At 50.7% G+C, this 137,963-nt stretch overlaps 6 protein-coding genes and 1 non-coding gene across 10 annotated transcripts; 4 read left to right on the top strand and 3 right to left on the bottom strand.

The window, feature by feature from the left end:
- Window positions 1-14,633: 14,633 nt before the first annotated feature.
- PHOSPHO1 (phosphoethanolamine/phosphocholine phosphatase 1) lies at window positions 14,634-23,959 on the top strand. Its single transcript, XM_054396492.1, has 4 exons — window positions 14,634-14,756; window positions 17,569-17,671; window positions 20,789-20,890; window positions 21,691-23,959. Exons 3-4 carry the CDS (start codon window positions 20,846-20,848, stop codon window positions 22,450-22,452), a joined length of 807 nt encoding a protein of 268 aa, XP_054252467.1. The 5' UTR covers window positions 14,634-14,756; window positions 17,569-17,671; window positions 20,789-20,845; the 3' UTR covers window positions 22,453-23,959.
- A 936-nt stretch (window positions 23,960-24,895) lies between these two features.
- ABI3 (ABI family member 3) lies at window positions 24,896-29,715 on the bottom strand. Its single transcript, XM_054396514.1, has 8 exons — window positions 29,599-29,715; window positions 28,520-28,687; window positions 27,341-27,517; window positions 26,618-26,700; window positions 26,353-26,448; window positions 25,787-25,968; window positions 25,532-25,654; window positions 24,896-25,056 (listed from the first exon to the last, which is right to left on the bottom strand). Exons 1-8 carry the CDS (start codon window positions 29,713-29,715, stop codon window positions 24,896-24,898), a joined length of 1,107 nt encoding a protein of 368 aa, XP_054252489.1.
- Window positions 29,716-32,656: 2,941 nt separating this feature from the next.
- Window positions 32,657-33,264, top strand: GNGT2 (G protein subunit gamma transducin 2). The gene is made up of 2 exons (XM_054396532.1): window positions 32,657-32,740; window positions 33,139-33,264. The coding sequence occupies exons 1-2, from the start codon at window positions 32,657-32,659 to the stop codon at window positions 33,262-33,264; spliced, it is 210 nt and encodes a 69-aa protein (XP_054252507.1).
- Window positions 33,265-35,772: 2,508 nt separating this feature from the next.
- On the bottom strand, window positions 35,773-35,844 carry TRNAQ-UUG (transfer RNA glutamine (anticodon UUG)). The gene has a single exon. It is a non-coding gene; the product is annotated as a tRNA-Gln (tRNA).
- A 16,270-nt stretch (window positions 35,845-52,114) lies between these two features.
- On the bottom strand, window positions 52,115-89,362 carry IGF2BP1 (insulin like growth factor 2 mRNA binding protein 1). 3 transcript variants are annotated; one of them, XM_054396396.1, is made up of 15 exons: window positions 89,188-89,362; window positions 87,343-87,403; window positions 63,922-63,970; window positions 63,386-63,437; window positions 61,962-62,025; window positions 59,181-59,462; window positions 58,454-58,588; window positions 57,497-57,619; window positions 56,919-57,054; window positions 56,694-56,816; window positions 55,748-55,864; window positions 55,078-55,152; window positions 54,675-54,806; window positions 54,197-54,310; window positions 52,115-52,207 (listed from the first exon to the last, which is right to left on the bottom strand). In XM_054396396.1, exons 1-15 carry the CDS (start codon window positions 89,360-89,362, stop codon window positions 52,115-52,117), a joined length of 1,731 nt encoding a protein of 576 aa, XP_054252371.1. The 3 variants fall into 3 exon arrangements, with proteins under 3 accessions (XP_054252371.1, XP_054252370.1, XP_054252372.1); XM_054396395.1 differs by having other exon boundaries at window positions 55,748-55,879; XM_054396397.1 differs by lacking the exons at window positions 58,454-58,588; window positions 59,181-59,462 and having other exon boundaries at window positions 55,748-55,879.
- A 16,417-nt stretch (window positions 89,363-105,779) lies between these two features.
- Window positions 105,780-111,050, top strand: GIP (gastric inhibitory polypeptide). Its single transcript, XM_054396415.1, has 4 exons — window positions 105,780-105,853; window positions 106,868-107,014; window positions 107,333-107,464; window positions 110,963-111,050. The coding sequence occupies exons 1-4, from the start codon at window positions 105,780-105,782 to the stop codon at window positions 111,048-111,050; spliced, it is 441 nt and encodes a 146-aa protein (XP_054252390.1).
- Window positions 111,051-113,604: 2,554 nt separating this feature from the next.
- Window positions 113,605-120,523, top strand: SNF8 (SNF8 subunit of ESCRT-II). 2 transcript variants are annotated; one of them, XM_054396511.1, is made up of 8 exons: window positions 113,605-113,658; window positions 114,276-114,326; window positions 115,239-115,377; window positions 116,109-116,213; window positions 116,907-116,979; window positions 118,843-118,984; window positions 119,576-119,650; window positions 120,315-120,523. In XM_054396511.1, the coding sequence occupies exons 1-8, from the start codon at window positions 113,605-113,607 to the stop codon at window positions 120,450-120,452; spliced, it is 777 nt and encodes a 258-aa protein (XP_054252486.1). In that variant the 3' UTR covers window positions 120,453-120,523. The 2 variants fall into 2 exon arrangements, with proteins under 2 accessions (XP_054252486.1, XP_054252487.1); XM_054396512.1 differs by lacking the exon at window positions 114,276-114,326.
- Window positions 120,524-137,963: the final 17,440 nt, after the last annotated feature.

Here is a 137,963-nt window from a genome sequence, read left to right on the forward strand (position 1 = left end):
GAAAACATCCCCTTCCTGGAATTAGAGGGATTAGCTGATGAGGATCTTTGTCTTTCTCTTCCCCACCCCACCCTCCCCTCCTCCAACAACTCTCCACCAGCAGATAATCCTAATTTTTATTTCTCCTCCCCTCTCAATCAATGAAACAAGGAAAAATCCTCTTTGGATGAAAAACTGGGAACCAACAAGGACTTTTCCAACAATGAAACAAACAACAAACTTCCACTTTTTCTTTGTTGGGTTTTTTTTTTTTTTTTTTGCTTGCCTTTTCCCTGACTTTTCTAAATTTTCAGCTAACTTTGAGACTTGGTGGAATTTTCTAATTTCATATCAGCAGCTGAGGTCTTTTGCTTTGCTTTTGTATCCTGACCTTCTCCTCAAAGAGGAGCCAGGCTTGGAGGTAGGGAATGGAGGGAGGGAGGGAATGGGGAGAGGGAAGGGCAGGGGGTTGGGGGGGGTGTGGAGGGGGTGGGGGAGGTTTATTCTTTTTTTTGTTTTGTTTTCTTTTTATTATTATTTTTTTTTCTTTGTACTAATCAGGCTGTGAGATTTAATTAATACAGAGCATTAATTGTAATACTGTGTTATCAGAATGGATTCTTTTCCAGATTATTTTTTTGGGGGGGGAAGGGAGGGAGGGAGGGAGGAAGAGGAGGGTGGTGGCCTCTAAACAGATTGGAGCCACCAAAAGCCTTCCCCAATTTTCCTCAAAGGCAACAAACAACAAGAAAAAAATATTTTTTTTTTCCTTGTGTAGCTCCTCTTTAAACCCTTCATTTATTTTACTCCAGAAATTATCTTAGAGGGATTTTATTTGTGGTTTTTGTTTGTTTTTGTTTTTGTTTTTTTTGTTGGTTTGGGTTTTGGTTTGTGTTTTTTTGTTTTTGTTTTTTTTTTGTTTTGTTTTTTTTTTTGTTTGTTTGTTTGTTTGTTTGTTTGGGGCTTTTTTTTTTGTTTATTTTTTCTCTCCATTTTTTTCTTTTTTTTTTAGTAGCTCTTTCTAAACTTGAAAAATGTATTTCCAATAAGCAGTGTAATTTTTATTTTATTTTATTTTTCAGTGTAGCTGGACCTATGTTGTACAATAGAGAAGGTTTTTTTTCTTTATATATATATATATATAAAAATATATAATCAGCCAAAAAAAAAAGGCAAAAAATAATAATTAATAATAATAATAATGTGATTCTTAAAAGTTCCCAAATTAGTTCTTCTTCCAACCCTTCACAAAGAAGAAAAAAGGAAAAGCTCAGAAAGGTTGCTTGCAAAAAAAAAAAAAAAAGAACTTGACCTTGGGGCAGAGATTTGAGGAGGGAGGTTTTGTGTGTAGGGTTGGGGGTTTGGGGGGGGTTTTGGGGGGTGGGTTTGGTTCTTTTTGGGGGGGTTTGGTGTTTTTAGTTCATTTTTGACTTTTTGGGGTTGCTCTTGGTTCATTTAGGAGTTTTTGGGGGGTGGATTTGGGTTTTTTGGGGGGTTTGGTGGTTTTAGTTCATTTTTGAGTTTTTGGGGTTGCTCTTGGTTCATTTTGGGGTTTTTGGGGGTGGGTTTGGATCATTTGGGGGGGGTTGGTTCATTCAGGGGGTTTTGGGGGTGGGCTTGGTTCTTTTTTGGGGGGGTTGGGTGGTTTTAGTTCATTTTGGAGTTTTTGGGGTTGCTTTTGGTTCATTTTGGGGTTCTTGGGGAGTGGGTTTGGATCATTTGGGGTAATTTGGGGGGTTGGTTCATTTAGGGGTTTTTGGGGGTGGGTTTGGGTCTTTTGGGGGGGGTTGGGTGATTTTAGTTCATTTTGAGTTTTTTGGGGTTGCTTTTGGTTCATTTTGGGGTTTTTGGGGGGTGGGTTTGGTTCTTTTGGGGAGGTTGGGGGTTTTTAGTTCATTTTTGGGGTTGCTTTTGATTCATTTGGGGGTTTTTGGGGGGTGGCTTTGGGTCATTTGGGGGGTTGGTTCAGGGGGTTTTGGGGGGGGGTTTGGTTCATTTTGGGGGGTTTGGTGTTTTTAGTTAATTTTGGAGTTTTTGGGGTTGCTCTTAGTTGATTTAGGGTTTTTTTGGGAGTGGGTTGGGGTCATTTGGGGGGGTTGATTCATTTAAGGGGTATTGGGGGGTGGGTTTGGTTGCTTTGGGGGGGTTGGGTGTTTTTAGTTCATTTGGGGTTTTTTGGGGGGTGGATTGGGTTCATTTGGGGTTTTGGTGGATTTGGTTCATTTGGGGTTTTTTGGGGGTGTTTTTGGTTCATTTTGGGGGGGTGGGTTTGATTCATTTGGAGGTTTGGGGGTGGATTTGGTTCATTTTGGGGGTGGGTTTGATTCATTTTGGGATTTTTGGGGTGTTTTTAGTTCATTTGGAGGTTTTTTGGGGTGGGTTTGGTTCATTTTGGTTCGTTTTGGGGTTGGGTTTGGTTCATTTTGGGTTTATTTGGGGGTGGGTTTGATTCATTTTGGGGGTGGGCTTGGTTCCTTTTGGGTTTATTTGGGGTAGGTTTGGTTTCTTTTGAGGTTGGTTTTGGTTCATTTTGGAGGTTTTGGGGGGGTTGGTTTGGGTTTGTTTTTTTTTTTGTGGGGGGGTGGGTTTGGTTCCTTTTGGGGTTGGGTTTGGTTCATTTTGGGGTTGTTTGGGGTTGGGTTTGGTTCATTTTGGGGTTGTTTGGGGATAGGTTTGGTTCATTTTGGGGGTTTTGAGGATTGTTTTGGGTGGCTTTGGTTGGTTTGGGGGTTCAGGGTTTTCTTTTGGGCTTTTTTTTTTTTTGGTTTGAGATCTCTTTGGGTTTGGGGTTTTGCTTTGGTTTTAGTTGGCTTGGAGGTTTTTTAGGTTGGTTTGGGGGGCTTGGTTTGGGGTTTTTTTGGTTGGTTTGGGGTTTTCTGGGTTGCTTTGGGGTTGTTTCAGTTCGATTTGGGGGCCTTTGTTTTGATGAGGTTTTGAGGTTTTTCTGGGGCTTCTTTTAGGGCTTTTTGGTAGTGTTTTGGGTTCTTTCATTTGTCTGAGGCTTATTTTGTCTTTTGGTGTGAGGTTTTTGTGGTTGATTGGGATTTTTTTTTTGGTTGGTTTGGGGTGGGGTTGGTTTGTTTTCATGTTTGGGTGTTTTTTTTTTTTTTTTTTGTTCTATTTTGATTTCCCTGTGTTTGGGGTTTGGGGAGGCTTGGGTGTTTTGGAGTACCTTTGGGAGTTGGTTTGGGGGTGGGTTTAGGTTTATTTCAGTTTGGTTTGGGGTTTGTTGACTTTTCATTTCGCTTTGGGATGTTTGGGGTTTGTTTAACATTTCCCTGTTCAGTTTCTCTTAAGCTTTTGGACAAAGCCATTGTTGGGCTACTGTGTGCCTGCTCCTCAGGTTTTCTTTAGTTGAGGTGGAATGAGGTAGGAATTGGGGCTAGGAAAAGGAGCTCCTTACAAGCAGGGATCCACTAGGTTGGGACCAGAGTCACAAAGAGAGTGAGAACCTGACAGAGGCCTGGGCTGGAACCATGGCAGGGAGGTTGGAACTGGATGATCTTGAAGGTCCCTTCCAACCCAACCCATTCCATGAGGAGGAATGGAATATCTCAAGTGAAGCAAACCTCTTTTCCTCCTCAGCTTTGGTGGCTCCTCATGGTATGGTTTGAAGCTGGGGATCCTGTCAGATGCTGCTCTTCAGGTTTGCTTTGTTGGAATTCCTGGAGCTGGTAGGAGAGGGGAACGAAGGAGCTCAGCAGTGTGGTGGCTCTGAGTGGTGGATTGTAAGAGGAGAGAAGAGAAGGTGGAGTCACACTGAGAAGAAAATGCTGCTAGAAGTGTTAGGGGAAGCTCCATCCCACAAAGGTATTATGCATAACATTATGGGATGGTTTCTAGAGGGGGGTCATAGTCATGCTTTGGGCATATCTTGAGTTTTTCCAGGTGTGGGATAGGAGACTTTGAATTGTGGGCAGGTCACTGCTGCATCATCCTGGCAGGCAGGGAGGGGGAAGTGAGAAGTCAGAGCAGGGATGCTGGGCTGGAATGCCAAATGGGTGAGGGTTGAGCAGGTTGCAGCTGTTTGCTCTGTCAGGTTTGTAGTTCCCTTCACCTAAAGCTAAATCCAGCAGCATTATGCAATCTAGGAACAAATCCAGGCTGGGCAGGGAGTGGCTCAAGAGCAGGCTTGAGGAGAAAGACTTGGGGGTGTCAGTTGGTGGAAAACTCAACATGAGAGGGGGGCCATGGGCACAGGCAGCCATGAGCTGGGCTGCATCCAGAGCAGGGAGAGCAGCAGCACAGGGAGGGGATTCTGCCCCTCTGCTCTGCTGAGACCAGCACTGCCTCCAGTTCTGGGGCTCCCAGCCCAAAAAGGACCTGGAGCTGCTGGACAGGGTCCAGAGGAGGCCACCAAGATGATCAGAGGGCTGCAGAACCTCCCCTGTGGGGACAGAATGAGGGAGTTGGAGCTGTTCATCCTGGAGAAGGCTCCAGGGAGACCTCAGAGCAGCCTTCCAGTACCTGAAGGGGCTGCAGGAGAGCTGGGAAAGGAATTTTCACAAGAGCTGGGATGAACAGGATGAGGGAAGATGGATTGGAGCTGCCAGAGGGAAGATTGAAACTGGAGATTAAGAACAAATTCATTGCAGTGAGGGTGGGGAGACACTGGCACAGGCTGCCCAGGGAGGCTGTGGATGCCCCCTCCCTGGAGGTGTTCAGTGCCAGGCTGGATGAGGCCTTGAGCAACCTGGGCTGGTGGGAGGTGTCCCTGCCCATGGCAGGAGGTTGGAACTGGATGAGCTTTGAGGTCCCTTCCAACCCAACCCATCCTGTGACACTCCCTGAGCACCTTGGCATCCTCAGGGAAGACAGAGGCTGCAAGTCCTCTTTTCCTCCAAATTCCTCCTCTTCTGTGCTGCCTTTTCAACCAAATCCCAGCAAACTCTCCAGCCAGGGATCCTGACAGGCAGCTGCTGAACTTCACACTCTGCTTGGTAATGAAGTGAGGAGGTTGTGGCTTACTGAGCTTCATTCTTTTGGTGTTCCAGGGTAGCAGAAGTGGAGGAAATTCTGCCTAGAATTACTTCCTCCTGGTCAGTGCTGCTAAGGTCACCTCCTCACCCTCAGAACCTCACCTCCCTCTCTTGAGGATTTGCTCTTTAGTTGATGTTTTTCACCTTTTTTTCTGCCACCTAACCATGAACCTTGGTTGGTTTGGTTTTTTTTGTTTGGTTGGTTGGGTTTTTTGGGGGGTTATTTGGGTTTTTTTGGGGTTTGTTTGGGGTTTTTATTGTTCCATTACAAACATAGGAAACTCCAAGAGTCAGAAAAGGCAATTTTTGATTCCTAACCAACCTCTTAATTCTTTTTTGACTGAGCTCAACCCCCTGAATAATAAATCACTGGGCGGGAGGGAGTGTTGTAAGCTGCTTTTCTCTATGATACTTATACACAAACCCTCCTCTTACCCTCTAGAAGGAAAAGCCAACTGTGAAAGTGGAACTTTACACTCCTCATCCTCCTCCTGCTGCTGTTGTATTGACTGAGCTTCTCCTAGAGGCTCTCTGCATTCCACATCACTTTTGCAACCTCCCTTTCTGTTGTTGCCATCATTTTTTTTTTAATTAGGAGATGCTAAAAGAGCTCAGAAAAAAAAAAAGAAAGAATTCATAACAATTCTTGGTAAATCAATTCCACTTTTGCCAAGTGAATTTTCCTTCTCAACACATTTCCAGTCTTAGGCTGCTGCTCAGGATCCTACAAGCTTGGGACAGTTTGGGGGTTGTGGTTTTGTTTTGTTTTTTTTTTTTTTTCTCTGTGATTTAGTTTTTAGCAATGCTCACACCTTGGTGGTTGGGTTTGTTTGGGGTTTTTTTCCACCTTCTGAGGCTTTTAGGAGCTTCCTTTCCCTGGGAGAAGATTAAAGTAACCTGCTGAAGGCTTTGTCAGCAGCATGGGCAGTGGCGTAGAATGGAGTTGGGTTGGAAGGGACCTTCAGGATCATCCAGTTCCAACCCCCTGCCATATCCAGGGACACCTCCCACCAGCCCAGGTTGCTCAAGCCCTCACCCAGCCCGGCCTTAAACACCTCTCACCACCCAATTCAGCATGGAAAAGGAGATGTGTGGTAGCTGCTTTGCATTCCTAACCCTCCTTGCCATCCTCTGGAGCTCTTCACTGCAGCTTAAGACCCTTTTAACACCACTCAAACCCATTTGCAAGTTAGAAATTACATAAAACTTCCCACCAGGAAAAAAAAAATAATAATAATAATGCAGCTTTTGTTTGAATTCCTTCTTCTGGAACAAGTTGGGAGCCTCCTGAGCAGAGTGCAGAAGCAGGCTGGAAGTCCCCTGTTGAAGTGATCTATTAATTATTATCCCTCACTAGGAGAACTCTGAACAGGGTCATTGCTGTTTATTTTAATCAACCTGAGCAGCAGCAGCAGCCCAGTTCCTGCAGCTACTCCTCACCTTGTTTCTGCAGAGGAGATGTTGGCAATAACCCTGCCCCAGGCCAGCTCAGGAGGTCTTGCCCAGAAACTCCACATCTGAACTGCTCCTGAACTGGATCCCTGCATTCCCAAAGTGTGTCCCAGATCCCAGGGTGCTGCTGAGTTCACTGCAAGGATGATGGCCAGGGGAGTAATTCATCCCACAGAATCCCAGCATGGGGAGGGTGGGAAGGGAGCTCTGGAGCTCAGCCAGTCCAAGCCTGCTGCTCCAGCAGGGCACCCACAGCAGCCTGCCCAGGAGCACAATGCCCAGGGGGGGTTGGAAGCTCTCCACACAAGGAGGCTCCACAACCTCTCTGGGCAGCCTGCTCCAGGCCTCCAGCACCCTCACAACAAAGTTTCTCCTGTCCAGGTGGAACCTCCTGGGTGCTACTTTGTGCCCCTTGCCTCTTGTCCTGTCCCTGGGGACCACTGAGCAGAGTCTGGCCCCAGCCTCTTGCCCCCCAGCCTTTAGCTCTTGCTGAGCATTGCTCAGCTCCCCTCTGGGGCTGCTCTTCTGCAGGCTCTCAGCCCCAGGGCTCTCAGCCTTTGCTCCTCACAGAGCTGCTCCAGGCCCCTCAGCAGCTTTGTAGCCTCCTCTGGACCCTCTCCAGCAGTTCCCTGTCTGTATTGAACTGGGGAGCCCAGAACTGGACCTAGGACTCCAGCTGTGTCCTCACTAGGGCAGAGTAGAGGGGGAGGAGAACCTCCCTTGACCTGCTGGCCACACTTCCTCATGCAGCCCAGGAGACTCAGAGGGATTTGGTGATCTTGCACCTTTCCTTCTTCACCCTGCAAATCCCAAATTAGGCATGGAAGTCCCTTCCAAGCCCCTTCCAACCTCCACCATTCTGTGCTTCCCAGCCCCATCCAGGCTGTAACCTGCCACCTCTCTCTGTCCTTTTGCAAGCTCTCAGCTGTGCCAGTGCATGGCTGCAGAGTTGTTTTGCAGCTCAGAATTCACAGCCCTGAACACAGCACCCCACAGGTTTTAACTAGGGCATCCCCCTCGACCCTGCAGCTCATGGCAGCAGCAGTGAAGGGCTTGAGGAGGTTCCACTCTCAGTTGCCCCTTGATGATCATTCCCAGATTCCAGGCAAAGGCAGAGCTGAGGCAACCCACAGCTGAAATTGCAAAATGAAGACTAAACAGAGCCAGAGCTCCCTCAGCTTTTGTTCAGCTCAAGTTAGCAAGAAGTCCCAGCAGGATCCTTGCTGCTTTTCCCAGTTCAGTCATCCTGGTGGCCAGGGGCTGGATGCCTGAGGTCTGGGCTGCAGCTTTCTCCTCCTTTCCTTTTGTTAAATCTCTTACTTCTTGCTAGCTTCAGCCCTCAATAGAAATCTAAGCAATGAACTGCAGTGGGGGGTCAGGAGGAAGCAGTTGGGAAGTTCCAACTGCTCCAAGCTCTTCCTTCCTCTTCCTTTCAAGGTTATGCAATGGTCATGGCCCCTCTGGCCCTGCTCCCACAGGTCCCTGGCTGTGCTGTGCTGAGGGCTCCAGAGCTGCCCCAGCACTGCAGGGGAGGCCTCAGCATCATGCAGCAGAGGGGCAGAATCCTCTCCCTGCCCCTGCTGCCCACACTGCTGGGGATCAGCCCAGGACAAGGCTGGCTCTGGGCCCCACCTGCCCATTGCTGGCTCACATGGAGCCTCTCCTCCACCAGCACCCCCAAATCCTTCTCCTCAGCACTGCTCTTTATCCATTCTCCATCCTGCCTGGATCTGTGCTTGGCAGTGCCCTGGCTGATCTGCAGGACTTTGCACTTGGCTGTGTTCAGCTTCCTGAGGTTGGCACTGCCCCATCCCTGCAACCTGTCCAGCTCCCTCTGGGTGGATCCCTTCCCTCCAGCGTGGCAGCCACACCACACAGCTTGGTGCCACTGGCAGGCTGGGGGAGGACACCTCCATGTCCCTGACAGAGATGTCAAACAGCCTCCAAAAATCTCCTCCTCCTGCAGATGGAGGCCTCAGAGACCTGTCAGGAGGGAGAGATGCTGCTGCCCTCACCACCAGCATCACCAGTTCCCTTTTCAGTTCTTTTTTTTTTTTTTTTTTTTTAGGTTTTTCTGCTACAATTCCTCCTTTAAGGTTTTTCAGGCCGTGGCTAAGTGAATGTTCTGATCATGGGGGTGGGAATCAGTCACCTCCTTGCTGTGTGGTTATGGCAAAGCTCCTACCCAGAGGGGGGGAAAAAAGCCATGAACACCAGAAACAAAGAGCAGTTGGGAACTCCCAAGTACCTGAAGGGGGCTCCAGGAGAGCTGGGAAGGGACTTTGGACAAGGGTTTGGAGTGACAGGAGCAGGGACAATGGCTTGGAGGTGGGAGAGGGGAGAGTGAGACTGGAGAGGAGGAAGAAATTCTTGCCAGTGAGGGTGGGGAGAGACTGGAACAGGTTGGTGGAGGCTGGATGAGACCTTGAGCAACCTGGGCTGGTGGGAGGTGTCCCTGCCCATGGCAGGAGGTTGGAACTGGATGATCCTGAAGGTCCCTTCCAACCCAACCCATTCTATGAACTCTTCCTCATCTCAAGAGGTGTTTCTGGCCACTTGAGCTAAGCAGGGACCAGAAGGCAGCCAAGAGGAGATGGCTCAGGGTAATGATACATAAAATTAGCTCAGCCTGGAAAATGACTCCCTCCAAGACAGCCCAGGCACGAAGGTCTCAGCTTTCTTCTGAGCCTCAGAGCTCAGGAATAGTCCAAAGGTCTCCTGACACTTGAAGGCTGTGTCCTGCTCAAGCTCTGCTTTGGTAACCATGCTCTGGCCCTTATGTAAGCCCCAGGATTTCACAGCAGGTTCCCTGCCCTGCCTCACAGGCTGCTGAAAGCAAAGGCATCAGCAGAGGGCTTGGATTTGCTGGTGGCTGCCTGATGACCTCCTTCCCAAGGAGCAGAGCTTTGAGGAATGAGCAGCAAGGAGGCACATTACCTAACTGTCCACTTCAGAGGCAGGCTTGGAGTGGAAAATGATTCAGCAGCCATCACCAAGGCAACTGGGGAGGGTGGCAGAAGATCCTGGGCTCCCTGGAGTGAAGAGTTGGTGCCCCTTGCCTCTGGAAATCCTGGATCTGAGCCATTTAGTTGTCAGTTCCTAGGAGAATCCCTCCTTGCTCTGGAATGTTGCCTCCTTCCCTCTGCAGCTTGCAGCTTTTTGTCCCCACCAGCAAGAGACTGGAGTGCAGGGCAGTGTCTCACTGGTTGGACTTCCCTCATCTGAGGCAGATTTTCAGTGCTCAGAGGCATCCTTCCTGCTCTGCCTGCTGCTTCAAGATGACAGAAATAACATTGAGATTGCCACAGAGCAGAAATTCAGAGCTTCCAATTAATTGCAGCTCATTAGCTGGCAGTGCCTTCTGCTGCTGGCACAGCTCTTGGCTTTTCCCATCCCACAGGGAAATCATTTCCCAGGAGGCTGGGATGCAACAGGAGAAACCAGCTTCAAGTTGCACCAGGGGAGGTTCAGGTTGGACATGAGGAACAGTTTCTGTCCTGCAAGAGTGGTCAGGGGTTGGCACAGGCTGCCCAGGGAGGTGGTGGAGTCCCCATCCCTGGAGGGGATCAAGGAACCTGTGGCCGTGGCACCTGGGGCCGTGGTTGAGTGGCCATGGTGGGGTTGGGTTGCTGGTTGGATTTGATTTTAGAGGTCTTCTCCAACCTTAATGGTTCTGATTTGATCTCTGGTCTGGTCAGGAGGAGACAGACCTGCAGGAGGAACACAGAATCCTAGAATGGCTCAGGTTGGAAGGGACCTCAGAGATCATCTACTCCAACCCCCCTGCCATGGGCAGGGACACCTCTCAGCTAGACTCAGCTGCTCAAGGCCTCATCCAGCCTGGCCCTGAACACCTCCACAGCCTCCCTGGGCAACCTGTTCCAGTGTCTCCTCACCCTCACTCTAAAGAATTTCTTCCTCATCTCCATTCTCCATTTTCCCTCTCCCAGCTCAAAGCCATTGTCCCTCATCCTGTCACTCCTAACCCTTCTCAAAAGTCCCTCCCCAGCTCTCCTGTAGCCTCCTTCAGGTCCTGGAAGGCTGCTCTAAGGTCTCCCTGGAGCCTTCTTCTCCAGGTTAAACAACCCCAACCCCCTCAGCCTGTCCCCACAGGAGAGCTGCTGCAGCCCTTTGTGGTCCTTCTGTTGGATGACTGACAAGGAGTAGGAGGATTTTTAGGCTTGGTTTGTGACAAAGCAGATGGAGGTTGAGCTTCCTCCCATGGGAAAGATTCCCCAGCTGCCTGAGTGAGATGTGTCTGGCAAAATGGGCTGTGGGTCCTGAGTACATCATCATCATCATCATCTCACTCTGCTCACCAGCCTGAGGCTGCTGTCACTGACCTGGGGCATGTGGAGGTAGTCAGCTCCAGCTGTGTCTCTTGTGCCACCTCAGCAGAAGCTTATCCCACCTGATAAAGAGCCCTGCCCTGTCCCTGTGCCCCTGATCTCCACACCTTCTGCAGAACACAGCATAGGAAATGCTTTGCCTCCTGCTGGGTGGTGACCTCTCCACTCCTCCAGCCAGGCCTTCTTTCTTCTGTAGTCACTTTTAGCATTCACAGAATTGTCAGGAAGGGACCTCAAGGCTCAGCCAGCTCCAAGCCTCCTGCCATGGGCAGGGACACCTCACACCACAGCAGGTTGCTCACAGCCACCTCCAGCCTGGCTGCAAAAACCTCCAGGGATGAGGCTTCCACCACCTCCCTGGGCAACCTGTGCCAGGCTCTCACCACCCTCATGGGGAAGAATTTCTTCCTGACATCCAATCTGAATCTCCCCATTTCTAGTTTTGCTCCATTCCCCCCAGTCCTATCACTCCCTGAAACCCTCAAAAGTCCCTCCCCAGCTTTCTTGTAGCCCCCTTCAGATCCTGGAAGGCCGCAATGTGGTCTCCTTGGAGCCTTCTCCAGACTGAAGCCCCTGGCAGCAGGGGAAGCTTAGGGAGGCTTCAGCTCAGCCTGGTGTGCCCCAGCTGAGCACAGCTGCCCATGTTCCATGCCAAGTGTCCCCACAGCTGCACTGGGATGGCCTCAGAGAAGCAGGAGAAGGTCTTTCCACGTGGTGAAGGGGAATGAATAGACTTTGCTGTCTTCTTGCTTGTTACTTCTGGAGGTTCTTCCTGCTATTGACCACACAAACATCACTTGGCCACCAATGCTTTATTGCTGTGAAGGGAACCCTGTGTGTCACAGGACACTGTGGTGAGGAGCTGCAGTTTTCTTCTTTGTGTGCCTTGAAGATTGACTTTAGGACTCAGCTCCCTCAAATAAAGCTTTGGTTTCACTCAGAGCTTCTTCCCCTCCAACAAAAAAGAATAAAAAAACTCCATCTTGCAGCCCATGAGTGGCCAGGCCATGGAGACCCAGACTGATTCCAGGGCAGCTACTGAACTTGCCTGAACCAAACTCCTTGTGTGTGCTGCAGGATGGAAATAAACCAAGGAGTGGCCTGGGACAAGCAACCAGGCAGCTACGTGGACACTGTGTGGCCTCAGGGTTGGTTATGTGCTGATGCAATCCCAACTTGGGGTGGTGGAAAACCCAGGAGGACAAACAGCCTGCAGCAGAGTCAGTCCTGTGGCACAGGGATGTTCCACCCATTGTGAGGAATCTGTGTGTTCAGGAGAGGGTGGCCCCAGCTTATTCAGGGGTTGCCAGGAGCCAGGTCAGCCCAGTGCAGAAAGTGGTGTCCTGACTTGCTCCCCAGGGCTTCTTAACAGTGGAAAATCACTGGGATACAGGAGCACCCTTGCCAAACCCTTCTGTCTGTGATGCTTCTGGAATGATCTTTGCCCTCCCCCTGCTTTGCAGTGGGAAGGAGACAGGAGGCAGTGGAGAATTTGCCCTTTTGAGTTGCCCACTTGTCTTCCACCCACTGAGAAATGGCCTGGACATGGTGCCCTGTGATAGAAGAGCTGGTGGAACTCCAAAGTCTGTGTGTGGTAGGGAAGGGGAATACCAGAGGAGAACCAGGCAAACCCACCCTGTGCAGGGGGTGCCAAAAATGGCTCAGACTTAAAGAATGGTCAAATATTGCCCTGGGCCCCAGGGTTGGCTGTGGGCAGCTGTTGGGCTGTAAAGGTCAAGGGAGCAAGGGCTGGAAGGAAAGATCAGGGAAAGGGGAGGGTGGGAAGGGACCTCTGGAGAGCATCCACTCCAAGCCCCCTGTTCCAGCAGGGCACCCACAGCAGCTTGCCCAGGATCATAATGTCCAGCTGGGTTTGGAAACTCTCCAGAGAAGGAGACTCCACAACCTCTCTGGGCAGCCTGCTCCAGGCCTCCAGCACCCTCGCACCAAGAAGTTTCTCCTCCTGTTCAGATGGAACCTCCTAGGTGCCAGTTTGTGCCTCTTGCCCCTTGTCCTGTCCCTGGGAACCACTGACAGGAGCCCTTGGTCTTGGAAGAGCAACAGTCTGGCTGCAGAAGCCACCCTGAGCTCTGCTTTGCCTGGGGTTGGAATTGAATTTTGCCCAAATGGGGACCAAATTTTGCCCAAACTGAGGACCAAATTTTGCTGAAATAAGGACCACATCTTGCCAAAATTAGCACCAAATCCTGCCAAAATTAGGACTAAGTTTTGCCAGCACTGGGACCACATTTTTCCAAAACAGGGACCAATTTTATTTTTTTTTTCTGAAATAAGGACCAAAATTTTGCCACGTTAAGGACCAAATGGAAGAACTTTAGAGTTTTGGGTGCCACAGCTTCTGCACCAGGACAACGTGGCATGTCCCAGCCCTGCTAGCACAGGGACACACCTCCCCTCCTCCCCCTCCCCTCTCATCCATCCAACCCTCAAAGGGAGCAAAAAAATGTGGGGTGCTTGTGGGTTTGGGTTTCTTGTTTTCCAGACTTCTTGATTTTTCTTTGCATCTTTCCATTCTTAGCCCTCTTTAATTAAAACCCTCAACCTCTGGTGGTCTCTTTAACCACAGGAGGGTTTTTTTTTGAGGTGGTGCTGCTGGGTCCCCTCCCTGCCCCACACCCTTGGAACAAGCTGCTCTTCTGGGCTTTTATTTTATCACAGGCGACTTCGGGACAACTGAGCCACCCTGCAAAACCCAAGATACCACTCAGCCACCACCCTGCCGCCGAGGAGGGTGTTTTTTTTCGGGGTGTGGATGCCCTGCCTGGACGGGCACCCTGCAATTCCATGCCTGGGGGGACCTAAAATTAGCTTCTGCTTCCTTCACCACCACCACCACCGGAGCTGCAAGGAGCAGCTCAGCCCCGGGGGTTGGTTCCTCTGTGCCCGGTTAAAGCTTCTTTCCCCGGACCTGGCACCGATTTCCCCTCCCAGGATACATTTCGGGGTCCCATTCATGGGGTCTACAGGCTGCACACCCCTCGTTTTGGGGCAAAACCTCCTGAAAAAGGCTAAAGTGACAGTTTCAAAGGGGGGAGGTTGGTTTTTGATATTGATTTGCAAGTTTTCAACGGAGCTGGCGCCGGTACCCCTCCCAAGGATGTATATCGCGGACACCCCTCCTATGATGATGCTGCAGACCCCTCGTTTTGGGGTAAAACCTCCCCAAAAGGCTAAACTGGCTGTCTGGGGGGGAGGGGGAAAGTTGTTTAAAGTCGATTTGGGAGCTTTGCCCCAAGCTGGCACCGACTGCCCCCGCAAGAATGCGTTTTGGGGCACTCTTTGTGGGGACTGCAGGCTGCAGCCCCCTCATTTTGGGGCAAAACCTCCTCAAAAAGGCTAAACTGACTGTTTCGAGGCGGGGAGGAGGTTGTTTTTCAAGTCGATCTGGGAGCTTTCCCCGGAGCTGGCACCGATTCCCCACCCCAGGATCTATTTTGGGGACAGCCCCGTGCGCTCTGCACGACGCACCCCCTCTCGTTTTGGGATCAAAACGTCCCCAAAAGGCTAAATTAGATGTTTCTGTCCGGGGGGGGGGGTGGGGGTGGTGTTGTTTAATGCCGACTTGGGAGCTTCGCAGAGCAGAGCAGAGCAGAGCAGCGCTGCCGCCGCGGTACAGCCGGGGAGCGCCGCGGGGGGGCTGATATCGCGCCCCAGCCGCTCCCCCGCCCTGCGGGGCTGGGGGCGTGGCTCCGGCAGGCCCCGCCCGCTCCGTGCGCGTCGGCGAGGCTGTGATTGGCTGCGCGGCCGGTGACGTAGAGGCACTGCGGTTGTTCCGCCGACTCGCGCCGCGGCTCCGGCTGCGTCGCCTTAAAGGGGCCGCGTCCGCGGCAGCCCTGCCAGCGGCTCTTGCCGCTCCGCTCCGCACCGGTTGTACCGCTCTTCCCCCGTCTCGAATCACCGGGACCCGACCGGTCCCGTCCGGCGTCCCTGTGCACCCCTCCACCGGCACCATTGTGAACCGGGAGATTACGACTCGGTAAGGATCAGGCGTTGAGTCTGCACCGGAGCGGCGGTACCGGGAGGTGCCGACCTGACAGGAGGCTCCGTGTGTCGGCATCGGGAGATGCGGATCCGCTGCGGTTGGTGCCGGTACTGGGTTGTGCCCCCTCAGTGGGGGTCTCCGCTGGCTGGGGCTGCTGCTGCCGGTACTGGGAGGTGCCGATACGGTACGACCTTGTAAGGAAGCGGGGTGGTGGGTGCCGGTACCGGGAGGTACCGATCCGATACGACCTTGCAAGGAACCGGGGCGGCGGGTGCCGGCCTCGGGAGGTGCCGATCCGATACGACCTTTCGCAGACCGGAGCGGCTGGTGCCGGCGCCAGGAGGTACCGATCCGGTACGACCTTGCAGGGACCGGTGCGGCTGGTGCCCGTACCGAGAGGGCCGAGCGGGCAGGATCGTGCATGAGTCAGCCCCGTTGCGGCTATCACCGATGCCAGGAGGACCCGAAGAGCGGCCGTGCTTGAGTCGGCAGCGGTCCCGCTCCCCGGGCAGCAGCGCTGGAGCGTGCCCGGTACCGGAGCCGCAGCAGCAGCCGCTGTCAGTCCCGGCCGGTGACCGGGAGGGCGAGAGGCCGCTGGCTACGTGTGCCCAGCAGCGGCTCTGGCACCGCAACTTGGTGGAGGGGGCGGAGGGTGGTGGTCTGGGTTTGGACCCTTCCTATCAATCCCACCCCCGCCGCCTGCCAGCCGCAGCGGGCTGGGAGCTAAACCTGCCCGGTGCAGGCAATTTTTTTCTTGCAAAACCGAGAGCTTTGGCACCGGTAACATCGCAGCAGCTTTCTGGCAGGAGGCAGGGAAAATAAACACCATAAAAAAACGGGAACATCCCCACAGCCCGAGGGGACCGGTCCCGGCCCTGCAGCCCTGCGAGGGGACACCCCTAATCCCAAGGAGGGTTTTCCCGGTCCCCTTCAACACTGCTCCGGGGAGGGTTGAGGTGAAGCAGGAGCCACGGAGCACAAGAAGGGGTGAGGAGGTGCCTGGTGGGGGTTGGCAGAGACACCCCTCTGAGCTCTGCGCTGGTGATTTGTTACTGATTTGCTCATTTCCTTTATCGCCGGGAGCTGTTCTGGATGATCAGGGCTAGGAGCAGGTCAGGCTTTATTCCAGAAGTGGGGAAATTGACTCATGATCCTTATGATAAACTGCATGGTGCTGGAGAAGGATATTTCCCCCCCTCCTCCCCCCCAACTTTGCTTTCTGGGGCAGCAGAACTCTGTCACAGAAACACAGAACCACAGAACTGTTGAGGTGGGAAGAGACCTTTGAGATCATCAAAGGTGAGACACTGGAACAGGTTGCCCAGGGAGGTTGTGGATGTCCCCTCCCTGCAGGTGTTCAAGGCCAGGCTAGATGAGGTCTTGAGCAACCTGGGCTGGTGGGAGGTGTCCCTGCCCATGGCAGGGGGTTGGAACCAGATGATCTCTAAGGTCCCTTCCGACCCACACCATGCCATGAATCTCTGAACCAAGTCCAGCCACTCACCTGGAGCTCACAGTCCCACCACTACCCCTAAACCATGGCCCTCTGCCCTCTTGCTTTGCCTTTAATACTGCCTTGGGGCTGGGGACAGTGACAAATGACTTTGCCAAAGGTCAGTGGTTGAGGTTTAAGTTCAAATGGAGAAAAGGAGCTCCAAACATGTCTTATACACCAGAGATATCAAATGGGGTTTTAAGGTTAAGGTTCCCAGTATCTGAAGGGGCTACAGGAGAGCTGAAGAAGGACTTTTTGCAAGGGCTTGGAGTGGGCAAGGAACAATGGTTTGCAACTAGAGAAGAAGGCATTTAGATTGGACATTAGGAAGAGGTTCTTTGCTATGAGGGTGGTAGAGAGAGACTGGAACAGGTTGCCTGGAGAGGTTGTGGATGCCCCCTCCCTGGAAGTGTTGAAGGCAAGGCTGGATGAGGCTTTGAACCACCTGGGCTAGTGGGAGGTGTCCCTGCCCTGCTCAGCACAGTGCTGATCTGCTCCCTGTAGCTTGTCCTGCTCTGAACCCTTCCCAGGACTGAGCTTGAAGTCACCCAGCTGGGACTCAGCAAGAGCTGATGGGGGAGATAAGGAGGGTGATGAATGTTACTGGGATTCAGTCTGTCCTCCCTGAGCCTCTTTGGGGCAGAAGGGTCCTGGAGGGATCCCAGAGGGGAAGAAAACAGCAAGAGAATGGTCAGGGAACTACTGGAGAGAGTCCAGTGGAGGCTATGGAGATGCTGAGAGATCTGCAGCAGCTCTGCGAGGAGCAAAGGCAGAGAGCCCTGGGGCTGAGAGCCTGGAGAAGAGCAGCCCCAGAGGGGATCTGAGCAATGCTCAGCAAGAACTAAAGGCTGGGGGCTAAGAGGCTGGGGCCAGACTCTGCTCAGTGGTGCCCAGGGACAGGACAAGAGGCAAGGGGCACAAACTGGAACCCAGGAAGTTCCACCTGACCAGGAGGAGAAACTTCTTTGGTGTAAGGGTGCTGGAGGCCTGGAGCAGGCTGCCCAGAGAGGTTGTGGAGTCTCCTTGTCTGGAGAGCTTCCAACCTCCCCTGGGCATTGTGCTCCTGTGCTGTGGGTGCCCTGCTTTAGCAGGGGGACTTGGTCTGGCTGATCTCCAGAGGACCCTTCCCACCCTCACCATGCTGGGATTCTGTGGGATTGATTTTGGAGATCAACTACCCTGGAAATCACCCTGCCAGTGAACCCAGCAGCTCAGTGCTTGATTTGGGTCTAATCTGACTCTCATCCTGGATTCATTTTGTTTAATTGATGCAAGTAAGGAGCAAATACCTGTTGGATTTTCTGTTCCCAGGCTTCACACCATGTTAGGAAGTGTGGCCACTCTGCTTTGCTTCTGGAGGGAGTCCCTTTGCTGCTGAAGGTGGACGGACCCCGGGCCGGAAGGCAGGCGCCGGGTGAGTCATCTGCACCCAGAAATAGCTCTGCTGGGAGCACTGACACAGGCCTGCAGGGATTTAGGTCCTGCAGGGATTTAGGTCCTGCAGGGATTCAGGTCCTGCAGGGATTCAGGTCCTGCAGGGATTTAGGTTCTGCAGAGATTCTGCTTCTCCCTGCTCCAAACTGAGCCAGCTGGGAGGTGCCCACGGACACTGCTGGTCGGACTCTGGTCTTGTGAGACTCCAGCTCCCATACTGTGCGTGGGCAGCAGGGCAAGAGAGGGGACCCTGCCCCCTGACTCTGCTCTGCTGAGACCCCGCCTCAAATACTGTGTCCAGATCTGGTGTCCTCAGCATAAGAAGGACACAGAGTTGGTGGAGTGAGTCCAGAGGAGGCCACAAAGATGAGCCAAGGGCTGGAGCAGCTCTGCAGTGAGGACAGGCTGAGGGAGCTGGGGGTGTTCAGCCTGGAGAAAAGAAGACTCCAGGGGCTGCCTGGAGCTGCCTTCCAATAGCTGAAGGGATCCTGCAGGAAGGCTGTAGAGGGAATTCTGAGGGTGACTAGAGACAGGACAAGGGGGAATGGTTTGAAGCTGAGGGAGAGCAGGGTTAGACTGGAGCTGAGGAAGAAGTTCTTCAGTCTGAGGGTGGTGAGACTCTGGAATAGGCTGCCCAGGGAGGTTGTGGATGCCTCCTCCCTGGAGGTGATCAAGGCCAGGCTGGATGTTGTAGTTGAGAGGTGTCCCTGCCCATAGCAGTGAGGTTGGAGTAGATGATCTCTGAGGTCCCTTCCAACCTGAGCCATCCTATGCCTCAACTGCACAAAATCTCCTTAAGGCTTAGACCCAAATTCTTTCCCCCTGCCACTGGCAGCTCCATAAAACATCACAACCAAAATCTCAGTTTTGTGATGTTTAATCCTTTCTTTTTTTTTTTTCCTGTTTCCCTTGGTCTGGACCTGAAAATAGTAGTGACCAATCCCACTCCCAGGCTGGCTGTAGCTTTATTTGCCTTCAAATGATGTCTGCAAATAAAGATCAGCACTCGGAGGATGCTTCTGCAAAGCCAGAACCTGGTGTTTGGGCTGAAGCCTTCACAAACAATCCCTTTGAGGAGCTGCCAACCATAGGGTTGAATTTCCAGCACCCACTTCCACTCAGCTTTAGTATTTTAGTAGAGTCAGGAGTTGTGGCTGTGCCCAAAATAGTTGGATGCTGGGCTTCCAACCAGCCAAATCCTCCCCAGCTTCAGCTGAAAAAAATCTTTCCCTGTTGGCCTGCTGATGGCAGGAAATAAAAAGGCTTTGAAAGGCTCCCAGCCTCACTCAAGCCAAGCCACTGGTGCCCAGTTAAGGCTTTCCTGTGTGCCACGCTGTGGTTCCTCCTGCCGACCATCCTGCTGAGTTTGGAGCAGGGTTTGGCTGCCAAACTAGTTGGGAGGTTGGTTGGTTGAATGGTTGGATGGATGGTTGTTTAGTTGGTTGGATGGTTGGTTGGATGGGTGGTTGGATGGTTGCTTGGATGGTTGGTTAGTTGGTTGGATGGATGGATGGATGGATGGATGGATGGATGGATGGATGGATGGATGGATGGTTGGATGGGTGGTTGGTTAGTTGGTAGGATGGTTGGTTACTTGGTTGGATGGGTGGTTGGTTAGTTGGTTGGATGGATGGTTGGTTACTTGTTTGGATGGATGGTTGGGTAGTTGGATGGTTGGCTGGTTGGGTAGTTGAATGGTTGGTTGGCTGGCTGGTTAGTTGGCTGGGTGGTTGGCTGGCTGATTGGTTGGCTGGCTGATTGGTTGGCTGGCTGATTGGTTGGTTGGCTGGCTGGTTGGTTGGCTGGCTGGGTGGTTGGCTGGCTGATTGGGTGGTTAGTTGGCTGATTGGGTGGTTAGTTGGCTGATTGGTTGGCTGGCTGGTTGGTTAGTTGGCTGGCTGGTTGGTTAGTTGGCTGATTGGTTGGTTGAGCTTTCCCATCACTCTGCTGTCATCACTGAGAACCACAAGAGGTCAGCAAAATCCTAGTGACATACTCTGGGCTCAGGCTTGGCTTGGGGGCAGCAGCCTGGCACATCCTCCCTGGAGCTGCCTGGGGACCTGCTTGCATTCAGCTTAATTGCTCCATTAAATTCTGCTGCAAAAAAATGGGGGAAGTGTTTGGCACAGGCCAGGGGCTGCTGGGCTTCCATTGCCAAGCTGTTCTGCTGCCTGCTTTCAGTGCAGCAAAGCCTGGCTGCTCCAGGGCATTAGGAGGGATCAGAAACATTAAATGGGCTCTGCCCACTCACCCCATTCCCTGGAGGCTCCTTTAATTCCTCTGTTGCTGGTACAGAAAGTCCCCAGCTTGGCTGTGCTGTGACATTTGAGGGAGCAGGCTTGAGAAGGACTTGGGGGTGTCAGCTGATGGAAAACTCACCATGAGGGGGCCATGGGCACTGCCAGCCCAGAAGGCAGCCATGAGCTGGGCAGCATCCAAAGCAGGGAGAGCAGCAGCACAGGGAGAGGATTCTGCCCCCCTGCTCTGCTCTGCTGAGACCACACCTGCAGCACTGCCTCCAGGTCTGGTGCCCCCAGCATAAGGACCTGGAGCTGCCAGAGAGGGTATAGAGGAGGTCACAAAGATGATCAGAGGGATGGAGAACCTGCCCTGTGGGGACAGGCTGAGGGAGTTGGGGCTCTTCAGCCTGGAGAAGGCTCCAGGGAGACTTTAGAGCAGCCTTCCAGTACCTGAAGGGGCTCCAGGAGAGCTGGGGACAGACTGTTGACAAAGGCTTGGAGTGACAGGATGAGGTGAAATGGCTTTGAGCTGGAAAAGAGGAAATTGAGACTGGAGATTAGGAAGAAATTCTTTGGAGTGAGGGTGGGGAAACACTGGCACAAGTTGCCCAGGGGAATTCTGGATGCCTCCTCCCTGGAGGTGTTCAAGGCCAGGCTGGATGAGGCCTTGAGCAACCTGGGCTGGTGGGAGATGTCCCTGCCCATGGCAGGGGGGTGGGGTTGGAACTGGCTGATCTTCAAGGTCCCTTCCAAGCCAACCCATTCCTTGACTCTATGATTTGGTGCTGTGCCTGAAGGTGGCAGCTGGGGAGATGCCAAACCACTGACCAATGTCTCCCTCTTTGTGTGGTTTGCAGGCAGGGGAGGAGCTCAGCGAGCCCCAAGCACAGCCTGCAGACTGAGATGGTCTTAAAATGAAAAGGTGCTGTGAGGGTGTGGGGCTGCCATGCCTGTTTAAGGTCAGTGCCATTCCCCCCAGCCTGGGCCTTTCTGGATGGGGTTGTCCCCTGTCCTCTCAAGGTTGGGTCCCCATCCTGCAAACCTCTGGCTGGAGCAGTCAGGATGGGCGGTGGGTGGGCACTGGGAGGCTGGGCTGGGGCTCACTGGGTTTGCACCATGGCAGTGGGGTTCCTTTGGGTTTGGAGCAGGGCAGGAGGCAGCTCCAAGTTATCCCAGGCCTCTCAGGAGCTTCTGGTGCCCAACCCAACCCAACCCAACCCAGGGGGAAAACTGCACCTGGGTGATGCAGCAAAAACTCAACCTGCAAAGTGTTTTCCTCTGCTGGGATGGACCAGCCCTGTCCTGGCAGCAAGAAGGGTCTGCAGGGACACAAGCCCCATTTCAGAGGTGGGACAGGAGCTGGCTGGGGAGTAAACCCCCTCCCCAAGGACCCTCCCAGCACAGAACACCCCGAGGCCTGTGCTGTCCCCACATCCCCTGGGAGGACACTCGGCACAGTGACCTCCTTGAGCGCAGGAACAGCTTAGCAGTGACAGAATGATCTCTTTATAGGCAGGATCAAGGCTTTAGGGCCAGGGCTGAGGTCTGGCAGCAGGGGATTACCTCCCCCCTCTCTCCCACTCCAAGCCCAGCTGGGTTAATAAGCTACTGAGGTGTGGGGGCAAGGCAGGCAAGGAGCAGCACCGCAGGGCTGGCAGCCTCCTCCGCTGCCATCGCCGCCATCGCCCCGTGCCACGGCCGGAGCCAAGCCCCCTGGAGCTAACAGCCTGGCCTGTGTGTGTCCTCCCCAACCTGGCAGGGTGTTGGCATGGCCAGTCCTCGGCCTCCCAGGTACCTGCTGGTGTTTGATTTCGACGAGACCATCATCGACGAGAACAGCGACGAGTCGGTGGTGCGGGCGGCGCCGGGGCAGGCGCTGCCGGAGCAGCTCCGGCAGACCTTCCGCGAGGGCTTCTACAACGAATACATGCAGCGGGTGCTGGCCTACATGGGCGAGCAGGGCGTCAGGATGGGGGACTTCAAGGCTGTCTATGAGAACATCCCCCTCTCCCCTGGCATGCCAGAGCTCTTCCAGTTCCTCTCCAAGCACCACGAGCTCTTCGAGATCATCCTCATCTCCGACGCCAACATGTTCGGCATCGAGTGCAAGCTGCGGGCCGCCGGTTTCTACTCCCTCTTCCGCAAGGTCTTCAGCAACCCCTCCAGCTTTGACAAGAGAGGGTACTTCACCCTGGGGCCCTACCACAGCCACAAGTGCCTTGACTGCCCGGCCAACATGTGCAAGCGCAAGATCCTGACGGAGTACCTGGCAGAGAGAGCCCAGGAGGAGGTGGAGTTTGAGAGGGTCTTCTACGTGGGCGACGGCGCCAACGACTTCTGCCCCTCCGTGACTCTGACTGCAGCCTATGTGGCTTTCCCCCGCAAGGGCTACCCCATGCACCACATGGCCCAAGAGATGGAGAAGAAGCAACCTGGAGCTTTTCAGGCCACCCTTGTCCCCTGGGAGTCAGCTGCAGAAGTTGCCCACTATCTCCAGGAGCTCCTCAAGAAGAAGTGTTGAGGCTGGCCTGGAAGAGACTTTGCTCGCTAGGAGCAGCTGGGAAAGGAGAAGCTTGGGGCAAGGCGGGGGGGGGTCACATCCTGTACCCTGAGATCGTTGGCACTGCTTGCTCAGCCCCCACCCTGACTCCTGGGTCACTTTCCTGCCTTTCCTCTCCAAGCTCCTCTCTTCCCAACGATGAAAGCACTTTCTCTAGGTCCCACCCATCTCCTTCCCCTGCCACGTTGAGACGAAGCCTTCTCTATGCAGCTTGGAGATCTGCTCCGGCGTGGGTGTTTGCCAACACTAAGTGGTGATGAGCTTTTGTTGTAAGGGGGTTTTTCTTCTCTCCTTTTTGACTTGACAAGAGCAATTCCTAAAAGACCAGAAGCAGCCAGCTCCCCCTGAGCTGGGCCCTGCGTATGCTTCCTCCTGCCTTCATCATCCCCTCCGCTGGCCACGCCAGGAGCCACCGTGTTGTTGCCTTGAACCTGATGCTTGAGGGCTCCTTGCCTCTTCTGGGAGGCTACTGGAAGTTGAATCTGGGACATTCCTGCTGCCCAGCCTCTCCAGTTTGCCCACCACACCCAGCCTGGGCAGGGCAGCCCCTGGCTCAGCTGCTGAGCCTCGTGATGGACTCAAAATTTGTCTCCTGAGACTTTATTCTCTGGGAAAAAAAAAAAAAATAATAATCATGACATGAGGGACAGGAAACCTCTTGGGAAGGTGGTACCTTGCAAAAACCCTCCTCTGGCCCATCCCCACCCAGGGCATGGGCACAGTGACCACATCCCTCTGTGGGAGAAGGACCTGCCCTTGCCTCCCATCTCCATCCTCTGCTTCTGTTTCCAGGGCAAAGCATCTGCCATGCCCCCGGAGCAGGCAGGTCCCTCCTTGCCTGAGCCATTACCAATCATCTCCTCCTGTTTGCTGGATCCTGTCCACTCCCCTAGCAGCTTGGAGGGAGGGGAAGAATTTCTCCTCCTGACCTGGTTGAGAGGTGCCAAACCTCCCCCCCAACCCAGGGAGGTGTGGTGCTGTAGCTCTTCTCCTGGCATTGGGTCCCCAGAGGCCAGAATCCCACCCCACCTGCAGTGACCCCTCCTCCCTTTGCCCCACTGCAGTATTAATTACCCCTTCTAATTGCACTCTGCAGGGGGGCCCTACAGTATTGGCTGCTCTCTGGTGTTGGCTTCTCCTGGATTTATCCACAGCCTTACCAGCCCCTGAGGGTGGCTTCTACCAACTCCAAAGCATCAAAACCCTGGCAGCAAACCCCAGCAGTAAGGAAATAACCAAAGCAGCTCTGAAGTTGTTCCTCCTCTCTCTTTCATTTCTCACCTCCCCACCACCACCATGCACACATCTCTTTGTTCTTCCTCCTCCAGAGCCTGTTCAACTGTGTGGAACTTAAAGCCATGGAATTAAAAACAAAACAAAACAAAACACCATATATATGTATATAGACAGATCTCTCTATATTGCAGATACACAAAGTTGTTTGTATCCAGGCCATAAACCTGGCTGTGAAATGGCTCTCAAGTTTGTGGTTTCTCTTCCTTAAACTGGTGAGAATGGGGACAGCACTGGAGGGAGAGCAGAAGAGTGGGGCCAGGCTACAAGTGATGCTCTGCAGAGGACACTGTGGGGAGTGGGAGCCCTGGTTTGTCCCTCTTGTTTTAAGCTGGTGGGGAGAGTAGGAAGGTCCCTGGGTGCTGCTTTGTCCTTGTGGGTGTTTGGCCACATTGTTGGAGAGGGGCCAGAGAAGGCCAAGGAAATGATCAAAAGGCTGGAGCACCTCTGCTGTGAGGCCATGCTGAGAGAGCTGGGGCTGTTCAGCCTGGAGAAGAGAAGGCTTCAAGACCTTAGAGCAGCCTTTCAGTGCATGAAGGGAGCGCTGGGGAGGGACTTTTGACAAAGGCATGGAGTGACAGGACAAGGAGTGATGGCTTCAGACTGGAAGAGGCTGGAGTGAGATCAGGAAGAAGTTCTTTAGAGTGAGGGTGGGGAGACACTGGAATAGGTTGTCCAGGGAAGCTGTGGATGCCAGGCTGGATGAGGCCTTCAGCAGCCTGGTCTAGTGGAAGGCATCCTGCCCATGACAGGGAGTTGGAACTGGATGATCTTTAAGGTCCCTTCCAACCCAACTCACTCTATGATCTCCTGTATCTATGTGCTGGTCCTGCATGGCTCTTACTACCAGAAACATCACCAGGATCAGCCCACGGGACCAGCATCTTGACCACCACCATGGCACCTGGGGACATGGTTTAGTGGGCATGAAGGTGCTGGGTTGATGATTGCACTCCATGATCTTCAGAGGTCTTTCCCAACCCAAACAGTTCTCTGAGGCCTCAGCCACGCAAAGCCAAACTGGAGAGGCAAAGAGCAGCCCTGCCCCAGCAGGAGCAGGATGCGGCCAATCCGGGGTGGGAGGGTGCTGGAGGCTGCCTGTCCTGGGTGGTCAGAAGGGCTCCACATAGTTGCCAGGGAAGAAGCCTGCTTCCTGCCCCAGCACCCCCTCACACCAGCCGTCCGAGTAGCGCCGCGTGACGAAGAGGAGGGCGCCGGGCTGGAAGGAGAGCTCCAGCTCCTTCTGCCGTGTGTAGGGGTAGAGAGCCACCACTGGGAGAGGAGGGAGAAAGACCATGAGCCCAGCAGGGCCACCACAGGGGACAGGCCACTGCCAAGAAGGGCAGGAGAGGAGGGGCTTGAGCCTCACTGTCCTGCCCTGCAGACCACGGTGCCACTCAAGGTCCCAGCCCAGTGCTGCAGGTGGGGGCCGGGGCCCAACCCACAGTCACACAACCACAGAAAGGTTGAGGCCGGAGAAGCTCTCTCAGATCAAACCCAACCAGCACCCCAACCCCAACCAGGGCCACCCAACCATTTCTTGAACTCCACCACCTCCCTGGGCAGCCTGTTCCAATGCCTGACCACTCTTGCAGGGAAGAGATTGTTCCTCATGGCCAACCTGAACCTCCCCTGGGGCAACTCGAGGCCGTTTTCTCTCTCCTCCCATCACCAACTCCCACCTCACTACGACCTCCTTTCAAACACCATGGTGAAAAGATCAGGGAGAGCTAAGGATCCTCTGTACCTTTCTCCAGGTAGTTCTCTGGGGCCCAGGGAGGATCCTCTGTGGCAGGTGGTGGTGGTGGGGCCAAATCCTCAAAGTCAGGCAAAGCTGGTGGTGGTGGTGGTGGTTCAAGGTCATCAGGGGCTGCAGAACCCACAGGATCAGTGGGGGATGAAGAGCTCCAAGGAAGGCAGAGGCCATCTGCAGCCCCCATGTCTCCACTAAACGCCCCCCCCCCCCGCCATGCTGAGCATCCCTGGACCACCAACCACTCACCTGGAGGTATGAGGTCCAGTGGAGGCACAGGAAGGTCCCCTAGAGGTGGTGGGGGCAGGTCCCCAGGGAGAGGTGGAGGTGGTGGGATGATGGCTGCAGGTGGTGGAGATGGCCCTGGCAGGGAGGGCAGTGGTGGTGGTACTGGGATGCCTTCACTGGGGGCTGCTGGGGTTCCACTCGAGCTGGGGTTGGAAGAGCAGTGGTGTCAGGGTGGGGGGTCAGGCTGGGGGGCTGGCTCTGCCCCCCACTCTTTGAACACAGCCACTTGCCCCATGCCACTCACTGTGACCACCACGTGGGCAGGAGAACCTGGCACCTGTGTGCAAATCCTGTCCCAACCCCTTCCCCACCCTGAGCCTCAGTTCCCCTCTCCCTGAGAGAAGATTTTTGCTCTACAGACAAGCACTGCTTGGGGCAGCAAATCTCCCACTCCCCAAATCCTCACTTTTTCATCCAAGCCCCTTTGCAGCAGAACCTCCCCAGAGCAGTGAGGTGATGGTGGCTGCCCTGGGTTCTTCTGACCCCCCCTCTCAGACCCTCCCAACCCCCCTGGGCAGTGCTGGTACCTGGTGGATGTCAGTGAGGAGGTGGAGGAGGCTGTGGAGAGCTTTCCCTCAGGAACCACGGGTGGCTGGATAGGCTCAGGGACTCGAGTGCCTCTCCTGTGGGCAGAGGCCACTGAGCTGCCAGCTGGCATGGGGATGGGGACAAGATCCCCATGGCAGCAGCACTGGGCAAGCCTGTGGTGCTGCTGGTGGCTCTGTCTCCACTCCTGTCACCTACTTGGTGACACAGCAAGACAAAGTCCCCCAGGCTCACCCCCACACTCACCCCAAGGTGCCCGAGGCCTGCACCGTTGCCTTGATGCCCTTGCGAGCCAGGGTGCCCGTGCGGGACAGCTGTGTGCTGTGGTCCTGTGGGCACAGGGAGATGTGATGGCTGAGGGGGGCTTCAGTCACCCCCACAAACTTCACTGCACCCCAGAGGGCTGTGAGGCACTCCCCCACCCCCAACGGGAAGCAGCACCCTGAGGTCTCTGCCGGGCCCCCCTCCCACAGCAGCAGCCAAGCGGAAGGAGCCAGCAGCGCTGCGCTGGGGAGGCGGCTGAGAGGTGCCTGCCACCGTGGGAACCACAGTCCCAGTGTCACCACTTCCCCTCCAATCCCACGCTGGCTTTGCTGGGGGCTCGCTCCCGTGAGGCTGCTCGACCTCCCAGCCCCGTGGGTGTCTTCCTGCAGGGGTGGTTTGGGTGCTGGGAAAGGCAGCACGGAGCTGAGAGCGCCCTGGCTCAGCACCGGTGGCTTTTGCTAAGCACTTCTGTGCCACAGCTTCCCTTTGCTGTGTTGCACCATGGTCCCCCTCCTCAAGACGGGACCAGCAAGACCTCAAGTCCTGGAGTGGGCTGTGGGGTATGGACAGAGCCCAGTTCTCCACTGAGGAGGGGTTAGAGCTCACCTCTGCACCCAGCACTGCAACGCTGGGGACATCAAGGACCCAGAAAGCCAATCCAAGCTCCCTCACCCCTGGGGGACACCCTCCTGGACCTGGGCTGACCTTTATGCCATGGCCAATGTCATCCAGGACGCTGAAGTTGAGGGGTTTCCTGTAGTAGGGCTCCAGGCAGGGTGGGCTGGGGGGGGCCATGACCTTCTGGTAGGATGGGAACCTCTTGCTGACAGTCAGGGAGCCGATCTCCCGGCGGGCCACCTTCTCCTTGTGCATGTCAACCCTCTGCAGAGATGACAATGCCCTCACAAGCCTGCCCTTTGTTCTCCCCCCTCTCCAAGTCCCACCACATCTCCCAGCCCTGTCTCCCTGACTGTAAGGGACAGGGTTGCAAGGAAAGGTCAGGATTGAGCCTGAACCCCTCCCCTGGCCTGGACAAAATCACAGGGGCGGGTCCTGTTCTCTGTCACAGCGATGCCACTGATGCCACCACAGCAGATCTGGCCCTCCCTAAAACAGGGCACAAGGGGACAGGGCAGTGGGGGATGGGGAGGGAATGTGTGAGCCTTGGCTGCTCATAAGCTGTTTTCCTGCTGCTTCCAGTATGACCACAGGGTCTCGTCTCCTCCCATGGCTGGAAAGGCTCCAGACAGCCTCCCAGTGTCAGGAAGAGGGCGGGAGGCCACAGGGCTCTGCACTGATGTCCCTAAGGTCTGGGAGGATGAGGCCAGGCCCCAGCAAGTGGAAAGCGGTAGCCAGGCCAACACTCCGAGCCCTGTAACTCTGCTTTGGCTCCTCTGAGACTTCCCAGGCAGTTCTCACGGTGCTGTCCGCTGGGATTTGCAAGGGCCTAGACTGGGAGAAGACCCCAGAGACCACTTTCCCAGCCCTAGATGAGTTTATCTGCCTATGATGTGTTGGGTGACTCACCCGACCACCCAAGGAGATGGTCCTCATAGGGACCCTGAAAGGTCATCTTGTCCAACTTCCCCACAGCAAGCAGGCCAATCTCCAACCAGATCAGGCTGTTCAGGGCCACATCAAGTTTGACCTTGAATGTCTCCAGGGATGGGGCCTCCACCACCTCCCTGGGCAACCTGTCCCAGTATTTCCCAACCTTTGTACTTCCACTGTGAGGTGGTGCTATTGGGGAGGGGGGGGGGTGTGTGTGGTGTGACAGCCTCTTCACCCCCTTCCAGCTGCCCAAGTGCCCTCTCCCAGGAGCTCACCCCCTTCTCAGGGCCCAAACCCCACCACACACCAGTACCAGTTGGAGGATGGTCCCACCTGTGCCACGCAGCTGACATCAGCCTCCACCTTCTGCAGCTCGGCCGCCTGCAGGTCCAGCAGCCGGAGGAAGGCGGTGGCCAGGCTGCTGACCTGGTAGGTGACACTGGCCAGGGACTGGGTGCTCAGAGCCATCGTCTCCTCCAGCGCCTTCCGCTTGTCGCTGGCCTGCAGAGGGGAAAGCCCAAGCTGGAGGGCTGAGGCCACCCCCACGCGGCCAGCGCCGCTCTCCCTCTTCACGCCGCAGTCACAGGGTAGCAGAGATGCTTCCTTCTGCTTTCCAAATGCATCAAACTTCCCCCAGCCCCAGCAGCAGGACACATGGACACCCACCAAGCACCGGTGTTCAGCTTTTCCAGCACCAGGCTTGCTCCCTGGGATGCTCCCCAAGATGCTCAGCCTCCTGTCAGCCTTGGGGACAAGAGGCCATGCCACCAACCGTGCTCAGGATGCTTTCTCAGTTCTCAGGATATTTCAGCTCAGCTCTGGTGGGTTCAACCCCTTGGGAGCAGCCTCAGGGGCTGGCCCCAGCCAGCAAAGCCACAGCTCTATGAAGCACACAGGGACCTGTCCCCAGCAAATGGGGCCAGAATGAGCCTTTTCCCTCCTGTTTCACCCCAAAAGCTCCTGTCTCCCCTTCCCTCAGTAAGGGCCAGGCAGAAGGAAGGAGTTTGACAGTGGCAGAGCTTCACACTTGCTGAGGGTATGCAGGCAGCCAGCTCACCTCTGCCCTGCCAGGAGGCACCTCCAAAACCCTAGAGACAGCCCAGGCAGAGTTAGTGTCCCTAGTCCCCTCTCAAGGCTTCTCCAGAGGCACCAAACCCCTGGAGAACTCTGCCTTTGTCCCAAACCCACCTTGAAAAGCTGCTGTGGAGCAAGAGGGCAAACTGAGACATGAGAGGAAAACCCCAAACAGCAGCATGCAGCTAATAGGGGTGCTCAGGCTCCCATCTCTGAGGTCAGAGCCTTCTACATCACCCACCAGCCTCAGAGGGCTCTCAGCTGTCCCCAGCATCTCACCCAGCCCCAAAGCCACAGCTCATTCCACGATGTCCCCCTGCTGTCCTTGTCCCCCTCACCTCCAGGTAGTTGCTCTCACAGTAGTCAGCGACCCTGAGGAGGTTGCAGTGGTGGTCACGCAGGACCTCCCGGCCTGCTGGGATGTCATGGTGCTGCAGCTGCTCCAGCTCGGACATGGTGCTGGGCTCCAGCTCCTGCCTCTCCTTCGTGCTGGGCTCAGCTCCTGCTTCTCTTTAGCGCTGGGCTCAGCTCCTGCCTCTCCTTCGTGCTGGGCTCAGCTCCTACTTCCTCCCCGGCGCCGTTTCGAAGCTCGCGGCGGTGCTGACGCAGGGCCCGCGGGCGCCGCCGTGTCCCCGTCCCCGGCCAGGGCCATCCCGCAGGCGTGGAGCTCAGCTTGGCTGCCTTCACATCGCAGTCCTGGAAAGGGTCAGTGGGGGAGAAGACAATGTGGTGCCAGCCCCATGAAGGAGGTGTTTGGGGGCAGCTCCCAGCCATGGCTGGTGGTCATCCCAGGGGATGAGCATGGCTTGACAGCAAAGTCGTGCAGGAACCGTGGGTGCAGAGTGGGGGTGAGTGACCAAAAAACATCCTGACCCCCACCTCTGCCACCTGTGCCCACTCTCCACGGGCCACTGCTGCCCTCCTGGGAGGTGTGGGGCTGAGCAGGACTCAGGAGCATCCAGGGAGAGTGATTCCCTTCATCTTTTCCCTCCTCCCCCAGAACCCCCCTGCACCCCATGCAGCATCACAGAGGTCACCCAGCCCTCGCTCAGCTCAGAGCACAGAGGGATGTCACAAGTGACCCCACACAGGCACCAGTCTGTGCCTCCCCAGGGACACCCTATCCTTCCCTGTCCTTCCCCAGGGACACCCTGTCCTTCCCTGTCCCTCCCCAGGGACACCCTGTCCTTCCCCAGGGGCACCCTGTCCTTCCCTGTCCCTCCCCAAGGACACCCTGTCCTTCCCTGTCCCTCCCCAGGGGCACCCTGTCCTTCCCTGTGCCTCCCGAGGGACACCCTGTCCTTTTCTGTCCTTCCCTGTGCCTCCCCAGGGACACCCTGTCCTTCCCCAGGGACACCCTGTCCTTTTCTGTCCTTCCCTGTCCTTCCCCAGGGACACCCTGTCCTTCCCTGTGCCTCCCCAGGGACACCCTGTCCTTCCCCAGGGACACCCTGTCCTTTTCTGTCCTTCCCTGTGCCTCCCCAGGGACACCCTGTCCTTCCCCAGGGACACCCTGTCCTTTTCTGTCCTTCCCTGTCCCTCCCCAGGGACACCCTGTCCTTCCCCAGGGACACCCTGTCCTTTTCTGTCCTTCCCTGTCCCTCCCCAGGGACACCCTGTCCTTCTCCGTGCTTTGCTAGCCATGTTTCACATCCCTATGAGTGAGGCTGTGCTGAGAGGAGGAAATTCCCACTTCCCCAGTGCTTGGAAATCCCTCTCCACCCTCTCCTCCTCCTCCTCCTTCCGCAGGTGCTTTCTTGGAGCCTCCCAAGCTCTGCCCCAGTCCCAGTGACTTTTACACCACCCAGACAGGAGCAAATCCACGTTAGGGCTTGGCCCTTCCTGAGCCCGTGGCCCCACCACCAGCACAAGGATGAGGGAAATGATGAATTTCCTCCAGCACCGGCCCAGCTCCTCATCCCCTGAAGGACCAAGAGCTGCCCCAGCTGCTCCTGGCCCCCCAACCAGGCTGTGCCAGCCCCTTAAGGTCCCCTGCCCCCAGGTTCCTCCTCTCCATCTCCTAAACTCAGTGAAAGCCACTCCAGCCTCTACAGGGCTCCATCCCTCCACCCCAGCCAGCACCAAGACAGCCACAGCAAGGGTTCAAGGGCTTCCCAGATGCCTCAGTCACCCCCTGACCCCACAAAGCACTTCTCCACCCCATCCTTCCTCACCCTCCCCACAGCCCCACCACCGATTACCCTGGGCTTTGAGGCTAATGCCCAACACCTGACCAGCTTACTCTCCTGAGTCTATTATCAGCTTAAGGACCAAAGACATCTGCTCCCCTCCCAGAGAGCTGAAGGAGTCTTCAAGCTCAGAGCAAGAGCTCAGTTGACAGCATCTCCTCTCAGATGGATCTCTGAACATCTCCACTGTTGAGAGGGGCAGCCCCTCATCCCCACAGGTAAGTGACTTTGCTCCCTGCAGGTACAAATAGCACTTTGGGGTCCACCTGGGTTGGTTGCATGGTGGCACCACGCCACAAGCATCTCCTGGGGCTGGCTGTGCCCTGGGAGGAGCACTGGTCACACACCATGGGAGCAGCCACAGAAGACCAGTGGGGTCTGGGACACACAACCTTGATGCCTTCCAAAGCAGGACCAAGGCAGGTTTCAGCATAATCACATTTACTTTATTTCTCTGAAAGGTTGTGGGCAGGCTTTTAAAGCCAGGTTTTAACATGGGAACAGATCTCAGCTGTGTGAGGATCTCACATAACCCTTGGCTGGGTCTTTGTGAAAGAAAAGCTGTACTTTTGCAACCCACACAGCCCCCCCCCAAAAAACCTTTCAGCTGCAGCAAGCAAAGCCTCTGCATGCAAATAACCAAGGTCAGAGCAGTGAAGGGGCCAGAAGCCAACGTTGTGACTTACCTGGGAGAGGGAAGGCACAAGGAGAGAGATGTTTAGTTCCTTAGACAATCTGCTAAGATGCTCCTGCCCAAGCACAGGACACTCATCAGGAAGTTCTAGCTTGCAGACCTGGGCATCCAGGTTCTCCTATGTGGCTGCTGCTCTGACAGCCTCCAGGCAGATGATTTTCTCCAGGGCAGCTGACCCCACTTTGTGTCTTGGAGAAAAACAGCCTCGGGATAGCAAAGATCTCTTTACAAACCAGGCTGCCCTCAGACTGCATCTGTCACTTGATGTGCCTGCTGAGAACAAGCAAACAAAACTCTGGTTGCAGCAGATGTTACAAGAAGGGTTCTGAAAGGTGCCTGAGAGGTGCCACCTGCCTTGTTTGTTCTTGAGCATCAGCCCATCTCTTGTCGTGGGGGTAGCTGAGACGTGAGCAGTGTCTGCAGCACTATCAGGGCCAAAGCAGTGGTCCTAAATGTGCCTCAGGAGAAGCCTGTTGCACCCTAACAAGCTGTTTCCCTGTGGTTACAGGCAACATGGCTCAGGACATGACAGAGAAGGAGCTGCTGAAAATGGAGCTGGATCAGCTAAAGAAGGAGGTGAAGAACGAGAGGCAAATGGTGAGTCTCTCACCCAAAAGGCAAAGCTTTCCTGGCCAGGGTACCTACCAGGGAAACCATCTCAGATCAGTATCTGCCCTGATCATGCTCCAAAGGAAAAGAACCAAACCCCCTGAAATTAAACCTCCAACACAGGCAGAACTGTGCACATGAGGCAAAGAGCCCCCTTGGGCTTAGCCCCAGAGCCCAGGGACTGCAGCTCTGCACCTGGCAAGGTGCCCACAGCACCCTGAGGATGCCCTTGCTGGGTGGGGTGTTTCTAGCTACAGTTCCCCTCCCCCACCTGCAGGAACTGGGTTTGTGAGCAGCAGTTTGTAGGCAGCTGACGAGGGGCAGCGCAGCTCTGCTGTAAGGATTTGATCCCATAACCCACAGGGAATGTTCTCCTTCCTTGACAGATCTCCAAGACTGGCAAAGAGCTCAAGGACTACATCGAGTCCATGGCAGGTGAGGACCCACTGCTGAAAGGAGTCCCTGAGGACAAGAACCCCTTTAAGGAGAAGGGTGGCTGTACAATAAGCTGACCCCCTGCTGCTGGCACCGCCGGGCACAGGGACATTCCCGTGTGCAAGCCAAGACTGTCAGAAACCTGCTTTCCCTGTAGTCTGACCTCAGCACTGGGGAGCCCAGAACCAAAGCATAGGATGTGAAAGATGGCAAAAGAAGAAAACAAAACAAAAACCCCAAAAAAAAAAAAACCCACAAAAAAAAACCACCAACAAAAAAACCCACCAAAATCCCCCCCTGACTGCCACCGGAGATGAGGTTCAGAGCAGCCAGCGCAGTGAGGGCTTTTGTGCTCTCACAGCTGATCTGTGTTTGGTTTCCTGCAAGCAAAACTTCTCCATTTTTAGCAGCTTGAATGAACCCACAGAGCTGTGTCTGGGCTCTTGACTCCTCCAAGCAACTCAAGACCAGAGCCCAGCCCATGCTTGCTGCAGAAGAACCTCCCGGCGGGACCTTGCTCAAGCCAGTTCCTCTTGGTGCCTCGATTTCCCCATCTGGCACAGGAGGGCAACGCTCACCCCACTGCTCTGGGGGCTCCCAGAGGGGTCTGAAGCTTGATTCTCTTTATTCTGCACATGTCCCCCCAAGCTGGTAGCCACCTCTGCCTACCACCCCTATAGCCACCCACCATGCCTCCAGAGCAGGGCTGGGTGGGCTTCACCCAGTGCAGGGGAAGACACGGGAAGGAACGAGGCCCCAGGGAGCTTGTTCAAGCCCTCACCCCATTTCTCAGTCTCACTTCCTCCCCTGCAAACCCCCTGACAGCCATGGGAAAGCAAAGCCACTGCTGTCAGGTCCTGCCTGTGACCATGTGTGATGGTTTGAAACTGTCTTTTTAATTTTAATTTGGCTCCGAGCACAGCCTCAGGCAGAAAGGCAGCAAAGTCTCATCCCACCATGTCCCATCTGTGACAGGGATGACTTGGAGCAGGAAATTTTGGGGCTAGCAGCTCCCTGGAGCAAGACAGGACTCACCAAGCCCTAAGCTAGCAATGCCAAGCCATCATCCTCCCTTTTCCTAAGGGCAGCTTTTTTTCTAGGACAAATGTGGGGCACTGCCAGCTTCCAACTTGAGTGAGACTGAAGATTTGTGGGGTTTGTTGTTGGGGAAAGTTTGGGATTTGGAATCCATGAGAGCTACACATTGGAAAAACTCTCTGAACCTTCCCCAGATGATCAACCCCACACAGAAGCAGCAGCTCTTTTTATTTGTGAGTCCCTCAGGTCCTAGGTGTGCTGCAGGCTGTCCCTGTCTTGCTTCCACTTCATGCTAGCTCACCTCTGACATTGCTGAAGCCTTCAGGACCCATGGTGAAATGCTCCCCTGAGGCTCAGCCAGCCTCTGCTTGGAGGTTTCACACATCCCATGGCAGATTCAGACACAGCAAAGACAACAACTGCAAACTTAGGGCAGGAACAAACCTCTTCCATACAGCATTTGGGGAAAGTCAATGGAGCAGCAGGTCCCTGCAGCCTCTGGGGATGGGTGAGGGTCTGTGGTGATGCAGCTGGGGCTCTGAGAGTGCACGGAGACAGGCCTGGGACGAGTTTATAAAACACTCTGCTTGCAGGAAAATTGCCTCTGACGCCATTTGGAGCAGTGGTCTCCTGCTTGTTGGGCCACGGCTTGCTCTCCTGGGCACCATGCCCATGGGGCTGAGGGGCTCCTTCAGCACTTCAGCTCTGAGACACCCCAAGATGAAGCTTCCCTAGCAGAGGACAGACACAAGGCAGAGGCTTTTCCTCAGGCAGGGGGTTCCCAGCACCCCTCCTGCAGCCAGCACCTCCACTCTGCATCCCTTCCGTAGCCAAAAAGACCATCACAAAGGTGTTTTGTTTCTTTGCAGACGCTAAATAAACCCGCCAGCTCCACCACGGCCTCTGTCTGATTTGTGGCAACAAGGGGCAGGGTGGCGGGAGGGGCAGGGTGGCCCTGAGGGACTATACCTGGGCCTGGCCCTTGGGCCAAATCAAAGCGCCCGCGGCTGTCCCTAATCCGGCGCAACACTCGGGATGCGGTCGGGTTTCTTGCACTCGGAGGGGATTGACCCGTTAATCGACGTTAAACGGCTGGAAACCTGCGTCAGAGCCAGCTAAGACCCTGCTGAAGGGATTCAGGACGGTAGCTTAAGGCAGGGTGGAACCTTTAAGGCCCTTTCCCGCCCACTGGCCTCGGCGACACCGCCTCATGGCGTCGCCCCGCGAGAGTGCGTAGGAGGCGGTGCGAAGCGCGCTTTCAGCCAATAGCAGCGAGGAGACAAGCGAGACTGTCATCCCTTGCGCCCAATCGTCGCTTAGAAAGCAACCCCCTGGCCTCTGCTCCCCGTCGTCCCCACTTGCGCATGCGTACTGAAGAACCCGGCGCCCCCGCACAAAATGGAACCCGGCGGGAACCGGCAGGGATCAAGACGCTGGGGGCGGACGAACACCCGGTACCGCCTCCCGCTGCGGCGTATCGGTTCCGGTTTCTTAACCGCCTCCCGCTGCCTTACCGGAGAGTCAGCGAAGGGCAAAAAGAGAATACGAGGTCCCACCGAGATTTGAACTCGGATCGCTGGATTCAAAGTCCAGAGTGCTAACCATTACACCATGGGACCGCTGCGTCCACAAGTAGCTGTCGCGGTCTCAGTCTACACCACTCGCTCCTGTCCGGTCTCGCTTTCCCTTCACCGTCTCCGGTATTACCGGGTGCGTTGTGTTTGTGCATCCCGAGATTAGCACCGTTCCGTTATCTTCACCCCTCTGCGGGCAGCCTGCGGACCCTCCTAGGTGGCTCAAGGGCACCGAGAGCGCCCGGTCGCGCTCCGTGCCCTTGAGCTGCCTAGAAGGGTCCGCAGGCTGCCGCTACGGTTGACAACCGAGATCCCGAAGCATCCATCCCCCGCCTTGCTTGGAAAGTAACATTAATTATTGCTACAACCCCCATTTGATCACCGTACCGGCACCGTTTCAGTGTTACCGGGACCGAGGACAGGCCGTAGCATCCTGCGGGATGATCCCGAGCTTCATCCCTGCCGCCCTCCCCCTCCTCATCCTTGACCCTCAACATCCATTTCCCCGCTATCATTCTCTCATTTTCCACTTACTTCCCGCCTTTATTTTTGTGGTTTTCCTTAAACTACTTCTTTATGTCTTCCTTTTTTCTCTACTTCCCCTTTTTTTCTCTCTTTTTTTCCTCTTTTCTCTCTCTAGAGACCCTGCCTTTGTTTTTTTTTTCTATTCACTCTTTTCTGTTTTTCTCCATTTCCCCTTTATTTCTCCTTTTCCCTCTCTATTTTCTCCTTTATTTCTCTATTTTCCCTTCTTTCCCTCATTTTACCTCTTTTTCTCTCTTCGTCTATTCCCCTGTTCATGCCTTTTTTTATTCCCTCCGTCTCTATTTTTTCCTCTATTCCCCTTTATTTTCTCTATTCCTCGCCTTTATTTCTATATTTTCCTCTAATGACCTCCTTTGTCTCTCCTTTTCTCTTATTCTCCCATTTATTTCTCTATTTTGTCCTCTATTTACCTTTCTTCCTGTTTTTCCTTATTCCGTCCCTTTATGTTTCTATTTCTCATTTCATCCTTTTATTTCTCCACTTTTTCTCTATTTCCCCTCCTCTACTTCTCCATTTTTCCTTATTTCCGTTTCCCATTTTTTATCCCTTTCCCAATTTTCCTCTATTTCCCTTTTATTCCTCTATTACTTCCTTATTCCCTCCCTTTCTCTATTTTCCCATTCCCTTCATGTCTCTATTTTCTCTATTGCTTTTTCCCCCATCTCTCCATCTCTCCATTTCCCCCATTTCTCCATTTCCCCCTCTCTTTACCCCTTTTTTCCTCTATTATTTCCTTATTTCATTTCTCCCTTTTATCCTTTCCCCCCTTATTCACTTTTCCTTATTCCCTCCCTTTATTTCTCCCTTTCCCCTCTATATTCCTTTTCCCTTATTCCTTTTTTCCTCTTTCCCCCTTTATTCCTTTTTATTCCCTATTTCTCCCCCTTATTCCTCTGTTTTCCATATCCCCTTCTTCCTTTATTTTGCCCTTATTCCTCTTGTTCCTTATCCCCTCCATTTCTTTTTTTCACCTCTATTCCCTCCCTTATTCCTATTTTCCTTATTCCCATTTTCCTTATTCCCTCCCTTTTTTCCGTTTCCCCCTTATTCCTTATTCCCTTCTTTTCCCCTCCTGTTTTCCCTTTATTTCTCCCTTATTTCCCCTTTTTCTCTACTCCCCTCCTTTATTTCTCTATTTTTCCCTATTCCTTATTCCCACCCCCAACTCCAAAAAACCACACAAACAATTTATTTTTTTAGCTCATTTTTTTTCTTTTCTCTTTATTTTAAAAAATGAAACAGTGGAGTAAAGCAGTTTGTGGCAAAAAAAAAACCAAAAAAACCCAAAAAAAACCCCAAACACCACCACCCCCCCCCAAAAAAAAAATTCAAACTGTCTGGAAGAGCAACAGAGCCCACATCCATCCCAACTCCCAACTCCACATCCAAGCCAACAAACTGCCTCACACCAGGGGAGAACACAGATGAAAAGATGCAAAGAGGAGAAGGAGGGGAGAAAAAGGCAGAAAGAAATCAGCTGAAAAGAGGGGGGGGACACCCAAATATCATCACAGGAAAGTACATTTTTTTTTTATTTTGCTCTGAATAGCCTGAAATTGTATCAAGACAGCGGCAGGGAGAAGCAGCACCCTTGGGTGCACCCAGCTGATGGATGAGGAGGTGCTGGCTGCTCCCCAAAATTCAGCTCAATCCCTCTTCTATTTGTGCTGCCACCATCCTGCCCCCTAAATAAAGCTGGGTGGGGGAAAAAAGTAATAATCAGAAACCTTATTGATTACAATTCCACCAGCAAAAAAAAAAAAAAAAGAAAAAAAAAGAGGTTGAGCCCCACTTTGGGCTGGGGAAATGAGGAAGATGAAGGTAAGGGAAGAAGGAAATATCCAAGTTTAATTAAAAAAAAAAAAAGATAGAAAAGAATGGAAGATTTGAACATTAAAAATAACCACACACACACACAAAAAAAAAAAGTCACAAGCATAGATTATGGACTGCTGAGGTCTGAAGCTTGTACAACTAAAGTGAAAAAAACAAAACGAAGAGGTCATAAAGTCTATTTTTTTTTTTAAAGAACATTTTTTTTTCTTTGGGAAAAAAAAAGTAATTTTTATAATTTTTTTAAAAATTATTTCTTCTTTTTTTTCATTTTCTTTTATTTCCTCCCCCTAAACTACAGCACGTGGAGCTGCCACTACCTACTCTTCTGTAAAACCTATTGTCACTAAGAGGTAGATAAACAAAACTGAATTGGTTATATATAAGGTTGTGCCCCTCCCCCCCCAACCCCTCACCCCATCACCACCTCCTTGCCCCCTCCCCCCCCCCCCCAATATCTTCTTCCTCCCCAGGTCTGAGGGTTGATGATGCTTGGAGGACCCCATGAGCACCAACCATGTTCAGCCTTCCTGGGGTCGGGGGGGAGTGATTTCACCTTCTGCAGACACCCCAAAATGTGCCTGGTTTCAACTCTGAGCTGAAAGAGGTGGCAGTGGGGTGCAGGGCGGGGGAGGGGGTCATGGTTTGGGGCCACATTTCCTCCTGAAGGGCAGGAATTTGATCCCGAGATGAATCTGGATGAGCTTGGAACCAAGCGGCGCAGTTAACTGCTGGGTAAGGAACAGCCACACCACTTCTGCCCACCTGCCCTGATGCTAGGCAATCCCATCCATTTCCCAGGATGATCCACCAGCAGCAATGGGAGAGCTCAGGGAGCCCAGTACCGTTCCCTGCTTCCCATCCCTGCTCCAGGCAGCTCCAGATTCAAGCCTTCCTCACCCTGAAACATCATCAAACTTCTGTTCAGTGTTGCTGTGCAGGGACCATTTCCCACAGCCTGCTCCAGGAGAATGGTTTCAGTTCTGTTGGGCATCCCAACATCCTGGGGGCTTCAGAAGTCACTGAAACTTCTTGTTTTAAGTACAAAATCCCTCATGGTGTTGGCTCCTGCTGAGCTGCAGCACCCAAAAAAGCACTGTCCAAAGTTCAGAAGCCAGCACCCAGCCACACCAGCAGGGACGGGAGGCTGCTGTGGGCATCCCATCCATCACCAATCTGGTAGAGCATCCCACCCCCATGGCAGGGCAGAGCATCCCACCCCCATGGCAGGGCAGAGCATCCCACCCCCATGGTAGGGCAGAGCACCTGCTGGAGCATCCCAGTGCAGCTTGGCAGAGCATCTCACCCCCATGGTACAGAAGAGCATCTCACCACCATGGTCCAGCATAGCACCCAACCACCATGGTTTGGCAGAGAATCCCAACCACCACAGTCCACCAGAACATCCTGCCATGGTCCAGCAGAGCATCCCACCACCACCACAGCCTGATGGATCTTCCCACTGCCATGCTCTGCTTGATCTTCCCACTGCCATGGTCTGACAAATCACCCCACGCCCATGCCCCAGCAGATGATCCCACTGCCATGCCCCAGCAGAGCATCCAACTGCCATGGTCTGATAAATCTTTCCCCCTACTCATGATCCAGTAGATGACTCCACTGCCAGGCCCTGGTAGATGATCCAACCACTGTGCCCTGACAAGATCATCCCTCCACCACTGTGCCCCACTGCTGCTCAGAGGTAGTTGTCTTCAACAAACAGAACTAAAGAATTCCATAACATACAGCAAAGCAGCAGGGATCAAATGCACCCCCCAGGCAGGTGGGGGTCCAACCCAGCCACCATCCCATCCCATCCCACCCCACCACCTTCCCAGCATCATCCAGAGCCTTCCTTCCTCCTCAGCTCTCTTCTTCCTCCTTCACTACACAGCCCTCCCTAACTGCAGGACATAAAGCCAGGATGCCAAAACTGCCTCCACACCAGCCAGGAGAGGCTCTGCTGAGCTCAGGGGTGCTGGAGGTCAGATTGTGCCATGGAATAGGATGAGGAACCCACCCTGTCCATCCATCTGTCCATCCCCTGGGGCTCCCTGGCAGCTCTGAGGTAGTTTCTAATTGCATGTTTCCAGCTGGCAGCACCTGCAAGGTCTCCAAACTAATTCATGATTTGAGAGCCTCTGGCTGGTTTTGCTCTGCTCTGGATCTCACCTCCAATCACAAAGGAGTTCCAAAAGAAAGAAAATCATAAAATAAACCAACCAAACAAAACAACAAACCAGAAGAAAGGCTGAATTGACCCAACAGGGCCACACGTCTCCTCCCCATGATATGGAGCCACCAATGGGCATCCCAAATTCATCCTAATTTATCACCAAGAATCCACTCCTGAGGCCACATCCCAAGGTTTGGATACCCAGCATGTGGCTGCCAACCTCCAACCAGCAGATCAAAGCCTCCTGAGCTCAAGCACTGCTTGATCCTGCTCCCAACACAAGCCTCTAACCAGCAGATCAAAGCCTCCTGAGCTCAAGCACCACTTGATCCTGCTCCCAACACGATTCCACAGCCAAATCCTGCACTCTCCATCTGGGAATGCTGGGTCAGCATGGCACAACCCAGAGCAAGCACCTTAGGAGGATGCTGAGAGATTTTTGTGCCCTCTCAGGAGAATGCAAGTTTCAGAGGATTACACCAGTTGCATCCAAACAAAACAAAACTATCATGGGGAAAAAAAAAAAAAAAAAAAAAAAGGTCAAAAAAACCCCCAAAAAAATCAGGAAATAAAATCTAAAAAAAAAAAAAAAAAAAAAAAACCACAAACAAAAACCAGAACCCCAAAACAAGCAAACAAAACCAAACCCAAAACACAACAATGAAGAAAATTACACCAAAAAAGGGCACAAAAAGGGGAAACAAACAAAAAAACCCAAAAAAACCCAACCCCCCAAAAAAACCAAATTCCCCAAACCAAAAAGAACAAAAAAAACCCCAAACCCCCAAATAATTTCAAAACCCAAGACCAAACCAAAACAACCAAAACCCCCAAAATAAACAAAACCACTGAAAACTCAAAAAATCCAACCCCCTTCCAAAATAAACCCTAAAATTAACCAAAGAGGCACCAAAAATAAAAAAGCACCAAACCAAAAAAGTACCAAAAATTAACTTAAAAGCACCAAAATAAACTTAAAAAACACAAAAAACAATGCAAAAAGCACCAAAAACAATGCAAAAAGCACAAAAAATTAGCTAAAATAGCACCAAAAATAAACTAAAAAAGCACCAAAAGTAAACTAAAAAAAAGGCATCACAAATAAATCAAGAGCACCAAACCCAAAAAGCACCAAAAATAAACTTAAAAGCACCAAAAAACTCCAAAAAGCACCAAAAAAAACTCCAAAAAGCACCAAAAAAAATCCAAAAAGCACCAAAAAAAAATCCAAAAAGCACCAAAAAAATCCAAAAAGGACCAAAAAAATCCAAAAAGCACCAAAAAAAATCCAAAAAGCACAAAAAATAAACTAAAAAGCACCGAAAATAAACCAAAGGAGCACCAAAAATAATCCAAAAAGCACCAAAAATAAACGAAAAAAACAACCAAAAATTAACCAAAAGAGCTCCAAACCCCAAAAGCACCAAAAATAACCCCAAAAGCACCAAAAATTAACCAAACCCCAAGAAAACTAAACCAAAACCTCAAACCCCACACATGAAATCCTTCCCCAAACTTCCAAACCACAGAACCCAACCAAGCAGAAAAGCCAACAAAAAAAAAAAACAACCCAAACCCAATCCCCTCCCCCTAAAAGAAACCCCAAACCTCAACTCTTGGTTACTAAATTCACCAAAAAGAAGAAAATTCCAAACTTTATCAAGCCTAGGTGGTAGGAAACAGCAGGGACAGGGAGGGGAACCACCTAGATGAAGTAAAAAAGAAAAGGAATTGCAGGTTAAAAAAAAAAAAAAACAAACCAAAAAGAGAATTAAATCACCTTCAGCTGTTTGCCTGCAACTTTGGGTTCCTGATCCTTCCCTAGAAACCACTCCAAACAGAACTAGAAATTCCAGAGCCTTATTTTTGGTTCTGGCCCCTAACCTTCCTCCCTATCCTCCCACCCCCACTTGCTCTGCTTTGCTTTTAAACCAATCAAAATCAATTCCAACCCAACCCCTAATGCCCAGCAACCAAAATCTGGGTCAGAGGCAGTTGCTTTGCAATATTTACAATGGATTTGCAGAGATTCCCAGAATGGAGTTGGGTTGGAAGGGACCTGAAGGATCATCCAATTCCAGCCCCCTGCCATGGGCAGGGACACTTCCCACCAGCCCAGGTTGCTCAAGGTCTCATCCAGCCTGGCCATGAACACCTCCAGGGAGGGGACAGCCACAACCTCCCTGGGCAACCTGTTCCAGTGTCTCCCCAACCTCACTGGAAAGAATTTCTTCCCTTTTTTCTCTGTCTCCACACAAAGCCCTTGGATGCTCCTTAGACCGCAGGGCCAGGAGCATGATCCTGGTTATCCCAAGCCCAGAGATGCTTCAAGCAGCTGAGGAAGCTGCTCAGAATTTGGGAATGCTACATTGATAGGTGGGATTTGGGGCTTCTTGTTTCTCCTATTTCCTCCAGCTGAATGGCAAAAGAAAGCTCTGACAGTGTTAAAACCAGTCCTGGAGCAAGCAAGTCTGGTTGAGAGCTGTCCCTGCCCATGGAGTAGATGATCTCTCAGGTCCCTTCCATCCTAAGCCCTTCTATGATGATGATGAGATAAATCCCCAAATCCAAGTCTCTCCATGCCTCATTTTGGTGATGCTTTGCCCAGGATATGTCACTGAGGGGCAGCAAATGCTTCTGAGCCATGAATTGGATTCATCCTCACACCAGCCCTATGAGGTAGGAAGAGCAGCATCACCCCCAGGAGGGGTGGAAACTGAGGCACAGAGGTTTGTTTGGTTTTTTTCCCTGGCTTGCTTTCCTCTTTGCCCCATGGTGGAATACAAGCCCTACCTGGAACATCTCCCCAGCATGACCCAGTGAGTAGAATTCCTTTTCTTTCTTTTTTTTTTTTTTTTTTTAACCCTGTTCCCTAATCCTGCCCCTAAGCTCCCTACATCCTCCCTCACCCCATGGCCAAGGATGATTTCCAGACAGCAGCCAACCTCCTGGATAGGGCAAGGCTTGGAGCTGCTCCTTCCACATGGGGGGAGGGGGGGAACCCTCAAACAAACAAACCAACCAATCAGAACCAAAACCATATTAAAATGGACAAAATAAACCCAAATTCTTGCTGCTGGGATAAAACCAGGAGCTGGTGGCACCTCTCACCCCTCCATGAGGAGCTTCCCCCTAAATTAGCTTTTATTCTACTGCAAAGAGAGAGGCTAAAGGAAGTCCCAAGGCAGCTGAGGATCCTTCCTGCTCCCTTTTGGGGTTCATTGGAGCTTTTTCCTAATCCCTTGCTTACTCCTTTCAAGATTTATTTGTGCCTCCTGCCACCCATCTCATCCAGGATCCCATTTTATCCCAGTTCCACTCTTCCCAGCTCAGCTCCAGAGAAAGATGGGAGACACTCAGGGGCATTTTCCTTATTGCAAATCACTTCAAAGAAATAATTTCCCTTAGGAAAAACCAAAGAGATTCCTCAAAATAATAACCACCACTTTATTAACTAAAAAAAAAAAAAAAAGAAAAAAGCACCAATTGCTCCTACATTATGGTAAAGGAGTGGGAAAAAAGCATCAAAGATTTCCCTGAATCATCAGATTTTAGGTCAAGATCTCCTCCTTGGGGAGGGAGGGATTCAGGGTTTTTGTTTGATGTTGGGGTTTTTCTTGTCATTTTCTCCTTTTTTTTTTTTCTCCTCCTTTTTTGTTTTAATCCCTCAATGATACCTGTTTGAAAAGGTCCTCCAAAAAAATAGTAATTAAAAATAATAACAACAAAAAAAGCAAGCTTGCTGTTGGAAAATTTAAAAAATGAAGGGGAAAAACAAAAAGGTCAAATCATTGATGTCTGAACACAGTGCAAGGCTAGAAGAAGAAAATAAAAGAGCAGAGAGCCAGAGATTTCAAGTAATAAGAAACCAGGTTGTTGGTTTTTTTCCCCAGGACAACCCTAACCCAGTCCCCCTTAAAATTAAAAAGAAATCAGAAAAAAAAAAAAAAAAGAAAAAAAAGGTGTGTGGGGGGGGAGGAAATCAAAGAAAAAAAAATTGAGGAAAGCCCCACAGAAGCTTCTCTCCACCCTCAACCCAAGGGGTAGGAGATGCTGGTTGAGTGCTGCCAAGCCCTAATTTGAATCCAAGTCCTAATTTGAATCCAAGTCCCCGATTTTTCCTCCTTTGACCTTAAATTCTTAGGTAAAAAAAAAAAAAAAAAAGGTCAGTGCTGGTAAGGGGTTGGATTTTCTTCTGCTCCTCACCCATCTTGCTGCTGATGGGTTGGATCTTACCCTCCTCACCCATCTTGTTGGTGATGGGTTGGATTTTGTGTTCCTCACCCATCTTGCTGCTGATGAGTTGGATTTTTGTTCCTCACACATCTTGTTGGTGATGGGTTGGATTTTTGTTCCTCACCCATCTTGTTGGTGATGGGTTGGATTTTTGTTCCTCACCCATCTTGCTGCTGATGGGTTGGATTTTTGTTCCTCACACATCTTGCTGCTGATGGGTTGGATCTCATGCTCATCACCCATCTTGTTGGTGATGGGTTGGATCTCATGCTCCTCACCCATCTTGTTGGTGATGGGTTGGATCTTATGCTCCACACCCATCTTGTTGGTGATGGATTGGATCTTATCCTCCACACCCATCCTGTTGGTGATGGGTTGGATCTTATGCTCCTCACCCATCTGGCTGCTGATGGGTTGGATCTCATGCTCCTCACCCATCTTGCTGCTGATGGGTTGGATCTCATGCTCCTCACCCATCTTGCTGCTGATGGGTTGGATCTCATGCTCCTCACCCATCTTGCTGCTGATGGGTTGGATCTCATGCTCCTCACCCATCTTGCTGCTGATGGGTTGGATCTCATGCTCCTCACCCATCTTGCTGCTGATGGGTTGGATCTCATGCTCCTCACCCATCTTGCTGCTGATGGGTTGGATCTCATGCTCCTCACCCATCTTGCTGCTGATGGGTTGGATCTTATGCTCCTCACCCATGCCAAAGATTTTCAGGGAGAGGTAGGGATGGGGATGGCAGCACCCACAGTTGCTAAATCCACTTGATCACCACCAAATACCTCAGTTCTTTTCACCATCATTCAATAAAAATTCATTTTTTTTCTGCAGGCAGGATGAAAACCAAGCAAGATGGGACTTAAAAAACACCCTCTCAGTGAACCTTTTGGAGCAGCATTCCCAAACTCACAGGGGATTGGCAGCACCCACAATCATAAATTCACTTGATCACCATCATATATCTCAGGTTTTTTTTTCACCCCCATTGAATAAAAAGTCATTTTTCCTCAGGCAGGATGAAAATTCAGCAAGATGGGACTTAAAACACACCTTCTCAGTCAACCTTTTGGAGCAGCATTCCCAACCTCACTTGGGATGGCAGCACCCACAGTTGCTAAATTCATTTGATCACCACCAAATACCTCATTTTTTTTCACCATCATTCAATAAAAACTCATTTTTTTCTGCAGGCAGGATGAAAACAAAGCAAGATTGGACTTAAACACTCCTCTCAGTGAACTTTTTGGAGCAGCATTCCCAAATTCACCAGGGATGGCAGCACCCACAGTTGCTAAATTCACTTGATCACCACCAAATACCTGAGTTTTTTTTCACCCCCATTCAATAAAAAAGTCATTTTTTTCTGCAGGCAGGATGAAAACCAAGCATGATTGGACTTAAACACTCCCCTCAGTGAACCTTTTGGAGCAGCATTCCCAAATTCACTCCACCACCACCAAATACCTCCATGGTTTTTTAACTCCCCATTCAAGCAAGGGTTCTTTTTCTGCAGGTAGGATGAAAAATAAGTGAGATTGGACTTTTAAAAACCAACCCTTGCTCCCCACCCCCTCCTCTTCCCCCCCCCCCCCCACAAGTAAACTTTCTAGAGCAAGGCAGTCAGTGCCCAGGGCTGGACTCAAATCCTTTCCCTCCTCCCTGTGCGTTCATAGAGAATAAAACCCCCCAAAATAAATGGGAAATTGGCTCCCATTAATTTCTTTCTCTCATTCCATATAATTTTTTTGGTTTTTTTTTTTTTGTCCTTTTTTTCTCCTTTTTTCCCCATCTTTTTTTTTTTTCTTTTTAATCCCTTCTCCTCGGTAAAACAGAGGTAAAAAAAAATCTCTGTAAAATATCTAAACAGCATCATAGTGGAGAAGATGGTTTGCCACTGCCTCCCTTCCCATGGCAAGCTAAGGAGGCTGATTCATTTTGGGTTCTGGGTTTTATATATATATAAATATAAAGATCTATAGATATAGATATATATATATATGGCTTCCAAAAGTGTTTGAAAGGAAAAAGAAAACCAAACAAAATAATTGCCTGAGCTGGTGAGGTTTAAATACCAGCAAAACCCCCATGTACCCCACTTTGCATAGTCCATGCTGCTGCCTAGGAGTCCATCCTTGCATCCCTGGAAGTGGAAGATTTCTGATCCCAAAGCTCTTTTGAAATTTTCTTCATGGAGTTGGATTGAGTTAAAAAAAAAAAAAAGGAAGGAAAAAAAACATGCCTTGCAGCCAGTGGCAGGTTTTGGTTGGGTTGTTTGGGGGGGAAAAAAAAACAAAAGAAGGGACCAAAAAAAGGAGGAGCCAAAAAAAAAAAAAAAAAAGGAGCAAAAGAAAAAAAAGGGGGAAAAAAAAAGGGAGGAGCAAAAAAGGAAAAAAAAATGAAAATAATATAAAAACAAAGAACGAGGAAAAAGGGGGGGGAAGAGGAAAAAGGGGGGGGAAGAGGAAAAAGGGGGGGGGAAGAGGAAAAAGGGGGGGGGAAGAGGAAAAAGGGGGGGGGAAGAGGAAAAAGGGGGGGGAAGAGGAAAAAGGGGGGGGAAGAGGAAAAAGGGGGGGGAAGAGGAAAAAGGGGGGGGAAGAGGAAAAAGGGGGGCCAGGCCAACGGGGTGTTCCGGCCGTCTGCCACCGGGTTGGTCCGCTTCCCCTCTTTGGTTCCTCGCCCCGTGTGTCCGCTGCCCCTTTTTTCCGCTGCCCCGTTTTGTTCCTGCGTCCCCTTGTGTTCCTCTTCCCCCGTTTTGTTCCTCTTCCCCCTGTGTTTTTCCTCTTCCCACATCGCTTTGTTCGTCCCTCCCGTTTTCCCCCTTCCCCGACTGGTCCATCGTCACCCTTGTTGGTCCCGCCGTCCCCCCTTTTTTTTCTCTCCCCTCTCCCCCTTGTTTGTCTCCCCCCTCTTCCCCCCTTTTTTTCTCTCCCCGCTCCCCCGCTTAGTTTTCGTCTCCCCCCCCGTGTCCTCCCCCCCCCCTGTGTGGTATTTCCGGTCTCCCCCCTGCGCGCTCCCAATTTCTCCCCTCAGCTCTCCCCCCCTCCTGCCCCCATCCCCACCCCCCCCACAACCCCGCCCCCCCCCACTCCCGTCCCAACCCGTAATAAAATAAAACCCCAACCCCCACCCCCCCCCCCCCCCCCCCACCCAAAGTTGGTGGGCACCACATTGCGCCACGATCTTGACGAGTTAATGACATCTGACAGCTCCTGTGTTGGGCTGCAATTCATTGAACTGGCTTGAAAAGGCCAACAAGGGGGGGAAAAATATAATTAAAATGAAAATGAATAATCATTCAAATAAATTAAAAAAACAAAACACCAAACCAAGAAGCTGCTGCTGCTGCCATCTTTTCCACTATGTCTGAATGAAGTTCCTGACGTTCTCCATAGAGAGCTCACAACAACCTCCTGGCACACAACACACTCCTGGCTCAGAAGAAAATTAGGAAAACTTAACTTTCTCTCTCTTTTTTTTCTCTCTTTTTTTTTTTTTTCATTAAAAAAATAAAAATATTCAAGACTATTCAGCTTTTTTTTTTATATATATAAAATATCAGCAAGCTCCCCCCTCCCCAAAAAATAAAAACAAAACAAGCAAAAAAAGAAACAAAAAACCAAACCAAGACCAAAATCAAAAAAAAAAGAAAATTTAATTGCTGAGGTAACTTCATACCTTGAGGTAGCTTTTTTTTTTTGCTTTTTTATCTTCTTTTTTTTCCTTTTCTCTTCATTTTTAATTTTCTCTCCTTTTTAAAATTTTTTTTCCATTTACTTTTCTTTCCTTTTTTCCATTTATTTTTCTTTTCCATGTAATTTTTCCTCTCTTTTTTCCATTTATTTTTCCTCTCTTTTTTTCCATTTATTTTTCTTTTTTCCATTTATTTTTCTTTTTTCCATTTATTTTTCTCTCCTTTCCACTTATTTTTTTCCATTTATTTTTTCTCTTTTCTATTCATTTTTCTGATTCATTTATTTTCTTTTTTCTCTTTTCCATTTTTCTTTTCTCTTTTCCATTTGTTTTCTTTTATCTTCCTCTTCTCTTTTTTTAATTTTCTTTTCTATTTATTTTTTCTTTTCTCCTTTTCTCTTCTCTTTTTTATATTCTCTTCTCCTTTAGCTTCTTTTCTATCTCCTTTTCCTTTACCTTTTCTATCTCCTTTTCTCTTTTGTCTTCTCTTCTTTTTCTCTTTTTTCCTCTTTCCTTATTTTCCTCTTCTTTTCTGTTTTCTTTTCTCTTCTTTTTTTTTTTCTTTTATTTTTTCCTCTATTTCTTTCCCCTCTCACTACTCAAACACACCACAGTACTTGGCTTTCCCCCACACCTCCCTGTTGTTGCAACACTTTAAAGGACAGTAACTGCTGCTGCATATCCTTTTGACCACCCACCCAACCCCTCCTGGTGCTGAAGGGGTTGGAATTCCAAGCCAGGTTTGGTTTATGCAGGATGGAGCCAGGAAAACACCTCTTTGAGCTGGGGGGGTTGGGGCTGGTTTCCACAACATGAAAAGCATCAGTGCAAGTTGGTTTTTTGTTTGTTTTTTTTTTTCTCCCAAAATTCCATCTTTTTAATCTCAAATTGTGTTGCTTCCAGCTCTCCTCTCACCACAGTGGGTGTAGGATCTGGAATCATCTCTCTCCCTTCAAATTATTCCCAATTTTCCTTTGCCACCCTTCTAATTTGCAGAGAAAATAAATTAAAAAAAAAAAAAGGGCAATGCAAATCCCAATTTTTTTTTGAGGGGGGTGGGGGTTGGATTTACAGCAAAATAATTCAGGTGCTGGGATTGCCCCAGCCCCACTGTGGAGACAAACCCTTCCCCAGCCTGGGAGAAGTGTGGGGGGCAGCAGTTACTGTCCCTTTCCAAATCATCAAGAGGAAAAACCCCAAAATCCTCCAAACTCCATCCCAAAAATCTCAAATCCACATAAGAGTGCTGGGAATCAGTGACCATTTGTACATTCTTTTTTGTGACATTTCTACTTGCTATCTTCTGATGAGAACAGTGAAACCTTGCTGCAGAAAAGGAGGGTGGGGTAGGTGTGGCTTTTAAAAGGATGACCAAAAAAACCCACTTTTTTTTTTGTTTGTTTGTTTGTTTAAATCTTGATAAACTCATTAAAATGTGCCAAATTTCATGATTTTTTTTTCCCCCTCTCATTTTCCCCCCACCCTCCCCTACCTCAAGAGATTTGGGAGGGGAGGAAGAATAAGACACAAAGAGCACCCCCCTCCCCCAACCAGGGCCTGGCACCTCCCCAGTTTGCTAATCAAAATCCCTTGGAAAAAAAAAAAAAAAAAAATTCCTGTGTCCCCCCATGGCTGAGCCCTGGGAGGCTCCAATGGGATTTTGGGGCACAAACTTCTTGCTCTAGGTGGGGGAAGTGAGGCTGAAGGCAGCTGGTAGAGGATGGGGCAAAGGATCCCAGCACAAAGCCAAGCCTGGAGCCCCTTTGGGCAGCAATTTGCTGCACCCCAGAAGCTCTCCAGCTCCCTCTTGACTTCCCAGGACCCCTCCTCAATTCTGCACACACTGAGGTCCCATAACCTGATCACTGAAGAGGTGAAGGTTAGGAGATGAAGCTGAGACTTCCCTCCAAACAGGGGTTGCCTTGATCTGCTGGAGGGGGATTTGGGGCTGGTTTATTGCTGGTGCTTAAAGGGAGAAGGAAAAAGTCCTTCCCTGACCCCTTTCCCCCCAAGTCTTTCTACTTCATCCCTAGGATGGGTTTGTCACCTCCACAGGGGAGATCAGTGAGGAAAAGTAAGCTGCCTGTCCCTCTTCTGCCATTAATTTGGAGGCTTGATTACAAAAATAAAATTTAGAATGACCCAACAAGGAAAAACAAAATCCACAAAACAAAAACAAACAAACAAAAAAATCCCCAAACAAAACCAAAAATATTTAAACCTGAGAATAAAATCGAACCAAAACATTAGAAGAAAAACCTGAAACACAAAAATCAAACTAAAACATTAGAGGAAAAGCCTGGAACAAAAATGAAACTAAAACACTAAAGGAAAAACCTGAAACAAAAATCAAACCAAAACATTAGAGGAAAAACCTGAAACAAAAATCAAACCAAAACATTAGAGGAAAAACCTGAAACAAAAATCAAACAAAAATAGAATAATAATAATTAAAAAAAAAAAAAGGCAAAAAAGCACCAGAAAAGAGGGGGGAAAAAAGGGGAAAAAAACAAAATAGAAAACAAAGAAAAATCAAAATAGAAAAAGAAACATAAAAAGGAAAACAATAAAAAGAGAAATAAACAATAAAAGGAAAAAAAAGTGAAACGGAAAAGAAGCAACCCAGGAAAAAGAAAACAAAGAAAGAAACAAACAAGGGGGGAGAAGGAAACTGAAGAAGAAACAAGAAAAACAAAATGAAAACTCCTCCAGAAACTGAAACTAACAAAAAAATTCCGAACAAACAAACAAAAAATCCCAAAACACAAAAATGAAACCAATAAACCAACTAACAAAAGAAATAACCCAAACAATTCTTCCTTTAACCTAAAATGCAAAGAAACATTCCAAGAACTCCAAGAAAAAGGAAAATCCTCCTGGACCCCAGAGGTGCTCTGCTGGTTTTAAGGCTTTCCAAGGCACTGCACTGCAGGCAGCAGGACTCCTGACCTCCTGCTTGCCTATGGTAGGAAGGCTGGAGGGGTGCAGAGCTCCCATGGGATCCAAAAAAATCCATTTGGTGCTAAGGTGGAGGGAGAGGGTTTAAATCCTGTTTGGGTTTTTTGGGTTTTGTTTTGTTTTGTTTTTTTTTTTGCCCATGATGGATCTCATTCCCAGCAAGGGATGGTGAGAATCCATTGGGATTCATCCTCCCCCCCCCAAAAAAAAAAAAAAATCAAAGAGGAAAAGAAAAAACCCAAAAGAAATATACCACTAAAAGAGATCAATAAATCCAACTGAGATGCTCCAAAAAAAAAAAAAAAAAGCCTTCATATGGCTCTGGGAACATCCTCCAGCCACAAAGAGGGAGGAATGGAAGGATGGAGAGGTTGGGGAGATGCAACCTAAGCTTGGGATGGGACCTGAAATGCTACTTCAATGAGGAGGACAAATCCTGCACCCATCCACCTGAGGGGAGCCAGCCTTGTGGTGGCCTTGGCTTTGCCATGCCATCGTCCCCAGGCACCCAGTGCTGGCTTGGGCACTACCTCTCACTTCATTTAAGTGTGTCCTGGCACATGGAGCTACACCTGACCCAATTTCAGGGATTTTTTTTTAGGGGGGAGAGGGGGATTGGGGGCTTGCTTTGGGGTTTATTTGAATTTTTGGTAGGTTTTTTGGTGTTTTTTTGTTGGGTTTGGGGTTGGTTTGTTTTTTTTTTCCACCCTATCCATCTACCTCGGAAGCCAATCAAACTGCCTTTTGAATCTTGGTCAATGAAAAAGTTGAGCATCTGGTCTATGGTAACTGATTCCCAGGCACTCTAAAAAGGCCCAGCAGGGGCTGGGGTCCATGTTTCACAGTGCTCTTGGGTTCCTGCTCTCATCATTTCCTCCGTGCTTGTGTTTGGCCACACTGTCCCTTCTGGTGCTGCTGCTTCACCTGAGCCAGGATGTCTCGGATTTTGCGCTGAGCCATCTGGGAAGAGAAGAGGAAATGGAAGAGGGAAAGGAGCGGAGGGGAAAGGGCTTTGAACGCTTTAGAGCAGCCTGCAAGCAGGCAGCAGGGTTGGGTGGAGGCTCCTGGATAGCTCCTGGAACTAGAAGATATCAGGAAGAAATTCTTTCCAGTGAGGTTGAGGAGACACTGGAACAGGTTGCCCCAGGGAGGCTGTGGATGGCTTGGGATAACCAGGATCATGCTCCTGGCCCTGCGGTTTAAGGAGCGTCCAAGGGCTTTGTGTGGAGTCAAAGCAGAGGAAAAAGGGAAGAAATTCATTCCAGTGAGGTTGGGGAGACACTGGAACAGGCTGCCCAGGGAGGCTGTGGCTGCCCCCTCCCTGAAGTGTTCATGGCCAGGCTGGATGAGACCTTGAGCAACCTGGGCTGGTGGGAGGTGTCCCTGCCCATGGCAGGGGGGTTGGAACTGGATGATCCTTCAGGTCCCTTCCAACCCAATTCCGTTCTGGGAATCTCTGCAAATCCATTGTAAATATTGCAAAGCAACTGCCTCTGACCTAGATTTTGGATGCTGGGCATTAGGGGTTGGGTTGGAATTGATTTTGATTGGTTTAAAAGCAAAGCAGAGCAAGTGGGGGTGTGGGGGAAGGTTAGGGGCAGGTAGTTAATCAGTGCCAGAACCAAAAATAAGGCTCTGGAATTTCTAGTTCTGTTTGGAGTGGTTTCTAGGGAAGGATCAGGAACCCAAAGTTGCAGGCAAACAGCTGAAGGTGATTTAATTCTCTTTTTGTTTTTTACCTGCAATTACTTTTCTTTTTTACCTCATCTAGGTGGTTCCCCTCCCTGTCCCTGCTGGTTTCTACCACCTAGGCTTGATAGAGTTTGGAATTTTCTTCTTTTTGGAGAATTCAGTAACCAAGAGTTGGGGGTTGGGGTTTTTTTGGGGGGTGGGGTGCTTGGGTTTGAGTTTTTTGTTGGGTTGGAATTGATTTTGATTGGTTTAAAAGCAAAGCAGAGCAAGTGCAGAAAGATCCCTTCCAGCCCAAACCATTCTGGGATTCTATGAAATTGCTTCCTGCCCCAGTTTTTTTTGTGTGCTTTCCTCCAGAAGTTTGATTTGGGAGGTCACACTCTGCCTGTGCACACACTCCCACAGCTCCCTCACCATCACCTACAGCAGGAGGCACAGCTCACCATCACCATCACCTACTTCTGCAACATCACCAGCCAGGCATGGAAAAAAATCTTCCACAGCAGGAAATGCTCCAGGCTCGGGACAGAGTGGCTGGAAAACTGCCCAGCAGAAAAGGACCTTAGGGTTGCTGGCTGACAGCAGCTGAAGATGAGTCAGGGTGTGCTCAGGTGGCCAAGGAGGCCACCAGCAGCCTGGCCTGGATCAGCAATGGTGTGGCCAGCAGGAGCTGGGCAGGGATTGTCCCCCTGGACTCAGCACTGGTGAGGCTGCACCTTGAGTACTGGGTTCAGTTTTGGGGGTCTCACTCCAAGAAGGGCTTTGAGGGGCTGGAGAGGGTCCAGAAAAGGGCAACAAAGCTGGGGAAGGGTCTGGAGAACAGGGCTGGGGAGGAGCAGCTGAGGGAACTGGGGGTGTTCAGCCTGGAGGAAAGGAGGCTGAAAGGAGACCTCATTGCTCTCTGCAGCTCCTTGAGAGGAGGCTGGAGCCAGGTGGGGCTTGGTCTCTCCTCCCAAAGGAACAAGTGATAGAATGAGAGGAAATGGCCTCAAGCTGCACCAGGGGAAGTTTAGGATGGACATGAAGAAAAAATTCTTTAATGAAAGAGTGGTCAGGAATTGGAACAAGCTGCCCAGGGCAGTGATGGAGTCACTATCCCTGGAGATGGAGGTCCAGGACACGTTTAATGTCCGTGGTGGTGTTGTGCTGATGGCTGGACTCCATGACCTTACAGAATGATTCTGTCAGTCTATACCCATGTGGACACACCCCCACAGAAGCCACCAGGGAATCCACCAGGAGCTGCTGGGGCCATACCTGGCTGGCATAGAAGTGCCCAATGATCTTCACGATGACCTGCTCGTTCTCATCAGGGGTCTGGTCCCGTGGCACCACTACCTCTGCTGCCGTCAGGTTCTGCAGCTCATTGACCTGTGGGGAAGGGGCAGTGACCACCCTGTCACTTCGTGCAGGGAGCAGCAACCCCTCCAGGAAATCCCTGCCCAGCTCCCTGGGTGCCAGAGCACTGGAGCAGGCTGCCCAGAGAGGTTGTGGAAGTCTCCTTCTCTGGAGACTTGTCTGGATGTGTTCCTGTGTGACCTGCACTAGATTCCATGGCCCTGCTCCGGCAGCGGGGTTGGACTCGAAGATCTCCAGAGGTCCCTTCCAACCCCTAACACCCTGTGACACTTGCCCCTGGGATGTCCCCAGGCTGTAGCACCAAGCTGCCACCCTCCCAGGGTTGTCCCCAGCCCGTGGTGCTCCCAACCCTTAGCCAAGCACTGCTTCTGCTTACGGTTTTGCCCCCTTTGCCAATGACCCTGCCCGCTGCTGAGGCAGGCACCCGGATGTGAGTCTCCAGCTTCACTTCTTCCTTGGGTCCAAAGAAGTTTTCCTCCTTCAGCTTCCCATAAATCCTGCCCTGTGCCTGCCAAGAGGAGGGAGAACAGTGTCAGGCACCATCCAAAAACGTCCTACCCCCTGGTCATGTCTCCACCAGCTCAATGTCTCCATCCCTAGGACCCAGTTCCTTGAGGTTTCAAACCAGTTCAGCCCCTGGGAGTGCTCATGCTGGGTTAACCCAAACACATATTGGTCTCAAAATTGGGGTCACCACCCTCCTCCTCCCTTCCTGGCTCCATGGAGTGGCAGAGAGGAGCACCCCCAGTGCCCCACAGTGATGGCAGTGCAGGAGGAACCTTGAACTGAGCTTCTGGAGGACCAGTGATGACCACCATGCGGACTTTGGAGTCTGGCGTCTCTGGAGGAGCAATCTGGAAGGAGAAGAAAGAGATGGTCAGGGGACTGGAGAACCTCCCTTATGGGGACAAGCTGAGAGTTGGGGCTGTTCAGCCTGGAGAAATCTCCAAGGAGACCTGAGAGCTGCTTTCCAGTACCTGAAGGGGGCTACAGGAGAGCTGGGGAAGGACTTTTGGCAAGGGCTGGGAGTGACAGGGTGAGGGGAAATGGCTTTGAGCTGGAAGAGTGGAGACTGGAGATGAGGAGGAATTTCTTGACAGTGAGGGTGTGGAGACACCGGAACAGGTTGCCCAGGGAGGCGTTCAAGGCCAGGACAGATGAGACCTTGAACAACCTGCTCTAGTGGGAGGTGTCCCTGCCCATGGCAGGGGTGGGGTTGGAACCGGATGATCTTCAAGCTCCCTTCCAACCCAAACCATTCTATGAACCTATGCTGGCCGTGGTGGGGAGCAGCATGGGCAGGGCAGAGGCTGCATCCTCCCTCCCCTGTACCGTAAGACTGAGCCCCCCGCCCTCCCAGCCCTACCTCCTGGTTTTCCCCACCAGAAAGGTCCCTAGCCAGGGAGGTGCTGGCAGAGGAGGGATGGATGCCGAGCAGGCCAACCCTACCTTGATGGAGGCACTTGCAAACCGGGAGAGCTGCTTGATGTGCTGCCCCTTCTTGCCGATGATGGCCCCGACCGCCTGCGCGGGGATGAAGACGTGCACCGTCTCCTGCTCTGGAGGCTGCGGGGAACAAGGCTCAGCCTTGGCTCAATCCCCCCACAAAGATCGAGGCCCCAAGCTCCCTCCCAAGCGATGCCCACATCTCTTCCAAAGATGCTGGCCTGAGCCACCATCAGACCCCGCCGGGGTCTCAGCAGCTTCTCCCTTGCGCTTGAAATAGCTTGAAAGGTCGAATCCTGCACCCGCGCCGGACCTGGCCTTCAGCAGATGTTGAAGGCATGATCCAGAGCATCACAAGGGTAAGTCAGAGAAGGGGTTGTCCCCCCTGTATTTGGCACTGGTGAAGCCAAACCTCGAATCCTGGGGTCAGGGTTTGGGCTCCTCACTCCAAGGACACTGAGGGGCTGGAGCAGGGCTAGAGAAGGGCAACGATGCTGTGAAGGGTCTGGAGAGCTGGGCTGGTAAGGGGCAGCTGAGGGAACTGGGGGTGTTCAGCCTGGAGAAAAGGAGGCTGAGGAGAGACCTTCTGGTTCTCTACAGCTCCCTGACAGGAGGCTGAAGCCAGGTTGGGAGCACTCTCTTCTCCCAAGGAACATGAGGGAAGGGCCTCAAGATGCACCAGGGGAGGTTTAGGTTGGACATGAGGAACAATTTATTCCACAAAAGGGTTGTCAAGGCCTGGAACAGGCTGCCTAGGACAGTGGTGGAGTCCCCAGCCCTTGAAGCCACGGAGATGTGGTACTGAGGGACATGGTTTAGTGATGAGCTGGCAGCTGGGCTTGATAATTTGCAAGGATCCAACCAAAATGATTCTGTGACCTTCTCCCCACAGGGGAGATCCCTGAGAGCAGGAAGCAGGAGCAGTTTGAGCTACCTGATGTTCACCTACCATGAAGGAGCTGTATGGTGCAGCCCCGGAGACACTGCTGGGTGGAGGAGGTACTGCGTTGGAGGAGGCAGGGAAGAGGCCAACTGCAGCCAGGTTAAGGCCAGGAATGAGGTGAGATTGCAACTGGGGGGGTGAGAGGAGAGAAATGTTCACTGCTTTTACCAGGGCAACCTCCTAGAGAGCTCCTGGGAGCCAAGAGGCAGGACAGGACCCAAGCCCACTCACGCTCATGGCAGCCACGTCGTTCTCGTAGGCTTCCCTCACTTTCTTCATGATCTCCTGCTCTGCCTTGCAGCAGTTCTCAATGGAGCCCTTCACTGTGATGGTCCTTTCAGGGTTGTACAGTGTCAGGTCCTGCAAGCTGATGAGACAGCCAATGTCAGCACCAAGACCCTGCCCAACCAGTGCTCCACCAGGTCCTCCTGATGGGTTCTGTTGGGGTCCTGAGGACAGAGGGCGTCACTGCCACGGCGTGCTGGGACTGCAGGGTCCATCCAGGGAGCAGCATCAATGTTTACACTGAGAAGTCCACTCTGCTTCCACCCAAAAACGTGGCTTAAGGGGAAATTCCCAGCCCCAGCCATCAAATCAACTGGCCCTGGACTCCACAACCATGAAGGGATAGAGAGGGGACACCAAAGGGATGGGCCAAGAGCTTTCAGAAGTAAAGCAGCCACACCACAAGCTGGCTTCCCAGCTGGGAGAGGCATCTCTGCCCACCCTCCCTCATCACATCACCCACCCCCTGCTCATCCACCCTGGGCTGAGGAAGGCCTGCCCTGGGTTCCCCAAAGGAGCCTTACGAGGAGATGGTGATTTTTGTCTCCGTGTCCTGCTCCACCTTCTTCAAGTTCCGACCTTCTTTGCCGATCAGGCGTCCCACGAAGTTGTTATGGGCCAGGATCTTCAGAGGCACTTCATCAGCTCTTGAGAGAGGAACAGGGATAAAAGCAAACACCATCAAGGATTACTGCAGCCAGAAGAGGAGGGATCTGGGACAGAGGGCTGGGGGAAGATCAAAGCCCCTCGCTCGGGAGTCCCCCAGAACCAAAGCTCCTACACATTTAGAATCGCAGAATCATTAAGGTTGGACCTCTAAGGTCACTGAGTCCAACCATCAGCCCAACACCACCATGGCCACTAAACCATGGCTCCAAGGAGCAAGTCCACATGTGTTTTGAACACCTCCAGGGATGTGGACTCCACTGCCTCCCTGGGCAGCTTGTTCCAATGTCTGACCACTCCTGCAGGACAGAAATTGTTCAAGTCCAGCCTGAACCTCCCCTGGAGAAGCTTGAGGCCATTTCCTCTTATTCTATCACTTGTTCCTTGGGAGAAGAGACCAAGCCCCACCTGGCTCCAGCCTCCTTTCAGGGAGCTGTACAGAGCAATGAGGTCTCCCTTCAGCCTCCTTTTCTCCAGACTAAACATCCCCAGTTCCTTCATCTGCTCCTCCCCAGCCCTGTTCTCCAGACCCTTCCTCAGCTTAGCTGCCATTCTCTGGACCCACTCCAGTCCCTCAACGTCCTTCTTGGAATGAGGGGCCCAAAACTGAACCCAGTAATCAAGATGTGGCCTCCCCGGTGCCAAGTATAGGAGGACAATCCCTGCCCTGCTCCTGGTGGCCACACCATTGCTGATCCAGGCTGGGAGCACCACCCAGCTCTGGGGGTTGGGATGATCCCACAGCCCAGTGAAGATCCATGGATGGGACACTCATACATAGAAAGACAGGGGTGGGGGGTGGGGGGGAAACTTACGTCTTGGTGTCCTTGGCCTCCTTCTGCATGATCTCCAAAATCATCTTGCAGGCAGCAGAGCAGCCCTCAGGGGTGGAGTGGATGCTGATGGCTTTCTCTGCAGCTCCAGCGTTTTCCTTCCGGTGAACATCGATCCTGCAAGAACAGCAAAGGGCTGCTGGGGCTGAAAGGAGCAGCTCTGCAGCTTCTCAGCTCCTCCGTGAGCTGCCTGCAGCTCAGGCTGCAAGGTTCTATGCACCCAGGGAAGGGGAGAGGAGTCAATTGTGGGCTTGATCCTCAGCATGGACCCAGCAGCTAGAAGCTCAGATCACAGCGAGCCAAATAAGGCATCGGCATCAATTTATTTTAGGCAACCACGAGTGATTAAGTGGTGGAACAAGCACGTGCCTGGGGGACAGGGGGGGTTGTCCATTACTTCATGTCTTAGATAAAGCCTTCCTTGGGGAACAAGAGCTGCAGCCACATGCCAGTAACAGGTGGGTGAAGCCCAACAGGCTCATGCTAAATCCCCAAGTGCCCCCCCGCCTCCCCAGTAAAGGGAGCCACGTGGGAAAGGGCAGCCAAGAAAGCCTGGCTGGGACAGGACTTGAGAAGGTGGCTCCTGGACACACTGCTCTGCAATGTGGGAGAGCTGGAGGGGCCTCAAAATAGCCACTTCTCAAAAAAAAAAAAAAAATTCCTGCCTCAAATCAGAATGGACAAAGAAGCTGGTGGGGAAGGGACTCACTTGGACTGTGTCTGCTTGGTGATGTTCCTGATGGTGGCCCCTTCCTTGCCAATGATGGCTCCCACGTACTGGGTGGGCACCAGGAGGCGGAGAGGGATATCCACTGGCTGCTGCTTGACTGGAGCCCCAGCAGTGACAGGGGAGCCCTGCCTGGGGGCACCACGGGCCCCAAAGCCTCCTCGCCGCCCGTTCTCCGCTCCTTGCACGGACTGCTCGTCGGGGATGTAGGAGACCTTCAGAGCGTGGTTCTCCAGCTGGTGGCCATTCAGCTTCATGATGGCTCTGGAAGGGGAGAAGAGGTTGGGGTGGAGGATTCCCCTTGTCATATTTCCATGCTGAGTGGCAGCAAGAATCACAGACCCATCACAGACCCATCACAGACCCATCACAGACCCATCACAGAACCATCACAGACCCATCGAATCAACCAGGCTGGAAAAGACCTCAGAGATCATCAAGTCCAACTTATTACCTAACACCTCCTGACAACTAAACCATGGCTCCAAGTGCCACATCCAAGCTTTTTCTGAACATCTCCAGGGACAGTGACTCCACCACCTTCCTGGGCAGCACATCCCATGGCCAATTACTCTTTCTGTGAAGAACTTTCTCCTCACCTCCAGCCTAAACCTCCCCTGGTGCAGCTTGAGACTGTGTCCTCTTGTTCTGGTGCTGGTTGCCTGGGAGAAGAGCCCAAACCCCTCCTGGCTACAACCTCCCTTCAGGTAGTTGTGGACAGCAATGAGGTCCCCCCTGAGCCTCCTCTTCTCCAGGCTAAACATCCCCAGCTCCCTCAGCCTCTCCTCACAGGGCTGTGCTCCAGAGCTCTCCCCAGCCTTGCTGCCCTTCTCTGGACACCTTCAGGTCTCTCAATGTCCTTCTTAAACTGAGGAGCCCAGAACTGGACACAGTACTCAAGGTGTGGTCTAACCAGTGCAGAGAACCGGGGCAGAATGACTTCCCTGCTCCTGCTGGTCAAGTCAAGAAGGTCAAGTAAGAGCCAGCAAAGGAAGCACAGATGTGAGGAGACATCACAGATACCACGGGGACCTGGCAGGTCTTTCCACCCAGCCCAGATGAACCAAAAGGATTTTTACTGGGAACCTCTCCAAGCACCCATGGCAAGGACTGGATGGTGCAAGGAGCGATTCCTACATCTCCTCCTGATTTTAGTCTGGCAACTCCATCCCTTTCCTGGCAGGACTTGAGGGACTGCAAGAGCTGAAAGCTGTCGATAGGTGGAGCTGGCAGCAAGAGCAAAGCTTTGACCACTGCTCTCCACAGCTTCCTACCGAGACAACCCCAAGGGGAGCTCTCCACAAAGTGGTCAGTGACTCGGCTCTTGCAAAAACCCCAAACCCACAATAATCAGAAACCCCTCACAGTGGCTGAGCAGAGACTTTCCCTGCCAGCAGCCCCATCCCTGCAGAAGGGACCAGAGAAAGATGCTTGATGAAGTGCAGGCTGCTCAGAGAGGTGGTAGAGTCTCCTTCTCTGGAGAGATTCTAACACCACCTGTGCAACCTGCTTAACAGAGGGGATGGACTGGATGACCTCCAGAGGTCACTTTCAATCCCCACCACGCTGGGATTCTGGGATCCTCAGAGGAGAAGGGCTGCAGGGCTGAGAGCAGAATTAGTTGCACAAAGCTCTTTTGCTGGGTGCTTCCTGGCAAAAGCAACCCAAAATGTTTCACCTCACAGGGTGCAGAGGGCAGGGCTGGTGTGGATGGACAAGGGACAGGAGGACAAACCAGGAGCTCCATGGTTGAATCCTGCCCCACATTATTACAAAGAGTAAAACTAGGAGCAGCTTCCCCATGAAGATCTGCTGAGGCCATGCCAGGGATCACAGCAAATTTGGGGTTGACAGCTGGAGGATTATCAGCTGGTGGCCATATGGAAGCTGGTGCTTTGGCAGAGGGACCACAGGTGACATCCCTAGGGATGGCAGCAAGGCTGTGCTGGCCACCAGTTGGCATGTGCCCACCTCAGTGATGGAGACCTTCCCAGATAGAAACTTCTCCATCAGTGCCCACGTTCTTCCCAGGCTGCCCTCCAAGGACAGAGCTGATCCCATCCCCTTTCCAGAGCCCTTTGCTGGGGCAGACAGAGGTAAAATAAACAGAGAAGAAAACTCAAATTTCCATTTGCACGGAGTGCAAAGCTTGACCTTCCCTGGGCAGGATGGGAAAGGGAGCTTCAGGTCTCCCAGTGACACAGCCATCAGCCAGAGAGGACACCTGGGGCCAGCTTCACACCAGCTCCTATGATATTTGGGCTCATTATTACTTTTTTCTTGGACAAGTATCTCCTGAAATCATGCAGGTGCCAGAAAATCTCCCACTTTTGATTGAGCACAAAGTTGTTTTTTTCACTCTATGAGCTGCAGACAAGAGCCTAAAAACTTGGATGTCCGGGAGAGGGGGAGAGGGGGAGAGGGGGAGAGGGGGAAAGGGGGAGAGGGGGAGAGGGGGAGAGGGGGAGAGGGGGAGAGGGGGAGAGGGGGAGAGGGGGAGAGGGGGAGAGGGGGAGAGGGGGAGAGGGGGAGAGGGGGAGAGGGGGAGAGGGGGAGGGGGAGAGGGGGAGAGGGGGAGAGGGGGAGAGGGGGAGAGGGGGAGAGGGGGAGAGCATCCTCAAAGACTGGCTGCATTTTTAACCAAAAACTTAGGAATTCTGGGCTAATTCAACTCCTAGCACTGGAAAGTTTTGTTTTCTGCAAGCAGGGAAGGGGCTGGAGCCACAGCTTGAGCTCCACCAGGGACACCATGGAAGAACTTACTGCCTGGTCTGCTCCCGGTTGGCGTAGGTGACGTTGACGACGGCTGTCTCGCTGTCTGTGTTCACTGTGAGCACAAAGAGGTAGGAGTTAGAGAGGAAGCACCAATGCCTCACACCAAGCCCCCCCCCCCTGAAAACCTGGGAGACCTCCTCAGATGAGTCCTTGCTTGGACAAGTCCCCTCCAAGGCTCCCCAGGATTCACAAACATTTTTCTCCTGCAAGGGAGAAGAATGTCCAAGGGCTGAGGCCATGCAGGGACTCAGCCCAGGCAGCAGAAGCCCTCCTGTAAAGGAGCCTGAGATGTCATCAAGCTCTGCAGCAAAGCCACCAGAGCCAACTCCATCCTGCCAGCCTGAGTGCATGAAGAAGAGTCTGACCAGCAGGTTGAGGGAGGTTCTCCTTCCCCTCTACTCTGCCCTAGCGAGGCCACACCTGGGGCTGCCCAGTTCAAGAGAGACAGGGAACTGGTGGAGAGAGTCCAACAGAGGGGTCTGGAGCATCTCTGTGAGGAGGAAGAGCTGAGAGCCCTAGGGAAGAGCAGCCCCAGAGGGGATCTGAGCAATGCTCAGCAACAGCTAAAGGGTGGTAGGAGGCAAAAAGCTGGGGCCAGGCTCTTCTCCCTGGTGCCCAGGGACAGGACAAGGGGAAACAGGCACAAACTGGAACCCAGGAGGTTCCATCTGAACAGGAGGAGAAACTTGTTTGGTGTGAGGGTGCTGGAGGCCTGAAGCAGGCTGCCCAGAGAGGTTGTGGAATCTCCTTGTCTGGAGAGCTTCCAGCCTCCCCTGGCCATTGTGCTCCTGGGCAAGCTGCTGGAGCAGGGTGGTCAGACTGGATGATCTCCAGAGTTCCTTTCCAGACCCTATCATGCTGGCATTCTAGGATGCTGTGATCCCTCACCAGAGCCTGGAGACAGCCCCAGGAGCTCCATTTCTAGGAGGGTTATGGTAACTCTGCTCTCGTGAAACATCCCCAGGGTAATATTAAACCTCCTGTCTCAACTGATTGCCATTAGAGACTGAGAGAAAAAAAACCCAAAACATCTGCTGAACAGAGACAGATCCTCCCCAGCCAACCTCAGGAGATCATCCTGCACCTTCCCCTGAAGCAGACACTGGTGGTACCTATAGGCTTGGTGGGAATGATGCTGGCCCAGCACCCACTGGAGGGGAACAGCCAACGTGGGGCTGCCCAAAGCCACTGCACAGGACCTGTCCTTTAGCAAGAGGGAAAGGAAATGCAAAGGGCTGGGGCTGAGACCTCTTAACATCTTCAGCCATGGTTTCTGCTGACATGTGTCCCTTCTCAGCCTCCTCCCTACCCCCAAAATAGCTGGGGCAGAAGGAAAAAAAAAAACCAAACAAAAGGGCTTCAATAACAGCAAGTTTGCCTCTTTTTTTTTTTTTTTTTTTTTCCACTCCTACCTTGCTCGCAGTTTTCTACAGTGCCATACTGGGCTAGTAAACCATCCAGAACCTGGAAAAAGGAGCCAAAGAAACATTAGAAACCCCATTTTCACACTGGGATCATCAGGACAAACCAGGGAAACACAATCAATCAAGGCAGCTCTCTAGGCATTAAGGTTTCACAAGCAGTTAGATGAAGGAAACTCCTTTCTGCCCCAAGGAGCCTCAGAGCCAACAGGGGAAAGAGAGTCAGGGGAAAGTCCTGGTAATGGGTGGGGAAGAAAGGATCCATTTCTTGTTCCTCACACAACAGCTAAATCATGGAACCCTGTTCTTGGTGGCCAGTTTTGGTGGGGGGAGCTTACGTTGCTCCTACCAGCTGCATTTCCTCCTGTAATGGAAGGGGAATAGACCACATGGAGGCAAGGGGCTGCTGTAATTAGACCTAATTAGTAAAGAGGAGGAGAAACCAACTTTAACCCCAACTGCAGCAACATGGAGGGGAGGATTAGCCCTTAAAATCTGATCTACCCTTCTCTGCTTGCTCCTCTTACCTCCCATCGCAGCTGGGGGGGAATGTTCCGGATTTGAATTTTCCGACTCCTAAAATAAATGAAAAGTGGTTAAAAAAAAAAAAAAAAAGGAAAAAAAAAAAAAGGGCAGATTTGGTGCCCAAAATTCATCTGTCTGATGTTGGAACTCTTTGCATGATGCTGTAGCTGATCAAGCTTTGCGTTTTTCACACCCTACCAGGGTTTCTGATGGCTTTTGGTTAATTGCATCCAGCCCAGTTGGTGCTGGCTTGATGCTGGGAGCTTCTCCAAGAGTCAAAAAAAAAAAAAAAAAAAATCTCCCAAGAGCCAAAAATCCAACCCCCTCCCTCCCCACAACCCTTCAGTGCTGGCCTGAGCCCTCATAAAAGCATGGCTGGAAGGGCAGAGACTTTTGTCAGATTAAATGCAAGGAATAGAAAGCAAAAAAAAAAAAAAAAAAAGGAGTTTTGTGTTCATGTAACCTGCCCTCCTGCACTAAAGGCACGAAGGGATGACCCTTGAGATGCCACCAACTGCTGGTGGCACCTGCTGGAGCATCACTGCTGCACCCCAAAAACCTGGCTGAGTTTTAACTGGGGAGAGATCAAGGCACACCCAATCCCAGCTCCACCACCAGAGATGGTCACTGGCTGCTTCTCCACTCACATTTTTGGCTCTTCCTAACTTTACTTCTCCCAAAATAGAAACTCCTTTTTTAATTCCCATGCCAAATTTGCCCTGGGGGTGCTGTCCCCCTCCCATCCCAGCCCACCCCTCACTGTGCAGCTGCTGCAGACAGCTGAGAGCAGCTGTGGGTTTGTCCAGCAGCTATGGCCATGCCACCACCACAGCTACCAACACCCCAGTGTGCTACCAGCCACCCCCAGAGCCTCCACCTAAAGGCAATGAGACCTTTAGGTGCCCAAGGCTTTGAAGGATGCAGCTTCAAGGGTACAACCCAAGTAGGAGCAATGCCAACCCCCTAGGGGTGGCTTCTGTGTGTTCCCCCCACTCATTGGCCTCTGTCTTTCAGGAATAACCAAAATCAATGAATTTTAAGATGCCTAAAGCCAAAGAAGATGAATGGCAGGACCATGGCAGCAGCTTAGCAGTGACAGCACTCTCCTAGGTAAACATCCTTGGATCTGTTCATCACAGACCCAGGCTTCAAACTCCCAAGTGTTTATGAGCACATGAAATAAATCCAAGGGAGGAGGGGGGAAAAAAAAAAAAAAAAAAAAAAAAGTTTCCAGATCCTTATCTTCTAATTCCACAACTTCAGAAGGTGGCTCAGCTTATGTGTCAACGAGAAGAAATCTTCTCAGCATGCAATGCATTGCCCAGAGCCATCCCTTGGATGGGGCAGCACAGGTGAGGATCCCTCCTCAGCCCCTTCATCCTGTGAGGTAAAAGCAGCTGCCTCCAGCATCCCCCCTGCTCCCCCTGCAAACCCACCCACATCAAAATCCCTCCACCTGCTTGGGTGGCTCTTCAAACAAAACCAGAACCGAGGCTTCCCAGAAAGCTACCAAAATCTCCCCCAACGTTTCAGACCAGAGGGATGGGAAAGACTCAGGGTGGCTTTCCCCTCTTAAAGTCAAAACAAAGCACATCAAAAATGAGGTTTTCATCCCTCCTGCCAGCTCAGCTGCCAAGAAAGCTCCAAACCACCCAATTTTGCCACCACAACAGATGCAAACCAGGTGGGCAAGGAAAAAGAAACCATCTCAGCCCTTAAAAATCACAGCAGGTCATGGGGGGCTGCAGGAAGTGAAGGCAGGGGACCAGGCACACCAGGCTCTGAAATCAGATCTCTCCTTTCCACACTAATCCCACATCCCAAAACCAATGGGTGAGAGATGAAGAAATTCAGAATGCAAAGAATGTCCTAGTCCAGGGAGGGTCAAAAGGATTTGGAAGTGATAGAGGAAAGCCCTGGAGGTCTCCCACCACCCACCCCTACCACGGAAACTTCTCCAGATAGCTCCAAGCAGAGCAAGTGTTCTGCACAGACGTGACCAGAATTGAATGTGCTGTGGAGAGAAAAGAGCCATTTAGTGTCCTCACACCCCAGTTCTGTTGGTGGCATCTCATTTTCCAACCCCTTCAGAAAAATCACCCAACACATTCATTAATGAAAGAATGAATGAGGTCTCCCTCTGCTGAGCCCCAGGAGATCTCCCTCCCTCTGCTGAGCCCCAGGAGATCTCCCTCCCTCTGCTGAGCCCCAGGAGATCTCCCTCCCTCTGCTGAGCCCCAGGAGATCTCCCTCCCTCTGCTGAGCCCCAGGAGATCTCCCTCCCTCTGCTGAGCCCCAGGAGATCTCCCTCCCCTGCTGAGCCCCAGGAGATCTCCCTCCCCCTGCTGAGCCCCAGGAGATCCCTCTCCCTCTGCTGAGCCCCAGGAGATCCCTCTCCCTCTGCTGAGCCCCAGGAGATCTCCCTCCCTCTGCTGAGCCCCAGGAGATCTCCTCCCCTGCTGAGCCCCAGGAGATCTCCCTCCCTCTGCTGAGCCCCAGGAGATCCCTCTCCCTCTGCTGAGCCCCAGGAGATCTCCCTCCCTCTGCTGAGCCCCAGGAGATCCCTCCCTCTGCTGAGCCCCAGGAGATCCCTCCCTCTGAGCCCAGGATCCCTCCCTCTGCTGAGCCCCAGGAGATCTCCCTCCCTCTGCTGAGCCCCAGGAGATCCCTCTCCCTCTGCTGAGCCCCAGGAGATCCCCCTCCCTCTGCTGAGCCCCAGGAGATCCCCCTCCCTCTGCTGAGCCCCAGGAGATCTCTCTTCCTCTGCTGAGCCCCAGGAGATCCCTCTCCCTCTGCTGAGCCCCAGGAGATCTCCCTCCCTCTACTGAGCCCCAGGAGATCCCTCTCCCTCTGCTGAGCCCCAGGAGATCCCTCTCCCTCTGCTGAGCCCCAGGAGATCCCTCTCCCTCTACTGAGCCCCAGGAGATCTCTCTTCCTCTGCTGAGCCCCAGGAGATCCCTCTCCCTCTGCTGAGCCCCAGGAGATCTCCCTCCCTCTGCTGAGCCCCAGGAGATCCCCCTCCCTCTGCTGAGCCCCAGGAGATCTCTCTTCCTCTGCTGAGCCCCAGGAGATCCCTCTCCCTCTGCTGAGCCCCAGGAGATCTCTCTTCCTCTGCTGAGCCCCAGGAGATCTCCCTCCCTCTGCTGAGCCCCAGATCATCTCCCTCCCGCTGAGCTTTCTGGAGCTCCTGCCCAGCCAGAGCATCACCTGCACCCACGCTGGTCAGGAAAGGTGAGAAGCTGCTCTGCACCTTGCTGGGATCGCTGGGCTTTTATTAATGTGTCAATTAACGGCTAATTCCTCCCGCTGTGACCACGCCACTGGGATTATTTGCTGCTCCTACCAGCCTCCAGCCCCGATGGGTCCCCACGAGGCCACGCTCAGATGAGTCTTTTCTCAGCCCAGCTGAGTGAGCTGCACGGAACAGGACCCTGCAACGAGCCAGCACCCCCAAATTCTTAACTCGTCTCCATCAGCACCCATCCTGCCTCAGGGAGGCAGGTGCCCATCCGTCACCCTTTGGGCTTGACATGGAGTGGGTGGAAACCTTCCTCCCCCTTCCAGCAGCAGCCCCCCCCCGGCTCGAATCCGGGTTAAATGACAGAGGAAGTCATGAATAAATAAACCCTGCTCTTTGCTTTGCTACAAGCAGGTCCTGCTGGATTTAAATCCTCATGGCAAAATGCCACCGAAGGCGACAGCCCCAGCTCTGCCCACTCCCACCTCCCTCCACGCCCAGCAGGCAGAGCTTCACTTCCAAAGAACTAAACTCCGGGAGCCGGCGATTCCCTGGCTTTTTGTTCGCCCATGTGCCAAAGGCAGGAGGACTCCTCCCTCCTCGCCCGACCTCGGCTGCCAGCCAGGACCAACGCTCGTGCCCAGCGGGGGAAAAGAAGCCCCAGACCAGCCCCAGCATCTCCAGCCCACGGGAGAAGGCAACAGCTCACACGGATGCTGCTCATCGTATGCCAAAAGGCAGGAGCTTCCCAGATCCTAAGGGTGAGCTGGAGCAGACGGATTGACCCGGTAAAAAACAACAACAAAAAACAATAACAAAAAAAAAAGAAGTCTGTTTGTAAATCTGGATGCTTTCTGCTGATGTGCTGGTGGCTTTTTTTTTTTTTTTGATTTGAGAAAGAAGAAAAAAAAAAAAAAAAATCAGGGTGGAGAAGGAAGGGTGGAGAGCTCCGAGGGGAGAGGGAGTCGTGGGATGGACCCTGGCATCACTCTCCTGCTCCACTCCAATGGTGCTGTTTGGATAAAGGGGTTTTTAAGACCCCACTCTGCCTGCCAATGCCCCTAGCAGCCCCCTGGTTCTCCTGCAAAGCCAGAAGGCAAAGAGAGACCTTCATAAACTCTGGATGCTTTCAGTAAACCCTCCCCAGAATCACCTTGGGCTTGCTGGGGGAAAAAAAAAAAAAAAGCCTTGATGCCCCCAGACCATAATGAGAGGCTGCAACGGGATCCGCATCATGGAGCCACCCCACAGATTAGCATTTTGGGTCAGTCCCAAGCAGAGAAAGCACCAAGATCTGCTCCATCAAAGGTTCTCCTCAGGTTTTGCTTCACCCAGCTCTACTTCAAGAGCTCACTGCACCAACAGGTTAAACCTCTCCAGGGGGGAAAGCAAAGAGATGACCAAAACGCCACGGAGGATCCTGCAGCCACCAGGTACCACGGGGAGAGCTGCACCAGGAGGAACCTTTTCTTCAGAGGGGAGAAACCAAGGTGAAGCAGGAAAAGGTGGCACCCAGAAAACATCCAGTGCTAGTCTCAAACAGCCCTGGAACCAGCTGGAAACCAGTGTGTGTCCCTGAGACACCCACAGTGGCCATGTCCTCAGAGCTGTGCACCTGTGGCTACCCAGAGCACGAATGGACTGGTACCCACTGCAACCTTCAGAGACAACCCTCATCAGCCAGAGAGACAGAATCAGCCCTAAGAATCCTACATTAACTTTTTGGGTTCATTTTTGTTTGGTCTTTACTTTTTAAATCCCACTGGGAAACATCCAGATCCAGCTGGCAGCATTCCCCTTCTCTCAACCCTGCATGCATCCCCAGAAATCGTCCTCAAGAGGGTGGCTGAATCCTCCTGCTTCATTAAGAATCTCCTGGTAATTCCCCAGAGTGGACTGGCACGATGGCAGTGGTGGCAAGGACCCAAGAAAGGGGCACCAGCTAGTTAGGAGCAGGCAGCCTGGCTGGGGGCCAGCAGAAGGCTGGGGCTGGCTGCTGTGAGCCAGAGCGAATGGCAAAGCAGCACCAGCCCTGCTCAAGGGTTCCCCTCTCCGTTCCATGAGCCCCATGTGATGCTTGAGGTGACATCTGGGGGGAGCACAGAGGTGATCCTCACCCCATCACCAGCACAGGCACATCCCTGTCTCCAGCAAGGAGCCCCAGCAAGACTTTCTGCCACCTCCTCCCAACCAAGTTTGTTCCCACCTGAGACGAGAGCTGCTGCTTCCCAGTGTGGGAATGCTGGAGAGAGAGGTTTGGAGAGGAGCATCCCTGCACCCACAGCCACTGAGAGGGTCAAGCAGAGGAGCTTGGGATCAAACCTGGATCACCCTGTGGAAGGAAGAACTTCCTTCCCCTGTCCCACGGAGCTTCATGGCACAGACAGGGGCTCACCAATGGACTGGGGTAATTTTTCCAATAGGACTCAGCCCTGGGCATCAGCAGCAGCATGGAAGTGGTTGAAGACGCAGGGAGGAGAAGAGGATGGAGGGGACAAGAAGCTGAGGTCACACAAATTACTGCTTTCTGAGCATTCAACCCCAAAAAACATTCCCTGTGATCTGCAGGGACCAGACACTCACAACCACCTGTGCTACCATCAAGTGATGCTCTACAAGGACCATCTTGAGGAGCAACCACAACCCCCAGGCCCAGGGGTGACCCTTCCCCAGCTGAAACAGCCCAACAGTGCAACCAGCACCAGCACAGTCACACCCCATGGATTTCCTTCCTCTTCCCCACCCCCAGTCCAAGTTTTGTTGGGACAACCTGACCTCTCCTCAAGCAAGAGGTTGATTGAGTGAACATCTGCTAGGGAAAGGACCAAGCCAAGCACTGCAGCAGGAGCTGCTGGTCCTCTGCACCCCACTGCTCCCAGCAATAGATTCACAGAATGCATGGGGTTGCAAGGGACCTTTGAAGGTCATCTTTGTCCAACACCCCTGCTGTCAGCAGGGACACCTCCAGCTCCATCAGGATGCCCAGGGCCACAGCAAGTCTGATCTTGAATGTCTCCAGGCATGGGGCCTCACCCACATCTCTTGGCAACCTGCTCCAGCATTTCACCACTCTCCCTGTAAAGAGCTTCCTCTGCAGTCACCCCACAGCCACACACACCCCAGGCACACTTTCTGTGCCACGCAGGCTACAGCATCTCCAACACCTCCTGGACTTCCTCCAGCCTTCACCATGGATTCCTCAAAGCAGAAGGGACTGGAGCCACCAAGACACTGAAGGACCAAGCACTGACAGCAAAGCACAGCCAAGCTCTGGGCTCTCCCTGACCTCAAGAACCAAGCCCATCCTGGCCATCTCTTCCCCAAACCATGTGTTCAGCTCCTCAGGCCAGGAGGAGGACAGCCAAAGCCAGCCACATAGAGGGGATCTCCTGGTACTGCACAACATTAATGATGGCTTTGCAATCAAATGCAAATGGGATGCAAATTTGGGGGCTGAAAACACAGTGCATCCCTGATTCAATTAACAGCATTTCATTTATCTAGTTAGGCTTTGATTCAGGGAAGCACTTAATCCTGTGTTTAATGTGCTGTTGTGGTTGGAGGTTTTTTTTTTTTTTGTTGGGTTTTGGGTTGTTGATTTGGTTTGTTTAGTTTTTTTTTTGGTTGTTTTTTGTGTTGTTTGGGGGGGGTTGTGTTGTTTTTTGTTTTTTTTTTGTTTTTTTGTTTTTTGTTTGTTTTGTTTTAAACATTTTTAAAGAGGAAAATGTGGTTGCTAAGACACAAACGTTGCCAGGGGGACCTGCAGAAAAGTTGGAGCAGAAATTAACTTGCCTTTTTTTTTTTTTTTTTTATCTCCCCTTCCCTTGATAAACTGATAGGTTTGCAGTTTGTCAGCATCTCCACAAAGCAGGAATTTTATCCCTAAAACTCCTTTCCTATTGTCCTGCTGGACAATAAGTTATCTGTGGTCTGCAGTATGTCCTCGGGGCCAAGAAGGTCAATGGTATCCTGGGGGGGCATGAAGAAGAGTGTGAGCAGCAGGTCAAGGGAGGGTCTCCTCCACCTCTACTCTGCCCTGCCCATATTAGAGGTCCTGCATCCAGTTCTGGGCTGCCCAGTTCAAGTGGGACAGGGATAAACTAGAGAGTGTCCAATGGAGGCTATGAGGATGATGAAGGGAGTGGAACATCTGTGTGATGAGGAAAGGCTGAGAGCCCTGGGGCTGGTTAGCCTGGAGGAGAGAAGCCTGAGAGGGGATCTGATCCACGCTGATCAAGAGCTAAAGGGTGGGGGGCAAGAAGAAGGGGCAGACTCTTTTTAATGGTGTCCTGTGATAGGACAAGGGCCAGTGGGCACAAACTGGAACCCACAAGTTCCACCTCAACACCAGGCAAAGCTTTGCTGGGAGGGTGCTGGAGCCCTGGAGCACACTGACCAAAGAGGTTGTGGAGTCTCCTCTAGAAACTTTCAAGACCCACCTGGATGCATTCCTGTGTGACCTGCCCTAGCTGATCCTGCTTTGGGAGAGGGGGTGGACTGCATCTCCACAGGTCCCTTCCAACCTCTACCATTCTTGGTACCATCCTCTCTCTACCATGATTCTCTGCTTCTCTGAGTCATTGAGAAAGAAGCAAAAACCCAAAAGAGGAGGTACCTGCTGGAAGCCCTCAGCAGATCCCTACCATACCTCTGAGCACCACCCAGCCCTGTCTGCATGCTCCAAAGGGCTCTGCCTCCAGGCTTCACCCACTCCACCTGTGCTTTGCCACCTCCTACATTCCCTTCCAAGCCTCCCCACCTTCCCCACATGCCAGGAGGTTGTTGCACATTAAGCAGACTCACACACGCACTTCCCAGCAGGACCAGGCACACGAGGTTCTCACTGGGAAGTGCTCACACCTTGGCAAGGGAGGGGGGCAAAAAAAAAAGCCACATCAAAACTCACCAGATGCTGAATAAGCAATCCCAGCAATCCCAGTTCCTTCCTCAAATGCACCATTACTCAGCTTTGAGTCATACTTAAGTAGAGACAGGTATGGGAACTTTTTTCTGAATCCAGAGCTTCCTGACCCAGCTTCCTCATGGAGGTGCAGCAGGTCCAGGTTGAACTTTTGGAGCATTTTCTTCTTCTCTGCCTTTGTGAAGCCACATCTGGAGTACTGGGTCCAGTTCTGGGCTCCTCAGTTCAAGAGAGATGGAGAACTACTGGAGAGAGTCCATCAGAGGCTACAAAAGCTGCTGAGGGGCATGGAGCAGCTTTGTGAGGAGCAAAGGCTGAGAGCCCTGGGGCTGAAAGCCTGGAGAAGGGCAGCCCCAGAGGGGATCTGAGCAATGCTCAGCAACAGCTAAAGGGTAGAGGGCAAGAGGCTGGGGCCAGACTCTGCTCAGTGGTGCCCAGGGACAGAACAAGGGGAAACAGGCACAAACTGGAACCCAGGAGGTTCCATCTGAGTAGAAGGAGAAAGTTGTTTGGTGTGAGGGTCCTGAGCCCTGGAGCAGGCTGCCCAGAGAGGTTGTGGAGTCTCCTTCTCTGGAGAGCTTCCAAAGCCACTTTAGCCATTGTGCTGCCGGGCAAGCTGCTGTGGGTGCCCTGCAGCCTGCTGAGGAAACATCAGTTTCAACAACGACTTTTCCATACCTCCCACAAAGGAAAAGCAAAGCTCTCCCTGAGAACCATCCCCTGCCTCCAAACCACCTTCTCCAACCAGACCTCAACTTAATGTCATCAGCACGACAAACTTCTCAGCTCTAACACCTTCTCTTCTCAAAGCATTTTGTGGTATTTCAAGCTGCTCTCCTCCTTCCTTTCACCCCCAGTGACCTGCTTGCCCTCAGACCCCTAAACCTTCACGAAGAACCAACTTCTCCAAGGCCACACAGCAGTTTAAAGCCTCCGCGGCTGGTGGTTGCTGCTCACTTGGGGGACCTGACCAAGGCAGGTCCCATCTGCGCCTGTGCAAGAGCAAAGCCAGAGCTGCAGGGTGGCTGATGGGAAAGAGATTTAGGGGTGGAATAAAAGAAAGAGGAGGTTGAGAAAGGAATATGCAAATCTGGGTAATGACAAGATTAAAGCAGCAGCAGCAGAAAGAAAAGCAGAGAGAGAAGCAGCCTCGTCCCTTGAAGAGCAACGATCCAAGGGGCCACTCCTGAGGAGACCAGGCCAAGCCCACAAAGTTATTTGGCTTCTTGAGGCTGGAGGGATGTAGAAGTGAAGTGGCCAGGGGGTTTGGGAGAAGCACAGCAGCCACATGAGAGACCCACCTAGACCCAGTGGCCTCGGTGAGTAGTTATCCCTGGCAAGCAAGCACGGCGTGATGAATCCTTCCCATCAATCATCTCAGCCACCAGAATCTGATCCTGGGCTAATCAATCTGTCTAATTGGTTTCTCCCCATTAGGCTCCTTGGGAAGCTCACGAGGATCACACCGAATAATTGATGAGATGTTTCCAGCAAGCTGCCAAGAGTGAGTTGTCCATGAGCATCCCTTTGAAAGCCTCCCAGAACTCTTTCAGAGAATCAGAGAAGGGAGAGGTTGGAAGGGACCTCTGGAGCTCAGCCAGTCCAAGCCCTCCTGCTAAAGCAGAGCACCCACAGCAGCTTGCCCAGCAGCACAATGACCTGGGGGGTTGGAAGCTCTCCAGAGAAGAAGACTCCACAACCTCTCTGGGCAGCCTGCTCCAGCCCTCCAGCACCCTCACACCAAACAAGTTTCTCCTCCTGTTCACATGGAACCTCCTGGGTTCCAGTTTGTGCCTGTTTCCCCTTGTTCTGTCCCTGGGCACCACTGAGCAGAGCCTGGCCCCCTCCTCTTGCCCCCCACCTACCCTTTAGCTGTTGCTGAGCATTGCTCAGATCCCCTCTGGGGCTGCTCTTCTCCAGGCTCTCAGCTCTTCCTCCTCACAGAGCTGTTCCAGGCCCCTCAGCAGCTTTGTAGCCTCTGATGGACTCTCTCCAGTAGTTCCCTGTCTCTCTTGAACTGAAGAACCCAGAACTGGATACAATATTCCAGCACAGAAAAAATCCTAAGCATGGATTCTCACTCAGCCACCAGCACAGGAGATGTCTTTAGTCCACCAGGATCCTCCTCCCATCCTCCCCCAAATCCTACAGCACATAAAAAAAAAAAAAGCTCAGATGGTGAGAAAGCCACAGAGCCATTGCACCAACCCTTCATTACTGTCATCATGAGGGTGCTGGGATGGCCAGATCACCCTCTTGCCTACTTCTTGCCAAGAGAAGGCACCTCTGCCCTCCTCCAGTGCCCAGGATGCCTTTCTAACTGGTTTCCAGTAGCTCTGATGCTGCTACTGGCTAGGAAATGCTTTGAGGCGAGCTCAGGCTTTGTAAAGCAGCCAAGTGAAGCTTGAGGCAGCTCCCACACAGCTTTAGGGAGCCCCAGATCTCATCACCACGTGCTCTTGGGTTGGTCTTACACCACCCCAAGGTCTCAATAATTAAGCATCATTACCAGGGTGATTGGCAGCTGTCACTCAGGTAGGGTTCATGTAGCTTTGCCTTAAAAAAGCAGCCAGGATCATCTATTTTTCTCTGTATTTCCAGTTCCTCCTCCCCCCCCCCAAGAGATCTGAGGTCTGGAGATCTCCCAAACCCCATGGGCTGGTGGCACACTGAGCAGAGGAAACAAGGGAAGGATCCATTAGGGCTGAGCCTTGGTAACTTCAGAGGCACAAGCACATGGCACTGAGAAAGGAAAAGGAAAGGAAACTGCTTTGTGACTTCTGAGGAGCTTTCTGACTGAGTCTGGGGCAGGAGGAGGAGGAGGGTGGGCAGTGGTGGCTTTGAAGGCTGTGCTGTCACCATGAAAGCAGAATGGAGCTGTGGACCTTCGTGCCTGGCAGGTAGAGGTTTGTCAGAGAAGAGCAGACAAAAATTGATCTGAGCCTCCCTGCGGGGCTGTGCCAGTGGCACCCAGTCTGTCTTCAGCTAAAAGCAGTGCAGTGACTGCCTCAGCCCCAGCCCTCCCACATCACAGTGGATCCATAAAGGGAGAATCCAGATGTTCCAAGACAAATTACACCATCTTCTGAACTTAGCCTTCACCCAAACTCAAGCTAAAACTCAGGATATGCCATAACTAGACCTGCCAGTCCTCCCAGTTTGGGTGGGAAGGTGGCAGAGGAGGGTCTCAGATCTCCATCAGCCTGGGCTTGTGAGCAGCACACTTATTCCCATCGTGCTGGGCACAAATCCCAGACCAGATGCCAGAGAGAAGCTCCCAAAACCCTTTCCAGCCCTGGCACCAGCATCAGTGGCTCCAGGTGAGGATGTCACAGGGGGCTGTGGCAGGTTGGGTGTCACAGCCAGGGGCTGTGGCTGGCTTGGTGTCACAGCCAGGGGCTGTGGCTGAGCCCACACTGTGTATTTTCCACTGAAAACAGCAAGTGAAATCAAAATGCTTCTAAGAGAAAGGAAAGAGAAGAAACAAGCTGAGATAAGTACAAAAAAAAAGCTTTTTTGTTTTGTTTTATTCCTTCCTCTCTGTTTCCAGCACAGATTTGAAACATCAGAACTGAGTCCTGCACCAAATCTGGTTGAAACCAGACTCACTTTCTCTTGCATTTCCTCTTCAGAAGGGAGGTGAGGGCAAAGCAAAAACCTTCTAAGAAAACAAACAAACAAAAAAAATCTTGCTTTTTCACCAAACCCCAAGAAATTAGGGTTCCTCAGGCACAGCCCTCAAAAAAATCAACCTTCAGGGGGAGGAGGAAAAGTGCCAACAAATCCACCTTGGCCAGTCCCAACTGGGTCAGCCAGTGGCACCCATGGAGCATAGACACAGATCACAAAATCATTAAGGTTGGAAGAGACGTTTAAGATCAAGACCACTAAAATTCTATCCTGCAGTGCCTCATCTCCAGCTTCTTGAACACCTCTAGGGCTGGGGACTCCACCACCTCCCTGGGCAGCCTCTTCCAACACCTGAGCTCTCTTTCACGAAAGAAATTGCTCCTCATATCCAACCTAAACCTCCCCTGACACAACCTAAACCCATTTCCTCTCATCCTGTCGCCGTCCTTGCTCCTCCTTAGGCATCCAACTGAGTTTTGGAGAGGGTTAACCCCTCCATAGCTGCCTCCATCACCCCACTGGAGCTGGACCAGCAGCTTCCAGCTGGGGGAAGAGATCCTCTGTTTGTTAGTTTGGGGTTGAGTTATTTTAACAGGAGAGTAAGAGAAGGAAAAGGTTGAGGCTTGAGCAGGACAGGGCTGGAAAAGAGCAAAACTGAGGGGTTTTTTTTTTTCAAACCCCTCAGCCACTCATCTCATTACAGAGTTAAAACCAATGCCAAAGCAAAGCCATTTAAAGCCCACCACTGCCTTGGCACAGGCAACACAAGAAAGCCAACCCAGCAAACAACACACCAAATAAATTCAACAAACCATTAAGGAAATCCAGCACAAAGCCATGGGAATATCTGATCTGGATTTCTTCCCTAAGTGAATTCCACCCCCCCAGACATGTTCATGCCCTTCTCTCCTGTCTGCTTCCAGTAAACATTCACATGGCCAAGTTTTATTGGTGCAAAACAGCAGCAGAAAAGAGCTCTGAGGGCTGCAGGAAGCAAATATTTGGGGAAATTGGATCTAAAATTGGCACTGGGCAAACACCTGTGCCAGGCACACAGCTGGTAGGATAAAGGGATGGGAAAAAAAAGCTCAGCAGGAGAAGCTCTCCATCCAAATCCCAGCTTTTAAAGTCACCAATATTGTCCTTTTTCTTATAGAACCACCTCTAAAAGTCTCAGCCACTTTGCCTCCCTGCCCTAAGCAAGTTGAGGCTTCAGATGTCAGAGGGATTTCATAGAGTCACAGAATGCTAGGGGCTGGGAAGAGACCTCCAGAGATCCTCCAGTCCAACCCCCTGCCAAAGCAGAATCACCTAAGGGCAGCTCACACAAAAACACATCCAGACAGGACTTGGAAGACTCTAGAGAAGGAGACTCCACAACCTCTCTGTGCCAGTGCTCCATCACTTTAAAATAAAGAGGTTTTCCCTCGTGTTGAGGTGGAACTTCCTGGGTTCCAGATTGCATTCACTGCCCCTTCTCCTATCACTGCAGACTTCCTGGGTTCCAGATTGCATTCATTGCCCCTTCTCCTATCACTGCAGACTTCCTGGGTTCCAGATTGCATTCATTGCCCTTTCTCCTATCACTGCAGACTTCCTGGGTTCCAGATTGCATTCATTGCCCTTTCTCCTATCACTGCAGACTTCCTGGGTTCCAGATTGCACTCACTGCCCCTTTTCCTATCACTGCAGACCACCAAAAAGAGCCTGGGCCCCTTCCTCTTGCCCCCCACCCTTCAGATATTTACAAACATCAGTCAGATCCCCTCTCAGGCTTCCCTTCTCCAGGTTAAACAGCCCCAGGGCTCTCAGCCTTTCCTCATCACACAGATGTTCCACTCCCTTCATCATCCTCATAGCCTCCTCTGGACACTCTCTAGCAGATCCCTGGTCCTCTTGATCTGGGGAGCCCAGAACTGGACCTGATACTCCAGATGTGGTCTCACTGTGTTGCTTTATTAGTTCAGCTGCAACTGAACACTAACCAATGGCTGCAGAAAGTTCACCCAAAGTTGTGTGTTTGGGCTCAAATTCAGCACATGCCACCTGTGACCATCTGAGCAGCCCTGTTAACTTCCCAAGGGTGGCTTCCCTCTTTCAAAGCACCTCCTGAAGGAGTCCTTGGGAATCCCAGCCTAAAAGCACAACCTTTACACAAGACCTCTTGGCCTCTCAGGAGATTTCCAACCCACCCCCAGTAAACAGCTCCCTAAAAGCTTGTAGCAGCCACCAGCTCCTCTTCCTGAAGGAGATTCACAGATTGCATGGGGTTGCAAGGGACCTTCAAAGGTCACCTTGTCCAACACCCCTGCTGTCAGCAGGGACACCTCCAGCTCCATCAGGATGCCCAGGGCCACAGCAAGTCTGATCTTGAATGTCTCCAGGCATGGGGCCTCACCCACATCTCTTGGCAACCTGCTCCAGCATTTCACCACTCTCCCTGTGAAGAGCTTCCTCTGCAGTCACCCCACAGCCACACACACCCCAGGCACACTTTCTGTGCCACACAGGCTACAGAATCTCCAACACCTCCTGGACTTCCTCCAGCCTTCACCATGGATTCCTCAAAGCAGAAGGGACTGGAGCCACCAAGACATTGAAGGACCAAGCACTGACAGCAAAGCACAGCCAAGCTCTGGGCTCTCCCTGACCTCAAGAACCAAGCCCATCCTGGCCATCTCTTCCCCAAACCATGTGTTCAGCTCCTCAGGCCAGGAGGAGGACAGCCAAAGCTTGACACAGAGAGGATCTCCTACACCTGTACAACATTAATGATGTAAAATTTATGTAAAGAACTTCCTCCCAACATCCAACCCAAGTCTACCCTGCCCCAGTTTCAAACCATTGCCCTTGTCCTATCACTACAAGCCCTCCTGAACAACCCTTCACCATTTTCTTTTGGTCCTTGCTGAATTTGATCCATTTGCTTGCAAATATTTTTATGCCAGAGGGGTGGAACCACAGGAGGTGACAAAACACACATCAGTGTCCTCATAGCAAAGAGCACAGACACCCAACAACCCCCTTGGGGGATCAAATCTGGAACTGGATGATCTTTGAGGTCCCTTCCAACCCAAAGCATTCTATGAATCCACTTTGGGGCAGCAGCTGCCTCTGCAAGAAGGTAGGACACAGGGTAGGGGTGACTGGGAATGCTGAAACCTCCTGGGGGTGAGCTGGTGGACCCAAACCTCAAGGAAGAAGAGAGAATCTCAGCAGTCAGAGTTTTCAACCCTTTTCCACGTTGGGTGCTAACTGCTTCTGAAAAGGGAGCTTAGATTTGGATGCTTAAACATGAGGTGGAGAAATCTGCCTCCAATTGTGGGCGAAAAGCTGAGAGGTATTATTATTACTATAACTACTACTACTATTACTATTATTATTTCTTCTTCCCTTCCCTTTAGCTCTAGATCCAAATTCTTCCATCCTCTTTTACACTCCAGCCTCGGTGGTTGCTCCTCGAGGATCTCAGTTTTTATCCTCATAAAAGCGAAATAAAACGGGAAAAATTCAAAGGGAAAAACTACAGCAGGACCTTCACTGGAACCAAAACTTTCTCCTCTTGGTGCAAATCCATTTCCCTGGAATCTCAAGTGCTGTTTACACAGAGCAATACCCCCGGCCCGTGAGGGATTTGCATCTCGCCGTGCGCTGCGTGGAGCTCTGCCAGCTCCCAGCGGTTCCCGGGGCACGAGGCTGCTGCTGCTGCTGCAGCTTTGATGAGAGAGGTGGACCACGAGCAGAGCACCTGAAGCTCAAACCTGGTAGCTTCTTCTCCCAAAATAAAGTGTGTGGACCTAGTTCTTGTTAGGGATGCCCCTGTGGATTAGGGATTCGTTTGCTCCGTAGCGGGCAGACAATTACGGGAGCTAGGAAAGTGTGAAATTTCAGCTCCCACCATGTCAGGGCTCCCAAGTGTCAGTTACAACAAAATAAATGACCCATTTCCTGATGGATTGGGAGGGCTCCTCCGAGAGGGATGAACAGATTTTTCACCTTTGTTTCTTTTCTCCCCCTTTTCCCCATCCCCTGAGCTTTTCTGTTCTTTTCCCATCAGGAGGTGGAAGCAGAGGCAGGGATGCTCTCTTCTGCTGCTGCCCTGGCACGACCCTCCTGGATGTTCCCATTCCATCCCCAACCCTGACCAATGTCTCCACTGAGCTCCACCAGCTCCTGACCCCTCGTTTCCAGCCAGAACCTCAATCAACTGTCCTCCTGCCCTCCAAGCTTTATTAGCTTCCTTGGGGAAGCTCCCGTGCCAGAGTGAGCTCGAGTCGAAGCAGCGGCAGGGAGAGGATGAACAGTTCCCAGAAAGCACTTCCCAACACACACAGCTTCCACAAACCCTTCCCTCCAAACAGGCATCAGCACCCAGAAGCCACAGCAAGACCAAAACTTTGCTTCAGATGCTCCTAAAATGAAGCAGGAGGGGTCCTAAAAAGACCCCAGGAAAGGGGACAGAAGTCAGGCTGTGTCCCCTATGGGAAGGACTAGCAGGAGCCAGAAATGGGCTGCAGGACCCCAACCCTGGTGAGACCCTCTCCAGACAGCCCCATCCACTGTTAACTCTGTCTGGAGGAGGAAACTGAGCAGGTTTCAGTTAAAAGCATGATTTTTCTTCCCCTTTTACATCTATATAATTAAAAGCACGAAGTCAGCTCCAGCATCTTCAAGAGCTGACTATGGACACCGGACAGAAACCAGTGGGGAACTGATTTCCACCCTCCCCTTCAGTCAGTTATTCCAGCAGAGCAGCAAACACACTGCTTTGCAGGAAACTACCTTAAAAGAACCTGCCAGTAACTCCCCCACAGCTTCCCAGGGGCACCACCAAGGCACCCGTGGTGTAAAACCTCCAGCCTGCTTCGGTCCAAGACATCTGCCCCCAGCTCAGGGCAGGATCAGGGTGGGAAAGGACCTCCCAAGGTCACCTTGGCCAACCCCAACGTTCCTCCAGCCCATTCTGGGATGTGAATCTTGATGCTGCCCAGGCAGAACATCTCACAGCTCGCCAGAAAACACACCAGGATGGGGACAGACAGAGAGCGCCACGTTGAAGAAACAAGGGAAACCTTCCAGCTGAGATCCCTGCAATCCCCCTCAGCTCCAAAACCTCCAGGATAAAAGTTGGAATTTTCAGGTAAAGCTCAGCAAAGGTTTTTCTGAGCTCCATTTCCCACAGGGTTCACACAGTTACAGGGAATGAACAGAGAACCTGGGATAAACCACCACATACATCTCCAGATGGACAAACTGCCCCCATGGGTCTGGGCTTCTTGTTTCTCACATTCCTGGGGAGCAGATTCCCTAACTGCCTCCTCAAACCTCTGCCTGCAGCAGCCAAAGCCATCCCAAGAGGATGCAGGACAATGCAGGACATCAACCCTCTCTCACTGCTGTGTTCTTCTCTTCTCCCACTTGTTTTCTCTCACATTTTTTTAGCTTTGCTGGACAAGTGCAGTTTTTCCCCCACCCAGGTACTCCCCTGCAGGACCCTTGCAGGTCATTTCCATGCTTCAAATTGGGCAGAGTAAGAATTTAAAGGTGCACAAAAAGTTTCCAACCCATTGCTCAGCAAGGAGTGAGGATGAAGGGCAGACCTTGCAGACTCCTACCAGGTCCTCCTCACTATCCCCCAGTTTATCAGGGTGCAGCTAGCAGCTGGGAACCCCTCCCACCCACACACCCAGAGAAGCAGGCACCCAGTGCTCTTCAGAACTGGGTGATTTAGGAGCACACATCCTCATTTCAGCTCTTTTTTTAAATGCCTCTGGTGACAGCAAAAAAAAAAAAAAAAAAAAAAAAGGGGAAGACTTTTCACCTAAAACTTTTGAAAAGCTTCTTTCTGGTGAAAAATGACCCAAGAACAACAACAACAACAGAAACAGAGAAGTCTCTGCAACCTCTTTGAAGGCTTTTTTTCCAGAAGAAACTTGCAACATTCAGGTTTTAGGCTCCTCTTTTTTTTTTTTTTTTGCCTCGCCTCTCTACTCTACTCCTTAAATTTCTGGGAGGGGGAGACACCAGCATCCATCCCCTGGGCATTTCCTTTCTTATCTGCTTTAGGCTCCCACCTCTCCCCACCAAAACTGTGCTCTAAAATCAGTGATATCATTAAAAGAAGCAGAAAAAAAACCCCAACACCACCCCAGCACCTTCCACCCGCATCACTGCAAGCATCTTCCACCTCAAAATCCAGCAAACTGAGAAGGCAGTAGGAAAAAAAACAGGTGGGAAAGGAGGCAATGGAGCTGACAAACCCCAGCAGGTAAAAAGGGGCTGGAGATGTTTCCTCCTGCTCTAACCCCCATGGGCAACCTTGGGGTACCCCAAGCAGCCTGAATTCTCCCCCAAACCTTCCCAGTAACTCTGGAAAACATTAACATTGCTGGGGAATTGGGCTGGGAGGGGCAAAAAAAAAAAAAAAAAATCTCTATTTCTCTTTTTTTTTTTTTTTTGGTAGTGGTGTTAAGTTCTGAAAGGTCTCCACCATCAAAGGCAGTACTTTAACCCCCACCTTCCCCCAGCCATATCTCTGTTTGCTTGGGGAGGAAGAATTTAACCTGAAAGGCAAAGACACAAACAAATCCAACAGGAGAAGTGGATTGAGCCCCAGCAATTCCCACTGAGGTTCACTTAGGGAATTCGATTTCCTTTTTTCTCCTGGATATGAAAAAAAAAAAAAAAAAAAAAAATCAGCAAAGCTCTTAAGCAAAGGACATCTACAAGGGGTTGGGCTCCACCTTCTACAAGCTCCAAACTTGAAGCTGACAGTGAAATTGCAACTTTTGGGGATGTATTTGGCCACTTCTGGGTACAAACTGGGAAAGGCCAATAAAAAAAAATTCTATTTCAGGTTTTAAATTGGTAAATATATTTCTTTCTTTTTTTTTTTCCTTTTCCCCCCTTTTCCTCCAGATATATTAAAATGGATTCAATTATTTCCATGTTGATTAAATTATCTCCCTCTTAAAACCTCCTGGATAAAACTTCCTGGCAAATTCTGAATGCCTAAACTTAATGACAGATTATTCCTAGGGTTTTTCTTTTTGTTGTTTTTTTTTTTTTTTTCTTTTTCTCCCCTCTTCACTGGAAATCCTCAAAATGTATTCATTCCCAAACGATTCCAGTTCCCAGAGGTGGAAAACCAGGAGCAGGGAGCTCTCAACTCAGAGCTGGGGGGGAGCTCACACGATTAGAGCAAAGAAAGAATTGAAGTTTCTTTGCCCTTTGTGGTGACCAAAAAAATTAGTAACAAATCAAATCCCCTTCAACTCCTCAGAAAAAAAAAAAAAAACAAACCTACTCCTTCACCATTTTCCAGCCCTGCTGTAAACAAGGGTGTTGCTAATTTACTTTACTGATACAAACTTCTAACCCAGACCTGTTTTAAAAGGGAAGAGAATGAGTTTTAAAGTGGATTAAAAGCCTATTTTGCCTCAGCATTCAAGACAAGGATCTTTACTTTCACGAGGGGGAGAAAAAAAGTAGCAAAGGTTTTTTTCTATGTTTGTTTTTAATTCAATTTGGGGGGGGAAAAATAGCAAAGTTTTTTTTTTTCTTTGTTTGTTTTTTAAATCAATTTTTCAGAGAATCCAAGGATCAGGAGGGAGGGGAAGTGACAAAGTGATTCAAAGTGACAAAGAAAGAAATCACACTCACCCTACCCTTAATTTTTGTCAAGATTTCGTTACAAGCAATTAATTGCACGATTCTGAAGAGGCAAAAAAAGAACATTTCTGTGGTGCAAAAAAAAAAAAAACAAAACCAAAAACCAACAAACACCCACTGATTTGAAATAAAGACTGGGGTAAAAAAAGAAAAAAAAAAAAAAACCAACGAAAAAAAATTTAAAAAGCCAGTTTGAAGATCACAGACTGGCTTGAGTTGGAAGGGACTTTAAAGATCATCTAATTCCAAGATTTCTCCATCCATTTCCATGCACTCAACCCACGTCATTAATGGTGTTTAATTAATGGTCACCTCCACTCCGGAGCATCCAGACCCCCTCCAAAGCTGCTTGGAACTGACCTCGACTTAAAACCACTCTTTGAGTCGAAAGTCTCCAGGCTGTTATCAACCCAAGTCCCTCTCCCTCCCCCACCCCCCTCTTACCACCACCACTCCAATGACTTGGTTTCATTCTCTCTGGTCGACTCACTTCCACATTCCTCATATTTGGAATGTCTGCTTGATGGATTCACTTTTTTTTTTCCCCTCCCCCCGCCCCCCACCCCTCCTCCTCTCTTCATTCATTCATTCTTTTCGACTTCAGGCTTTTCAGCTTCCCACTTCCAACCCCCTCCCCAAACCAACCTTTACTCTTAAGTGGGGAAAAACTGAATTATTCTTTTTTTTTTTTCCCCCCAAGTCATCTTCTTAACCTTCTGCAGAATAAACCATGCAATCTTTTTTTTTTATTTCTTTAATCCTCTTCAACTTTCTCCAAGTTTTTATTCCATCAAAGCAGAAGACAAAACCAACCCTCAAACACCAACCAACGAAACATACAAAACAAACCTTAAACTAATCTCAAAATTGCTTTTTCTGGGTTTTTTTGTTTGTTTGTTTGTTTTTTTAACGAAACAAGATCTTTATCAGCACTGATTTTGCTTTCCAAGCTTTCCTCCTTCCAAAGGATTTGGTTAAAATGGTGCCCTCGTGATCATTAACATAATTTGCAGCTTTAAAAGTGGGAGTTGGAAGAATTGCTGTAATTAAACAACTCTCAACCAGTCGATCCTTTCTAAGGGGGATATCGATGCAGCAGCCACACACCACTGGCCCTTTTTTGGTGCCATATTAACCACAATCAGTGTATTTTTTTTTATTATTAATTTCTAAAAGCTATAGGGACAAGAGAGATTTAAAAGTAGACACCAGGAACAGGAAAGATTTCTTTCCAGCATGGCCAAATTCAGATCTAAAACCATCCCAAAAATCACTTTTTCTGACCTTTCCTTATTTCCATTTTCACACAAGCAGAAAACAAAAAAAAAAGTCAATTTTTGGGGGGGGGTGGGTGTTGTTATTAATTTTTTTTCGTTTAGGAATTAGCTGAGAAAGCAGCACCAAAGCTCCTGACTTGGTTTCCCACATTTCTAAAGGGGAAAAAACAAAAAAAAAAAAACAAAAAAACAACAACGAAATTTGCTCTAAGGTCTGTGGGCGAGTGGGGGAGGTCGTCAGATCCCACCAAACCCATCGGATTTTGTCCTCCTTGCTCACATTTAATTAACCATTTCCTGTTCTATAGACTTTTAAACTGGAAAATCCAGTCTTCAAAACAAGCAGCAAGGAAAAGAAGGAGGAAAAAAAGAAACACCACCACCAACACACCAAACATGAAATTGCCTTTGAAGCAGCTCCCTTATCACCTCAGCCCTTACCCAGACAGAAAGGGAGCCCCCCCCAAAAAATCCACCACACCACCACCCCCAAAACAAACTTCATTGGGAGACCAACAACCTGCCAAGTTTCCAAGCAGCTGCCAAGAAAGTCGCCTTTTCCTTTTTTTTTTCCAACTCAGAAACACAAAACTACTTCCCCAAAGCGAGACAAAGTAATCGAGGCTGCAGCATCCCACGGGGACCACCCCCCCAAAAAAAACCAACCCTGCCCCAGCGAATGCAGCTCCTGTCGCTTTAAACGCAGCACCCACGGAGAGAGGGAGGGGAGCGGCGGGGAGGGGAAGGGGGGGGGAGGGGGCGCTCATTTTAACCCCTCCAAACCCACCCCCACCTCCTCAAAAAGGGTTTAACAGCTAAATGCAGGGCACAGCATGTTTGCAGAGCAGGAGGAATGCAAAGCAACCTTCCTTCCACCTATTGTAAAGTTTTCCACCACCACCACCCCCTTCCCACTCCCAGCATTTCTTTGAAGCAGAAATATTCCCATTTTCATTGAATTTCTTTGGGGGAGTGGGGGGGTGGTATGGGATATGCTCCCCCCTCAGATTATTATTGATTATCCAGCAGCGCTGGGCAAAATTAAAGGATAAAAAAAAGGGAGGGGAAGGGATTGAGTGTTATTTTGTCACCCTTCATAGGGTGCTCTTCCACCAACACCCCCACACACGTTTTGCTCATTGATAATTAAGCAGCCGCCCTGTAACGAGCATCTATCGATCACCCCGCCACGAGGTGCTCACGTAGCTATTAGTAATGATAACAAACAAATAAATATCGGCTAGGAAATGATGAAATGGATCTGAGTTTTGCCATGTAGGATCAAACCCTGCAGCCCACCCTGCCACAAAGCCAAGGCTGCAAAGTTTGGTAGCCCTCCCCACCCCCAAAAAAAAAAAGCCAAGCCAAGGGGGTACCCCTCTCCCCAGCCCCCCCAAAACCGGGCTCCAAACAGCCAGTTTGAGGAAGGGGTTGGCCAAGAGAAGAAGGAACTGGAAGAGTTTGAGGAGGAAGAGTTGGCTTCACCTCCTCCCCTCCTCATCACGTGGCCGACGCGGGTTTGGGGCTGCGCGATCCAACGTGGACTATTTTTGGGGTCGGGGTTTGAACTTGCCCCACGGCCCAAGTGGCCTCTTCTTGAGATGGGGAATTTGAAGGGATGGGATTGGGGGCGGGGGAGGTCTCTGGAACTAAAATTAAAGAGATGAAATCATTCTTTACGTTGCCTCTCTGAGCCAAAACAGGCTTGGGGACAAGCGGTGGCCAGGGGGCTGACTCCAGCCTCCTGCCTCGCCAACAACAAAGGGGCCAAGGAGATGGAGAGGGCTGGGCAAGGCTGGTGGCAGAGGGTGAAGCTATTTAGCAGGTAGATGGAAACAGGCAAAGGAAAAGGAAAAAAAAAATAAAAGGCAGGTTTTACCCCAAATTAAAAGTTGCCAGCGGGTAGGAGGTGGTGGTAGGCCAGCACCCAACGCTCAGCAGGGTTTTAAATCCCACCCGGGCATGGCACAGGGAGACCAATCCCCCACATTGGATTGGATTTGTAGGGTTTTGGTTGGTTTTTTTTTCCCCCTCCCTCTTCTTTTCTTCAGATCTTCCCCATCAAACCGTAGTAAATTTCACTTTTGTTTGGGGAATTTTGGTTTTGGTTTTGTTTGGTTTTTTTTCCACCCCCCCCTTTCACAGTTCTGCTGGAAAACAAAAGATTTCACCTTCCTCACAGCAAAGGAACCCGAAGGAAACTGAGAAATTCTTCCAGTGCCACAAGTTTGAAAATCCCAAACCAAAAAAAAAAAAAAAAAAAGACAGGGGGAAAAAAAAAACCAACAACAACCTTAACCATCCATCACCTTGGGCGAGCTGCTGGATTAATTGTTAAATCGTTTCTTTTTAGAGGGGAAAAAACAACAATTAAATGAAAAAAATTAAAAACAACCAACCCCAAAAATTTACTCCCACAGGAAGTTTTTGGTTTTTTTCAAACAAATAAATTAAATGTGCAGCCTCAAAATCACTTCTCACCTCGCTGGGAGAAGCAGCTAACACCAAATCACCAACACCTATTTTACAGGTACTTTATTTTTTGGGGGGGGGAGGGGGGGGGAAGGGTGTTGAATTTTTGCCCTTTTTTCTCCTTTTTTTTTTTTTTTTTTTTTAATTCTCACCCCAGAATTTTACGATATGAAATAATTGAAAAGAAAAAACAGAAATTAAACTATTGCATTACCTTTGCTTTTTAGGGACTGAATGTTCAATCTCTAGCTGTTTGCCATGAAGCTCCACTTTCCCTAAAAAAAACAAACAAACAGACAAACAAACAAAAAAACCCAACAAAATGTAGCTGTTTTTAGAAAAAAAAAAAATCTGGGTGGGGTGGTCAGAAAACTGTGGACAACATCACGTGAAAGCAGCCAATTTAAGCCAAATTCTGACCAACTCCGTGCAAAAACATTTTTCCAATCGCCCCCCTTTTTTTTTTCTTTGCTTTTTTTTCCTTTGTTTTGGGTTTTTTTTGTCGTTGTTGTTTTTTTTACAAGTGCATTTTTAATTCAAAGTCTTCAGACTGCCTTCAACTGGGAAGCTGTTGGGAGGGAGTGGTGAGTTGTAGCTTGCCTTGTGGACAACGTTCCTTAGGAATATTTCATTCCTTAGTTCATCCTTGCTTTTGAGAGCAAGAAAATAAGGAATAATATTTGGACACCCTCCCTCCCCCTCCCTATTTTTTTTTCCACCTTTTTTTCTTCTCCTTGCCTTAATCTAATTCTGCCTTCTTTAAACCCTACAAAAAGTCCTATGGGGGGTGGGGTAGAGATCTTCTTCCTCCTCCACACCCCCTTTCCCCCTCCCCCCCAACCATAAAAAGGCTCAAAAATTACAACTCTATGGCAGAAATGGATTTCTCTTTGAAAATGGAGTGGGTTTCCTTGCTTGCTGGGTTAGGATGATGATGATTTTTCTTTTTTATAGAGGGAGCGGGGATGAAGAAAGGAAGAGCCCAATGGGAAGAGCAGGAAAGGTGGTAGGCAACCTTTCCCCCCCCAAAAAAAAAAAAACACCAAAATTAAAAATTCTACTAATTTCCCAATTCTCCGCTTGCCGGGGAACGTGTTTTTTTTTTTTTTTCCCCTCTCTCCCTGCGAGCAGCATGGCGACCTTCGCGCTACTCCCCACATCACATGCCCCAGGAAACCCAGTTTCAAATCAAAATGGCCAAAGTCCCAACCCACCCACCCAGGACTACGACACGGGACCCCCACCTCAAACCCCCACCGGGACAACCACTCCGGGGGCTGCGTGAGGTGATGGGGGGAGGGGGACACCTCACTTTTTAGCCGCCCCCCCAGCTGTTGGGGGGGTAGGGATTTGTGTGTGTGAGGAGGAAGAAGAAGAGGGGGGTCCAACCCAAGGCGCTTGATGCGAACCCCGACGGGCCGCAACGGGGAGCGCTGAGCTCTCCTTTTTGCGGGGGGAGGAGGGGACGAGGGGGTAGCTTCATGGCGGGGTCCGGAGCTTTGTGGGGTGGGGGAGAGGAGAATGAAGAAGGGGAGAGGAAGATGAAGGAGAAGAGGGAAAGGGAAGATAGCGCTGAGTTTTTAGGGGAGTGGGGGGTTAAGCCCCGAATGGGGAGTCCGGAGCTTTGTGGGGTGGGGGAGAGGAGGATGAAGAAGAGGAAAGGAAGATGAAGGAGAAGAGGGAAGGGAAGATAGCGCTGAGTTTTTATGGGGTGTTTGTAGCGGGGTTGAGCCCCGCATGGGGGGTCCTGAGCTTTGTGGGGAGGGGGAGAGGAAGATGAAGGAGGGAAGAGGAAAGGGAGATAGCGATGAGTTTTTTAGGGGAGGTGTGTAAAGAAGGTTAAGATTCATGGGGGGAGTCCGGAGCTTTGTGGGGAGGGGGAAAGGAGGATAAGGGAGAGGAAGGAAAGGGAGATAGCGTTGAGTTTTTTAGAGGCGGTGTATAGGGGGGTTAAGCCCCGAAGGGGGGGTCCGGAGCTTTGTAGGGAGGGGGAGAAGAGGATGAAGGAAGGGAGAGGAGGATGAAAGAGGGGAGGGGAAGTGGAGATAACGGCGCTTACCCGAAAAAGTTTCGATGGCTTTCATGGCCCACTGCTCGTCGGGGCAATCCACAAAGGCATAGCCGGACTTGACCAGGAACTGCCCGCTGAAGGAGATCTTGTGATCGTTGAAGACTTTCTCCAAGTCGGCCGGAGTCACGTTCTCGTTTAGGTTCCCGATGTAAAGCTTGTTCATGGTGGCGGTGACGGGGGGCGGCGGTAGCGGCGGCGACGGCGGCAGCAGCGGGCGGGCGGCGGCGGTAGGGACACGCCGGGGCTCGGAGCACGGCGGTGGCTGCGGCTGCTGCTGCTCTTCCCGGGGGGGCTCCACCGTGTAGCCCTCACCCTGCCGCCCCCACAGCCAGGCTTGGGGAGCGGGTTAAGTGTTCGGGGATAAGGTTGTCTTCTTTCTTTAAACCCTTTCCTTTTGGGTTTGTTTTTTTTTCGTTGTTTGGGGTTTTTTTCCGGCTATTTTCTTCTTTTTGCAGCGTTTTTGCGCTTTGGGGAGGGGGGCGGCGGCTGTCTGGAGGAGGGGAGAAAAAAAAAAAGGGAAGGGGAAAAGGGGTGGGGGGGAGGGATGGGGAGGGGGGATTCTTAAGGGAAGGGGTGGCTCCGGTTGGGTGGTGGTGGGTGGTGGCGGGTAGGGCGGTGGTGCTGGTTTGTGGGGTTTGTTGGGGGCGGGGGGGGCGCCCCCAAGTCGTCGGAGTGGCACTGGAGTGTCACCGGACGGCTGTGGGCAGCCGGGCACCGCCTCTAAATAAAACCGACCTGGAAAAATGAGTGAAAATGTTTGCGGGAGGAAGCCACGTGGTGATGCGGGAGGGCCCGGCCCCCCAGGGGGGAGGGGCCGATGCGAGGAGTAGGGGGGGTTGGGGGGGTGGGTGTGTATGGTGTGTGAGTGGGGGAGGAGGAGGGGATGGCTGCCATTTATTTATTTATTTTCGTTTAAATACTACGTTATTTACCTCCACGCACCACCCCACCCGCCCCTCCAGCCGAGCTGCATCCCACCCCCGCCTTGTCCCGTGTGTGTGTGTGTCCGTCCCGTTCCCCCCCCTCCCCCCCCCAGTTTTAATCCCTTACCCCCACACACACCCACACCCACCATCACACACACCCACCCCTCCTCCGCCCATCTCCGTCCCGTCGGAGGCACTTTCCCATCTGCTGCAGCACCCCCGCCCCCACCGTGCCCCTCCCCCCACCACTCCCCCCACCCCTTTTTCTCCCAGTGCCTCAATGGGATTCTTTTTTCTTTTTTTTTTTTTCTTTTTTTTTTTTTTTAGCTTCTGGGTGTAAAAAACTTCGGCATCAAAGGGGCCGGGAGGTCCCCTGGCGCCAGAGGATTGGGGATGGATGGATAAGGGCCGGGGGCATGTGTGAGGGACACACCGACCCACCCACCCCACCCCCCGTCGCCGAGCTGACCCAGCCCGACGGGGTGGTTGGGGTAGTCGTGTCCCCCCTAGGAGGGGGTATTGTCCCCGGCATTGTTTTAAGCCCTTGATATGCAGCCCCGCGGAAGCCTTCGGAGAAGGGTGTGGGGAGGTGGTGGAATTGAGCCCGGGGGGAGGGGGGTTCCCTCATCACAGAAGGGCCCCATGGTGGAAGAGGGTCCTTCCCCGACGGAGCTGGGCTGGGAAAGGTACCTGGGGCTTGGAGGGGGGATGTGGACGCTCCGTCGGCAAAGCAGCGCCTGGATAGTCCCCCCTCCGATTCCCTTCCCCGCCTGCCTTTTCTGAAGACTTTTATTTTTAGGCTCAAAATGGGTTGAAAATAGCAGCGAACATCCCCCCCGCCCCCCGCCACCTAAATATCCGCCTCCATTTACCCACCCCCCTCCACCACCGCCTTCCTGCCTCCCCGACGAGGCGGGCGGAGGGGAAGCTCCGGTGAACCGGGGGCTCAGGCCAGGATGCTGCCGATCGGGGGAGGGACGGCTGCGGTCTCGTGTGCCCCCCGTCCTCATCACCCTCCTCTTCCTCCCCATCCCTCCTGCAAGTAGAGGCACGAACTGACCCCTCCGCGCCAGCGATTGTACGGAACGGGAAAAGCTGCTCCCGTTTGTGCCTGTTCTCCCACACACAGCCCTGCGGGGAGGGGGAGGCGGCGGGGGAGGGGGGGGGGGGGGGAGAGGAATTAGAAAAAAATAACAAAAATTCCCAAAGTGAGGAATTTTGGGCTCGAGGGTTTCCGGGCGCGGCTCTCCCGGCCAGTTCTGCGCACCCTCAGCGGATGCGCAGCCAGTTCCGCGTCCCCGCCCGCCCTGCCTTCCCCATCCCCTTTTCTCCACCCCGACTTTTGGGCGGGGGGAGGTGAGGTAGTGGTTGGTGCGACCCCCAAGAGGGGCTGGCAAAATTGGTTGTGTCCTCGGTGCCACCCCGCTGGGTTGTGCTGTGGGTTTTGTCTTTTTTTTTCTTTTTTTTTGGGGGGTGTGTGTGTGTGTGTGTGTGTGTTAAATATTTTTATTTCTTATTAAGTAAATATTTTGGGATTCTGATTTTTCCACCCCTATTATTTATTTATTTATTTGGTTATTTATTTATTTATTTTCTCTCCCGGCTGAGGAAGAGCCACGTGGAGAATTTGTTAGTAAATAAATTTGCTGTTAGCCAGCAGTCAGAAGTTGTGTGAACTTCAAGGAAGGACATCTGCTCCGTGCTACAGCCTCCTAAAAAAAAAAAAAAAAAAAGAAAGAAACAACAACAACAAAAAGGTTAAAAAATCATTAAAATTAATTCTAAAAATCCTGGGATATGAGTATTTGAAGGAAAAAAAAAAAATTAAAAAGAAAAAAACTTTAGCCTTCCCTCCTGTATCCAATCTCTTCTGGTATCCCGGGATTTTTGCTTTCAAATGCTGTAGATGCTGCTCACCAAGGAAAAGTTTGGTTTCCCATCTTTCCATTCCCATCATGTATGATTTGGGTTCTCCTGGAAATCCCAAATCAAATCACCCAGAGGAGTTTTGGTTGTGGGTTTGGGGTGTTTTTTTTGTGGGGGAGGGGTGGTTGTTGTGTTGGTTTTTTCTTTTTTTCAGGAGCGTTGCTGCATCCACGTGGGAATTCCTGGCGTGTCCAGGGTGAAACCCAAGCTCCAAATTCACAGGTGAAGAGAAAAAGAGGAATAAAACTAGGAAATCGACACCCTGCAGCTCAAAAAGGGACACTTTAAGGTTTTCCTGGATTGAAAACTTGAGGGTTCACCTTCCTCTCACTGCGAAGTGCCCCCCTCAAAATAAAAACCCAGCTCAAAGAAATGATCAACTGTCTGCTGCAGATCTGTTTCTCATCTTGACCAGAATACTTTTGTTGTTGCTTTTATTGGTTTGCCCCAGTGCCTTCCCCGTGTAACAGAATCCTGGGCAATAATGAAATGAAGGAAACCAACTTAAAAAGGGAAGAAAAAAAAAAAAAAGGATAAAATAAATGCAAACAAAGAGGGAAGTCTTCAATTTAGATCTGAAACAAGGAAGGCTATCAGTCAACCTCCTTCCCCTCCTGCAGCATTCCAGATGCAAGGTATTTAGGGAATGCAAACAGCAGGGACTAAATCATTGATCTGCAGGGGGGTAAAAGCTGCCCTCGCCCCTATTCAGGGTTTAGGGGTGAGAAAACTGCTCCCCCAACCCCCCCCCCTGCACCCCCCTGCACCAGGGTAAAACCAGCTCTGCCAACCCCCCCCTTTCCTCCAAAGGAAACGGTTCTCCCCTGATTGAAATGGAACTGCAAATCCAGTGGGATTTCAGGAGCTAGGGAAGGGGCTGAGCAACAGTTTGCACCCGGGGGGTGGGGAGGGGAGAGGGCTGGCACTTGGAAAAGTTTCTCTGGCCTTTGTGCTCTCCCCTTCCCCCCCCCCTTCCCCTCATCTCCCCCCTCCCCAGGAGGATTTTCTTTAACTGGGGCTATAGTTTTACAGAGCCCTCCAAGGAAGCTGATTTTGTTTCGTGTGAGTTTACAAACAATTTCACTTTTTTTTTTTTTTTTTTTTTTTTTTTGCCCCACTCTCCCACCAACATAAAGCTGCTTCTGATTTAAGCCATAAAAATCTGATTTGGGCAAAAGTTGTGAGGGGGGTTTGGTTTTGTTTGAGAGGGTTTTTTTGTTGTTTGTTTGGATGAGGTTTATTGAAAAGATTTAAATCTCTATCTCAGGCAGAAATTAGTTTAATGAGGTTTTATAATTTATCTACAGGTTCAGATCTTTTGTTGTTGTTGTTGTTGTTGTTGTTGTTGTTGCCATTTTGGTGCTGGGGAGGAGGTGAATTTTATTTTTATTTTTTTTAAGGGAGAAGGTTGAAACTGGGTGGGGAAAAAAATCTTCCTGAAATAGGGGGAGGGATTGATCCAAAAAGTTGGAATGATTGCAGTTTGCTTGGATGGTGACCTGAGACAGAAAAAAAAAAATCTAAAATAGAACTATTTTTTAATAACAGATTAGCAGTAAAGAAGAACAAAATATTTTCTCTTCTTTTCCTGCCAGTTAGCATTTAAATAATTCTTTAATTTGTTTGGTTTTTTTGTTTGTTTTTTTTTTTTTTCCAGGGGTGTTTGGTTTGGTTTTGGGGAGGATCTTTGGGGGGTTTGTTTGCTTGGTTTTGGGGGGTTTTGTTGTTTCTTTTTAACTTTTTTTTTGTTTGGGTTTTTTGTTATGTTTGGTTTGAGATTATTTTGTTTGGTTTGGGGAAGATATTTTTTGTTTTGTTTTTTTTTGTTTGTTTGGTTGGTTGGTTGGTTGGTTTTGTTGAGGTTTTATTTTTGGGGTGGTTTGGTTTAGGGTTTTTCTTTAAGGTGTTTTTATTTCCTCTCTGGTGATATCACTAATAATTCATTGGACAACATTAAAGATGCACTTAAAAAAACCCAGAAACTTTGAGAGATTTAAAGAGAAATCTTCATATTTTCAAAGTTTAAAAGCATTTATTAATTGCTGTCTAATATATATAGACTTAGAGACCCCAGACACGTGGGGAGGAAATAAAAATATCTTATTTTTTCAAAGTTTTGAAGTATTTATTAATGACTCTCTAATAAATATCACTTAGAAACCTCAGAAACTTGGAGGAAATTTTTAAAATCTTTTTTTTTTCAAAGTCTAAAAACATTTCTTAATTATTGCCTAATAAATCTGCACTTAGAAACCCCCCAAAACTTAGGGAAATAAAAATATCTCAATGTTTATAATGTTTAAAAACATTTATTAATTATTGTCTAATAAATCTGCACCTGGAAACTCCAGAAGCTTAGGGGAAAATGTTTAAATTTTTTTTTTCAGAGTTTAAAAACATTTATTAATGACTGTCTAAAAAATCTGCACTTAGAAACCCCAGAAACTTGCAAAAAAAATTTTAAGTCTTCCTATTTTCAAACTTTAAAAACAGTTCTTAATTATTGCCTAATAAATCTGTACTTAGAAACCCCCAAAACTTAGGGGAAAATAAAATTTTTTTTTTTTTTTCAATGTTTAAAAACCATTTCTTAATTATTGTCTAATAAATCTGCACTTGGAAACCCCCAGAAATTTGGGGAAAACAAAACAAACCTTCTTTTTTTTCCCACCTTTAAAAACATTGATTAATTATTGTCTAATAAATCTGCACTTGGAAACCTCTGGAAATTTGGGGGAAACAAAACAAACCTTAATTTTTTTTCTCCAACCTTTAAAAACATTGATTAATTATTGTCTAATAAATCTGCACTCGGAAACCCCCAGAAAATTAGGGACAATTTAAAAAGAATCTTCATTTTTTTTCAGTGTTTAAAACCATTTGTTAATGACTAATAAACAGGGGGCTGAAAGCTTCCAGGAAAACAAAGGTCACAAAGGGAAGGGAAGAGAGGAGGGGGAGGAGAGGAGGGAGAAAAAAAAAAAAAATCAATCAGAATTTTGTTTCCTTTTTTTCTTTCAATCAAATCTCAAGCAGCAGAATTAATCTGAATATGGAGTGAGCCTCTCCTTAAGAACTGGGTGAGAACTCAACTAAATGAAGGTTAGACTTGGGGAATGTTTCCTTTCACTGAAGTGCAATTTAAATCCCTTTTTGTTCAGGATTTTTTTTTTTTTTCCCCCATCCTGTGGAAAATATCCACAGCTGGCAAATGCAGCTCCTATCGAAGGGGATCCAGCTGATTAAAGCTGGTCTTGATCAATTTGTCCAGAAGCAAACTTGTTGTGAGATGAAGAGTTTGCTGGAAAACCAAAAACTGAGGTTTGAAGTAGCTCCTTGGCAACCTTCTGCTCTGAATCCCCCACCCTGGCGTCTGGAGCTCAGGAGCAAAGGAGCATCCTCAGCCCCAAGGAAAGGGCTAAAGGATGGGCAGTGACCCTCTCCTCCCTGGAGGGTGGGAGCTTCAGGATCAGCTGAAGATGGAAATGGTTAAAGCTGCAACTTGTTGGAAGATTTGCCTCTTCCCCTAAACGTTTCAGAGCTTCACTTCAAAACAAAGCAAACACGACTCTGGCTTTCAAAATCAACTCCCATCCTGAAAAATCCTTTAGTTCTGGTCCTCAAAAAGCTGGAGCCTCTTGAAAACAAACCCCAACAGCAAATCACAACCAAACAACTATTTGTTTCTCCTCTCCATCTGCTGCTTTGCAGTTTCTGGGCTCCCACCAGGTCATGGTGCTGAGTTCTGCTCAGGGTTTGGGGCTTGGTTGCACTTCTCAGGTCTCCTCGGAGCCCATAACCTGAATTCTCTGTTGGGGTTTGTGAACACACAGAGAAATGTTCAAATTCCCACCAAACAAAGCTGCTTTGCCTGGGTTTATTTCTTATCTCCTGCAGTGGAAATGGTTCCGTTTGGGGGTTTCTGCCTTTTTCTTTGGGTAAGTGGCAAACTTGGAGCTGGGAGGAAAGGGAAATGGTTCTGGAACGAGCCCCTGAGTGGTGGTGTTCAGACAGTCCCTTTGATTTTCAGTTTCCTCCTCCCCCCCCCCTCCCCAAATGAATGTGCCACCACTTCTTCACAGCAGACCTTTCTAACCTGTCAGTTCAGTTTTTCTGCCTCCAAAATCACCATCAGCAGCAGCTGGACAGATAGCTGGGAGCAGCCATTTCCCCTGGAGATGGCTGGAGCAGCAGGGGGGGTGGTGAAAAAAGTTCTTCTGCTCTTGGTACAACGATAAACTAAACTAACATAGCCGGGAGAGCATCGTGGGGGATGAATCCTGCCGTTGCTGAACTCCCCCTGACCTTATTGCAAGTAGGAGCTGCTCTTTTGAACCCCCCTCCAAACATTTGCAGCACTTCTAAAGCCCAGATTAAGTGTTTTCCTTTTAGTAACTGGAGGTATTTGTCTCAGATTTCCCCCCACCCACCCACCAGTCTGAAATAAACACATTTTATATCAGGTTTATGCTCCAGGAGGACGTTTTTTGGGGGGAGGAGGGGAGGTGCCTCTAATTTCAAGGCACCACTTCAATCCCCCCAAAAGAACAGCACTCCCTGCTTCCCATCCCTCTGCTTCTTCAACTCCTTGTAGCAGGAGGCAACCAAGGGGAGGGGGGAAAAAAAAAGGCTCAGCCACTAATACCTAATTCTTTCTACCCCAAAACAAGTGTATCTCTTTTTTTTTGTTGTTGTTGTTGTGTGTCACTTTAACAGCAACAACAACAACAACAAAGGGAAATAAAGGTATAGAAAGGTCATTTCCCAATGAAAACCTTGACCCCATACCCCCACTGCCTGTGCTGGGGCAACCAGCACTGCTGGGCTGCTGGAAAGGTGATGTTAGGAGAGCAAAAAGGGCATGAGAAAGAAATAATTCCACGTTACTGACCCAGCCACTTGGGCAGGCTCCTTGCCGTGGACAGGGCTTGTCTAGTTCCTTGTCCTGCTGGTACATAACTTGGGATTTAGCAGGACTGATTATTTCCTCTCCTTTCCTGCAGCTCCACTGCTCTAATCTCCCCAGCTGCTTTAGGGCTTTTTTGGCTCCATCTCTGCTCCAAGGGAGGAATAAAAGATGGTTTTCGCATCAGGAGAGCTGTGAACAGGGTCAGGCACAGGTAGAGAAAGCCCAGATCCATCTCTCCAGCCTCTGGAAGCAGCTACAGTGATCACTCCAGAGATAAAAGTGACACTCGTGAGGGGGTTTTTAACATATAAATATATACATGCAGCTCAGTGCTCCAACTGAATCTTCCCAGCTTGGATGGTGCAGGTGTTGCTGTGGGCTTTTTGTCCTGGGGGGAGCACAACAAGCACTGAAGAGCAAAGCAAGAAGCAGAGCATGCAGCAAGAAGTCCACACTCTCCTTGTTTTGAGGTTCCCATTTGAAGTTGTTGTGGATTTTGGGGTTTGCTTTGTTTTGTCCTGTTGCTCCCCTCCCAAAGAAGTCATGATCAGGAAAGCTCTGAGACAGCCACCCCTGTGAGCTGGGGTCATCAAGAACAACTTCTGGAGCCATAAAAGGCCTGAGGGTTTATTTGCAGTTGAAAAAGAAAAGGGAATATTGGCATTTGAAAACCATATCTGCTGTTGTGGGGGGGAGCAAAACTTGGTCCACTCCTGCAAGCACTGGAAGGAGAGGCAGCTGTGAGCTCAGCAGAGAGGATGAAGCAGTTATCACTCCAAAGATGTTCTGTAAAGCCATCCAGCTCCCCCCTCCTGTCCCCAGTGCAACTGGAGGTGAGCACTGGGCAGGGTTTGGCACAAGGGATGGGATCAGGAGCCAGGCAAACCCTCTCTGCCTTCAGCTGGAGCCAAGGCTGCTTCCACCACGTTTTGGAAAGTCTGAGCCTCCTGGCAGAGCCCTGGCACCCAGTCTGGGGTGGGTGGTTTCCCCTCCTGACAGCACCAGCCTTTGCCACACGAGGTACTGAAGGTGCTGGACAGTAGCTGGGGATATGAGTGGGCAGTGGGATCCCAGACAGTCTTGGGAAGGGAGAGGAAAGCTGGACACAGGCTGTGAGGTCAAGGTTTGGGGGAAAGAATCTCTTATTTAGGACTTGTGCTCTGCAAAGGTGCAAGAGGATGTGTGAGGATAAAGCACACAGGAGTTGTTTCCTCTGCAAGACCTTGGTGGTGTTTTAGGGAGAGAAATGAGCTCCCAAGCACAGCTTGGAGCCTCTCTGACAGCAGCAAAGCTGAGTTCAGAACAGAATGGGTCCCAAATCAAGATCAGAGTTTGAACGATGCTCCAAGGCCTGGGATTTCCCTCCTTGCTGTGATCTGAGGAGCAGAGCAAATGCCAATACTGATGGCTCACGGCTGGATACAATCAGGAATCTCAGGTCAGCCTAAAGCTTGCCCACAGAACGGAGCAGAAAGTCTTCTTTTCACCTGGGACATGCAACACCTGAAATCCTTTGCTGGCAGAGCAGAGATGCCCTGAGTGGTGCCACACAAAACCAGCAACCCAAGAGTGCTGCTCCAGAAGGAGAGGGGAAAATCTCACTCACTGCATCCACCAGGAACAGGAGAGAGGCTGAAACTGTGCCATTAAAGGAGAGATGTTAGAGCTGAACACTAAGAAAGGGAAGTTTGTAGCATTTCCATTTCTGAAAAGTTTAGGGAATGGATCAGCCTCATCCCCCCCCAGAGTGATTCAAGTGGAGCTGAGGCTGTCTGGGAGCAGGGGAGGGGATGAGTGACCTCCTAAGGTTACTTCAAGCCCTGTTTTCCATGATTACAGGGACACCTAATACTTGAAATGCTTTGCCATCAAAGTTGCCCTTGAGATGTTTCGGTGTCTCAAAGCAGAGCAGAAGAACCATTTCAGTAACACAGCTGTGAGCTTCCCAAATTCCTGAAACACCAAATCCTTGAGTCAGGTTTGCTACAGAGAAGAGCAGAGCAGGGCTCAGCACTGTGTGGAGCAGGCAGGGCAGCTTCAGCTCTCTAATTTACAGGGAGACAAATGCAGGGTGAAACCTGGGGTGAAACCTAAGCTGCAGTGTCTTCTGTCTGAAGCTGGGACTCAGCTGAAGCTTGTGAAGCCACTTGTGTTGGCAGTAGAGGCAGCAGAGCACAAGTAACACCACAGGGCTGGTGCTGCTGTGGCTGTGGTGAGCTGGAGCTGAAGCAGGAGGTTTGCATCCCTAATGGGACCTTCTGAAACCCTGGAATAAGCTCACAGAATTGTCAGGGTTGGAAGGGACCCCAAAGATCATCCAGTTCCAACCCCCCTGCCCTGGGTAAGGACACCCTCCACTAGATCAGGTTGCTCAGAGCCACATCCAGGGATGACCTTAAAAACCTCCAGGGATGAGGCTTCCACCACCTCCCTGGGCAACCTGTGCCAGTGTCTCACCACCCTCATGGTGTGGGCACATGGCCCCTCTCAAGGTCAGCTCTTCAGCAATCACCTCTGCACTTCCCAGACCTGAACTGGCACAAAGAGCTTCAACATTGTCAAAGGATCACAGAATTACTTCAGTTGGAAAGGACCTCCAGGATCATCAAGTCCAGCAGTCATGGATTTTAGGTGTCAATCACCCAGACAGGCTGGAATGTGACCATGCCACCTGCCTTCTCCCCAGTACCAAGTGATAGGACAAGAGGAAATAGCCTCAAGCTGCACAAAGGGAAGTTTAGGTTGGGCACCAGAAGAAATTTGTTCACTGAAAGGTTCTCAAAGCCTGGCCCAGGCTGCCCAGGGGAGGTAGTTGAATCCCTATCCCTGGAGGTGTTTCAAGAAGGCAGAGACGTGGTGCTGAGGGCTGTGGTTCAGCACCAGAGGTAGAGAACAGTTGGATTCAATGACCTTAAAGGTCTTTTCCAACCAAACCCAATTCCATCAGCCTACAACTTCTGCACATCCAAAGTTTTCTTTTGGTTGAAAAACTGTGAGAAATTTCCAAGTGCTGCTGCTGCTGCTGCTGTCCAAGCTGCATCCTCAGGAGCTGCCCTGGAATAACCACAACTGCTGAACCCAAGGTCAGCACTTAATGGTGCTGGATCATTTCTTTTCACTCTATTAACTTTATATCCTACAGAGGCACTTAATAAGAGGCAAACAAATAGGTGGCTGCACTTTGGAGCAACAAGATATCCTAGTTGGCCAGGAGGGAAGTGCCCAGAATGCATATCATAAAGGCAGCAGGATAAACTCTTTTCCCTTTTTTTATTGATCAGCAACTGTGCTGGGAGTGCAGATTGGTGACCTGTGGCTCTTGTAGCCCTGCATTTATTGTTGCAGCAGGCACCCAGCTCCTGCATGGGTGAAAAGCTTCTGGAGATCCTGGCACGCTCGGGTGCTGCTAGCCAAAGGGCTAAGCCCATGTGCTAAGCAGTTCCTGGGAAAGTAATAATTACTCCCTAATAGCACTGAACTCTTAATCTGCACTAATAAAGGCCTCCTGAGCCTTTATCTTAATGGGAAATAGATGCTGGAGAGGTTGGTTGTGCCAGGGAGTTTGTGGTGGTTTACAGGCTGCCCAGAGAGGTGCTGGAGTCTCCTTCTCTGGGGAGATTCAAACCCCCCCACTGGCCATGGTGCTCCTGGGCAGGCTGCTGTGGGTGCCCTGCTTTAGCAGGGGGGTTGGACTGGGTGGTCTCCAGAGGTCCCTTCTGACCCTTACCATGCTGGGATTCTGCATAGCCACCCTGCCAGCTCTGCCAGCACTAAAGAAGGCTGGATGTGGTTCCTTCTAGATTCTCCAGAGCTCCTTCTCCATGTTCTCCAGGGCTCATTCCTTCCTTCCGTGTTCCCCAGGATGCCTTCTTTCCTTCCACATTCTCCAGAGCTCCTTCCTTCCTTCTACATTCTCCAGAGCTCCTTCTCCATGTTCTCCAGAGCTCCTGCCTTCCTTCTACATTCTCCAGAGCTCATTCTCCAGGGCTCATTCCTTCCTTCCATGTTCCCCAGGGTGCCTTCTTTCCTTCCACATTCTCCAGAGCGCTTCCTTCCTTCCTTCCTTCCTTCCTTCCTTCTATGTTCTCCAGAGTTCCTTCTCCATGTTCTCCAGGGTTCATTCCCTCCTTCCATGTTCCCCAGGGTGCCTTCTTTCCTTCCACATTCTCCAGAGCTCCTGCCTTCTATGTTCTCCAGAGCTCCTTCTCCATGGCTCATTCCCTCCTTCCATGTTCCCCAGGGTGCCTTCTTTCCTTTCACATTCTCCAGAGCTCCTTCTCTATTGTTCTCCAGGTGTTCTCCAGGTCTCCTTCTTTCCTTTCACATTCTCCAGAGCTCCTTCTCCAAGGTTCCTTCCTTCCACATTCTCCAGAGCTCCTTCTCCATGTTCTCCAAGGCTCCTTCCTTCCACATTCTCCAGGGCTCCTTACTTCTATGTTCTCCAGGATTCTGGTGCAGGATTGGTTGGAACCAGCCTGTATCTGACTGTGTCTCCAAGCAGCACTTCTCAAAGGAGCAGAAAACCTCCACTTTTCAGAAAGGGATTGCAAATCCTTGATGCAGCTGAGCCAGCACAAACCTGGGAGGATTCTCTCATCCCTCCTCCATCCAGGTGTGCTGGGTTCTTGTTCCCAGCAGCCCTCCTGAGCTACACACACACATACAAAGCCTGCTAGACCTGAGGGGAAGGTTGTAACTTGGATAACCTCCTGCAAAAGTTCAGGCTGCTTGGAGGAAGCAGGCTGCAGACAGGACTCTGCTCAACAAACTGGCACAGCCATGGGTGCTGATTCCCTCTGGGAGCGAGGTGAACAGAGCTGAGCTTGAGAGGTAGGTTGGTACAACCTTAATCCTGCTCTGCTCCTTCAACAGACCAAAGCTGGGTGTGAGAGGGAGCTCAGAGCAGTGAGCACACAGCTGGTAGCAGCCCCAAAACCATGGAATGGGTTGGGTTGGAAAGGACCTTAAAGATCATCCAGTTCCAACCCACCCACCATGGGCAGGGGCATCCTCCTCCATCAAGGTCTCACCCAACCTGGCCTTGAACACCTCCAGGGAGGAGGCATCCACAAACCTGTGCCAGTGTCTCCAGGGGATGTAGACATGAAGCTAATGGTTCCAGCTCTCCTAGAGGGACTCCACAGGGAAGCAGGGCAGACAGCACAGAGAAGATCTCAGCAGGAACACAGTCACAGCAGAGCTGGTGGGAGGTGGATTTACCCCTTGCACTCTGATGGCACAATTAACATCTGCAGAACATCTGCTCCCCTGGATCCAGCTGTGCAAGGGCAGCGTGAGGTGGTGGCCTCACTGACCCATGTCCCCAGCAGCTGCAGAGCCAGAGGCAAACACTTCATCACTCACTCAGGACAGGGGAAAAGGAACAAAAAAAAAAAACCCAAATGGGTGCTGAGGTCCCAGCTGCTACCCCTCACCCTTCACAGCTGCTGTGCCACCACCCTCCACCTGGTTAACCAATGCTGCCTCACCAGTTCCTACAAATCTCCTCTCTGCCACTCTTTAGCCCAAGTTTGGTTTTCTTTTCCCCCCCCTCCCTCTTGGAGTGCATGTTTGGGGAGGAAAGATGCTGCCTTCAGTATTTAGGGTTGGCACAAGGGGTTGCAGCCCACAGCTGGCAAACACCAACGCTGGGTTCTGCACCTCCTTGGAGCAATCAAGGAGGAATCACTCTGGGGATGCTCAGGTTTGATGGTGACAAAAATAACAATGATGGGAGCTGCTGATTTTAGCCAAGTTGTTCCTCCTGTGAGGAAGAGAAGGAGCAGATTGGAGCTCCTCAAGATAGCACTTGGCAAAAGAGAAAAAAAGAGGGGAAGCTAAGGATTGTTTGAATTTTATTTTATTTTATTTACCATGGAAGGAGGTGGAAGATGGGAGCTAAGGTTTAGCCCAGCACCATGATCCCTGCTTGTTCCTGGTTTTGTGATAATGTTTAATTGCCATTAATGTAAACATATCTTAAAAGGTTCTTTTTCCTCCTCTGCAGGTCAATGGACCTAATGAAGCAGCTCTAAGTGGGTTTGAATTGCTTTGATTAGGTGCTTGATTTCCTGTTTACCTCCTGGAAGTGGGTTTGGTCCTTCACAGCTAAGGTGGATAAAAAGCCCTGAAGGGTCTCCTCAGCTCTAGAAAGAGCTGAAATCCTCTGGGCAGCCTCAGAGAAGGAGAAAGGTAAGAAACTCTCTCTTAATCTCTCTTTATAAACTAGTTTTTTATCCAGAATTTTTGTTTGGTTGTTTTTTTTTTTCCCTAAAACCACAGACTCTTAGGGGTTGGAAGGGACCTCTGATGATCCTCTACCATGCTTGAGGGTCAGGCAGCAGCCAGAGCAGGAACAGCCTGTGATTTTGGCTGAATTTTTTCCCCAAACTGACCTTTTTCTCAGTAGCTTTGTCAGAAAAGACCTGCAGCAGGGCATGTGTCAGGTTGGAAAGAGAAAGGCAGAAGCAGAGGAGGGTTTGGTGCATGGCAAATATCAGGTTGGGATCTGCAGCTGTGCAGGGAAATGAGGAGAAGTTGGTTCTTAGTTGCTTTTTGGGACCTCTCAGCTATAGCTATAAAGGGGATAATGCTTTTTGTTCCTCCCTAAAGCAGTGTTGTAGAGGGGATTGGAAAACCTTCATGCTGAAAACAAACAAACAAACAAAAAACAAACAAAAAGTGCCCCCAGTTGCTTCTGATGTTGTGAAGGAGTCAAATCACAGGATCCAAGCAGTGAAGGTGTCCCAAATCTACAGCAAGCTCCTTGCCAGGCAGGGCTAGCAGAGTTTGACTCCTCCAGTTGGGTGCCACGCAGGCAAAGGGATCCTGTGGGTCACTCACAGATGGTTTTCAAACCACACTCTGCAAGCATGGACTGCTTGTTCCCTCCTGTCTGGGTTAAATTCTGCAGAGGAGGAGGAGCACAGCCTCTGCTCAGGGCTGCCCAATGATAGGGCAAGGGGCAATAAGTGCAAGCTGAAGCAGAGGAGGTTCCATGGGAACAGAAGGAAAAACTTTTTCACTGTGAGGGTGCAAGAACCCTGGAGCAGGCTGCTCAGAGAGGTTGTGGAGTCTCCTTCTCTGGAGACATTCCAAACCCAACTGGATGTGTTCCTGTGTGACCTGCCCTGGCTGATCCTGCTCTGGCCAGGAGGGTTGGACTCAGAGATCTCTGCAGGTCCCTTCCAGCCCCTAACATTCTGTGATTCTGTGCCTGTCCTCCCTTAAAATGAAGGCTGCAATGCATTTCCCCTTCCAGCATCACAAAGAATTACCTTAAGTGGGACTAAATTATTGCCCAATTTAGCTATTTTCAGAGCCCTCATCATAACCCACAATTTTATCCCCAATACATGGAAATGGAGGAAAAAAAAAAAAAAACAAAACAAAACCAACTAAGAGGGAAAACCTCTATAATTTAAACCTGATTTTCCCCCCCTCCACATGTAAAATGCTCTTCAGGGGTTTTGTATAACAGGATTCACTTCTGCTCTTAACACATTTTGTCTTTTTATAGACTCCTAGAATGGGTTGGGTTGGAAGGGACCTTAAAGATCATCCAGTTCCAACCCCTCTGCCACAGGCAGGGACATCTCCCACCAGCCCAGGTTGCTTTTTTTTTTTTTTTTCTCCCCCTTGCTGAAACTCAAAGCATTTGAAGGATTTTCAGTGGTGTTCAGAATATTTCACTGTTGCTTTTAAGGGCTCTCCTCAGAATTTGCTCTATCTGAGGTCATTTAACACATTTAGTGCTTTTTCTTGCTTAATAGGAAGGGCTGAAAATGTTTGTAAAAGAGGCCACAAATTTCCAGATTAAAAGGGAGAAAAAAAAAAAAAAAAAAAGCTGGAATGCTTCCCCAAATGGGAAGACTTTTGCTCTCTCCAAAACAATAATTGGGCTGCTTGAAATGCAGAAATAACTGCTCAGAGGATGAAAGTTCTATCAGTAGATCAATCACTTGGTGAAGGATGTGGTACCTGAGTCCTGCTCTAAATCTTTTCGTTGTGGTCCTGTATTATTCCTGCTGCTAACAGCAGCTCTCTGGTGGAGTTTCCAGAACCAGCTGAGGTGAAGGGACAACAAAACAGATCTGTGAGCCACGATTAAACCCAGTTTAGTACAGAGCTTGGAGAGCTGGAATAGTAATTAAAAGAGCTCAAATGTCCAAGGGCTGTTGAGCTGAGCTGTGGATGTGAGGAGTAGGAACAGCCTGAAACTAATAAATCTTGGAATTCGATCCTGTCACTGCCTGTGGGATATTTGTCAGAACAGATATTCACTGAGTGTGGCTCCAATACCCTACAGGAGGGATCCATCCCGACAGCAAATCTCCCAGAAATTAGCTCAGGCTCCTTAAAATCCTGCAAAACCCAGAGGGTGGGATAGCAGGATGCTGAATTCCCTGCTCCAATCTCCGTCCCTGCTCACATCCTCCAGCTTGAATCGACCCTTAAAGCACAATGAGGTACCCACAGGGTCAGCTTGTAAACAGGGAGGAAGACAAAGCCCTTGCCTCCAGGAATGCACAACCCACAAAGAATTTGATGGCTACAATAAAAGTATAAGGAAACAACATTAAAAGCCACCAGGGTGGGAAAGAGCATTGGGCATTGAAAGAGCAATTTAACGGGGAAGGGCAGAAGAGGGCTTTGTAGGATGGAGAAGGCTGCTCAGAGCACAAGGGCTGAAGGAACATTTACAAGCACAGGCACGTGCCCAGCCACCAGAGATCCCTCTGGGTCCCCTCTCCTCTCACTTGTGTCCCATCTGTCCTAGGACTGCCCTCTGCTTCTGAAGAGAGAAACCAGCCACCACGATGATGTCCTTCAAAGTCCTCTCTCTGCTCCTCGCTTCTCTGGGCTTTGTTTTGATGGAAGAGAACATCTCAGGGTAAGTGTTTTGGAAAGCTCACTGGGTTTTTGAGCCTCTTCCAGCTCCCCACTGGAGGCAAATGGACTCTTTCCCTACTTGGTAAGTAGGTGAGAACATGAGTCCTGAGGTAGATTGCAGATAACAGCCAGTGTACAGAGATGAGCAAGTGATAGGAGAGAGAGATCAAACTAAAGCCTTGAGCCTTTGAGCCAGAGCCAGGAACTCCCAAGTTTTCCTTACTAACTTCGTGGCTCTGGATCAGGAGGAATGAGCTGGAAGTCAACCAGAAGGGAAGGAAGCTGGCTGAAAACTAGAAATGAGATGTAATCATCTCACCTGCATAAGGCTAGGAGGTATTGGGATGCTTCTGAAAACAGGACCAGGTACATGATACAGAGTTTCCCTTTCTTCCCCTGACTCCTGCTACAGAATTTCCAACTGCCACCTGAGATGATCCAAAAGAATCCTTAGTCGAGCAGGAGGAGCAGCTTAAATCTCAGAGAGTTGTGCTAGAAAAGAATCAGCCTTGGAATCCTCTCATAACTTAGGAAGCCACCAACTATTGAGACCTGTACTGGTCTCAATGTCTGTCCTTGCCTTCTGCCACCCACCCCAAGCTTCTCAAAGGCTTCCTTGACCTTAAGGGTGCAGCTCACTGGAGGAGGTAACCTGAGCATGTTTGGTGCCTTAGCTTGGAGTCAAAATCCAGGTAAACCAGACTACAGCAGGCAAGACCACACTGACACCAGGCTATCAGCAAGCACCCAGAGCTCCTCTCCTCCCAGGTTGTCAGAGCTGGGTTTCAGTTGTGTTGACAGCAAAATGCATCCACGTTAGTCCCTTCTCTGGCCGTCTCCTCCCATTACAGCGCAGGAATGGAGTCACCTGTACCATGAGCGATTAGAAGTGGCCACCAAACCTTGCTGCCCGTAGGGACTGTGTGGTCCACCATGTGCGAGCCGAGCAAAACTCTCCGCGATGCCTTCTGCTGGGCTGTGCAGGTCTCACTGTCCCTCTGCTCTTCCACCCCAGCGTAAGCCTAAGGACTCCCAGCGCCAGACCAGTGCAGAGACGCTACTCTGAGGCCACCCTGGCAAGCGATTACAGCCGCACGATGGACAACATGCTGAAGAAGAACTTCGTGGAGTGGTTGCTAACCAGGCGGGAGAAAAAAAGCGAGTAAGTGCCGCGGACTTGCAACGATCCAAGCGCAGAGCTGTCGTCAGCCAGCTAATGGCTGCAGAAGAATGCAGAGCCGAGGATATTTTTCTTGGCTCGCAGCAGCGATTCTCGAGGGAGTTGGGTTTCTTTCTTTCTTTCATTTTTTTCCCTAAGTCTTAGAAATGTTTCTGCTCGCACACCGCCAACTCTTCCTCTCCCTGTTCAAAGAGCTCTTCGGCTGCTACCGGCGGGGCTGGGAGGGGGCGGCGGCAAAGCGGAGTTTTGTCGCCCTCTTGTGGCATCTCGAGGTGGTACCTCCCTGTTTCACCCTTCCAGCAACATCATCGAGCCGAGCAAGAGGGAAGTTGAGCCCCAAGTATCAGCTGCGAATGCTCCAAGATTGGACCTGGGTACTCAGGAAGCCAAAGAGTTCTTCGCCTGGCTGCTGAAGGCCAAGAAAAATCAGAGGTGAGTTGGGAGAATAGAAAGTGTGGTGGTGGGTGGGGGTGAGGTCCCCCAGTGTTGATCACTTGGTGAGGCTGGAAGAGATCTTTGGGACCATCAGCTTCTGAAGGACTGTTTTGGGACAGGTATGGATGGTAGGGGTGTCACGTAGGAAAACGAGAGGATTTTGATTTCCAAAGGAAACTTCATTTTGTGCTGTTCTGCCTCATGAGTGAGGGAAAAGAACAAGGATAAAAAAACCCTCTCCCTGGTTCTGGAATTCCTCACAAACTATAAATGAAAACCATCTAGATGTTTGGGGTCTTATTTTTGTTCAGCAAGTGCCAGCACACAGCTTCATCAAACCCCAACACTTTGATAAGGTTGAAGCTGAAGTTCCTCCACTCCCCTGACATCCCAGCATCATCCTGGCAGAGGAGTCAAAACCAACTGCTTTGACCTGATCAGAACAAAACCCTCTCGAAAGAAAAACTCTGTCAAAAAGAAGATAAAATTGATGTATTTCTGCAAAACATTTTGATTTGATCCAATCAACCCACACAGGGGGAAGAAAAAAAAAAAAATCCCTCTGGCTCACACCCTCAGCATGTTGGCCACTTCATTTTTAAATCCTAGTCATAGAATGGTTTGGTTTGGAAGGGACCTTTAAAGCTCCTCCAGTCCAACCCCCCTGCAGTCAGCAGGGACATCCCAAACCAGAGCAGGTTGCTCACAGCCCCCAACAACCTGACTTGCAAAGGTTCCAGGGATGGGACATCTCCCACCTCTCTGGGCACCCCGGGCCAGGCTCTCACCACCCTCAGCATAACAAATTTCTTCTTTCTCTCCACTCTCATTCTCCCTCTTTCAGTCTCAAACCATCAGCCCTTGTCCTGTCACAACAGGCCCTGCTCCAAAGTCTAATTAAGCCTTCTCATTTGACCTCTTTAAGTCCTGAAAGGCCACCAGAAGGTCTCCCTGGAGCTTCCTCTTCTCCAGGCTGAACAACCCCAACTCTCTCAGCCTGGCCTTGTAGCAGAGGGATTCCATCCCTCCCATCCTCTGGATCTGCTCCAGCAGGTCCATGCCCATGTGCTGGGGGCTCCAGAGCTGGACACAGTACTCCAGGTGAGGTCTCACCAGAGCAGAGAAGCACAGCAGAATGCCCTCCCTTGCAGAAGCAAACTGATCCTTCCCTCCTATTGCTGCTGCAAGCTCCTGCTGTGAAAAGCTGGTCAGCTAGATGTGAAGCCATGCAGGAGAGATGCTGCCTGGCCCAGGAGGAATTTCCTGGTTGGTTTCTGAGGTGGGCACAAAGCTGAGTGCAGGAAGTTCCATCTAAGCATCAGGAGATTTTTTTTTCCCCCTGCTGTGAGGGTGGTAGAGCACTGGAGCAGGCTGCCCAGAGAGGTCTCTGGATGTGTTCCTGTGCTAGATTCTATGGTCCTGCTCTGGCAGGGGGGGTTGGACTTGATGATCTTCAAAGGTCCCTTCCAACCCCTAACATCCTATGATCTTATGATCTCCATTTCTGGAGTCATTCAAAACCCACCTGGCCACCATCCTGTGCAACCTGCTCTGGGTTCAACCTACTCCAGCAGGAGGGTTGGACTTAGATGATCTCCAGAGGTTCCTTCCAATCCTTATTGTCCTGTGATTCTGATCTCTCTGAGCATCCCTGGTAAAGGGTAGAGATATTTTGGTGAGGTTTGGGGTTTGGTTTTGGGTTTTTTTTTGGGGGGGGGTTGTTTGGTTTTTTGGTTTTGTTTTGTTTTGGTTTTTTTTTTTGAAGCTGTTATAATCTTAAAATCATCCTGATCATGATGATGATGTCAACAGAGCTTGCTGAGCCCAGGTACCTCTGGGCAAGGTAACCAAGCCCAGATGGAGTGTTCCATTGCAGCATCATTTCCAGAGCCATCTGGCCATGAGCACACTGAGTGCATCTCACCCCTGCAAGGCTTTCTGCTGTGTCAGCACATCCCCAGCCTGTCAATAGCTTGTTTCACCTCCCCTCCCCCTCCCCTCTCCCCCCCCCCCCCCCCCCCAGTCTGAGCTTATGTCACAAAATGTTCAAACAGCAAATTAAAGACAAGTGAGGGGGAGAAGAAAATAGAATAAAATCTGTTTTCAGGCATTTTTCTATATTTAAAACAACCCAGAAACAAAGGAGGGAGGGAGATGGTTCCTCTAGCATCAAATCCTAACAGGTTGTTGCTGTTTAGTCCTAAAATGGTGGAAAGAAGAGGGAAGGAGGGGAGGGAAAGAGAAAAGGAACTTACCACACACAGCATTCCCCCCCCCCCACCTTTCAGGCACAATCCCAGCTCTTCTGGCTGGAAAAAAAAAAAAAAAAAACAAGAAAGAAAATGGAATTCCTAACTGCAGGGAGTCATGGGACACTCAGCCAGAACAGGGTTTCTGGGGGGCATTTGTTGGCTTTTGGCAGCCTTTGGATGAAAATTGCTTTGGAAAGCCAAGGGTGTGGGGGATGACCCCAGCTGGGGGAAACGAGCTGAGCTGTGGTTCACAGAGGTGTCTCAGGCCAAGCACTCAGAGAAGCAGACACTGAGAATTGCCCTTCATGCTGAAAAGCCCAAATCAAAGAAATGAGGGCTTTGAGGGATCTCCAGGGGTCAGCCAGTCTGACCTCTGCTCCAAAGCAGGAGCAGCGTTGCCCTAAACTGGTCCTGACAGATGTTTGTCTAACCTGTTCATGGGGGTGGAGAGGAGGAGGGGATGGGGGGAAGGGAAAGCTTTGATGCTGGAGATGAATCAGCTCAATCAGCTTCATTTAAAAAAAAAAAAAAAGAAATTAATGTTTTGGTTTGTTTTTTTTTTTTTCCCCCTTAATTGCTTTAAAAAAAAAAAAAAACGTGGCTTGCAGGGGAAAGTCCTTGGGAACAAAGAGTTTCCTTTGTGAGGGTGGATGCTGCTTCACCCACACTCAGCCTTTGTTTTGATGCCTGCTGGGTCTAAGAGGAGGTTGGGTGATGGAGGGGGGTGGTGGTGGTGGTGGGGGTGTCACTGCACTCTCTCTTCTTGTCCCCCAAGAGCCTGACAGACATGGTCACTGCTGGGCAGCCCAAAGGTGCCCAAGCTCAAGGTACTGCTGTGTGCAAGGTGCTCACCATGTCTAAGAGGTCAAAGGGGTTTGTGGGTTTAGTAGGGTCAAGGATGGTAGAAATTCCTTCCAGTAAGGGTGGGGAGACACTGGAACAGGTTGCTCAGGGAGGTTGTGTGGAGGTCTCCTCCCTGGAAGTGCTCAAGGCCAGGCTGGATGAGCAACCTGGGCTGGTGGGAGGTGTCCCTGCCCATGGCAGGGAGGTTGGAATTGATCATTTATAGATCTCATAGAATGGGTTGGGTTGTGAAGAAACCTTAGAGGTCATCTAGTTCCAAGGTCCCCTCCAAACCAAAGCATTCTATGAATCCGAGGCGTGTCCCCGTGAACTTTTGAGGGGATTGGGATACCAGGCTGGATCCTTGCCTCTCCTCTATTTCCTGGCATGTTTCTTGCAGCTTTACTTGTCCAGAAGGTTTGAAGGATGTTTTGAACCAGGAGTTCCTGGCCTGGCTGATGCTGACTGATCTCTGCAGACCAACGTGAGTGCCTCCCCTCCCTCCTCCTCTTGCCACAAGCATCCCTTACAGATCCTTTCCCAGCCCTTGGCCCCAAAGATACTTTCTGCAGTGCCCAATCCGTGAATGAAGGATTTCTTTGGATAGTCACCGACTGCTGGCATGGCACAGCCCTGCTGGATTTGACTGGAGAGCCACAGATTGGTTCCACAAAAGTATCTTCAGATCATCCACACAACAGAGATGGGCAAAACACATCTCAAACACTTAGAGTGCAGAGAAGGGAGGTTTGTAAATCCCTTTTTTCCCCCATGAGCATCAAACCACTTCCATTTTTTTTCCCCTGTGCATTGTACTCTGCTGTGAAAGGCATCCACAAAAGCAAGACAAGAAACTGGGATGCCAAAGGTGCAGGGGAGGGTCCTGAGGGGACTTGAGGGGGGGATGAAAAGCTCATCCCGTGCTTAGCTGATTAAAATGAAGGCTGAGAGAAACAAAGTCACCATCTATGAAACAAAAAAAAAAAAAAGGGGGGGGGGGGGGCAAGAAAAGAGCTGTTTATGCTAATGGCAAAAGTTGGCACAAGAACAAAAAGGGATGAACTGGCCCTGAATAAATCTAGGTTGGAAATAAGAGGCAGCTCTGTGCTACAGACAATTCCATGCAGCTCAGTCAGACAATGTGAGCCCAGCAGCCAGGCAGCAGAGAGAGAAAACAACTGCTGAGCTCACACCACAGCCTTTTTCCTGCAGAGAAAACAGTGATTTGCATCTCCCCCTTCCCACCAGTTGCTGATTTAGCTCCAGACTTGTAGGTACATCCTACCAGATCCCACCTTTGATATCTGTCTTGCTATCAAAACGGGGTTGCAAGGTGTCAGAAGGGGCTGGAGGAGGCAATAAGCTCTGCCTCGTTTTTCTACAGGAACCAAATGGCAATAGGTTAAGTGCAGCACCAAAAGATTGTTGTGTTTTTTTTTTTTTTTGTTTGTTTGTTTTTTTTTCTCTCTCCCTTTTCTGCTTTGTTAGGGCTGCATAACTCCAGGACCTTCCCCAGGAGCTCCATCCAAGACAGAAGAAAAGGAGGAAAAGTGTCTTCTACACACTCAGTTCTGTGCATGTTGTCTGTTTTACTTAATGCAAGCAATAAAGAGTTTATTCTGAAGCTGAAATAAGGTTCAGAGAAGAATTTACTTGGGGATGGGGCTGTAAAATATTGCTCAATTGCTAACAAAAAAAACCAAAAAACAAAAAACAACCCAACCAAATGAGGCTTGTAAGGGTCACGTCACACCTTGTGAGCTGCCAGTGAACTGCAGCTGATGGAGCCAGGGGACAGACAGAACCATCCTGAACCAGGTTTGCAGGTGCCTGAGCCCTGCCACTGGGTGATGACTTAAAAATCAGTGTTGGCATCAGCTGTGGGTGCTGAAGTTCAGCCTGGGCTGAGGGAAATGAACCCAGCCAGGAGCCAGCTGAGCTACCAAAGGATTCCTAAGGACTTGCCCTCCCTCCTGACCTCCCCAAACCAGGGATCCACTGCACCCCGTGGAGGACACCAGATGGGACCCAGCCCCATTAAACAGAGCCTCACCTCTCTCTAGGGGGTCACCCCTACCCAAAGTGGAGCCCTCCTCACCCCTGGGGAGACTGAAACCTCCTCCAGTGACAGCTACCCTCAGTCCAGGGTGGGGGGAACATCCCCCAAAGGATTTACCTTCCTCCACCTAGGGGCAGTGACCCCAACACAGGTTGGGAGTCTCCCCACCCCTGGGGAAGCTAAAACCCCTTCCAATAACAGCTACCCCAACCTCGGGGGGGAAACCCTGCCGCGGAGGGGACTCACCCCCATTAGGGGGGGACTGCCCTTACCCATACTGGGACTCCCCCTCACCCCTGGGACGGGGGGGGAACCCCCAACAGAGGAGACCCACCCCCCCTAAACAGGGCCTCACCTCCCTCGGAGCGGGGAGGGGGAGATCACCCCACCCCGGAGGGACTGAAACCCCCTCCCATTGAGGTCTGCCCTCACCTCGGTGGGGGACACAGAGGACACCCACCCGCCCCCCGCAGCGCTTCTCCGCACCCCGGGGGGGGGGGTCCCAAACCCCTGCAGGCTCCTTCCTGCCCCTCATACACACACAGAGAGACCCTCCCGAGGGAGTCGAGGTCCCCAGTGCCCCCCGCTCCCCATAGGGTGTCCCCCGCTCCTCGTGGGGTGTCCCCGCTCCCCGTGGGGTGTCCCCCGCTCCCCCTGGGGTGTCCCCGCTCCCCGCGAGGTGTCCCCGCTCTCCCTGGGGTGCCCCCGCTCCCCGTGGGGTGTCCCCGCTCCCCGCGAGGTGTCCCCCGCTCCCCCTGGGGTGCCCCGCTCCCCGTGGGGTGTCCCAGCTGGCCGTAGCGTATCCCCGCTCCCCTGGGGTGTCCCCGCTCCTCCGGGGGTGTCCCCGGTCCCCTTGGGGCGTCCCCGCTCCCCGCGAGGTGTCCCCGCTCCCGGGGAGGGGGGGGAGGGAGGTGACTCCTACGTCACGCCGCGCGTCGCGGTCTGATGACGTCAGAGGGAGCGCGGCAGGCAGCGCGGCCGGGATGCACCGGCGGGGGGTGGGCGCGGGCGCCATCGCCAAAAAGAAGCTTGCGGAGGTGAGGAGGGGTCCGGGATGCTGCTGGGGAAGGAGGGCAGGTTCTGGGCAGGGGCAGTGTCAGGGTCGTGAGCCGTGGGGCCGGCGCGGGGTGTAGTGTCAGGCCCGTGGGAGGGGAACCGGGACCCACCGGGCGAGTCAGGGAGGTACCGGGCCCTAGTGTGGGTTGCCAGAGCCGGTGGGGTGGGTGTAAGGCCCAATATGGGAGGTGTCAGGACTGCGGGAGGGGAACCGGCACCCAGTGGGCCCTTGGGGGAAGTGCCGGGCCCATGTGTGGGGTGTTGGGCCCATGGGAGGGGGACCAGGACCCACCAAGCCCAGGAGAGTGGTGCCAGACCCTGCCGGTCTCGGGTGAGGAGCTGCCAGGGTCCATCGGTACCGGGTGAGCAAGGCCAGACCCTGTGGTGGGAGATGCCAGGCTCGGTGTGGAGCCATCCCAGCCTTGCTTCAAGCCCAGGGTGCCCTGGGCTCCCTGGCAGTCTCTCTGCTTGCCTAGGGTGCCAGGCTGGATGTCCTCTTGGTTCATCCATCTGTGAGGTGCATCTCCCTCATCCAGTGTTGGTTTCAGGTCCAGCTGTCATTCAGCTCTGTCTCCATCCTTCTGTTTCCTTTCTGCAGGCAAAGTACAAGGAGCGAGGGACGGTCCTGGCTGAAGACCAGCTGGCCCAGGTGGGAATAACTACAGTTTTGAGCTTGGATTTCTCCTCTGCCTCAGTGCCTGGAGCATTCTCCATGAGCAGTGTGGATAATGATGGCACCCAAGAGGCTGCTTTTCCAGTGGAGAGCTGGGATGTTTGCCACAGGCCTCCTCTGCCTCCCTTCTCAGGATCTCAGCAATACCTCATTCCTATTCCTGCCCCACATACATCACAGAGTAACTGCTGGTCCACCTCTGAGCCTATTTCCTGCTCAGGTCAGCCCTTTGCTTTGGCTTATCTCCACTGTGGGCTGATAGTGGCTTGAATCCAGTGTCAAAAGCAGGGAGAGCTCTGATTTTGTGGCCAAAAGGAAACAGTGTTCAACCTGGAGAAAAGGAGGCTGAGGGGAGACCTCATTGTTCTCTACAACTCTCTGAAAGGAGGTGGGAGTGAGGTGAGGCTTGGTCTCTTTTCACTAGTAACAAGTGATAGAACAAGAGGAAATTGCTTCAGGTTGCAGCAGGGGAGGTTTAGGTTGGACATCAGAAGAAATTTCTTCACTGAAAGGGTTCTCAAACCATGGAACAGGCTGCCCGGGGAGGTGGTTGAATGCCCACCCATCCCAGGAGCTGTTTCAAAGCTGCAGAGATGTGGTGCTGAGGGCCATGGTTTAGCACCAGCCTTGGTAGAGTTAGAGAACAGTTGGATGAACCTAAAGGTCTTTTCCATCCAAACCAGTCCTGTGCTTCTGTGATTTCACTGAGTGACTTTTATCTTGCTTCCTTCCTTTAAAGACCCCAAGCAGCACATCACAGAGCTGAGCGTTTGAGGACTCTGCTCCCTTAGTGCCTGCTGGGGCCTGTTTAGGAGAAAAACAAAACAAACCCAAAGAATTCACTCGGTGTTAAGTCTCTGTTAACACTTCTCTGCAATTCTCTTTCAGATGTCCAAGCAGCTGGACATGTTTAAGACCAACTTGGAAGAGTTTGCCAGCAAACACAAGCAGGAGATCCGTAAAAACCCCAAGTTCCGGGTCCAGTTCCAGGACATGTGTGCCACAATTGGAGTGGATCCCTTGGCATGTGAGGAGCAGGCCCTGGCCTTAACCAGTCCTGAGATTCCTCTCACTCTTCACCCTGTAAACAGCTGGGGAGGAGGCTGCTGGAGGTTGTCCTCGAGGGCAGCTGGTGGTGCTGTGACTCCTGGAGCTTGTGACTTGCTGGGATGGACCTTTGGGTGTTGTGTACCTAAAAGTCAGGGCAGGGGGGGCCAGAAAGAGTGACCAGAATGGAGGCTCCACCTCTGCAGGCTCCACCTCTGGAGACTTTCAAGGCCCACCTGGACATGTTCCTATGTGATCCTGCTCTGGCAGGAGGGTTGGGTGATCTTCAGAGGTCCCTTCCAACCCCTACCATTCTGTGAGTCCAACCATCAAGCTAACATCACCATGGCCACTAAACCATGTCCCTAAGTGCCATGGCCATGATCCCTGCCTGCTCCTCCTGCCTGCAGGCAGCAATGGAGTGGCTACAGAAGTGCCCTGTGCTCCTGCCTGCACCCATAGCTCCCCTCTGCCTCAGGATGCTCAGGATGGAGGGCTCAGCATTCCCAAGGAGACCAAATCATGCTGGTCCTGCTGGGTGAAATGGCCCTGGGTGGGGGCAGCTGGCACAGAGGGGGTTGGACAGGGTGAGGGCAGGCATGTGAGAGGGTCCTCACAGGGAGGTTTGTGAGCAGCCTCCTTGCCACCAGCAACTGTTAAGAATATCTTGTGCCAGTGGTTCAAATCACTTTCCCCTTTGTCCCTTCACAGCTGGTAAAGGATTCTGGTCAGAGATGCTGGGAGTTGGAGACTTTTACTATGAACTGGGTGTGCAGATTATTGAAGTTTGCTTGGCTCTGAAACACAGAAATGGAGGTGAGGATCCCACTGCTGTCTGGATACTCCATTCCAGATACCTTTTCCCTGTGGAAACTGAGTCAGTGGGGCTCAGGGTAAGGTTTTTGATTCAATTTCACAAGTCAGTGAGGTGGCAGTTTTGTCTTTATGGTCCCCCAAAAGCTTTGGTTTGTTTCTCTAATGTTCCAGCTACACCACTCTTTAATTGTGGTGTTAATTGTTAATTGTTAACTCAGCTTTAGTGAGTCCCACAGAAATCAGTCCTGGTTGAGGCTGCAAACCCATAAGTTAGAATGGTGGGGAAGGAGCAGGGATCAGAGTCTTGAAGGAACATGAAACTGCCAAGTGACTGCTCTGAGGCAGCTGGAGGATTGTCTCTGAAGGATCACAGCAATATTCCAAAGAATTGGAATACCACTGATTAAGTCCCTAATTAAAAGATAGATGTTCCTCACTCCAGAAGGGCAATTTGACACCAGGAATGGGCTCCAGCAAAGCCAGTTGAAACTTGAGGCTGATCCATCTGTGGGAGAAGGCAACAGCTGACTTCTCTGGGAAGTGACTGGGAGCTTATCTCACCCAGGGCTGGATACTGGGAACAATGAACAGGCAGGGCAGAGGCAGACACACAAAGGACCTTTCACTGCTCTTGCTGGAGTGAGGTTGGAGCTGTGCATTAATGCTTCCCTGTCCCCTTCTGTTGGCTCCTAGGTCTGATAATGCTGGAAGAACTTCACCAGCAAGTGCTGAAGGGAAGGGGGAAGTTTGCACAGGATGTCAGCCAGTGAGTGTCTGAATGGTACTGGAAAGGGGAATCAAGCAGCACTTGGGGAAGAAAAGGGTGACTGATCTCAGCAGCACTTGAAGGTGCTGCTGTTGGTTGATTTTAACTTCTAGCAGTGGAGCAAAGAGCAATTCTACCACTTCTGGAAGCCCTGAGGCATAAAGGCCTCTTGCCTTGAGCTGGAGACAATGAAGCTCCTGCAAATTCTCTTCTCTTCCTCTTCTCTTCCTCTTCTCTTCCTCTTCTCTTCCTCTTCTCTTCCTCTTCTCTTCCTCTTCTCTTCCTCTTCTCTTCCTCTTCTCTTCCTCTTCTCTTCTCTTCCTCTTCTCTTCCTCTTCTCTTCTCTTCTCTTCTCTTCTCTTCTCTTCTCTTCCTCTTCTCTTCTCTTCTCTTCTCTTCTCTTCTCTTCTCTTCTCTCTCTCCTCGCTCTCTCCTCTCTCTCTCTCCTCCTCTCTCTCTCCTCTCCTCTCTCTCTCCTCTCTCTCTCTTCTCTCTTCTCTCTCCTCTCTCCTCTCTCCTCTCTCTCCTCTCTCTCCTCTCTCTCCTCTCTCTCCTCTCTCTCCTCTCTCTCCTCTCTCTCCTCCCTCTCTCTCCTCCTCTCTCCTCTCTCTCCTCTCTCTCCTCTCTCTCCTCTCTCTCCTCTCTCTCTCCTCTCTCTCCTCTCTCTCCTCTCTCTCTCCTCTCTCTCCTCTCTCTCCTCTCTCTCCTCTCTCTCCTCTCTCTCCTCTCTCTCCTCTCTCCTCTCTCCTCTCTCCTCTCTCCTCTCTCCTCTCTCCTCTCTCCTCTCTCCTCTCTCCTCTCTCCTCTCTCCTCTCTCCTCTCTCTCCTCTCTCTCTCCTCTCTCTCTCCTCTCTCTCTCCTCTCTCTCTCTCCTCTCTCTCTCCTCTCTCTCTCCTCTCTCTCTCCTCTCTCTCTCCTCTCTCTCTCCTCTCTCCTCTCTCCTCTCTCCTCTCTCCTCTCCCCTCTCCCCTCTCCCCTCTCCCCTCTCCCCTCTCCCCTCTCCCCTCTCCCCTCTCCCCTCTCCCCTCTCCCCTCTCCCCTCTCCCCTCTCCCCCTCCCCTCTCCCCTCCCCTCCCCTCCCCTCTCCTCCCCTCTCCTCCCCTCCCCTCCCCTCTCCTCCCCTCTCCCTCCCCTCCCCTCTCCCTCTCCTCCCCTCTCCTCTCCCTCCCCTCCCCTCTCCTCTCCCTCCCCTCCCCTCCCCTCTCCTCCTGTGCTCTCCTGAACTGTAAGGCAGGGACTGATGGATGTCATGACAAAATTTTAGGACACAACTCACAACCACTAATTGGGGCTGAAGCTTCAAGCTCAGCTGCTACAAATGCTTCAAGAGGCTGGGGCCAGGCTCTTGTCAGTGTTGCTAATAACAGGACAAGGGGCAAGGGGCACAAACTGGAACCCAGGAAGTTCCATCTGAACAGAAGGAGAAAATTCTTTGCTGTGAGGGTGCTGGAGGCCTGGAGCAGGCTGCCCAGAGAGGTTGTGGAGTCTCCTTCTCTGGAGAGCTTCCAACCCCCCCTGGCCATTGTGCTCCTGGGCAAGCTGCTGTGGGTGCCCTGCTTTAGCAGTGGGGCTTGGACTGGCTGAGCTCCAGAGGTCCCTTCCAACCCCCACCATGCTGGGATTCTGGGAATTTTGTCTCTAATGCAAGGCTGCACTTCTGCAAGGCAGGCACAGACACAAACTAATTCTGAATTGCTTTATAAAAACATTTTCCAGCTGTTGGGTTACCTGAGGCTGCAGCAAGCTCCAAGGAGCTGTCATTGCTCATAGCTTCTGCACATCAAACCTTCCTCCTTTCCAGGATGTGGGGAGCAGCTTGAGAGGCTCTCACTTTAAAGCCTTACATTGACTTCTGCTTCTCAGGGACGATCTCCTGCGTGCAATCAAGAAACTGAAGGTCTTGGGGAATGGCTTTGGGATTATCCCTGTTGGAGGAACATACCTGATCCAGTCAGTGCCAGCTGAACTGAACATGGACCACACTGTTGTCTTGCAGCTGGCTGAGGTACTGAGCCAGGAGATTTTTAGAAGACAAACAACCTGAAAGAACTTTATTGCTTCCATGATGGGGAGCTGTGATTTAGAACAAGCCTGTGGGCAAAACTGTCCACACTCTTCTAAACACTCAGGGCTGGTGAGGAGCCTCTGAGGGAACTGGAGGTGTTCAGCCTGAAGAAAAGGAGGCTGAGGGGAGCCCTTCTGGCTCTCTACAGCTCCCTGAAAGGAGGTTGGAGGCAGGTGAGGGTTGGTGTCCTCTCCCAAGGAGCAAGTGATGGGACAAGAAGAAATGGCCTCAGGTTGCAGCAGGGGAGGTTTAGGTTGGAGATCAGAAGAAACTTCTTCACTGAAAGGGTTCTCAAACCATGGAACAGGCTGCTCAGGGAGGTGGTTGAATCTCCACCCCTGGAGGAGTTTCAGAGAGGCAGAGATGTGGTGCTGAGGGCCATGGTTTAGCACCAGCCTTGGTAGAGTGAGAGAATGGTTGGACTGGATGAGCTTAAAGGGCTTTTTTTTTTTTTTTTTCCAACCCAAATGATTCCAAACTGTGGCTTTAAGTCTTGACTAATGCCATGTGGTATTTTTCTTCTCATTGCAGAAAAAGGGCTACGTAACAGTCAGTGAGATCAGGACCAGTCTGAAGTGGGAGACAGAACGTGCAAAGCAAGTGCTGGTAGGTACAAAAGTCTCAGGTGCCCAGCAGAGCTGAGTGACAGCAGACACTCTGCTGGGGCTGTGTTATCCCAGTGTGCACCAGGGAGCCTACACCAGCTGGTAAACCAAAGGCAGGCAGAGTACACACTGTGTAAAGATGGAGTGAGGCTCCCAGGAGCTGCAGATGTTCCTGTGGCTTCCCTGCTCTCCCTTAAAACTTGTAGTGATAGGACAAGAGGGAATGGGTTGAAGCTCGAGGAGGGCAGATTGAGACTGGAGGTTAGGAAGAAATTCTTTCCAGTGAGGGTGGGGAGACAGTGGAACAGGGAGGTTGTGGATGTGCCCTCTCTGGAGGTGTTCAAGGTCAGGCTGGGTGAGGCCTTGAGCAAGCTGGGCTGGTGGGAGGTGTCCCTGCCCATGGCAGGGGGGTTGGAACTGGCTGAGCTTTAAGATCCCTTCCAACCCAAACCATTCTGTGACTCTATGAAATCTTGAATCTTGTTAGTTCAGGCCCTACATAAACACAGGCTGGGCATAGCTGGATGTCTGAACTGTGTTTTTCCCCAATCAAATTGAGTAAAAATTATTGTAACCCCTCCCTTAGCCTAAAACCAGTGTGGGGACAGGACTGGTGGTGAATGGCTTCTCAGTTTCACTCACAGTTTCCACTCTGTTTGTATTAGGAACACTTGCTGAAGGAAGGAATGGCCTGGCTGGATACACAGGCAGCAGGAGAACCTCAGTACTGGCTGCCTGCTCTCTTTACAGAGCTGTACTCTCAGGAAATCACTCCAGAGGAAGCCAAAGAGGCATTACCTTGACTGCTACATGTTCTGTGCCTCTCTAGAATTCTTCTTGGGAGGTTATTTGCATATCACCTGAAACACAGGGACAGTGGACTTGAAATAAAAGTTTTTCTAAGTAAGAAGGAAGTAAAAGGTTTTTTGTAAAGAAAGAAGAAAGCTGGGAAGGGACTTTTGAAAAGGGCTTGTAGTGATAGGACAAGGGACAGTGGCTTTGAGATGGAAGAGGGGAGGTTGAGAATGGAGGTGAGGAGGAAATTCTTTCCAGTGAGGGTGGGGAGACACTGGCACAGGTTGCCCAGGGAGGCTGTGGATGTCCTGGAGGTGTTCCAGGCCAGGTTGGATGAGGTCTTGAGCAAGCTGGGCTGGTGGGAGGTGTCCCTGCTCATGGCAGGGGGTTGGAACTGGCTGAGCTTGAAGATCCCTTCCAGCCCAACCCATCCTGTGAATCTATGGAGTGTCCAGCTTGAGGAGTTTCACAGGACTAACTCATCCTGGCTTCCCTCTGAACCTCCTCCTCTGCTGTGCCACTGACCACCTAATTATTTTGTCACAGCAAGAGGAAAGTTCTCTGAGGCTGCTGTTTGAACTGCAAGATGTGACTCTGCCTAAAAAGAATCATTTCAACTCCACTACCACCTAGAAAGGGTGGAGCAGATGGATCTTTGGGGGGAGAGGAGGAGGAGGAGAAGGGAGAGAAGGGGGAGAGGAGGAGGAGAAGGGAGAGAAGGGGGAGAGGAGGAGGAGGAGAAGGGGGAGAGGAGGAGGAGAAGGGGAGAGGAGGGAGGAGAAGGGAGAGGAGGAGGGAGGAGAAGGGGAGAGGAGGAGGAGGAGAAGGGGGAGAGGAGGAGGAGGAAGGGGGAGAGGAGGAGGAGGAGAAGGGGAGAGGAGGAGGAGGAGAAGGGGGAGAGGAGGAGGAGGAGAAGGGGGAGAGGAGGAGGAGGAGAAGGGGGAGAGGAGGAGGAGGAGAAGGGGGAGAGGAGGAGGAGGAGAAGGGGGAGAGGAGGAGGAGGAGAAGGGGGAGAGGAGGAGGAGGAGAAGGGGGAGAGGAGGAGGAGGAGAAGGGGGAGAGGAGAGGAGGAGGAGAAGGGGGAGAGAGAAGAGGAGAGGAGGAAAGGGGGAGAGAGGAGGGAGAGGAAGGAAGGGAGAGGAGAAGGGGGAAAGAGAGGGGAGAAGAGGAGAGGGGAAGAGGAGAGAGGAAGAAGGAGGAGAGAAAGAGGGAGGTAGAGAGAAGAGAAGAAGGGAGAAGGAGAAGGGAAAGAGGAGGGAGAGGAGAGAGAGGAAGATGAAGGAGAGAGGAAGAGGGAAGAGAGGAGGGAGAAAAGAGAGGGAGAGAGAGGAAGGAGGGAGAAGAGAGGGAGAGGAGGAGAGAGGAAGGAGGAGGAGGAGGGGAAGGAGGAGGAAGAAGGAGAGGAGGAGAGGAAGGAGGAGGAGGAGTAAGGAGGAGAGAAGGAGGAGGGGAAGGAGGAGGAAGGGGAGAGAGAGGAGGGAAGAGAGAAGGGAAGAGGAGAGGGAGAAGGAGGGGAGAGGAGGAGGAGGAGAGGGAGAGAGGAGGAGAGGAGGAGGGGGAGAGGAGGAGGAGGGGGGGTATCCCCCGGCACCGGCGGAGAGGGGGCCGCCAGAGGCGGCGCGGGGCGCACCGTCTGGTCTGCGGCGGGGCTGATGGCGGCGTTCGGCCCTGCTCGGGTGCGTCGCGGCCAGAGGCTGCGGTCGATTCCGGGACGCGGGTGTTCCTTTGTTACCTTCCTCCGAGCAGTCGGGTGGAGGCTGCTACTCGCTGTGTTGTGGCCTACTCGGTCTGACGTTTCCCGCGGGTGCCACTCCTTGGGCACTTCTCCAATACCACCTCTTCCCCCGATTCTACCTCACTTAAATGGCTACTTTTTTTTGTCTGTGGTCCCCCACACCACCCTCCCCCCCCCCCATCTTATCTTCTTCTTCGCTTGTGCTGCCTGCGAACAAATTTGCGTTCTTCTAGCTCGGTTTTTTACTTCGCTCTCTCGCGCCAACCCCTTAGACTTTCATCTTTTCCCGACTTAACCCGTGTGCTCGGCAATTTGTCTCGTCCACTCGTATCCTTCCCCTTGGTCAGTCGTCGTCCCTTCTACTCATCTTGACTGTCGGAGCTGTGCCCTTACCCCGCACACCACCGAGGGCCGCAATGGGCCTCTCACCCACTCCCACTCCCCGCCGTCAATAGCTGCCGACCCCCGTTTGTTTGTACACCGCTCGTTCTTGCGCCCCCATTGTCAACCCGTTCCCACTGCCCCCCCCCCCCTTCTTCTGTCGCTCCTCATCCCCCCCCTTTTCGCTTTTCCCAGGTCGCGACACCACTCCTCCTCCTTTCTAAGACTGTCCCTACTGGATGTACATCCCCCCCCGCCCTCCTCCCCGCCCTCGGCCTCCCCCCACCTCGGGGGTCCCCACCCTCCCAGCTCCCTCTTATTACCGGGCGGCTTCTACCTCCCCCCCCTATTTCACTTTCCCCCCCCCTCGCCCCCCCCTCCCCCGGCCTTTAGTCTACCCCCCCCTTGCCATGGTCCCCCCACCTATTCCGGCGCGAATCCCCTTTCCTGGCTTGCCCCCCCGCCCCTACCACTCCCCGTCCGGTCCTTTTAGCATTTTCAGGTGCTCGTTCTTTTCCTTTGATCCATGCGTTTTTCCGCCTTTAGCGGTCCCAGGCCCGCGCTTCCCGTCGTATCAACCTGCTGCCAATTGGGCCCCCCTCGCAGGCTCTACCTTGTCGAGCGGTCTCCTAACGGCCCCATCCTCTGTACACACCTCCCCCCGGTTGTTGTCCCCCCAACCTCCACCCCCCCACGCACCGTTCCTCTCGCGCATTCCATGCGGTCTCTGTTTAAGATTCTTCGAAGCGCACGCCCGCCTCGTGGCCCCAGAACTGAACATATCCGACACATATGCCTTCCGAATCTAGCCGGGGGGAGCGCGCGGATGCGGGGTCCTGGGGGCTCGTGCCACCTGCCCCCCCACCCAACGCCGCTCCGCCGCAGAGTGGCAGCGCGGCAGGGCGTATCCCTGGCGGACGCGACGATCTCCCACGATACACACACTACCTACGCCAACTGACCCAGCGGACCCGGAATCAGCCGCGGAATTCAGACACAGTGCAGAGCGGGGGGGCCGTCCAGAAAGGCGAACACTGTCAGGAGCTGCGAGGCCTGGGTAGGCGCTATTCCCAAGGTGCGACAAAGCGGAGGCACACGTAAGGATCGCGGCTAAGAAACCGAGCCCGAGACCCGAGCGCAGCCCCCGAAAGAACCCACAAACCTCCCCCAAAGCGGCGCGACGGAACGGGGGAGGTACACCGCACGAAATAGACGCCCCCCGTTCAAGTGTGTGGGGGGAAGCGTCGTCTGAAATGGGGATCGCGAGACCTCGGGAAGAGCGAGGCTAGCCGTAGAAGCATTTGACAACAGGGGGCGCACGGGGGGGGGGCAGAACCACGAAGCGAAGCAACGCCAACCGCCGCACTTGACTCAACCCCACCTCGACGAAACCCTACAACACCCCATACCAGCTAACCCGCCCCTGCCACCACCACACCAAAACTCCCCTTCCCCCCACCCTGTATTACAAGTACAGCCAGCCCGAACCAACTCCAACCACCCCAATCACCGACCATCACCAAAAAACGAACCCATGCGGAGAACAGCACAACCGGCCAACAAACCACAGCCAAACGGGGAAAACCTAGACGACCACGCTAACGACAACGACATAAAACCACGTAGGGGCGGGGGCGGGGGGGGCGGTCGTGGGTTCGTCGGGAGCCGCTGGGGGGATCGGGGTAGTTGGTGAGCGTGGGGGGGAGTCGGAGCGCCCCAAGACGCGCCCCCCGCCATCATGATTAGAGTCTGGGTGCGCTTCCCTGGAGCTCAATTGGTCCCTCGCTTGGTGCTTCCTCCCTGTGCCGCTGCAGCGGTATAGTTATCGCCCGCCCGGGCCTCGAGGCAAGGTTGGTCTCTCGGCTGCTGGGGGGAGGGGCTGCGGTCAAGAAAGCCGACAGGAGGGGGAAAGGCGGAACGGCAGGGACAAAGGGGGCGGCTCCACCGGACGCGTGGGAGGGTGGCTGCGACAGACCGCGCGGAGCTGTACACGTAGGAGCGGGTGGCGGGGTCAGCCGGGCGGACGCGGGTGGCGAGGGGTGGCAGGCATAGAGAGGGCGCATGAGACGTACGCGAAAGCAGAGAGCGGGGGACTAGAACAGAGTCAAAGGGCGGTAGAGCGGGGGCGGTGGGGGGGGGCAAGAAACCACAGACAGGGGGGGGGGAGAAACTAAACGACCGAACAAAGCGAAAAACCGCCAAACAGCACAAGAGGCAGGAGAGAAACGGTGATGGGCAGGTTCGCTCTATACCAGTGTGTTGCCGCCCCGTTGCTGCACGCGTTGGGCGGTGTGTGCTGTGCCTGCCTCAGGGAGGAATGGGGGGAAGAGGGTTGGGGGGGGGCCCGGGGAGGGGCGGAAGGGCGAGGCGGCAACAAAAAAAAAAAAAAAACAACGAGAAAACCCCCACAAAACCAGCCAAAACCCAAAAGATAAACAAAAAAAAAAAACCACCACCCCCACACCCCTAAAAAAAAACGTCCCACAAAAACGGGGAGCGAGGCGGGGAGGGAGGGACCCGGAAGGGGGCGTGGCGGGGGGAGGGGGGGAACAACCCAAAACCAACGACACCAACCCCAAAAAAGGCAAAGTCAAAATAAAAACGAAGAGAACAGACAGGCCGAACCAACAAAAAGCGGGTCTCTTCGAGGCGGCGAGAGACGGGGGAGGGAACCCAACGGGACAATTCGACAAGAAACAAAAAAATAAAAAAAAACCCACAACAAGGGGCGGCGCAAGGGGAAGCAAACATGTAAACAGAAAAGAAAGGGGGGAGGGAGGGGGGAGGGCGTCCTCGGGGGGAGATGGGACGGCAGACGGCGACGACGGGAGGGACAACGTCGGGGGGGCTGTGGAGGGGGCGCCCAGTAGAGGGCAGCAGCGGTGGGGAACCCGAAGCCGCATGGGGCCGGCACGAAGAGGACAAGGGGTGGGGACGCGGGAAGGCGACACACGGACGCCATTAGTATTGCTGCGAGGGACGGGGGCCTTTGCAGGGGGATGGGGAGCGAACGTGGGCGGTACAGGCAGACGCAGGGGGAACGAAGCAGGCTCGGGAGGCGGTGAGCACGAATGGGGTGGATGTGGCCGCAACGCACCAGTCGGCGACGCACCGGAAAGGGGAGGGGGGCTGCGAGGTCCGGTACGACGCGGCTGAGTGATGCCCCCCCCCCCCCCCCCCCCGGTACCGTTGTCGGATCGTGCAGTCCCCCACCCCTATTAACGCCTCAACCCGTCTCCCCACCTAGGGTTACTCCGTCCCTCTCTCCCCTACTCGCACTCTTGTACCCTGGCTGGCCTCCGCAGAGTGTATCGTTGGATGTTTCGCTAAAATTCTTTCTCCTTGTATAAGACACCTAATGATATGTCCTCACCCCCCTGTTCCCTTGTCACTCTGACGTCTTGCACGGCAGCGACACTCCGGCAGTGCCCCCCCTGACTCCCTCGAACTATTCTTCTCCTACTCCTCCCCCCCCTTTATGTAGTAACTATCGCTCGCTTGTTTATTGTTTTCTTGCTGAAAGACATGATGCGCGCACCCCGTTACTCCCCCCCTGACCACCACTGTTAGGTTGTGCATCCCCCCCCGTGAGTGGTCGATTCCTCCTAGCCCCCCATCGCCCCCCCCTGCAACCCAATAAATAATTCCTAGTTTTTTAGTTTTTTTGAATTCTGCTTTTGTCTCTGTTTTTCCTTTTCTTTAAGATTCCCTCCCTTTTCTGCCCCTTTCCATGCCCCGACCCCCCAGCCCACCCCCTGTTTTATGTAGTCCCCCCTCGGGGCGGACACCCAACCCTCCCTCACACACACACCCCCCCGAATCATCCCCCCACCCTCATGTACGTTCCCGCCTTCTCCCCTACCCCCCGCTCCCATCCAAACAACCGAAACCAACTCTGGCACAACAAAAGCAAATCAAAACACTTGTGAACTACCTTGAAAACACGACCGCCAGCAAAGCAAAAATTAAACAGCAAACCCCGAATGAAAAATCTACGATAAAATTGTTGTGAAACTGTTCTGGAGTAGAGGTCCCTCAATCAACACCACCAAATGGGTATCCGGCACGCAACCCGATACTTTACATAGCCCGATCGGCGGCCCCCACTTGCTCAAGGCTCCCACCTTTCTCCTAACTCGAAGAACTAACCATGGGTGTGAAGGGAACAAGGGGGGGGGGAATGGAAGAAGGAAAACAAAGGGGGAAAAAAAAAGGGGGAAGCGCGGGAAAGAGTGAAAAGGAGGGAAGAAATGGGGAAACAAAAAAAAAAAAAGGCTTCAGGCGAGAGGCGCCGGGGCACGGCAAAAGGAGGGGGGCAGAGGGGAGATGAAAACCGCAGGGGGAAACGGATTGGGGTTAGCGTCGAGGCGAAACGCTAGGGAGAGGAGAGAGAGAAAGGGGCACGCAAAACTCAACTAGGGACTGGTCCATGCGAAGGCTGTAGCACCAGGCAGCGGAGCGGTATGGGGGCGGGAGACACGCATGTCGGCGGGCGAGTGAACACGCACGGGAAAGAACGGGGGGAGGGGCGGGCTAGAGTGAGTGAAAGTAGGGTGTTCGTTTGTTTCCGCAGTTTAAATTTTATCCACTCACCCCCCCCCACCACAAACACTCCCACACCCCTACCTTCCCGAACCCCACCATTCTGACCACCACAACCAAAACACTTTCCAAGACCCAATACACTCAAACCCAACAAACATACACCACCTTCAAACCAACACATAAAACCCTCCTGTATCCCACTAGCGCTATAAAGAACATATACACATTCACCCACAATAATCTCACCAGCCCCCCCTCCCTCTCAAATAAATAACAACATAACCCCAAACAAATCCCATACCTCCAATCTACACCACCAATAACCACACCCATAAACACAATAACCAAAAAAAACTACTCACTTCCAAAAGTAAAAAATACACCTACCAAAAGCAGCACACTATCTATTCCTAACTCACAAAATACACCCAACCCACCACTCACACATTCCTAAAAACCCATATACCCCATCAAAAACCAAATAACATACCAATCAAAACACACACCAAACCACCGAAGCATCCAAAAAACCTAACCCCAACCTACCTAACACAAACCAACAAAACACCAAACAAAGCCCAACCTAAACATACACCCATCCACACCCCCAAAACCACCAAAAAACCCCAAGACCCTTAAAAACCATCACAACCTACCACACCATTTCCCAAGACACACCCAAGCCAACACGCAAGCCCACAACACCAAACCAGAACCAAATCAACCAACACACCAAACCAAAACACACACCCAACCACAACGACCAACACCAAACCCCCCCGCACACAACCCAAACCACCACAAAAACCACACCCACCACCCACAAAACACCCAACCACACAACAACCCACCAAACCCATCCACAAACAGCAACCACACAACCCCAAACACACACACCACCACCCCCCCAAACCACCACAACACACCACCCCCAACACACAACCACCACACCACCCCCACCCCAACCCACCCAACCCAAAAACCACACCCCAACCAACACCCAACACCACCCCCACAACACACCCCCAACCCAAACCACCCAAAACCCACCAATAACCATCCAAACACACCCCCCCCCCCCCCCCCCCCCCCCCCCCCCCCCACCCCCCCCCCACCCCACACCCCCCCACCCCCCCACCCCCCCCCCCACACCCAACCCCCACACCCCCACACACACCAAGCACACAACAACCCCAACACAACTCACACAACCACCACCACGACAAACACACCCCACAAAGTCCCCAACCCCCCGAAAACAGAACGAACCAATACCCCTCACCAACAACACACACCGTACAACCCACACACCCAAACCCCCCCCCCCCAACAAACACCCCACCACCCTCAAGAATAACCACAGCCATACACCCCAATAGCACCACAAAAAAAGACCCCCTTACAAAGGGAGGTTAAACCCACCCTCAACGTACATAATCCAACGACAAAACCGCCAAACCACCAATATACACAAACACCAGCAGCCAAAACATCCCCCACAACCCCCAAACCGCCAAACCCTCCCATTACACACCAAAACAACCCACACACATACACGCACACCCCTACCGTCTCGTCCCCAACAAAATCCCAAACACAACACATCCCCCCCCCACCACCAAACCAACCACCCCAACCCCTCCCCTCCCCTCCCCCCACACGCGCCACACCACCCCAACCACCAAAACACAATCAATCCCCACCTTACCTCCCAACACCACCCTCACCACCCCCCCCACACACCCCACACACCCCCACCACCCCCCACCCCACCCCCCCCACACCCCCCACCCCCCCCCACCCCCAACACCACCAACACCACACCCCACCACACCCACCCCCACCACCCCACAACCCACACCCCCACCCCACAACACCCCACCCACCACCCCCCACCACAACACCCCACCCCCACACAACCCCACCACCCCCACCACACCCCACCACCCCCCACCCCCCACCACCCACCCCCCCCCCACCACCCACCCCCCACACCACCCCCACACCCCCCACCCCCCACCCCACCCCCCCACCCCCACACCCACCCCCCACAACCCACCCCCCACCACCCACCCACCCCCCAACCCCACACCCACCCCCCACACCCACCAACCCACCACCCACACCCACCCCCACCCCCCACCACCCCCACACCACCCCCCCCACCACCCAACCACCACACCCACCCCCACCCCCACCCACCACCCCCCCACACCACCACCCCCCCACCCCCCCCCCCCCCCCCACCCCACCCACCACCCCCCCCCCCACCACCCACACCCCCCACCCCCACCACCCACCACCCCACCACCACCCCACCCCCCCACCCCCACCCCACACCCACCACCCCACCCCCCCCCCACCCCACCCCCACCCCCCCCACCCCACCCACCCCCCACCCCACCACCCCCCACCCCCCACACCCCACCCACCCCCCACCCCCCCACCCCACCCCCACCCACCCCACCCCCACCCCCCCCCCCCCCCCCCCCCCCACCCCACCCCCACCACACCCACCCCCCCCCCCCCACCCCCACCCACCCCCACCACCACCCCCCCCCCCCACCCCCCCCCACCACCCACCCCCCACCCCCACACCCACCACCCCCCCCCCACCACCCCCACCCACCCACCCCACCACCCCCCCCCCCCACCCACCCCCCCCACCCACCCCCCCACCCCACCCCACACACCACCCCACCCAACCCCCCACCCCCCCCCACACCCCACCACCACACCCACCCACCCACCCCCACACACCCCACCCACCCACCCCACCCCACCCCACCCCCACACCCCACCCACCCACCACCCCCCCACACCACCCACCACCCCCACCACCCCCCACCCCACCCACCCCCAACCCCCACACCCCACACCCCCCCACCCCCCACACCCACCCCACCACCCACAACCCCCACCACCCCCCCACACCCACCCCCACCAACCCCACACCCCACCCCACCCCCACCACCCACCACAACACAACCACCAACCAAAACACACCCACCACAAAACCAACACACCACACAACACCACAAACAACAACAAACACCACCCACAACACACACCACACAACCAAAACAAACCACACCACAACACACACCCAAAACAACAACCACAACACCAACCCAAAACAAACACACAACACCACAAAACCACCACAACACAACAAACACCAACCACACAACAAAACAACCAAACAACCCAACACACCACAACACAACACCCACACCAACCAAAACAACACAACAAACAAACCACACACAAAAACCAACCAACACAAACAACCACCAACACCACCAACACCCAACAACCAACAACACCAACACACCACCAAACAACAAAACCACACACAAACACCAAACACAACACCCCAACCACAAACCACAACAACACCACAACACACAAAACAACAAACAAACACACAACAAAACAAACACAAAAACCACACACACAACACAACACCAACAAACACAAACACACAACACCAACAAACACACAACCAAAAACAACAAACAAAAACAACAAAACCAAAACAACAAACACCAAAACAAACAAAAACAACACACAACAAACACAACCAAAACAACACCAAAACAAACACAACAAACACAAACAACAAACCAACAAACAACAAAAACCAAAAAAACAAAACACAAAACAAACAAAAAACACAAAAAACAAACAAAAACAAAAAAAAACAACCAAAAAAACAAACAACAAAAAACAAAACAAAAAACAACAAAACACAAACAAAAAAAACAAACAACAAAACACAAACAAAACAACAAAAACAACACAAAAAAAACAAAAACAAACAACAACAAAAACAACACACCACAAACAAACAAAAAACAAACAAAACAAAAACACAAACAAAAAACAAAAACAACACAACAAAACAAACAAAAAACAAACAACAAACAAAAACACAACAAAACAAACAACAAAACAAAAAAAACAAAAACAACCAACAAACCACAACACACAACAAAACACCAACAACAAACACAAAACACAACCACAACAAACAAAACAAAACAACAAACACCAAAAAACAACAAAACAACAAACAAACACAAAACACACAACCAACAAAAACAACACAAACAACACCAAAACAAAACACAACACCAAACAAAAACAACACACAAAACAACACACAAACAAACAAAACACAACAAACAAAAAAACACAACCACAAACAAACACAAAAAAACAACAAACCACACAAAAACAAACAAACCAAACACCAACAAAACCAACAACACACAAAAACAACACAAACAACACAACAACAACAAAACCAACACAACAAAAACAAACAACACACACAAACAACACAAAAAACACAACAACACCACAAAAACAAAACAACACCAACACAAAACACAAACAACCACACAAAACAACACACAAAAAACACAAACCACACCAAAAACACAAAACACAACACAAACAAACCAACACAAACAACAAAAACAACAACACAAACCAACACAACCACAACAAACAACCACACAACAACACAAAAAACAAACAAAACACAACAAACAAAACAAAAACACAAACAACACAACAAACCACCAACAACACAAAAACAACAAACAACAAACAACACAAAACACAACCACAAAACAACAAAACACAAAACCAACAACAACAAAAACCAACACAAAACACAAACAAAAAACCAACAAACACAAAAACACAAACAAAAACAAACCACAACAACACAACACAAAAAACAACACAACACAAAAACAACAAACACAACAAAACCACAAAAACAACACAAAACACAACAAACACAAAACAAACAAACAACCAACAACAAAACAAAACACAACAACAACACAAACCAAAACAAACAACCAAAACACAAAACAAAAACAAAACAAAACAACAACACAAACAACAAAACAAAACAAAAAACCACAACAAACAAAACACACCACACAAAAAAACAACACAACAAAACACACACCAAAACAACACAAAACACAACAAACAACACAACAACAAAAAAACAACCACCAACAAAACAACAACACAAAAACAAAAACAAACAAACAAACACCACAAAAACAACACAAACAAAACACACAAACACAACAACAAACAAAACACAACAAACAACCAACAAAACAACAACAAACCACAAAAAACACAAAACACAAAAACCACAAACACAAAAACACACAAAACAAACACACAACACCACACAACAAAACAAAAACAACACCAACAAACAAACCACAACACAAACAACAAAACAACAAAACAACCCAACACAAAACAAAAAACCACAAACCAACAACAACAAACACAAAACAACACACAAACACAAAAACAAAACAAACAAAACAAACAAAACACACAACAAAAACAACAAAACAACAAAAACAAAAACACCAAACACAACACAAAACAAACACACAACACAAAAACCAACACAACACAAAAAACAAACACAAAACACAAAAACAACAAAAACAACAAAACAACACCAAAACAAACACAACAACAAACAAACAAAACAAACCAACAACACACAACACCACAACACAACAAACACAAACACCAAAAAACAACACAACAAACAAAACAACAACCAAACAAACAACACAAACACAACAAAACAACACAACAAACAAAACAACAAAACACAAAACAAAACAACAACAAACAAACACCAAACAACAAAAACACAAAACAAAACACAACAAACAAAACAACACAAAACCACAACAAAACAAACAAACACAACAACAACACCACAAAAAACAAACACCAACACAACAAAACACAACCAAACAAAACAACCACAACAACAACAACACAACAAAAACACAAACACACAACAAAACACAAAAACAACACAACAAAAAAAACAACAAACACAAACAAACACAAAACAACACAAACACAAAACAACAACAACACCAAACAACAACACAAACACAAAACAAAAACAAACACCACACAACACAAAACCAACAACACAACAAACACAAAACAACACAAACAACAAACAAACCAAAACAAAACACAACAACAAACAAACACCACACAAAACAAAACACAACACAACAAACAACAAACACAACAACAACCACAACAACAACAAACACAAAAACAAACACAAACAACACAAACACAACCAAAAACAACACAAACAAAAACACAACAAAACAACAACACAACCAACAAACAAACACCAAACAACAAAACAAACACCAACAAAAACAAAAACAACAAACACAAACAACAAACAACACAAAACAAAACACAACAAAAAACAAACAACAACAAAACAACACAAAACAAAACCAACAAACACCAAAACAACAAACAAAACAAAAACAAACACAAACAACACACAACAACCAACAAACAACAAAACAACACAAACAAAACACCACAAACAACACACAAACACAAACACACAAACAACACAAACAACAAACAACAAACAAACCACAACACACACACAAAACAAACACAAACCAACCACACAAAACACACAAACACAACAAAACAAACAACACACCAACAAACACAAAAACAAACAACAAACAAAACACCAAACACAAACAACAAAAACAACAAAACAAACACAAAACACAAAACAACAACACAAACAAAACAAACACAACCAACAACCACAAAACACACCACAACACAAACACAACAACCACAAACAACAACAAACCACCACACAACAAACAACAAAAAACACAACACCAACAAACAACAACAAACACACAACCACACCAAACAACAAACACACAACACAACCCACAACACAAAAAACAAAACACAACAAACACACAAACAAACCACAAAAAAAACACCAACAAACAAAACACAACACACACACAAACAAACACAACAAACACACAAACACAAACACAAAAAACAAAAACACACAACAAACAACAAACACAAAACCAAACACAACACAACCACACCAAACACCAACACAACACAAACACAAACCACAACAAAACAACACAAACAAACACACCAACAACCACAACAACACCAAACAACACAAAAAACCACAAACACAAACAACAAACAAAACACAACACAACACCCAACACAACACACAACAACAAAAACACAAACCAACAACAACACAAACCAACAAAAACACAACAACAAACACCACAAACCACAAACACAAAACAAAACACACCACAAACCAACAACAAACCCACAAAACAACAAACACCAACAAACAACCACAACAACAAACCACAAACACAAACACAACAACCAAACACACAAACAAAACACCACAACAAAACAACAAAAACACCACAACAACAAACACAACCAACAACACCACAAAAACACAAAACAACACACAAAAACAAACACACCACAAACACAACACAAACAAAACAACAACAAACACCCACCACAAAAACAACAAAACACACCAACACAACAAAACACAAAACACAAACAACAAAACCACCACCAAAAACACACCACAAACACACAAACAACAAACACAAAACAACAACAAACAAAAAACAACACCAACAACACAACAACAAAACAAACAAACAACAACACCCACAACAACAAAACACACAACAAACACCACAACAAACAAAAACAACACACAAAAACAAACACAAACACAAACACACCAAACAAAAACCACAACAAAACACAAAACAAACACACAACAACAAACACCAACACAACACCAAACAACCACAAACACAACAAACCACAACAACCACAAACAACACAAACAACAAAAACAACAACCAACAAACAAAACAACAAAACACAACAAAACACAACACAACAAAACAACACAAACACAAAACAAACAACACCACAACAACACACAACAAACCAAAAACAACCAACAACAAAAAACAAAACAAACAACAACAACACAACACAAAAAAAACCAAAAACAAACAACAAACACAAACACAACAAACAAAACAAAACACCAACACAACACAAAACAAAACAAACAACAAACAAAAACAACACCAAAACAACACAAACAAAAACAAAAACAACAAAAACAAACACCACAAAAAAACAAAAAAAAACAAAAAAAAAAAAAACAAAAAAAAAAAAAAAAAAAACAAAAAAACAAAAAAAAAAAAAAACAAAAAAAAAAAAAAAAAAAAAAAAACAAAAAAAAAAAAAAAAAACAAAAAAAAAAAAAAAAAAAAAAAAAAAAAAAAAAAAAAAAAAAAAAAAAAAAAAACAAAAAAAAAAAAAAAAAACAAAAAAAAAAAAAACAAAAAAAAAAAAAAAAAAAAAAAAAAAAAAACAAAAAAAAAAAAAAAAAACAAAAAAAAAAAAAAACAAAAAAAAAAAACAAAAAAAAAAAACAAAAAAAAAAAAAAAAAAAAAACAAAAAAAAAAAAAAAAAAAAAAAAAAAAAAACAAAAAAAAAAAAAAAAAAAAACAAAAAAAAAACAAAAAAAAAAACAAAAAAAAAAAAAACAAAAAAAAAAAAAAAAAAAAAAAAAAAAAAAAAAACAAAAAAAAAAAAAAACACAAAAAAACAAACAAAACACAAACAACAAAAAAACCACAAAACAAACAACAAACACAAAAACACAACCAAAACAAACAAACACAACCAAAAACAAAACACAAAAAACAACAAACAAAACAAACACAAAACAACCAAACAAAACAACACAACAAACACAAAAAAACAAAACAACACACCAACAACACAAACACAAAAAACAAACAACACAAACAACACAAACACCAAAACAACCACAACAAACAAAAACAACAAACAACAAACAAAACAAAAACAACAACAACCACAAACCAAACACAAACAAACAACACAAAAACAAAACAAACAACAAACACCACACAAACAAACAACAAAAACACAAACAAACACAACAACAAAAAACAAAACCAACAAACAAACAACAAACAACACACAAAAAACAAACCAACAAAACACAAACACACAACAAACACAACACAAAACACCACACCAACAAAACAAACAACAAACAAACACCAACAAAAAAACAAACAAACACACAACACACCCACACAAACCAAAACAACCCACAAAACAACACAACACCACAAACAACAACAACAAAAACACAACCACACAACAAACAACAAACACAAACAACACACCAACAAAAAACAACAACAAACAACCAACACAACAACCACACAAAACCAACAACACAACACAACAAAACCAACCACAACAAACAACAACCACACAAACAAACAAAAACAACACAACCACAACACAAACAACAAACACAACCACAAAACAACACAACACAACACAACACAAAACAAACAACACAAAAACAAACACACAAACAAAAACAACAAACACCCACACAACAAACACACAAAAACACAAACCACACACACAACCAAACAACAAACAACACAACACACAAACACAAAACAACACAAACAAACACAAACAACACAACACAAAACAAACAAAACAACACAAACAAACACAAACAACCACAAACACAAACAAACAACACAACCACAACAAAAAACACAAACACAACAAACAACACAAACAAACAACCAAAACACCACAACAACACCACCAAACAAACCAACAACAAACACACAACAACAAACAACCAACACCAACACAACAAAACAAACAACACCACACACACCAACACAAACAAACCAAACAACAACACACAACAAACAACCAACACAAAACAACAACACACAACACACCACAACAAACCAACAACACAAAACAACACACCAAACAACACCAAACAAAAACAACACAAACAAACCACAACCAAACAACAACCACAAACACACAAAAACACCACAACAAACAACACCAACACACCAACACCAACACAAAACAACCACAACACAACAACCAAACACCACCACAACAACAACCCAAAACACAACAAAACCACAACAACCACCCAAACCAACAACCAACCACCAACCAACCACAAACACACCACACAAACAACCCCACACACCCACCACCACAAACACACAACAACACCCAAACCAAAACACCCCCACGACACAACCCAGACCACCCAACACACATACCACACAACCACACGGATGACAGCAGCAACACAACCCCATCACCCAACAAAACTAACACCCCTCAACCAACCACCCAAGTCCACACACAACAGACCAACCCACACCACTAACTGTACACAATACCCTCACGCTACACGACCACCACGAACCCGCTCCGACCCACCGTCCCCCCTCATACAACCCCTACCGCCGGAACCCACCCGACAAACACTACACCCAACACCCACCACCACTTCGCTCCTACAAACCAGCCCCCCCAAGACCCCCAAACCCCCCTCAACCTCACCCCCCCGCAAAAACGCCCCAAAAAAACCATCAACCAACAAAAAAACAACACACCCACACAAACCCACCTCACCCCTCCTCCCCTAAACACCAAACATAACTCCCAAGACACACCACCAAACAAACCATATGCGCATGTATACCGCCCGTCACGCGACGCCCAGGGCACCCACTCACAAAGCACCCAAGCACCACGAACAACCCCTATAAGAGACACCTAATCAACCATCCCATCAAACCACCCCCACATACAACCAAACCACCCGACCCAATTGGAAACTTATATTAGATCCATACGGGGGTGTGATATAACACGGGTTATAAGGGGATGGGTGTAATTGGAAATATATTATAAATTAATATGTATTTTTATTAATAGTATAGTAAATGGTAATATATATTAAATATTAATATGTAATATAATAAATAGTATTTATATATGCATTAAAAAAATGAGTTTATTTATTGT

Source organism: Indicator indicator, chromosome 37 (assembly GCF_027791375.1).
Source record: "Indicator indicator isolate 239-I01 chromosome 37, UM_Iind_1.1, whole genome shotgun sequence".
Lineage (NCBI taxonomy): Eukaryota > Metazoa > Chordata > Aves > Piciformes > Indicatoridae > Indicator > Indicator indicator.

Excerpts from the sequence above, each read along its gene's own strand:
- PHOSPHO1 (XM_054396492.1), top strand. The coding sequence starts at position 20,846 with ATGAAAAGGTGCTGTGAGGGTGTGGGGCTGCCATGCCTGTTTAAG. Across the intron at positions 20,891-21,690 it reads GGCTGCCATGCCTGTTTAAG|GGTGTTGGCATGGCCAGTCC; the intron begins GTCAGTGCCATT and ends CCAACCTGGCAG.
- ABI3 (XM_054396514.1), bottom strand. The coding sequence starts at position 29,715 with ATGTCCGAGCTGGAGCAGCTGCAGCACCATGACATCCCAGCAGGCCGG. Across the intron at positions 26,701-27,340 it reads ACATTGGCCATGGCATAAAG|GACCACAGCACACAGCTGTC; the intron begins GTCAGCCCAGGT and ends CTGTGCCCACAG. Across the intron at positions 26,449-26,617 it reads CAGGCCTCGGGCACCTTGGG|GAGAGGCACTCGAGTCCCTG; the intron begins GTGAGTGTGGGG and ends CTCTGCCCACAG.
- GNGT2 (XM_054396532.1), top strand. The coding sequence starts at position 32,657 with ATGGCTCAGGACATGACAGAGAAGGAGCTGCTGAAAATGGAGCTGGAT. Across the intron at positions 32,741-33,138 it reads TGAAGAACGAGAGGCAAATG|ATCTCCAAGACTGGCAAAGA; the intron begins GTGAGTCTCTCA and ends CTTCCTTGACAG.
- IGF2BP1 (XM_054396395.1), bottom strand. The coding sequence starts at position 89,362 with ATGAACAAGCTTTACATCGGGAACCTAAACGAGAACGTGACTCCGGCC. Across the intron at positions 63,438-63,921 it reads CCCCCCAGCTGCGATGGGAG|GTTCTGGATGGTTTACTAGC; the intron begins GTAAGAGGAGCA and ends TCCTTTTTCCAG. Across the intron at positions 54,311-54,674 it reads TTGGCAAAGGGGGCAAAACC|GTCAATGAGCTGCAGAACCT; the intron begins GTAAGCAGAAGC and ends CCTTCCCCACAG.
- GIP (XM_054396415.1), top strand. The coding sequence starts at position 105,780 with ATGATGTCCTTCAAAGTCCTCTCTCTGCTCCTCGCTTCTCTGGGCTTT. Across the intron at positions 105,854-106,867 it reads ATGGAAGAGAACATCTCAGG|CGTAAGCCTAAGGACTCCCA; the intron begins GTAAGTGTTTTG and ends CTTCCACCCCAG. Across the intron at positions 107,015-107,332 it reads AGGCGGGAGAAAAAAAGCGA|CAACATCATCGAGCCGAGCA; the intron begins GTAAGTGCCGCG and ends TCACCCTTCCAG.
- SNF8 (XM_054396511.1), top strand. The coding sequence starts at position 113,605 with ATGCACCGGCGGGGGGTGGGCGCGGGCGCCATCGCCAAAAAGAAGCTT. Across the intron at positions 116,980-118,842 it reads TTTGCACAGGATGTCAGCCA|GGACGATCTCCTGCGTGCAA; the intron begins GTGAGTGTCTGA and ends TCTGCTTCTCAG. Across the intron at positions 118,985-119,575 it reads TTGTCTTGCAGCTGGCTGAG|AAAAAGGGCTACGTAACAGT; the intron begins GTACTGAGCCAG and ends TTCTCATTGCAG.